The sequence below is a fragment of the Battus philenor genome, unplaced genomic scaffold, assembly GCF_028537555.1.
Source record: "Battus philenor isolate CCGP_79_NKW_IND1 unplaced genomic scaffold, ilBatPhil1.0.hap1 SCAF_26, whole genome shotgun sequence".
Lineage (NCBI taxonomy): Eukaryota > Metazoa > Arthropoda > Insecta > Lepidoptera > Papilionidae > Battus > Battus philenor.
Genome location: NW_027181689.1, coordinates 10,916,691 through 11,060,869, shown reverse-complemented (window position 1 = coordinate 11,060,869; position 144,179 = coordinate 10,916,691). Strand labels below are relative to the sequence as shown.

The following is a 144,179-nucleotide window of genomic DNA, read 5'->3' as shown; positions in this document are numbered from 1 at the left end:
GTCATCGATTTGCACTGATACAATCAATGATGATACCTGTCGCTGTGCGTGGGAGTGGGAGTCTGCGTTACTAATCGCGGAGGATATTCAGTTGTGTATGATACCTGCGGCTGTGCGTGGGCGTGGGGGTGGGGGTGTGGGTGCGGGTGCCTGTGCGCGGCAGCCAGCAGCGCTGCACGCACGCACTCGCGACGTACAGCGGGGCGCGCCGGTCCGCGCAGCCGGGGCGTCACGCGACCGACACGAGCACGCGGCGACCACGCCTCATCTCTGAACACGGACATACACAACCATTAATCCACCTGCAGCTAGAGTTCAATGCTAATTACTTTTTTAAATACCATAAGAATAGTTATATATCCATAGTGTATTTACAAAGGCACTGACAAACTGGCTGCACCAAATTTTCAACTGAAAAAAGTCTCTTATTCATTTGTAATAAACAGAAACAAATTCTTTATTAAAACTACTAAATTCAATACACATTATAAAAGTTAATTAACGGAAAAATCTTATTATTCAATAGACATTTGTTTATTGAATGAATTAAAATTGTTTATTTTTTTAAATTCCGTGTATTATTTTATAGATGGAATATTAAATAATAACATATTATTCAATAAACAAATATTTAGATGACAATAATCCTTGGCAGTGATGGCGCTTGATTGTTTTGATTTTATTTAGGCTATATCTCATAAAGTGTATATGTATAAATCTGTATCTGTGTTAAACTATATTAAAACATGTGTTGTTGTGGAGTTTCTTCCTGCTTCTTCTCCACAACTACAATACCTTGCGAAGCGGAGTCAAAAATAAAATAGACTAAAAAAATTGTCGATAAATAAGAGTTCTTTTAAAAGTTCCAATGTTAAACGAATTTTATATTTATCTTTTATCTTAAATATTCTTTGTATCATATCCTTACTTCTCGGTGCGCGTCCTGGCGTCGTTCCTGTTGCGCGAGTTCCTCCGCCGCCGCGACGACGACCACTCCTCATCTTCATCCGAACTCATCTCAAGAGACGGGTACACTACAAATATATCGATATATTTAAACTAAATTCATAATAAACCTGTTGAAATAACACTTCTGAAAGTTGACCTTAACTTTTACAAAACACGAGAATTAATAATAGGTTTAAATATATATTTATTTCAGGAAGTAAAATTAGAAAGAGAAAAGAGATCATTAGATAGAAGGAGGAAGAATAAGACAGATAGGTAGTACTCTTAAAACTATATTTCTTCTACAGCATAAATCTAATAGCCTAATAGACACAGGCTGTCCCGTATTTGGCGGGAGCGGAACACCAGTCTCGATTAGTAGAGATGAGAGAGAAGGAAAACATATCTTAGCTGTTGAGAAAAGAGTTTCACCAGAAATTTTTGGAGATACGTAAAATTGTATAACTCTGGAAGAAAGGCGAAGGAAGTGAAGAAGTATGGAAAGCATTAAAAGATATCGTGTAAGCAATTGTATAAATTATAATGCAAATAAAGACCCTGCCCACCAATATGAAAGTTTGAACGAGAATTAGAATACTGGGCAAATTGCCAAATTTAAATTTCAATCTGATAGGATTGAGGCTGTGTATATTTATATATATATATACTTTATAAGTCAAGGGAATGGCTACAAAGGCAATGCTGTTCCTAAAATTCAACAAAGACGTCATACAGGTTGTAAACAAAGCAGTTAAGGGTTGGTTAGAAATCCAATGTCAAATACCTATATATTATAACTAAAAAAAATATAAAAACTTTATAAGAATGTAATTAGATAGAATAATAGGACATATATAAACAAGACAAGAATTAAATTGTAGTATAATATAAAATTAAACAAACTTTGATATTTTGGGTGCAAAGAAGCAAGAGAGGTAATAGATAGAAGAAAACTAGTAAGCTAAAGGAATGTGAAATATTGAGAAGAAAAATAAAGAAGAAAGAAGGATATTAAAAGAATATATAAATAGAACATCACGGAGTTCACTGGAAGAAACCGTACTTACACTGAAGTAACAAGTGAGGTCTAATAAATAGTTGGTACAGATATTAAATATGTTCAAAACAAACAAACCTGATATAGCTGATATTGTTTAAAGCAGTGTGATTCCCAAAATGGTCTATATCGACCCCTAGGGGTCTATGACAACCTGCAAGGGGTCTATTTCAGCGAAAAAAAATTTGGGGGTCCATGAAATGAAAATGGGGATCCACGATAGTGGATCTCAACACATACACTGATAGTACCTATTTACTTACATCATACTATCTTATAATATCAAAACATTTACATTATTTATAAAAGTACCTATGAAGTTAAAAATTTATTATATATGTTTATAAAATTAACATGTGTTTTTAATTTAAGTTTTTAACACTAAACTTCACTACAGTTAGAAATTTACAGGAAATCAATATCAGGTAAGTAGTAGGTCTACCCAATACGGAAAAACATGGCAAGGGGTCTACGACACAAAAAAAGTTTGGGGAACTCCGAATTAAAGTAAATATCATAACATTTTAAAATCTTTTTGACGGTATACTGATGTTTCAGGTGGCATAGAATAAAGGCCAAGTGCTTTACATAAACTATTATTTGTCTGTGGTAATGAACAAAACTCACCATACTCCTCGTCCCTGTGCACCTCCTTGATTACGTCTTCCTCATCCGCGAAATCCTCGTCGGCGCTGGTCACCGACACCACGGGCTTCCGCGCCCGCTTGCTGTTGGTTGGTGTGCTACTGTAATTACAAACAAATTTAAATAACATAACATCAGTCAAACCTTTATTTTAAGTTTTAATTAGGAATTTGGTCATAAAGTACAAAAATCTGAGCATCCTGTATATGCACACGGCATGTATGGTGGTTTACGATTCGTAGTTAATAAAAAGGGCATCTCTTATCACTAAGAACCTCGATTGATTCAACAAAAACTGTATTATATATATTTTAGCAAAAGAAAGAAAGCGAAAATGAGTGACAGTGATTTATATAAAAAGGAATGTGAACTAAAGTAAGAGGAAAGTGAGGTAGAGTATAAGGAAAGTAAGCTAGAGAAAGAGGAAAGTAAGCTAGAGTATGAGGAAAGTAAGCTAGAGAAAGAAGAAAGTAAGCTAGAGTATGAGGAAAGTAACCTAGAGAAAAAGGAAAGTAAGCTAGAGAAAGAGAGAGAAACTGATTTAAGGAGAAGTGAACAATAGAACGAGAGAAATTAGGTTGCAGAGAAAGAAAGCGAAAAAGAAAGTAAACTACAGAAAGAAACAAATAGAGACAAAGCGAGTGAAATGTAAAGGAAGCGAAAGTTTACTATACTTTCGTCTGCAAATCAGCTCCAACGAGAAAGTGTACATTACGTTTTTGTGGGTGCGTGTGCATGTTTGCGTGCGTATGTGTGTGTGCATTACCTTTCATGCCTCGCGGGGGCGGGGGAGCGGCGCGGGGAGTCGGCAGCCAGCCCGAAGGTCCGCGACGGCGCCGCGTACCGCTCGCTAATGCTCAGCATACCGGCCACAGCGGCATCCTCTCTGTAAATATAAAATTATTACTCTTTATATGTCATATTTTTTATATGTATTGGAAACTTCTAGAAATTCGTTATTTTGATGAACCATATAGTAAAAATATTTTACGGAAATTCAGTGTTCTTTACTTCGAGATATAAGAAACTCTTTTTTACGTCTTGAAATTTTTCATTCTAATTTTTTTTAATATTGACAAAATGTGATAATAAAAAAATCTAATTCAAAATTGAATCTGTACTGTGATATACCAGGGTGTGGTAAAAAACCAAAATGGTAAGAGAGTAACGGAAAATGTAAAGAATTGAAGAAGAGTAATAGAGATTATGAAGAAAGACTATTGTTAAGAAAACAGAAACCGAATAAACTATTTAAAAAAAGTCAATGCCTTCAATATGGCAGAGGATACAAGAGTCCCGTAGATAAGGAGCCATTAAAAAAAAAAGAATTTAGAACAAATACAAAACTTTTGTATATGTCATTCTATTTTAGTAATTTTCAATATTTTATTATCCTTTGTAAAATTCTTACGTCCACCTATGTAACATATATATTTTAATACGAAAGGGTTAAACTCGTGTCGAGTCCACTTTCCACTGGGGGATGCGAGCCCAACGTTGGGAAAAACTGGTTTATTTGATAAAACTCACGTTTCATTGACTGGTTGCTCCTCCTCCGCCAGCACCGACGCCTGGATGAGGGATTCAATCCCGTTAGCTGGCGCCGGCCTTGTCTGTCTGTAGTTGCTTGATGTGCTGGTGTTGTTTGTTACTGTTGATAATATACAACCTATATAATACAACCTTAGACACCGTATTACCCACAATCTATATTATTTTCAATATAAGTTGTATATGGAGTTATTAAGAGTTTAAAGAATAATATAACGGGTTATTTAAGTAAATAATTAGAATCAAGTTCACCAATATATGGTACACTAAACTTCAAGTCAATGAGAGATGCAATTCATTGTATGTTGAATAAATATCTTTTGAACTTGAATTTAATATTTATATATTGTGTAACAGATGTCATTTCAGCTCATCGACGCCCATTTCAAGACAAAGGCCTCCCCGAAAGATATTCATGGGGGGATATACTATAATCACTTAACATGACAGGCGGGTTGGCGATCGCAATGTGGTATTATGGTTCGATGAGCATGGTGCTGCCCATTCTCTGGGAACTTATTTGTGAGCAGTGGCGATTATACTGCAGTGTCAGCTTACTGTGGAGCGTGAATTTAGCTTAATGGGGAGTATAAGCTAAGCTTGCTGGGGAATGTGAGCATAGCTTACTGGGGAGCGCGGAGGGCGGGGCCCTGTGCTTGGGCGGCGGCCTACGGCGGCGCGGCGCGGGCGCATCGTCGATGAACAGGTCGCCGTCCTCGTAGTCGTATGTGCTAGACACGCGCCGCCGCACCGCACGCTCCGAGCGTCGCACCGCCGGCGCCGCGCGCGCCTCCTGCTTGCTGCTCTCTGATACCTGATACATAACCACACAAAGGTTTTTATTTATTTATTATTAAGAAAACTTAATAATAATATGACATTAACCACTTAAATATGGTGCTTATCACCAGCCGAGCGTCGACTTTAGTTGTCAACCAAGAAATTTTGATCTATCTCTGTAATAACAGTTCACAAAAACATTGCATGAACGTCATGAGTCGTATCAGGTATAACGTTATATGTCAGTCTTCCATATGTGTAATTATGTAAACAAATGAAAATAAATAAATAAAAGATACGTTATATAATCTTTATATATATATATATCTTTATATATATATAATCTTTATATTTTTTATTACTATTAACACATTAAAAATATTTTAAAAATTGATGGTACACGCTATATATTGTCTTATTTTAAATATTTTTTTTCTTTTGTTGCTGAGTGTGTTTTTTTACCGTACCACACCTACGGCGGCAAAGCAGTACACTAGCACCCAACATAATAAATACAGCGAACCGGTACACAGGATGTATTTGATGTAATGTCAAAAGATAAAATTAACTATAATATAACTTGCAGTATATATAAAATAAACTAATTCTTCCCCTTCCATTGTTATATTTACGTATTTACTTTACATTATTGTGTCAGTTGTGTGATTCGCATTGTTTGCCGCATACGCATTTATCAGCGGGCTGGCGGGCGGTGCACTTTGTTGCATGACTACCACTGCATGTGCGGAAGTGGCTAAATATTGGTCCTTTTCTTACTTAGGATGGACTTCTGCATGGTAACGCCTGATTCCATTAAACAAACATATTTCTAGATCACTTGAGAATATCGTGGAATTGTCACATAATAAGCTTACATATGTTGTGGCTGCGTACTGGTGGGCGATGGCCGCGTCGTACGACGGCAGCGAGTTGTGGTGGTGGGGGTCGTGAGCGTCGTGTTCAGCTTGACCCTGATACCCTTCCACATGCTCTGACGTCGTGCTGTACGTGGCGCCCTGGATATAAATACATTTATTTCACAGTAAAGAATCATTTGTCCCTTTCACATGCCAAAAGTGTGGTTGAAAGAGCACTATATTAACTCTCTTCAGACAATTCCCACTTATGTGTTAAGATCATGGTTGCGCAGACTTATTAAGACTAAGGGCCACCCGGGCAAATCATAAACTGATGGCGGGCCGGCCGCCAGAAGTATAGGTAATTAATTTTTTTTGGTTTTATTCTGGAATAGAATTCAATATTTTTCGAATGTACGAGAGTAATATTTGTGCTGTCGGCGGGCCACCAGTATTCGACCGGCGGGCCGCGGTCTGTGCATCCACGGTTAAGATGGATGTGTTTTGGTGTAAATTAACCAGTTTTACCTGATGAACTGGTACTGTGACTGCATCATCGTACCGATGATACTCGGTCGCATAGGGCAGTTCGGCCTGGTACGCGAATTCCGGCTGGTACGAACCGGGTTTAGCACCTTCTGAATACTGGTAGTCTTGCTGAATGTCCTCCGCAGAGTACATGCCTGTAACATGTCACGTTTGTAAACAGATTATATAGACATTTTGTTTATATAATAATGGTGTAATATCAAAATAAATAAATAAATATGCTGTGATATAGGTACCAAATGTAACCATGAATATAGAGATGAGGGAAATTAGGCGTGTGAAAGATGAAAAAGGTGGAGAATGAAAAATTTTATGAAAAATATGAAGAAAGGAGGAAAAAAAAGTGAATTTTTTTTACACCCAATATGTAAGTAAAGTCTATGCTTTAGACATGACATGGGGAATATGTAAAAAATAAATAAAAATAAAATAAAAGAATGGTATAAAAAAACTTTCTCAATAGTAATTCTATCTATTCTACTGAATTTATTTGGAAGTCCTTCATTGGGAGATATACAGAGAGAAATAGTAATAGGAGATAGGTAGTACGATATGTAACATATATTCCTCTTCTTATTATCTGTGGCGATTTTATATATATAATACATACAAAGGGTCTTGTTGGAATAGAAACTGAACCCAAGATCTGGACTTAATAAACATTATATTAAAAAATGTAATTACCTGGTCCATAATTTAAATCTTGTCCCTCGATCCTGATGTTAGTCTGCAGGTTCTCATTGGTGAAGAGGATCTGCTCTTCATGGTAGTCTCCGATGTCCTTCTTCGATATGGTCCACTGCTGTATAGGCTTCAAGCTGGGCCGTTCTGATCTGATAAGATGTGACTTCAATATTGAGTGCTCAGGAAGGCTGTAAGGTGGTGGCGCTTCGTCTCTTGATGATGAGGGGGAATTGCTGAAAAGTTTCAGTGTGAATTTCTCATTGGAACATAAATTATTTATACATATTGAATATCACTGATTATTTATGACAAAGAATCTAGACCAGTGGTCACATGTGACCCACACCCCAAAGAGTGGCGGGCCCACACCCACAAAGTGGCGGGCCGACACTCCACAGGGTGGCGGCGGACCCACGCCCCACAGAGTGGCCAATTGTTAGTTAAGAGGGGCAATTCGAAAATAGAATCGACACCAGTTTAACCCTTTCGCTTTAATATATAAAACAAATTATTTTACATAAGGGATGTAAGATTTTAAGGTGAGATATGTTACAAAAAAGTTTGGGAAATACTGGTTTAGATAAGCCTGGCGAATTTATAAGTACTTAAAAGAGTATAATGGTATAATAGGTTATTTCCCCATGACGGTGAATCATGGCCCGTCATGTCTGTCTTTACTACCATTTTTCTCCAGGCTCTCTTTTTGAAGAGTTTTATGAGCCGTGCATGGTGGTGTTACAGTATCCATTGGTCTAGCGACTAGGTGACCATCTTCTATCCTTTTTGTCGTTACCGGCAACTTCAACCTTTTCCTGATTTTGACTCCTCCGTGCAAAGGAGCTGAAGTACTGAGGTATTTTTATAATAGGCCCCGTTATTATGGACCTCTCGTAGTCCCTTTCTTGTAGGACAGGGTTTGATATGCTTTAATGAACTTTTCAATTCTATTCCTTTTATTTCTGTACTCTTCTAACATTCTTCACATGATCTATCTTTCCTATTCTTTCGTTTTACAATTTTCTATCATTCTTTCTATCATACTTATTTCTGTTCATTCATCGCCTTACTTCCTTCGACTCCTAAAAGTATTATCATCATATCAGCTGATGTATGCTCATAGCAAGGCATAGGCCTCCCAGGAGGAACTTCCTTCTCAAGAAACTTCCTCCCTAAAAGGAACTTTATATCGATGGTCCACCTTATCCACCCAAATGTCATATAAATTCTTACCTCATTTTGACCTTCAAAGACTTCTTCTCTACTCTCTCCACATATCCATTCCCATCTTGATATCCTTGCTCTTCGTAGCTCTGGTATGTGTACTTCTCTGGCAGTTCCTTATTCTCAATGATATATTTGGCTTCGGGCAATCCATTGGCATACTTAACATCACTGTTCACATATCTAGTCTCTTGGAATACCACTTCTTTGTTATCTATGTAGAATTTATCAGCATACACTTTCTCCTCGGGGTATTCTCCGTTCTGAGCCATGTGCATTATCGGTTTCGGTAGGGTTAGTTTCAGTGACTTCTTCTGGGACGACGGTTGCTTCTTTGAATTTTTATTTGGTGAATGATTTTTTGGTTTGAAATCCTGCAATTGAGTATTATAAGTTAGATTTGTATTGTATATAGTTCCCATTTTGAAAGTAATATTTGAGAAATAATTAAAACTTATGACAAACAGGTGCATGGCAAATGCTATCAACCAGTATTTCAAAATGTATGGTTCATACCCCACAAGGGGGCAATTTGATTCTTTAGCCTTTTCGCTTTAATAAAAAAAATATATATGTTCCATATGAGAAAATACGAATTTCAAGGTGGAGCATGGTATAATAATATTTAAAAAACACTATTATAGACAGTTCTACCAACCTATGATATAAATTACTGTTCTCCCTAATGCTTGGTAGTTTTAAATGACAATTTCGCCTTACTTTTTTAAAATAGTATGTACTGGCCACAAACTATAATTGAGATGTAGGCAGAAGTAGGAGAAAGGAGTAAAGAGAAAAGTGTAGTTGTTGCACATAAAGAAACCATTTTAGCTGGAACCGTAGGAAGGTATATGATCGATTTTGCCGATATTGAAAATAAATCTGCAGTAATATATATAACAGAAATGGGCAAGCTCATAAGTAGGAGTAATTTTTCAAAAATAATATTTTTTCTCAAGCCGCAATTAAATATGTAACTACATCAGGTACACAAGAAGATAGTCAAAAATTACAGAAATTATATTTATTGAAAACATAATTACTACAGTAAGTGTATTGAATTTAAATAATAAACTAATTTATTTAATTTTTATGATATTTCTTAAAAATTTGGTGTACTTGGTGATGGCGGTGGTATAAAATAATTGTTGACAGTAATTATCATCTTTTCAGACGATAGTTTGTTAATACTGGCCAGTGTTTAATTTTCACGATATTTTTTCCCAAATGTAATGACAAAAATGAGAAATAAGCTAGGATATATCAAGAGCCACAATTAATTCTTCAGAGCCGCAGGTTGATCACCTCTGATATTTAAGTTTAACAATTAGTTCTTGTTTACATTTAACTCTCAAATGGATATTGTCTTCAATCGTCAATGTTTAAGTATAAAAACTGTCTGTCTTTATACACGTTTCAATAACTATAAATCTATTTTCTTTGTGTTAGCCCTTAAATAGATATCACATCGAATTGTCAGTTTTAATATCGATAAATTTAATTATCTGTATAACAGTGGCGCCGTGTCAATGCCGCTCACAGCATCAACCGCACCAATCGTTTGAACGCGGCAGAAAAAGGCTCGACCGCATTCGACGGAGCTGGCCAGCGGACCGTAAAAGGCGCGCGACCGCGGCACACAAAACAGTTGGAATATGTCTATATGCACACACCCAGTCCGCATCGCGTGTTATAAGTTTTACCTAGTTCTCGCCCATATATACAGTGCCCGGCAATAAATATCACAAATAGACCTTTGGAAAGAGACAATTGGCACTACCTATGTGAAGTTTTGTCAGTCGTGCGACAGAGATAACGCTCTACGAAGCCGAAATTAGCTGATTGTCTCTTTCTAAAGATCAATGTGTTGTTGTATAACTGTTTTTAATGGTTGATTGAGATATCGACTAAACCAATGTACTTAAAACTAAGTTAAAAATTAAACCAACATTCCTCACCTTATCCTTACTTGCGCTGATATTTCTCTTCTCCAGAGTCCTGAGCTCCTTGGAGAGTTCTCTCACAAGTTGTCCGGAGTTAAGACACTTTGGTACATTATCCCGTTTTGCCGCGTCCGTCTGTATCGATTTAAATAAAATATTATTATTTGAGTTCAGTATATCTTTATTCAAGTCATGTACACTTTTTTGAATTTTCGACCATTACATAATAAGTAATAAGTTACCACCGGCTTTGAATGTTGATTTGAGAAGAGTCAAGCAAAACTCAACAGCTGCTCCTTTATATATATAATACATATATATATATATATATATATATATATATATATATATATATATATACGTACACATGATGATTGTGATGTGATTATTTATATATAAATCACATATGTATATTAATAATTTTGTATATATATATATATAATGATGTTGACATCGATATATATATATATCGATGTCAACATCATTACCCTATACAGGTAAACCATATGATATAATTATTTGTAAATATAATTAAAACTTGACTATGATTAATTTAAATTTAATTGTTTATAAAAAATTAAGGTTTGTTGATGAACTGACCGCTTTGAGAGCATGCCACTCCTTGAGTGCAGCTGCCAGGATCCGTGCACCGCGGAGCACCAACGCCGGGGGCGCAGCGCCGGCTGGACCCGTGCTGGCACTCAGCCCCATCTCACTAGGTGTAAACTCTTCATCCTGCAAAGGAAATAAATCATAAAAGTTAATTTACAAAAAAATTGTCAAATACCCATAACATCGTTTACAGGTCATAGACGTTCACTGCAAGGTATAAGCCCCTCCAAAGATATCTAAGGGGGGATATACCATAATCGTCATGGCATGGTATTATGGTGAGCAGAGGACATGGTTCCCATCTGTTATAATCTCGTTTATGACTAGTGTTAATCCTATGTAATTTATTCACAAAGTGTGAATTATATAAGATTGTATCATCGGCAACTCTCATTCAGTATATCAATTTCAGACTAGATCCTTGATGATGACTTGTGACACCGTCACACTGGATGAATTCAACTACGAGAAGTCCCCAGCGGTTGACCAGACAGAGATGCACGTAATCACTCGCTATTCCGTGTTCAAACAAGCCAGAGCCGACTGTGATTAAGCTGGAGGTTGGGATGAAAATAAAGTCTCCTTGATGAGAGACGAGGAATATCGCCGCATTTTCTTACAAAACTGCGGAAAAATAGTAAAGGTAACTCGAAAAAACAAGACATAGAAAGTAAGGCACGGTAAGAGGATACCTAATATGGTAAATATTGTGATTAAAATTGTGATATAGTATAACAACGGGTCCATGGCGCTATCTAGTACAAGAGAATGGAACGTTCCTTCCGGAAGTGAACGAGAGTGGAACTGATCGGAAGTTCCTACTCTAGCGAAACGTTACAACCACCGTGCAGCGACGTTGAGGGGGTAGTTCGAGATTCAACGTAGCGCGGAACAGCGGCGCTTACCTTCTACCGAAATTTAATCCGCGTTAATTTGCATTGTCACTGTGATGTTTAGTTTTATTTCAAGTTAAGGCTTAACCACGCCCATAGAGATTATCCGTACAAGATGGATAAATTTGACGGTGGATCCGGAACGGATCCCAACCGCCGACATGTATTATAAAATTGAGTATCCAAAGTATCAAAAACAATGTAAAAATCTTTAAATGTATAAAAAAAAGCTACAGAATGTGCGAAAATTTAAAGAACGGAAGGAGGAAAGGAATGAAAGATATTGTAAAGGATGAGCGACGACTATGGAAATAAAAAAAATCAACGAGTGTTGAAAAAATTATATAAGAATGAGAAAAAAATCTATTTGCAAAGGCTTCCATCATTAATTTTCAATAAAATCATAGAGATTATTGAAACAGGACATAGTTCTAGCAGTGGACGTTCTGTGGCTTGAAATAAGGATGAAATTGAAAGAGCTGTAACTCACCAGTGACTCCTCATTGTGCCTCCTAAGCATGGAGAGGAAATGTGCCCCAGCGTACCAGTGCATCGCTTCAAACAGTGGATATCGTAGCATGGTGGGCGTCTCCGCGCGACCCTCGATCTCATACGATCTGGAAAAAAGTGGTGTTTCTACACGACTCTCGATTTCGTAGATCCTGGAAAAGAGTTATTAAAGGATTTATTTTTTTAGAGTCACCGATGAAAAGGAGATTAGAAGAGACAGAGTTAGATGACAGAGTAGTAGTTCATAAATTGTACAGAGATAAATTTAAATTCGCTATTGCTCATATTACATATAAATAAAACCTTTTATTAGAATAACTGATCTAAAAATATTAGCAAATGCTTACCTTTGAAAAATATTGTATAGGTAAACACATATTTACAAATGAACATGAATGAAGACAGAGATAGAAAGAGACAGAGAAGGCAGAGCACAGAATCACAACTCACTGCAACTGCATCTCCACGGCGTAAGAGTGGAGGAAGTTGCCCCCGAATACTAGAGAGTCACAAGGCGTAAGCACAGCGTGGATCCAGCCGGCTGGGATGAACAGGGTCTCGCCGGCGCAAACTTCTGCAGTGCCGTACCATTCCACCTGAAATCGGTATTTAAATTGGATTTTTCAGTTTTTCAGAGACTGGCACTATAGGACACCCACTGTAAGGCACAGACCCCCCCCCCCCTCCAAGTTGCCACAATGAGATGGCGTTGCGCTGACCGCATCCAGGGATATCACACGACCTTGACTATGTTCATCTGTTCACCTTGTGATGGGTCTATCCCCGCCGTGTGTACTGGTTCTTTATTGTCACTCTAAACACACAGCTTTTGGCACCAACGGCCCCCGGCTGCATAGTCAATTCCATATTTAATTTAACCCAAAACATTATACAGATGTTCACTCATAAACATACATGGATTCCATTCCATTCGAAACAACAAAGAAATGTTTATATGTGTATGTTGACTTCCATAATTTATACTACTGTAATTATTGTTTGCAATAAATACATTAATATTAAAGAACAGCAGTTCTATGAGAACACAGATTTGATTTTGTACCCCAGCCTTAGTAGTACATTAGTACTCACCGCATCACCAAAGAAGCGCTCATTCTGTTGATTGGCAGGAGTCCATTGCTGGTAGAGAGCCAGATTAGTGGACGTCGGTGGTATCAGGTAGAAAATCTGCAAGATTGTGTAAAAAAACATTACATTATATATTTGGAATTTTATAGGCATATTATGAACAATTTCCTGTCACAAAGAAAAACCGAGATGGGTAAAAACTGTTTAAGAACCTTTTATCTTCCACTTTGTAGTTTCTACTCATAGATGCCCTTTGCAAGTCATAGACCTTCTCCGAAGATAATTATGGGTAGATATACCAGAATCGCCACGCTTGGCAGTGGGGTTATTGATCGCAGTGTGGTAATAAAGTATGCAGAGGATACTGCTGCCCAGCCTTTGAAAACTTGTTTATAAGTGAATCTAATATAATTAATGTACAAAATGTGAATTAAATAAGATTTTATCCCTGGAATTAAAACCGTGCCTGTCGCAAGCTACCATTGGTCGGCCAGAACTATTAACTACATTTATTTAGTAACATATTACAATGTAAATTCTTCTTTTCAGCTTATGGACGTGCAAAGCATACACCTCCCCCAAAGATCATCACGATGACCAGTTCTGCGCTGCCTGCATCCAGCAACTTCCTGCAACCTTGACTATGCCTTAGTATCTACCTAGTGGGGGGGCCTACCCGTACTGGGTCTACCAGCTCGACATCAGTGGCACGAGCGATCTCTCTCGCCTCTGCTTCTTCTTTATTCAGACAAGCAATACTTCGAGCTACATAGGTGATCTCGGTTCTTCTGCGGTTCTCCTTATTTTCGATTCGATTTCGCAAGATTAATACATTTTTTCGTTAATGTGTAATTATTAATAAATGGGTCACTCCTATAATTTTTTTGAAATTATTTAGTAAAATTTACCTATACATACTAATTTTAGTTAAAATCTTTAAAATATCTTTTGCCGAACAAACTAAAGATACCTTACGTCCATGAAGCACATGATACCAGACGCTGGTGCCTCCAAAGTCTATATGGAAGTCGGTGTAGGATCCAGCGGCTGACATTAGACAATACTTCTGGACGCAGGGCTTCGGTGGCCGATCTGCAGCACCGGGCCACACGCGCTCCGCCCAATCCAGTGTCCTTGCGATGCTTGGTGGCTCCACAAGAGGTGCCATACTGAAAAAAAATTGACCAGCACACTTAAAAAATTTCACTAATTTTTTGTTTTAATGAACAAAGATTTGTACCATTTATTTTATATACAATAAACGTTACTTGGATGATTTCTCTATGGATCATCCTCCCGTGGTTGAATTTTAAGTTAATTTATAACGAAATATACTCACTTAGTTTCAGAAAACTCCAGACTCAGTACATTTAGGACCTTCTCATCTCTATGTTCTGGTGGTGTTTCAAAATAATCCACAAAATCACCTAATGGCATACGCATTGTGTTTTGTTTACGTACATCTATCACCTCCACCTGTGAAATAATATTATTATATATTTATTTATTTAAACACTAACCATTTTATGTATAAAAGCGAAGTTAATGCTGAAGGTTTTCTCTACCAGTTAACCATACTAGCGGTGCAGAGATCAATTAATAAAGGTAGATAAAACTAGTTAATATCATAAAACATGAAGAGTAAAAAAAGTTCACTTAAATTGGAAAGGAAAATACGTGAACCAAAACACCAATATGAATATACTAATGGCTACTACTTAATATAAGTAAAAGGGCATAATTATATATAAATATGCCCTTTTACTTATAGCTTATATGTGTGTCTAGTAAATTACCAAATATTTTAAATTATAAAATAGCCATAGAATGGTATATAAATACATTGAAAGAAAGCCAGGCATATTTTAATACTAAAAGTATATATATATATATATATATATATATATATATATGAGTATGTCTTACCTCCAACTGCGACCCACAAAACCTTAAAACTGATCGCACCGTGAATGTTGCAGGATTTGGAACCTTCATATCAAGACCTTCAGGTGTGTGAAAAATGACGGGACGGGTAAAACCTGAAAATTGAGATACATATCTATAATAGACAATTGGCACTTGCAACAAGAGTTGCAAAGGATGTCCACCCATGTGGTGAATGGATCCAGGTCTATTGGATATCTCATTACTAATATGACGATCATGAAGTACATTTGATTTGCTCATTATTCATTTATTATTAGGATCAATGTACCACTAACATTAGCATCTGTTTATATGTTTTACATTTACATTTATAATTTAAGAATTTTTGTTCCCAATTTTTGTTTTTTGTCTCATTGTTGTGTAGGTAAAAAAATAGGTATCTTTATCTATCTTATCAATCTAAACTATCCTATACTCAGTTTTTATGATTAAGTTTCATGCGAACACTTCCTCATCCCTACTCCAAATTACCATACTGCATATAGATGAATAATGCGATTGCATCTGATTGTGCGTGATGGACACTTTTATACAGCCTTTTGGTCATTTGGATTTATTAATATAGGTAATATTTTAAGGCCCACATTACTGGAGACCTCTTCCCTTCTATTGTATTTGGGACAGGGACTTTATTTAGCAATAATTTGTAATGTTACTATTTTATTTCCATTCTCCTCTTTCATCCCCTATTTCCAATGCTACACCTTTCATTCATCACAATTTCTTTTCCTTTGATTAACAATCCTTACACACATCCTCTCTTTCCTCACCCCATTCTTTGTTATCATTTAGTATACCATTTAAAATCATTTTTTATTATCATTTTTATCTCAATATACCTAAACTAATATTTTTTAATTGAGAGACTTGGCACCGGTTGGAGGAAGCTTCTACCCAAATAGGATTCATACCAGTAAATAAGAACATAGTTGAGTTCAAATATGTAAACTATAGCAAATTTGTTTAGTATGAAATAAAGAAGCTATATAATAACTATAATTATTATATTGGAGATATTGGTGCCACCTTTCAACCATTCTTTCAACTGCACTTCACACTCATATCTTTCTTTTGCGATATGGAACAGTGTGCATACACTACAATCTTGTCCACTGCTGGGTCATGGATGCAATACAGATAATTATTTTATCAGTAAGTCACTTTCAAAAGTTCATCAAGCTAGTTGTGCGTGCTACAGTGTAATAGCTTCTTCAAGGCATAAAATTAATTACTTTTTTTGACATTAACAATGTAAAAAAAGATTTATAAAATTATCAAGTAATTTCTATACAATAGTGACAAAAACAAAACTAAATGTTCATTAACACAAATCATTAGTAGATTATTAAAATCAAACACCTTACCATTGTCCTTGATGAACTCCTCGGTGAACTGGTGTCCCCTCATTCTTTGCAGTGCAGCTGGAGCTGGACGCAGCGGTCTCGCTGCCAGTGCTCTCACCCATGCCGGTGATCCAACTTGTGACGGCCGAGTCTCTGCACTCAACTCGTACCTGTCCGCTCTGTGATTGTTTGTTGGGATTTTCACTGAAATGCAAAATATACATTTTTTAAATGATAATACATATATCTGAAATATATCTATAAACATAAAGATATATTTTTGTTTACAATTAATTCAAACACTATTGAACTGATCTCTATGATATATCTATCCTTGTAATCATAAAAAAATATTACAAGGAGTTTTTATACTGATTATATTATATTTTATTTATTATTATTTTTACTTGTTGAGGAAACTTAATAACTAGTTAAACTATAAAGAGTGACTTGTTCAAGGGGTAATTACAAGTTTCGACCTTTAGGATTATTTATATTGTGAGGATGTACAAAAGGATCATAATCTTATGTAAAAAAGAAAGTTACTCAATAAACTTTATAGCAAATAAAGGATGTGCAAAAAAGTCTTACAGGATACATATAAACATATACTCACATAGATATAATATTTAAATAAATAAATGAAAGTTGTTATTTTAAACTATATATTCAATATTTAATACAACAAATTAATAGTTTCTTAACTAGTATTACATCAGAATTACTCGCAGAATAATTTTAGTCTTAGTTTCTTAAGAGAATTCAAGAATTTTGATTTAATAAACACCAATTCATGGTAAGGAGGCCTCCCTAACCTAGCATCACGGGTCTTTAACCTTGAACACCATACTCAACTCCTCTCTGAACAAATCTATGGTCTCAGTTCTATTGTTGTACAATAATGCAAATTTATGTCTCTTAAAACAGACAAGGTCTGTCGAACAAACAAAACTCCCTTTTTCAATAGTAATAGAGTAGTGCTTGACTCAAATGACATCAGACTGCAGTCTTCAGATTCAGGTATTGCTTGCGATTCTATTGACTATAGGCTCAATTAAGCAACTTATCACCATAATAACATCTAATAGATTCAGGCGTTACTTTGCAGAAGTCCATCCTAAATAGGAAAAGGACTAATATATAGCTATCTCCGCTATGTAGCAGTAGTTGTGCAATAAAGTGCACCCACCAGACTGCTGATAAATGCGCATGCGGAAAACAATGTTACACTGTATAACATCACTCCTGAGGATGCCCCATGGAGGGGTGAAACATGTGTTGAGTGATTTAACTGTGGTAGTTGTGTAATTCACATTGTAAGCCGCATGCACATTTAGCAGCGGGTTGGCAGGCAGTGCACTTTATTGCATGACTACTGCTACATAGTGGAAGTAACTATATATTAATCCTTTTCTTACCTTAATAACAGTTTAATTAATAACATTGTAAGTTATAATCAGATTCACTTGTTTATATTAACTTGCTTGGCTAAAACCGCACCTAATGTTTGTGACCCATCATTCTTTGGTAAAACAAACTACCTATGTAATGGCCTGTTTGCTCTTTTATCACATCTTATTGATAACAGTGATTTAGATACATTGAGTGAACATCAGGGAATGGACTTGTATAGAAGCATTAGTAATATCATTAAAATTTAAGATATTGTATGGAAATGAGTGGTCAACATTTTTTGTGATCTGGTTTATACTGGCATGCAAGAGGATTTGCAGATGCTATTGGTTTATAAGGGCAGGATGCAGTATCACCAGATTAAAAGGCTAATAAGCTCTTAGATTGATCGTGAGGAAACTTCATGGACTATCACTCATAATATCTGTGGCATGACACAAAGGGACCCATGAGGGCCTTGGGTGGGGTTATTCAACCATTTTTGAACCATGGCCCTGCTTTTGCTTTTCAAAAATTCTTGAGCACCTCTTCACTAGCCTAGAGTGAAGGTGATTTTATGTTTATACATAAAAGGTTATATATAAACCCTATTTTAAGGCAGTGAAAATAAAATATAGGGTTTTTAAAAGTTTATCTACATATGATTGAAGTAAATAATATATTCATTGCCATAATAGTGATTATTTGAATTTATGGAAATTATACAAGGGTTTTCTGCTACAAAAAATTGTTAATGTAACAGGTTGTATTTTTGTACCTGTATTTTCTGAAATATATTTACATTTGTAAATAAATCTTTAATAATATTCAAAGTTTTTTAACATATGCATATTGAGGTAGTTAAAAAATAATAATAAATATCAATGTTTTATAGTAAACAAATAAAACTAAATTAATTAAATTTAACAATCAGATGTTTTAGCCTATAAATTATTTTAGATAACATTGAATTTGAAGCTAAAAACATATCCTTGATATTGGTTATTTATAACTAGATACAACTACATAAGAATGCAGAAATACTTACACACAGAAGGTCCGTAAGTTTGGGCGCATTTTGGACAATGATACTTGTCTATATCGTCCGAATGATATATCTTTACATCCACGCAGCTAGAAGCAAATAATTACCAGTTATATACAACGCACAAAAACCTTTTTCATACCGTTGCTGTTTCCATAAATATCTGAATATTACAAAAACTAAACACTGTTTATTGTAAACTAACAGAAAGTTTATTAAACCGGATGAATAATTAATAGTAAATTAACTGAAACACAAAGGAAATTATAAATAATGCACTTGTAACGTCCATGGTGACCGCATATGTAAACAAAAAGTAAAACAATATACAACTGAGTACATTGATGAGAAATTAAAAACTTTCAAATTCGTCCACAAAGTGATAACGTAAAGTACTTTAAAGTAAATAAATAATAGTAAATTCCTTTAAAACAATTATGTGTATGATGGTGGCCGAACAGCAAATCCGTAATGTTGTGAACACATTTTTTTCACACACAAACAAGCTTTAACCCGAAACTTTATATATTTTTGGGTTTACCTGCCGTGAAACCATTCGCGACAACAATCACATTCGATCATAAACTGCCCGATATTGTACGGCTGACCACACAAACAATAGGTTTCCTTCGATGACGCCATTTTAATGGCGAATAAACTATATGTGTTTCTTTCTCCACGTCGCTTTGGGGTGGCCATACATAAAAAAATAGTAAATTATTTATTGACCAAAAACAAGAATTTGATACAAATATTACGTTGTCTAAATAAACAAAATTTTCAAATTACACTTTGTTCGCATTTTATAAGCAGTGTTCTGTTTAACAATTTAAACTTTATAATAAATGTAACGCCTAGTTAAATATTACAATAAAATTATCATTTTGCCAGTATTGCTAATTACTTAGAAAACTTTCCTTTTTACTATTCCCTGGACATAATTAATATTATAAATTGGACCATTTACACTAGTTGTTAGTGATATCCACGTATGCATGCGTTTAAACTTTAGTAAAAAATGTGGCTAGTACTATTTTATAACCCTAAGAGAAAAACTGTTTTATTAAAAATTTAAACTAATAATATAAGAAATATTCATTTCCTTAGACATTAATATTTAACGTAAATTACATAATAAATTTATGAAACAAACATTCGTTATTTTCTAATACATTGTTTTAAATTTTCACTTTTTTTTCTTTAAATACATTTGTTACTACCTACATTTCATCTATCTTTTTTACTTGCTCACATTAGTGTGGTTTGAAGAGCGCTGTTTTGACTCTGTCCAACGAACACAATATTTGTGTAATAGTAGGTAATACACATCATGTAAATAAACACGATTTACAAATTTTGATAATTTTACGTTTAAATGTATTGAAACGCCTGATAAAATATAATATTATTTTTTCTATTACCTAAGATTGCCAAAAAAATGCAAAAAGGTGAAGTATGTTTGTTTTTTACATGTTTTTTTTTAATTAAAATTTTATTTAAAAGTAGTATTAAAATTACAACGAAAATACAATTACACGAAACTATTAAATTAAAATCGTTTTTTGTAATTCCACTGCTTTTCTTGTCTGTCTCTGTGGGCTGGCAACCAAGCCCATCTTCTAAGTCTTATTTTAAAATGTTTTCCCATTATACATTATCTATTTGCCAGGTGAAAGTCAGCATAATACTAACGACTGGCATATTTATCTCCTAAATATTCTTTATATTATTATATAATATATCTTAACACAAGCTGAGTTTTTTCGCGGTTAAACTGGAAGTTGAATCCCTGGAGATTTATTATAGAAAAACGTTCTTGTCCCAAAAGGGATGAATCAACTTTATGTTGACGAAAACTTTTTTACTTCTAGTTTTAAATGAATGACAGTTTTTTTTTTAATTTAGCTATTTAAATAAATAAAATTGAAGTGTCTGTTAGTTATTAGAATATATATACGGTATATATATCAAAATTGTATCTTTTTTAATTTTTGTGTCTTTTCTGGCGATATCTCTGTAATGGCGGGACCAATTTTGACGGAACTTATACCAGTAAGCTCATGTAATAAGTAGTAACTTAGGTTACTTTTATTTAAGAAATATCTTGAAAAGAAAAAACTAAAAAAAAATTGCTTAAATTTTACGCGGGCGAAGTCTCTTTCTCTGAGATAGTATATTATTTATTTTAAGTATATATATATTGTATTTAATATTTATTATAAGCATATATATTATATACGTATGTATGAATGTTTAAGTATGTTTATGTTCATTTGCTCGTGAATATGTATTTTTTTACACGTAAACTACCCTTTATTAGTACTTTTACCTTTTCTATACTATGGTTGTCTGTAAGAGATTGCCTTGTGTGATAAGACCGCCCATTGTACTTTTCTGTATATTATTGTAAAACTTTTTAAATGTCTTAACGTGTACAATAAAGAATATTAAATAAATAAAGATATTGCAACTCCCGAACACTGAAGAGAGCATAGCATTTTCATCATCCATTCTGCACGAACAGTCCGTGACACTTAAAGTGAACAGATATTTGTTGTAAAGACCATGACTATATAAGACTCCTGCCAGAAAATTAGGAGATCCGCAAAAGAACCAAAGATCACCGATGTAGCTTTAAGAATTGCTCATTTGAAATAGCAGTGGGCGGGGCATATTGATCGTCTATAGTGGCAGCTCTTTACTAGGTTGGCCGATGACATAGTTAAGATACCGCGTCTACTAGTTCTTAGTCAGCACTCGAAAACGTTTTGATCCCAACTTGTACAGGTTGCACGATCGACGTCAATTATTCAAACTTTAAAATCGAATATATAAAATTCTCGTGTCACGGTGTGCGTGATTGAACTCCTCCGAAACGGCTTGAAGAATTTTCGTGAATCTTAGCGCGCATATCGGCCAGGGTGGAGAATCGGACATCTATTTTTCATCCCCCTAAATGTTAAAGGTGGTCCACCCCTAAATTTTTTTTGGATGTCTTCCAACGATCTTTACAAGATCATCTATCCACTTTCTGAGAGGACGTCTTAAAGGAACGTCGTCGTATCATCCCATAGACGCTCTCTGCAAAGCACAGGTCTTCCTCAAAGATATTATTGGGGGGGTATACCATAATCGACAAACTTGGGAGACGGATTGGTGATCACAGTGTGTAATCCAATATATAAAATTTCCATGTCACAATGTTAGTTACCGTACTCCTCCGAAACGGCTTGACCAATTTTCACAAAATTTTATATGCGTATTCAGTAGGTCTGAGAATCGGATAGTATCTATTTTCCATACCCCTAAGTGATAAGGGTTGTTCACTCTTAAATTTTTTGTTTTATTTTTATACCAAAATTTTTGTTTTTATTTTTTTATGACACAGCATACAAAAATACATACAACCCTAAATTTTCACCCCTCTACGATCAACCCTTACTTTTTGTTTGTTAATTAAAAACAAATTTTTTTTGCAAAACAACACTTGCGGGATCAGCTAGTTTATTTATAATATACCACGTAATATGAATCAATAGTTAATTGAAATATAAATGCACAAACCACAGATATACTTCCTTATTAGTTGTTTTTATGTTGAAAGGATTCGAACACAAATTATTTTCGACTAAAAATTTTAACAACAATAGCGCGTGCCACGTGTTTTTGTTGCAATCTTGTCAGTGGACAGACACAATTAAATTTTATTCAGAAACACGATTGTAAAAACGTAATTGTGTCACGCGCGAGTGTAATATTTGAACACGGGTTCCGTACGTTTATCCGAATATTTTTCAGATGTATTAAGGGTATACTATGTATTGTTGGTTCAGATCATAGAATTTTATTAATGGGTCATTTATTTTAATGTTGAAATAATATAATGTTTTAGAAGTTCTATAATTATATAATCTACTATAGACTAACACAAAATTACTTTACTAATGGAAGAAATAATCTATACAAATAAATAAAATTGGAGTGTCTGTTTGATATTAAAATAACCGATTTTTCAAAAACAAGATTATATATACGGTATATATATATATTTCATTGATTTATTTTTATACCGAAAAATGATAGGCTAATATTATCTTAAAGACAAGTCTATGTAAATAATATTTAATACGTAGTTATTTAAAATTTTGAAAAACCGTTTTTTTATCATTACTTTATTTGTTATCTCTGAAAGCACATATTTTTGGATATATGATATAAATTGATAGCAATTGCAGCACATATAGCTAACCCTTTCGTATATATATTTTATATGACAATAGAAAAATTTAAGAGAAAAATTACATTTTTAGCAGTATAGTGTTAAACATGATATTACGTAATAATATATAGCCAGGCATTTATTTGTATGTTATAAACATAATAATATCTAATCTTTTAATGTCGTCATTGTAAAAAGGTTATATATAAATGAATGTCGACATGAGACCCTAAATTTTTCGCGGCGTTATTAAGCCGTGTCTTTTGATTGATAAAGAATCAAAATGGCGCCCATAACTTCCTGGTAAATGTTTGTATTTTTTTTGTTTGTTGCTAAATACTGCAATTATTGTGTTTAAAATCTATAATCATAAATTTTTTATTCGAATATGTAAATGTTTATTAATAACACAAATTAATTTTCGACAATTTATATGTATAATTTTAAAAGTATAAATAGTAAAGGATCAGATCGAATAAAAAATGAAGATATCCGTAGAGGTGACCAATGTAATCCGAAAAATTAGCCGTCTGAAGTGGTAATGCTCCTGTCCTGTTCTCTTCACTGTTCGCTCAAGCGAAAGATTGTTGAGGCCAAAAGATTCTCGTGAGGACATGGTAAAACTATGACATGGTCAAGGTTACTTGAAATCCCTGGATTCGGACACAGCAAGACTGGTCACCGTGCGATCTGTAATAGGAAACCTATAGCTTGTAGTGTGCGTCATCAGATGACATGAACGAAGGACAAAGGTTACCGGGTCATAGAGCCACTCTAAAAAAAAAAAGTATAATTTTATTTTAAAAATGGATTCAACCTTTGTACTAGTTTTACTTTTATAAATTTTATGAATACTTTGAGAAAAAAATTAATAGCATAATTAATTTTATTTCTTTTTTTATAAGATGTCCTTATTTTATTTCGCAAACAATTTAATTATGTTGTTATAATCTGTATAAATAAATAAAATTGGAGTGTCTGTTTGTAATGTTAAAATAAACGCTTTTTACTACATGCATATGTTTATATATATATAAAAATTATATTTTTTTAATTATTGTCTGTCTGTTTGTTCTGTCTAATATCTGAAATGATTCGACCGATTTTTACAGGACTTATAAATGCAGGTAGCTGAAATAATAAGGGACAGCTTAGCTTATTTTTATTTTAGAAAAAAATCTTGTAATATAATAATATAATGAGACAAAAATCAGTGCAAGCCACGCAAAGTCGGCGGGGGACAGCTAGCAATAAATAATAACACTTTGTTTTGTAAGGCTTGCAACAATTGTTCAAGGTTACTAACTAATGGACAATGTATAATAAAATGCACACCTGTTAAGTTAAACATTTGGTTATATGCTCTGAATTTTTAAAGTTTTTGTTCGTAAAGGGAAATAAAAAAAATCGATTTATTGTCGATCGTCGATTGGTCGATGTCATACTGACTTCTGATTATTCAGCAAACTCAAAAGGTCAATGCTGTGACTACGTGTTGACACGATTGAGGAGATAAAAACGGAATCGAAGAAGTTTTTGAAGGCTGTACCGGAAAAACATTGTTCCGACTGTTTGGAAGACTGCTAAAATCGTAGGCAAGATTGCATTTTACAGGACGATGATAGCTTTGAAGTGAACGAAATTGATTTAGAATAATAAAAGAAGAATTTAAATTTTATGCAACGTAGACTAAATTATCATATATATGTCTACTTTGCATTACAAGTGTTAAATAAGCTATTCCATAATTGTAGCATTTGAATGCTTAATTAGATAAAAATCACTTAAATAAAAAAAAACACAGCACTAAGTGATGTTGTGGGAATCAGGCTGATTCAAACTTGACCTAGAATTATGTCGCTTATTAAGTACAATAGGTTGTAAACACAAATGACCAGATGATTTATTTGCTAACTTGGTCTGTTATTCCTTTAGTAGTGTTTTTATATTTTTAAGTTCTGTCGCGAACCACTTATTTTGTCAACGTGGTATTTAGTCATGTTTAGCGCGCCGGCGACGCCGGGGTTGGCTCTCATGAAATGCATCTTCACTGGAGCCGTTTCGTTCTTTCATCATTTATTCCTATATCCCCAAGATGGGGCAGAGGGCGTCCACAGTACGTCCTGAACGCTTTTTAGACACACGCACATGCACACGCACACGCACACACCCACAAACACACAAATATATATTGATGTACGAACCGGTTTCGTTTCTGAAGAAACCAGTTGGTTACCTAATGAGATTCTGGTTTACACCCTGTATCCTCTACAAGAGACTTGTATTCCAGAAGTTGGAACGTAACCATGCTTATATTTAAGAAATAAAGAGCATTGGTATAACATTGTTGTCTGTGCATTAATTTTATAGAAATAAATGCAGGCAAATACAATAAAGTCAATTGTTTAAATTATTCACTATTTCTCCGCGTTACTTTACCATATATGTCACATAAAAATGCATATCACTTTTGTATTGATTAAAGTATTTTAATAATAATAGAGTTATGTCGAATTTGCATTTGTAATATGGTAGCATTGATGATGAAATTTAATACCAACTTGGCTGTCGCGGTGTGTACGGCAAGATGCCGGTCTCGCGCCGGCGCGAGATACCCACCGACTAACTTTTGGGAGCCAGTACAGTGATGAACCTTCAGGTGAACCAATTTATAGTGTGATTAAGCATGCATGTTTATCAGTGGTAGTCCAACAGTAAAGGCCTGAGATTCCTTATTGCTTGCCGCATGCGCATGTGCGGAAGTGGCTAATATTGGTCCTTTTCTTACACAGGATGGACTTCCGCAAGGTAACGCCTGATTCCATTAAACAACTTTAACTAATTTTTTATATCTACATCAACAGACAAGAGTGTAATTTTCCTTCAAATTCCAATGCAGTTAGTCTACGATTCTGTTTTCATCTCAGGTTAATATGGCTGCATTTAAAAAATTTCTAATATTAAACGGAACGTACAGTACCCGACGATAGATATTGCACATCGACTTTTGGAAAGAGACAATCGGCTAATTTCGGCTTCGTAGAGCACTATCTCTGTCCCGCACTACCTATGAGACGTTTTGTCAGTCGTATTTCGTGCGACAGAGATAACGCTCTACGAAATCGAAATTAGTCGACTGTCTCTTTCCAAAGGTCGATGTGGAATATTTATCGGGTACTATATGGCATTCATGTTTAAAATGCAGATGCAGGTTATAGTGTACATATAACCTTATCCTAAACCTTAAATATAATGACTTAAGAGTCGTTATTGCATGGCAATGAATGACCATAGGTAGCAAATCATAACAGTTATGTCATGTCCAAGCGTTGTGCAAAAAAATGCCGCGCGAAGTCCATTACGCAATATGCTACGTGATGGGCTGATAATTCAACCATTGCATGTGTAAGTCTAGTGTTGGATGTTAACAATCCTTTTATTATCGATATCTAATATATAAAATTCTTGTGTCACAGTGTGCGTGATTGAACTCCTCTGAAACGGCTTGACAGATTTTCGTGAATCTTAGCGCGCATATCGGCCAGGGTGGAGAATCGGACAACATCTATTTTTCATCGCTCTATATCAGTGATTCCCAAAGTGGTCTATATCGACCCCTAGAGGTCTATGACAATCTGCAAGGGGTCTCCGTCAGCGAAAAAAATTTTGGGGTCCATGAAATGAAAATGGGGGTTTCCGATAGTGGATCTCAACACATACACTGATAGTACCTATTTACTTACGTCATACTATCTTATAATATCAAAACATTTACATTACATTACATTATTATATATGTTTATAAAATTGTGTAAGTTGTAGGATGTTGGTATTCGCTTCGTGGTCGCAATTCATTTTGAACATATACTAAACTTCACTACAGTTAGAAATTTACAGGAAATCAATATCAGGTAAGTAGTGGGTCTACCCAATAGGGAAAACATGGCAAGAAGTCTACGACACAAAAAAGTTTGGGGAACTCTGCTCTAAATGTTAGGGGCGGGTCACCCCTAAATTTTTTTTTTATTTCTTAGGCAAAATTTTTTATTTTTATTTTTTTATGATACAAAAATACATACAACCCTAAATTTTCACCCCTCTACGATCAACCCTTATTTTTATTTGTTCATGGCAAAACGACGCTTGCGGGATCAGCTAGTATTTTGATAAAATTTTAATCGAAAATTAAATATAATAAATAAGGAATTTTTTCACAGAGTCTACAGTCTTATATATAAATTAAACTTTGTGTATTAATTATATATGATAAAAACTGTTCATGATATTTAATGGAATCAGGCGTTACCCTGCGGAAGTCCATCCTAAGTAAGAAAAGGGCCAATATTTAGCCACTTCCAACTCTTTGTTTGGCACTAATCGGTGTAACATAACTCCTGAAGATGCCCCGTGAAGAGGTGAAACACGTGTTGTGTGATTTGATGGTAGCAGTTGTGTAGTTCGCATTGTTTGCCGCATACGCATTTATCAGCGGGCTGGCGGGCGGTGCACTTTGTTGCACGACTACCATTGCATGTGCGGAAGTGGCTAAATATTGGTCTTTTTCTGACTGTTCATGAGTTTGGAGGATGGGCAGCAGCATCCTCAATCTTTCTTCAAAGTGTGTCTTTGAGAAGATATCTATGAGGAAGACATAGGACATAATCCTATAGGTTATTTATGAGGGAGTCTTATGACCAGCAGTGGGTATCCTGTACCTAAAATTATGATGATGAATTCTCCTCGGATCTCCTTGATTTCGACAGTGGGAATATAGCTGTTTCTTTCCATCGTGTTTCTTTCATCGCAAAACCAAACTATGATCTTCAACACGCTTGCCAAGATCATTATATTAGAGGAACCGGAAAGTAATGTCGCTATCTTAAGTTAAATTCACACGACTACATTTCTAACAAGTGTTTATTTATAATCAAATATATTCACTTTAGTTATCAACAACCTTTCGCCATCCAGTATACAAAATCAATGCCGGAGCGGTAACAAATCAATCGGCTTTTCTGTAAATTATGTCAAAGTAAACGACGTTACTTTCCGGTTTCCCTATTACTATTTCCGCCCCATAGGTATATGTAGTGTTAGTAAAATTCCGCAAAACAATATTGGACTACCATATTAAAGGTGTAAATTGACAGAAAAAGTTTGTTATTCAACAAACAAATATTTAAATGACAAGAGCCCTTGGCAGTGATGTCGCCTGATTATTTTGATTTCATATAGGCTATATCTGATAAAGTGTATATGTATGAATCCGTGTTAAACTTTATTAATAGATGTGTTGTTGTGGAGTTTCTTACTGCTTCTTCTTCACATCTATAACACCTTGCAAAGCAGAGTAGAGTCAAAAATAAAATTAATTAAAAATACTTATTTAAATAATAAGTTGACGATCTTAAAGGGTCTATTAAAAGTACTAATGTTGAATAAATTAATTTTATCTTTATCATTAGGTAAACGAAATTTGTTTTTATTTACGCCAGAGTTGGTGGAAATATTTTTGTGCGTATATTTTGAATATCGTATACATTGTTATATAAGTGTTATTAAGGCTGTATGAACAAACGACATTTTCAATAGGAAGTCGCTGGATACAGGCAGCGAATGACCAGTCAATGTGACTATCTACGAAGAGGCCTATGCCTTGCATTGGACGTTGAAAGGCTGACACAGTGATGGTGATAATGATGACATTAGCAACAATCACATGAGTATACTGATCAATATTTCACATAAACTATAATTAACAAAAACAACAGCAGTCACTATTTATACTTTTCACTTATTAAACGTTAACACAATTAATAACTATTTTCACTTAAATAACGGATGGTCATTGTTGCTTATTTTCATTTACAGATTCGGAGGATTTAACGAAACATATCGTTTAACCTAAATCTCATTGTTGTTTGTAAAACTCGAGAAATCCATCAGGATCCCCGATAAGAGACATTCGATCAAAAATTATAGCGCTAACAATTGAGAAATTATAGCCTTAACACATGAGAAATTATAGCGTTAAAAATTGAGAAATTCTGGCGCTAACGATTGAAAAAATTATAGCGTATATGTTAACAATTGAGAAATTATAGCGTTAAAAATTGAGAAATTCTTGCGTTAACGATTGAAAAATTATAGCGTTAAGAAACTGTCTCGAGGTATTGTCTTCCGATAACTTAGTCTCTAATCTAAGAAAGAGACCTGCTATCAAGTTAAGGTAACAAATGTTCATAGGTCTAAAAAAGTCGTTAGTCTTCAAAACCAACAGCCATGCGCCACGTCAAAGTCTAAAAAATTAAAAACAAAGCAAAAGCTTATAGTTTAAAATTAAATTATCATTTGTGTTTCGTTTTATTTTCGGACTGTAAAGTCGACATATACATATACATATACATATACGAATATAATATTTGAGAGAAAAAAATCGATGAGACGTTCCAAAAATATAATCTTGAAAGGATATACTGATGTGTATTTAATTCGGAATTCGCGATACTAGTTTACTTAAACTTAGAACATGTCCTAATCAAGTTGAATCATCATTATCATTATTTCTGATAAATACAACAAAGTGCACCGCCTGCCAGCCCGCTGATAAATGCGAAAACAGAAAACACTCTGTGTTTGACACTAATCGGTGTAATATAACTTCTGAAGATGACCCGTGGAGAGGTGTGAAACGTGTTGAGTGATTTCACGGTGGCAGTTGTGTGGTTCGTATTGTTTGCCGCATACGCATTTGTCAGCGGGCTAGCGGGCGGTGCACTTTGTTGCATGACTACTACTGCATGTGTGGAAGTGGCTAAATATTGGTCCTTTTCTTACTTAGGATGGACTTCCGCAAGGTAACGCCTGATTCTATTAAATATTGTACATCAATGTCCGTCAATGTGTTTGACGATACGTGGTCTCTAATACAGAACCTCAAGGCTCCAGCGGCTACCAGTTTTACGTGAGGCGTGCCAACTGCCTATTCAACTTGCCAATCAGCAGGGTTATGGGCTTTACTTTCATTCATCTATGCATCTTCTCATTCCTTATTCGACCTAATTACTAATACGGATTGATTTCAAAAATACCATTTAGAAACTGCCCGCATATAGCGTTTTCCGATAAACTTTACAATTTAGTCTTGTCTCGTTAGTCCTCCTTGTTGATCTTCGGTTTCTACTCCAGACTCTTAAGGCACCAGGAGCCACTTGTTTTGCTGCCCAGGGCCTGCCTAGTATAACTTCAACTTTCGTCCGTGTACGGATTTCCTCATATCCAATGGATTCAGGCGTTATTTTGCGGAAGTCCAATCTCCACCTACCATTCATCCATCACCACGCGGAATTCTACCCACCACCGATTAGTGCGGGTACAGAGTCAGACTCTGTGTTTGGCACTAATCGGTGTAACATAACTCCTGAAGATGCCCCGTGGAGGGGTGAAACACGTGTTGAGTGATTTGACGGTGGTAGTTGTCTTTCGCATTGTTTGCCGCATGCGCATTTATCAGCGGGCTGGCGGACGGTGCACTTTATTGCACGACTACTACTGCATTGGCGAAAGTAGCTATATATTGGTCCTTTTCTTACTATGGATTTCATCATACCTCAAGACCAACTAAGCAACTTTGAGCTTTAGAACCAAAAGTAAGAGACCATGCTTTAATTTTCGTCGTTGTTTCAGCCTACGCCCATTGCAAGACATATGCCTCCCACAAAGATATCTATGGTGGGATATACCATAATCGCCACGCTTGGCAGGCGATTTGCGATTGATCGCAGTGTGGTATTATGGTACGCAGAGAAAGCTGCTGTCCATCCTCTGGAAACTTATTTGTGGGTAGTGACAATTTTAAATAATTAATGAAGTGTGAATTATATATGATTGTATCCCGTAACCAAAGATTGTAAATCTCCGTTCTCTGGACTACCATTGCTAATTTTTCATTTTTTTAAATTGCAGCTTAATTATTAACAGTCGCAGCCATGAAGATCACGATCGACGTTTAAATTTAAAGTTCGAATAACATATTTATTTACAAATTAATTTCCGTTATCATGTTTTACAATAATTGCAAACACTCTATGATATCAAAAATAGCTAAATCAACTGATACATCGTTCGGATTGTTTGATTTATACAAAAACTTGTAACGATGTTATTAAACTCGATGTTGATTTGATAAAAGATCTATTTTTATATAAATCTAGTCTAGCTATAAATTCTGTTACTAGCTGTTTACATGAATTAAAAAAAATATATAAATTTCGAACATTAGCTTATACGTTAAATAAATACATTTAAAAAACTTTTAAGTTAAACGGTTTTTTGATACCCATATTTTGGTGGTTGAAAAATATGTACCTAGTCCGCCATATTGGAACGGCGTCCATCTTGAATTTTAAATTTTGACATAATCATCGTGTTTTACTAGTGTAGCCCTTTCATTTGATACCCATATTGAGGGGGTTAAAGAAAAATATGTAATCCGCCATTTTGTATCGGCGGCCATCTTAGATTTATATTGTTATTGATTTTATTATATTGTATAGTCATCTTAATTAAATGTGTGTACTAAATTTCAGATCAATCTGACAACGGGAAGGTGCTTAAATTTCAATTTCTAATTTCGACCCAAATAAATTCCGTACGGGTCGAACTAAATAAAACCGTTTAAAATAGACTTCTTTCCCGCCATTATTGTATGTTTTTTTTGTTTAGAAATTATTTGTTTTGAAAATGGAGTGCGGCACTAAAGAGAATAGGATTGCAGTAATTGCCCTGTACAAAATAGGTAAGGAACTAACATTTTAGATAACCTAACTTTTTTTACTCCAGCAAAATGTTCCAGACTTAATAAAGACTGATTAGCCTTTGGTTACTCCGGACTTAAATCCTTTGGACTATAAATTGTGGTACGTGCTAGAGGACATGGACCCAAATATTGAGTCGCTCAATAAACCTTTGGAGGCAGCAGTGACCAAGTTTCCAATGGAAACCGTTCGTAAATCCATCCACGAATGGTTCGACCTTTAAATGCGTGCGTTAAAACTAAGGGTGGACACTTTGAATAACTAGTTTAGTACGTTAACATAGTTTATATATCATACCATACATAGTACCTATTTACTTATATCATACTATCTTATAATATCAAAACATTTACATTATTTATAAAAGTACCTATGAAGTAAAAAAATTATTGCTTATGTTATTTTATTTATAGTTCATTTTATGTTTATTTAATGTTACGTATATTTTACATAACGGATACAAAATTTTATTTTAAGTACTTTTAATTTAAATTCAATTAATAAATGTATAAATTAACATGTGTTTTTACTTCTTAACACTAAACTTCACTACAGTTAGAAATTTACAGGAAATTAATATCAGGTAAGTAGGGGGTCTACCCAACATGGAAAAACATGGCAAGGGGTCTACGACACAAAAAGTTTGGGGAACTCTGCTCTACATAATCACATGTAAAACTTTAAAATATTTTTTTTAAGTAATTATCGGATATTTTCTTAGTAACAGAACTTACGGCTAAACTAGGGGTTTATAGTGATAACATTTTAGAGGGAGACATTTGAACTATTTAGGGACTAATTATAATTTTAATTTCTAATATGCAGAACCTTCGGCGTTGTTATAAAAATGTATTCTTTTGTCATTCGCAACAGTTCCAAGTTTCATATGGAGACAGCGAACAATATAAGACGGGCGTAGTTATGTGTTTACTTCTGAAATAGGTCAGAGGCTTTATTTTAAAACACAGAATCCTTAACAATGGGAATGGACTTAAATAATTATCTATACACACAGACATGACACGGTTTTTTTTAAGACATTTCGTACAATGCTAGAATTGTAGTTTATGTTATGTGAAATATATATATGTCCGAGTTCTTCGCAAATAAGGAGGGGGGCTTCTACGAGGGAGGTATTATGAAGTTGCCGTCTAGATGGAAACAGATTATCGAACAAAACGGCGCATATTTGAACTAAATCCGATCACTGTAACACTTTTTATAAAGCATTGAATATAGAGCAAAAAAGCGGAAGGGAGATATTTGACAACCTGTTATATTTGTACATAAAACAAATGCCACATGTCACACAGTTTTTTTTTATGGCCCCCGCTATTGGAGGCCTCTCGTACCCCTAATTTGTTGGGATCAGGGTCTTTGTTTATAAATAAGTTCTTCAAATATTTATCTTTATTCTTCACTCACTTTCATTCTTCTCAATTACTTTTATTTATACCTTTTTTCCTTCACAATATCTTTAATTTTGTTCTTTCATTCCTTCGTACTTTCATCGCCTTCCTTCCATCATCTTATTACTCTTAGGTGGCTAGGTACATTTTTTTAATTCTTTATTTCATTACTTATCCTATTTTTTTTATATCACAGTTTTCTTATTTTTGGGTTTGACTTCTTTAATACAATACTACTTTGTTCTTATTCTATTTTTAGTTTATTTTTCCTATTAATAATTGACTAGTTATTTGTGCAGTTTATTTTGTACCTACTTATCTATACTGTTTTATTTCTTTTGACAGTATCACTTACCACTCTGCGAGCAAATATGTCACACAGTTATTGTAGTAATGACTTCTATGTTTTATTCTTCTTCTATAGGGTGGGCCATAAATTTTTGCACTTTTGAAAAATGTGTAGAAATAAAAGTACAAATGCTATTTTGTTTAAGATTTATTTACCGTAATTATCATTAATTTAAAATTTATTTTTTAAAAATGACATCGTCGAGATGTGCTCCGTCTCTCCGTTGGCACTCCTGTAATCGACTACGTAAACTTTGGAAAACTCGTTGACACATGCTGTTGCCCATTTTTTGGCCCACCCTATATTTTATCTATAAATTAAAAGAAGAAGTTAGAGCAAGGGGTAGCCTAGTGACAAGCCTAGTGACTAGTGTAAGAAGACTGAGACGGATAAAACCTTATGTAGTTTACACTTTGTGTTATAATTATATAGATTATTATATATATTTTTATTATAGAGGATTGCCAATGCTTACAGATAAGATTCCAAGAGATGGACAGCAGCGCTCTCTGCGTATCATAATACAGGTTATATCCCATTATATATTTCTTTGTGAGACGACTAGGCGTTTCAGTGAAATATCTACAGGGTGATTGATTACAAGTGTAAAAAGCTTGGTACACCCGTAATGATAATGTATTAAGAAAAAGGGTTTAAATATTTCAGATTTATTGTTCACTAGCTGACCCCGCAAACGTTACTTTGCAAAAAAAATAAAGTTTTTAATTAACAAATAAAAAGTAACCGTTGATGGTAGAGGGGTGAAAATTTAGGGTTGTATGTATTTTTGTATGCTGTATCATGAAAAAATAAAAACAAAAATTTTTGTATAAAAAATAAAATTAAAAATTTAGGGGGGGACCACCCTTATCACTTAGGGGTATGGAAAATAGATAGTAGCCGATTCTCAGACAGTAAAATTCTTGTCAAGCCGTTTCGGAGGAGTACGGTAACTAACATTGTGACATGGAAATTTTATATATTAGATTACACACTGTGATCACCAATCCGTCTCCCAAGTGTTGATTATGGTATATCCCCCCAATAAATATCTTTGAGGAAGACCTGTGCTTTGCAGAGAGCGTCTATGGGACGATACGACGACGATCTTTTAAGACGTCCCTTCATCAAGTGGATAGATGATCTTGTTGAATCTTTATGATGAAGAAGCCTATATCTAGCAGTGAGTTTGTCTTATAGTTGAAATTATGATGATTTCTCCCCACTTTTCCCAGGTTCGGACAGTGGGAGTCTAGTTGTTTCTGCCCACTATCTTCACGGTGTCAATCCTACATCACATCTCTGGCTTTCCTCATGGTCTTTCCTCATTCCATGGTCTCTATTCCAGCAGGTGTTTTGACTAGAAAACTTTTTTTTTCCATAATTAGAAACTTTGCGCTTTTGACTGTTCAAGCGTTGCAAATTTATATTATATATTTTATTTTAACAGCTCTTACATACGTAACGTGTTTATATATATATATATATATATATATATATATATATATATATATATATATATATATATATATATATATATATATATATATATACAGAAAGACTAGACTTTCTACTGGCAATATTTACTGCCAGTAGAAAGTCTGTCTGTGTATGCAATATATTGGCTTGTTAGAAATAGAACCTTCGAAAAACACACATGTGCTCAAATTTCACCTAGCTCCAAGCGTACAGGCACTGATAAAATTAATTACAATGTCACTATTAAAATTGATTATTCTGTTTGTTTTGATGATAATATTAATGTATTATGTTACGAATACGTTAAGTGCAGGATTGTATCTTCGTTGACCAACCGTTATATATATGTGTGTGAGCGCGTGTGCGAGTGTGCGTGTGTGTGTGTGTGTGTGCGTGTGTGTTGTTGGCTTGCCCCAAATATATGGTGGTATATTCACTTCCACGATAGTGGTATAGTGGTACGTGGGAACCTTGCATGAAAGCATAGACATTTTTAGATATATCGCAGTGTAAATTATATATGATTGTATCCCGGGAATTGAATCCGTGACCTACGATCGCAAGTCTCAGTCCTCTACCGCTGTGCCAACACTGCTCTGAATTTATTATATTAGGATAAAAAAAATAATTCAAAATAATATATTAAAACATTGTTAGATCATTTGTTTACGTGATTTACGTAATGTTGTAATGAATATTTTTTATTCTAAAGTTTTTTAGTCCAATGACTTCTCTTCCAGGTGTACGCTAGTTACAGAAGTCAGGATCCTGCACATCCTAGACATCTAAATTTTATTTTTTTAAAAATTACAGCAATAAAGCGGGCCACGAGAAGAGAGAGGGGGACAGGTAGTATAAGTGTGGGCGTGGTGCGTGCATATGTAAGTTTGTGTGACATAAGAGGCATGATGTAGTTTACTAGAAGTGGAAGGCTCTTGCGTTTGTTCAATCCATAAAGCCTTCGATTAAGCAATTTAAGAGCTCGGTGGTTGCCACGGTAAAAAACTGCGATCCAAGTCTTCCGAAAAAAAAAAATAATTAAATAAAACCTTCTTAGAGCTCTACATTTTTCAAATTGAAGAGTTTGTAAATGCAACTGTAAAATAAAATAATAAATATGCATTGGAATTTTTGAACTGTTATAGATGGACTGTTTTATTCAATATAGCGAAAAATAAAAATTTTTGCAATGTCAAACAAAGACGATATTTTGTATTGTATTTCATTAAAAAAAAAATGTGTACGTAACACGACACTAGTGCCGCTGAGATTTCGCAACCGCCTCAGACGCATCGACTGCCGTCAGTCCATTCGCCATCGACGGTGAAATCGACCGTCCGTCACTTTCCCCTCACTAAATCGCGTTTTAAAAAAATATCCGAATCTTAGCACAGATAAAATAACTTCCGCGTTCCCGCGTATTTTGTGAAGTTTATTAAAAATGTAAATTTTGTTTTAATTAACACATTGTTGTTATGACATTATTGGTGAGTTTTATTTATTATAATTTTATATTATTGAATAATATTTACATTGTTTGAAATAAAAAAATATGTTTTTTTAATTTTTGTTTATCGTTTGACTTAATTTTAAGTTATCTAATTTTATTATAAAAAAATTTGTCGAGTTAAATTATCAATTTTATTAAATTTATACCTATCCCCTAAATTAAACAGTAGATACGTTCCTGAGTAAAACGTGTAAATCGAAAATTAAAAATTTTCAAGTCAAAACCGTGTAAATCGAAAAACTTGCAGAAAATGCATGATGTAAAAAAATAACTTTTTTGGAAAACCGTGTAAAAGCGAAAACGTGTAAAACGAGTACCGTGTAAATCGGGGGATAGGTGTATTATTAAATTATTTAAAATTACTTAAATATTTAATTAGTAATTAAAAAAAAAAACAAATATTGTTGTGTAACATTAAAACATGTTTTTTTTAAATAATATTGAATGGTACAGATAAAACATTAAATTTGATAAGACAATTGTCACTCAAAATTCTTCGATCTTAATTAAAATATTGAAACGATCTTGTAAGTAATTGTTCTTTCAAAACATCGTATTATTAAAAATATTCTCCAAGGCTTTCAATAGGCCTTTGTCCACGCATTCACGTTTATCTATCGGAATATAGCCGTAAACCGTATATTTACGTCAGTGTTTTTGATATGGAAATTTTTCCCGCTAAAATGTCACAGAATTTATTTTAAAATAAGAAATATTCTATATTTTATTAAATGAAAATCGAAATAAGCTGAGACGAAAGAGTGACCTGGGAATCGATCTGTGATCGACTGTTCCTTCTTCTTTTTTAGTATGTGTACATCAATAAAATTAAAACAGCACCAAACAATGATTTGCCGTGTATGCATGTATTATAGAAAGATATTTGGCTGTCAGATTACATATATATATATACAATTTGGGTATTCGTTTCAACCCATAGACGCACATTGCTAGGCCTCTCCCAAAGACATGGGAGATATACCATGAATACCATGATCGATAGGAAGGTGGGTTGATGGTCGCAGTGTGGTATTATGGTACACAGAGGAAGTTGCTGCTCATCCTCTGGAAACTTGTGAGCAGTGGCAATCCTATATAATTAATGAACAAAGTGTGAATTATATAAGGTGGTATTTCGGGAATTGAACCCGCTCGCCTACCATTTCTTTAGAGAGCACAGCAAACAGATTTTTTTAGGACATTTTGACAACAGACAATACGAATACTATTTTCGTCAAATCTTTTTTTGGTTAGGTTAGGTTCGTCGTTGTCGACGACATTGCCTAATAAAGCCCTAAGATCGGCCTTGCGTCCTTCATCGGCTGATATGAATATTATGATTAAATATTGATATCACTAGTTGCATAAATTTTGTCCAAATACGACTTAGGTCTTGTGTCTGTAGTCCGTTGGCATAATGTCAAGATACCTATACAAGGAAAAAATAACTCAAAACACAGATTAAAAAAAAACAGATCTAAAAAGTTCCATTATTATTTATAATTAGAATATACAAAAGCAATCTTGGTTAGAATGCATCTGCCGTATGTATTATGAAGGTATGCAAGTGCCTGTGAATTTGTGAAATTGTTGTGGTGTTTGGTGGGTTTATTAACCCAATCTTTCCAAATTCTCGAAATACTCGAAAAGTATAGTATTAAGAATGTTAATAAAATAAAAAGTATAAATAAATAAAAACGTATAATTTAAAATAAGCGCAAAACGTATAAGAAAGTAAAAAGACATAAATAAATTAGTACAGAAAATGTAATTCCTCTAAATTTTAGTTAGAGAAGGTGACGAAATAGGGGTGAGGTATGAACGGAGAAAAAGCAAGAGTAATTGACATTAAAATGGATGTAAATAATAGAATTATGTGAAGAAATTATTATTGTTAAAATATCCCTGTGTACCCAAGAAAGGGGAAGTAGGAAAGGCACTTAAAACGGAAGCCATATATAAGAATATTGAAAACATTCATAATGATTTCAGTCGCAGGATGTCCACACCTGAACAAAGATATCCCAATAGATTTTTATTAGTACCGTTTGGAAGCGGCTTACATTCAGCGTCTTCTGATTACCTTAACAAGGTTTGTTCACCTTGTGGGCAGACGACTCGTACTGCGCCCACCGGACCGTGGTCACCACCCCATATCTTAAAGACAATTGGCATCTGATCTGTTTGTCATAGTCTGTCCGCTGCTACTTGAACATTCAAATCCGTTAGGCTACATGAAAGATTAGCTTAATTTAAAGAACTCTGACTCATTCCTCAATTCTAGTACAATAAAATATATTAATTCTACCATATTTGAGCAATTTAACAAATATTTGGTTAAAGTTTTTTGGCGCGTATTTTGCGCGACGCCATCTTTGTTTTTGTTTACGCGATGTTATTATCTGTGGCAACTGTTGCGTATAATGTGACGTTTAGTTGTATTTAATCTATTTCATATATATATTTTCTGTAGCTTTACATATATTGTAGCTTATATTAAAAAATATATATGCTATATTATTGTCATGTTTGAAAAAAATTTATATCTATAGTTTTAACGAGATACATATGCTTTATTTATATTACTATCAAATTAGAATAATGTATAACACATGTACATCACAAGAAGATAACCAGAAAATTCTAATTTGATAGAAACTGGAATCATATAAAGTCAATTTTTTATCTGACTTACTCCAGTGTCCAAATGGCATATGTAGATACCGCGGGCGATCTGTAGGAGGATCAGGATCCTCCCTTAGGTTGCCGAGTTGTCCACGCTGCCGTACCAAGCCGCATACACATCAACTACACTAAACACCTCCACACGGGTACAGCTGTTATCTACGTGTAAACGTCTAGCAGCCAGTAACTTTTATTTTTGTTAGGTTCAGGAAACGGAAGCGTACCCGTTTCCTGAACTTACTGTCGATGAATCTGTAAAAGCCGCCGTGGTAACAGCATCAACTTTAACTGAAACAATAGTAAACATTAAACATAGCGGTACCACATGAAAATGTCATTAGATTTTTTGAAATGTTACAGCTAAAACTAAACACTTCTAGATACATATATATACATATACAGAAATTTTTCATATGTACTGACTCATCATGAAATCTCTATAACTTAGAAATTTAGAGAATTAAAACTTGGTAAAGTTATTTATTTCGATAAATTAAATTCCGCTAAGATGGGAATTTATGGAATTATACCCGCAAGGGGACGTTTATTTAATTTACAAAACATGCGGTGGAAAGATAGTCATATATATATATATATATATATATATATATATATATATATATATATATATATACGCGTAAATGTATATATATATGTACTTGTATATGTCCTCTCCCGAAACAAAGTAACTGGCATTACTCGTTATCGGGTATTTAAATATTTGCAATCTACGAATTCCAATACACCTTGTCAAATTTTTTCTTAATTTTCTTCTTATAAATGGCGGAGATTAGCAAAAAAATTTTTTCTCTTCTCTGAATTAACTATATAAAGTATATACGAAAATAAAAAGATAATACAATATTGATAATAACTTTATTTCTATTCGGCATGCCATATATAGATACAACTGTTCTTGTAAATATTTTCATTGCTTCATATTGACAAAATTTTTGAGATAAAACCAATAAATATTGGTTTTATCTCAAGTTTGTCGTCTCTCTTGACAAGTTTAGTTTTGGAACTTTTTACTTTTTTATATATACTCTGTTACAGAGTATATTTAACTCTGTATCGTCATTGTTTCTTCACGAAACTTTAAAAGTGACTCTACAGTGAACACTGTCACTCTATTGCGATTCAGAACACATTTTAAATTCCCTTCATTTCCTAGTGTTGCGTAACACAATGCAAGCGACGGCACGCGTCTCTCTCGTGTGAAATAAATTTCTGTATATACTACGGAACACCTTATTATCTATATCCACCACCGGTACATATTTTTACTGTGATAATGTAATATTGTTCTCATTTAATCGTATATGTACATATATTAATTAATAAATGAAACTCAGTTTCTCTTGATCTTACAATATTACTTGAAAATTACTATCGATTTCATTCGTCTTTTTTATAAGTGTTGTTAAAACTTTTATTATATATTACATATTTCGCGCTGTGACAGTTTACACGCCTGATATATGTGTACATATATACATATAGATGCATATATTAGTTAATATACGAAGTGATCACTCTAAAATACACCAAATAATTGCCCCATCTGTTTTCTCCCATCTGACAACAAGATGCACGGATACATGAGAACCGTACATGTTTAAAATACCTTACAACTGCACTAAGCGTTTTGCTTAAACATTTATAGTTTTTTTTATAGAAAGAAATATCTATAGAAAGAAATAAAACGTAAATATTGCAAATAAATAGATAATGAAGACAAAACAAGAGCAAAATAATATACAGTACTGTGATATAAAATAATTATAGAATTTAAGTAATAAAAATGTGATATAAAATAACAATGTAATTTTAAAAATGTAAAAAGAAAAGAGGAATGAATGAAAGGTGATACAGAGCAAAAGGGAAAGACAGCAGAATTGTGGCATGAAATAATAGACCGAAAGACAATGTGAAGTATTAAAGAAGAGAAAGTAAATAATAAAAAATTATGTGAATAATTAAATTTGCCCGTTAAGTCCCTGTCCCACAAAAGATAGGGGGTACGAGAGGCCCCCGATAGCGGGGGCCATAAAAAAAATTATTTATAGTACGAAAAGCCAAGAAGCGGAACAACCTAACGGCGTCATTGTTTCCAATTATAACTTAGCTAGTCTTTAAGAAAAGAGTGAATAGGTTTCTTATAGGCAAGCCTATAGAACTCGTCATCGTTTAACATCAGGTAAGACATAAGTCAAATGTTTCGCCTGTAAAGGACAAAAAAATTAACATAAATTTTAATTCTCCTTTTTTCAACTGGAATACGACAAGGTGATAAGTTCCGTTAGCGTATAATATGTCGGGACAGCTAGTGGATTAATAAAGTTATGAGAAAATCGCATATAATTATTAATATAAACGTATAAACATATAAGTATCCGGCCATTGTGAATGCGGGAGAGATGTCTGAAACAGAACTGTATGATGTATTGTTAAATGATTGTCAAATAAACACGAAGAGTTGTAAGAAAAAATAATTTATTACATCTCACGTATATACAGATATCAAAAATAAAGGTACTTACGAAAATTAATCTGAAATAAAATATATATCTCTTTGACTACATGACAATGATACACTGACTACCTGTGGTTTTTAAAACGTTTGCAACATTTATTTCATGAATGTTAAATCATGAAATAAATGTTAGTCAAGAGTTCTTTCTAGCTTACAAAGTTCCAAGGCTCTCTAAAAAACTTAAGTCCCTTAAGTCTATTTACTCCATGAAGTGTCCACCGAAGCGACCTAAGAGGCCAGCGGCCTCCCAATTCAGTGCTGTATGTAGCGGCTTCAGTCGAGGCTTCCTAGAAATCCATCGAGCTTTGCCACCTTAAAAGAGGTGTTACCGCTCTGCTCGCACTCGTGGAACTGCAAATGTCATTTAGACACCAGAGCAGGTCAGCGACAATAAAACCTTAGTCTCCAACTATTAAGGCTCCATAGTTTATAATAATAATAAAAAACTAAGAATTTTAAATCAGAAGTGTTAAAATACAGATAAACAAATTAAAAATTGTAAAAAAGCAATTCAAAAGAAAATAGTGGAGGAAAAGAGAGGATATATGAATGGTAATGGAACGAAAAGGAGTAAAAGATCATGTGACGTGGAACGATTCAGAGATATTGGAAGAAGGAAGAATGAAAGAAAGGAAATAATATGAGAAAGTGAATAAATTATTTCAAAAATTGTCCCTTCCGTACCCAGGACAGAGGAACATACGAGAGACGCCTCAATAACGGGGGCCAATAACACGGTCCCTGCTAAACTGATTTTGGCGCATCTTCATGCCATGCTAAGCCAGGCCGGATCGACCTGGTAGAGGAAACTTCACTATTGCGAAACAGGCAGTTATGACCTGATGCCGTTTTCCTAATAAAAATTAAATAAAATCATGAATAATAATGTCATTTTGGTGTTGTCTTTATTCCATAGTCATAAAGTTTATATATACAACTATCTCTTATAACTCAACAACAACAGAAGCTATAGCTTCCGCACTGAGCGAGAGGTGACAAACGAGGCCAAAAAGACCTGGTTTTGCAGCAATTGTTTTTAAAAAAAGGTTCAATAGTTATAATTATAGAAAGTTAAAGAAATCGTCTAAAAAGAAATTTGCTATAAATGCGTGAAAATATCTTATACACGCGATATTTTTAGAAACTCTTCACTTTGGATGTGTTAATTAAATTTAATAGAAATATCACCTGCTCCGAAAAACTTCGTATCGTCATAAGTTATTGACTAGTCAAAATATAGACACGTATATCAGAGTGATCACTTTATTTATGTGACAACTAACTTGCCACCTTCCGCTTTGGATGTCTCGCATTGGTTGTGTGCCATTATATTCACGACTGCCCGTGATCTTGACTATGTCAGGACATAGGACATAGGTCTACCTAGTGGGGGTCTCCCACGCCATGTCTACCGACTCCTGGTCACCCCAACAGCCATCAGATTCACGAGCGATGTTCCCCGTTCACTGCCATTTCAGACGAGCAATTCTTTAAGCTATGTCGTTGATCTTGGTTCGTATATGGATCTACGTATTTCTGATCTCACAGCTGTCATTATATTATGATATAATTAGAATTTTTCTAAAAATAATTAGTCTTAGTTATTTAATGGATTCAGGCGTTATTTTGCGGAAGTCAATCCTAAGTAAGAAAGGACTAATATTTAGCCACTTTCGCACATACATGCTTTGTGTTTGACACTAATCGGCTTAACATAACTCCTGAAGATGCCCCGTGGAGGTGTGAAACAGATGTCGTGTGATTTGACGGTGGCAGTTGTGTAATTCGCATTGTTTGCCGCATGCGCATTTATCAGCGGACGGTGCACTTTGTTGCACGACTACGACTGCATGTGCGGAAGTGGCTATATATTGGTACTTTTCTTACTTAGTGTTAATTACTCCTTATTCCATCACCTACCTGTCAGTATAAGTCACGTCATAATTAATCTAGATATTTCATTGATTAGCCCTAACGAACCAAAAGATAGGCGGACAAAAATTCAAAAAAATTATATTATTTCGATATATAAACGTATATATATTCATATGCATGTATTAAAGAGCAGTTATTTTAAAATTACAAACATACACACCAATTTTATTTATTTGTATAGATTACGAAAATTGTAATAAAGAATATATGCTTGCTTGTTTGGTTTCGGTTGCTGTCAGATGCTGTTAGCCTGGGGGCTTTTACAGCTTTATATGTACTGAGTTCAGAAAGCGGAAGGGTTCTTGAACTTAAAAATAAAACAGAAGACTCGTTCCAGTTGTACGATGACGTTCGCACGTAGTAAACCGCTCTACCCGAGTAGAGCTGTGTAGTGTTGATATGTATGCGGCTTGGGACGACAGCGTGGACCACAGGCGAGCCTAGGATGGATCCGGATCCAACCTTAGCCCACGCTGTTCGCCGTTTGGAAGAGACCAGCCAAACTCTATGAACGAGTGTTGTGGTAAGAAGTATTTTGTTATATTGTGAACGACGCGATGTGCTGTACGGAATGTCGCAGATGAAGTGGTTGCAGCAGGTGGCAATATACATCTAAATTTCGTCTCCAAAAAATTAACAAATACTTCATGGTTCTATATGTATGCTTGTATAATAAAGTTCCACAAAGTATTCTAGACTTTTCTATACTATTAAATAAATCACATATAGCATTAAAAACTTATTAATAGACACGTCTGGAAGTTGGTTTGTTGATTCATTTACATGATTGATATTATAATGTACGCATGTTAAAATAACCGACAATTCAAAAGTGCATGTAAATGCCTACACGAATATTTCGATATTAATTATAAATTTCGCATAAAAACATTTTTGTTTTTTTAACTAGAATATAAAAAAACAGTTGAGTGGGTCAAGCTATTATGAAATTTTACGCTTAGTAACAAATCTGTTGATACATTTTTGTTTATATAAATGATATTACATAATAAGAAAGTCGGCAATGCAATCAACATTTTTATATATAAAAATAAATGTTTGTCTGTATGTCCTTTATAAAATCGTAAACTGTGCATTTGATCATATGATAATCTTAAGCAAATTTGTTATGCTTGAGCACGCAAAGGTTTCTAAGTTAGTATGATTAATTTTCGACAGATGGCGCTACTGTCATTATAATAAATTTAAAATAATGCCGCGACAGTCAATGCTGCAATGTGAATTGAAATGAAAACAGTGTTTAATGTCTTTAAGGCTATAGATAGTTTTGTATAAATTTTAGTTTACTTTGACTAATCATCCAAATGATTATTTTTACTATTTAATCATCATCATTCTAGCCATAGGACATCCACTGCTGGAGAGACAACATTATGTTATTGGAAATATTCTCAAAGACTTTCAAAAGGCCTTTGTCCACGCATTCATGTTTATCTATCGCAATAAGGCAGTAAACCGTATATTTTTTTCAGTGTCTTTGATACGAAAAGTTTTCCTAGAATTAAATTTATAGTAAGAAAGAAGCCGAGACGAAAGAGTGATCGGGAACTGATCTGTTGACTGACTTATATACAGGGAACGGCAAGTGATATCGCTTTCTTAAGTTAAATTCACACGACAAAATTTTTAACAAGTTTTTATTTCTAATCAACTATATATTCACCTTCGTTATCAACAACCTTTTGCTATCTAGTATATATACAAAATCAATGCCGGAGCAGTAAAAATCAATCGATTTTTCTGTAAAAAATGTCGACAGAAACGACATTACTTTCCGATCGACATAATATATGTATTTATATATACACATGTTCAAAAGTACAGAAGCACATCTGTTATTGGACAAAACGAAACAAAACCTGGTATAGGCGGTAAAAAATTGTAATGAATGTTATCTTTGCAGCTTTTTACTATTGTTTACATATTAACAAAGAGATCGTCGAATCTCATTAAACATGTTTTACCAAATTTCTTAGATTTTGACGAAACAGTTGTTTTATGACTTACGACTGCGGTTGGTCACACTGAGTATTGGCACACGCAAGATGACATTAACATTATCTGTATCCGGAAATTATTGACTACAGATTTTCCCGCATTTTTTCTTCTGAAAATGAGAAAACAAAACAAATTTGCATGCCAAATCACACTTGAACAGCGAAGTGCTATTTGTATGACACTTCTTCTTCTTCTTCTTCCTTCCCTTTTCCCTTTATTTGGGGTCGGGTCTCCTTATCAATTTGCGCCAGGCCACTCTATCCTGGGTTGTCTCTGCATCAGGTTGAAGGGTTTCCAGTTCCTTTCCGATATTAGACCACCACGTAGCTTTTGGACGCCCTCTCCCTCTTGGGAATTCTGGGAGGCTTAAGACAGTTTTTACCACGTGGTCATCTGGTTTTCGTTGAATGTGGCCATACCATCGTAATCTTTTTTCCTGTAATTTGCTATTTGTATGCTTCGAGAGGAAGAAAACATTGAACGTCAAATTGCAGCAAGGCTTAGAATTTCTTGCAAAGGTGTTCGTTACACTCTTGAAAGAAAACAAGGAACGGGGACAAGCTTAGACAGACAAAGGACGGGTAGACCTAAGACCACAAGTATTCAAGAGTTATTCTCTTCTTCATCAGAGTTCTGACTAAACGGAATGAACGTTCAACAGCACCAAAGATTACTGCAACAGTAAATAGCGCGGGAGAAACGCACAGCTCAGTAACAACAGTTAAATAATGACTTATTGCTATGAGTCTACAATACAGCCTGAAGAGATTTTTCCAATTTATGCTGACAATTCAGACTACTTTAGCATTATTAAACGATTCCTAATGGTGATGAATTTCACAAACACCTATAAAACAGAGTGATTTATTCTCAAGCTGTTTTATCAGGCAATTCCTCAATACCATCTCAGATAATTACAAGGACATTCGGCGCACGCGCCGGAAATGTTTCCGAGAAGGTGGACAAGTGCGTGGAGAAATTATATTCGACTGGGTTCAATGAACTTTGACCGCGTTTTTTTATGGTACCCCGTGGTTTTATTACTTGATTTAACTTAAACAGTTAAAACTTTAAAAGTGTGATTGTAAACTACATTGCTGTCAAATAATACATAAAGAAAGCGTTTTTTAAATTCAAATTCGATAAACTTTATACTGTCAGAAGTTACTGGCATGTTGTATTATATTAGACAAAATAAATTAATGTAACATTTATTAAAACAATCACGTTATACAGGTGATTATAAATAGGTGTAAAATCTTTAAAACTTAGCTCATAAATGAACTATACATTTACCCATATACAGCTTCTAAAACTAGCACCAATTATCCTATATACATGTTTATATTGTAATGTACGGATTAACATAAAAATAAAATTTTCAACAATTTCATTTATTTATTACATTAGACGTAGATGTAACTGATGCTAGGTTAAGATAGAATTTTTTTCATATCGAATTATAGAGAAAATAAGATCTTAATAGTAGAGAACTTAGTTAACAATAAGAAAAGTCAGATCTTTCTAGACTTATGTATAGTCATAAGAATATTCCATATTTTTTTATTATAAATTCTGACGAACCGGTGATCCAGTTAAAGGCAGTTTTCTGGCTAACGACAGGGCGGTATAAATTCCAGAAATATCGATCCCACAATTATTAAAACATTAAATGTATAAATAAGTTTATCATTTCGGAACACGTTTTTTTACACTACTACACTAATCGGTGTAACATAACTCCTGAAGATGCCCCGTGGAGAGGTGAAACAAGTGTTGAGTGATTTGACAGTGGCGGTTGTGTGATTCGCATTGTTTGCTGCATACGCATTTATCAGCGGGCTGGCGGGCGGTGCACTTTGTTGCACGACTACCACTGCATGTGCGGAAGTGGCTAAATGTTGGTTCTTTTCTTACTTAGGATGGACTTCCGCAAGGTAACGCTTGATTCCATTACACGTTTTTTTTATATTTGACTTCGATTGACCAGTATTATTCCTTTATGGACCCTATTTTCTGAAAATAGCACGATAACAGTTTTTAATCAAGTTAAAATAAGCGTTTCAAGATGGACAAAACCTTCAGTGTTGGAAAAATTAAATAAGACCAATCTTATATCTCAAGTTAAAGATCTCAGATGTGTTATAAGATTATAAACGATGAAACCATTTGTAAACAATGCATTGGGTTGAACAGTTTGCAATACGTATCGTCACGCGAGGAATAATTGTGCAACGGTATAGGAGTAGTACTTCGTGACTCCGGGTTCGATTCTCGGCATAGTCTTATACAATTCACACTTTATGCGTTAATTATATATTGCCACGGCTTACAAAGAAGTTTCTAGATCTTGCGTCTTCTGCATACTATGATACCACATTGTGATTACCAATTCGCTTGTTGAACGTGGCTATGTTGGTATATATAAGAATTTCACATTTTTTATTTATCATTGTGTGATTGGAACCTGCGTAGATTAGTTGGAGAATGAGCTTGATGAACTTTCCATGGAGAGTCAACTGAAGGAATCTAACAGCTTGGCAGCCTCCTGATCCAAAGCTTCTTAGGAAGCTATCGAGTTTTGCTTTAAGTGTTGCCAGACTAAACGCCTTCAGCTCCCTGTCCCACACACAATATATGCGAATTCCATTTGGGAACCAGAGCAAGTTAAAAAAAAATGCTGTTACATGGCATCTCAATTTGAATTTAGTATCTAAAAAATTGGACTTTTCTGTTATTTTCCTTGCAGTGGATGAGAATGTTCTCTATTCCGTATATAAATGTTCTTATTACCGAATTAATATTTAGGAAGTTATTCATATATATATATATATATATATATATATATATATATATATATATATATTTCCGTTTCTCTTCATTTATTAATAAGTATTATTGATAAATTGGAAGACATTTTCACGTGATACCGCAATGTATAATGTTTACTATTGTTTCGGTTGAATTTGACGCTGTCAGCCAGAAGGCTTTTACAGATTTATCGACACTAAGTAAAGAAAACAGAAGATTTAATGGATTCAGGCGTCACATTGCGGAAGTCCATCCTAAATAAGAAAGGACCAATATTTAGCCACTTCCGCACACGCAGTGGTAGTCGTGCAACAAAGTGCACCGCCCGCCAGCCCGCTGATAAATGCGTATGCGGGAAACAATGCGAATTACACAACTGCCACCGTTAAACCACTCAACACGTGTTTCACCCCTCCACGAGGCATCTTCAGGAGTTATGTCTCCAAGTACTCTGTTCTCTTTCTCACTTAGGATGGACTACCGCAATGTAACGACTGATTCTATTACATTATAGAAGAAACTTTCTGTTAATCTGATATGTTAATAGTAGAAGCGGTGTCTTTAGTATTCCTATACCTTCCAGTGGGTGTCCATCGACTGAATAGGAGAAGCGGTAACTCAATATGGCAAGCAGCAAACGTAAAAGTTGAGTGCGGTTGCACTTCGAGTGATGGTAGAAGGTGGAAGGAAATCCATCACAGGTAACACATTAGTCGATGAACATCTCAAGGCCATGCAAAAAACGTTTCATATAACGTCACTAATAAAGACAGCTTGGTTTAGAAATGAATTTAAAATGATTGTAAGATCCTAGCGCATAAGACGTGAGAATTTAAAATACTAATTGCAATCAATTAGATATAATTAAGACGTCTCCTGGCCTCCGCTTGCACCGTTCATTTGCATGGAACACGAATACATTCTCATCTGTTGAGAAATAACTGAGTTTTTATAAAGCTCTTGCTATACCGCCAAGACCAAATAAAATTAAAACCTAGTTTAATAAATGAATCAAGAAATACGGTTATAAAGATTTTATAAATAAAAATTATTCGTGAAACGGCTCAACCAATTCGGCTTTAACATTTTCTCACTGTTTATAATGCTGGATTTCCAATAGGACCTGTATCTTTGACATTAACATTGTCAATCCATATTGTAGACACCATACGCTGGCTTCGTTTGTGGTTTATTGTCTTCAATCCAAAAACTTAAAGATCCAACCGCCATCTGTTATGCTTGCCCTGTTCCATTTCAATTTGTCAATCTGTTAATATATCTCGTTTGATTTCGTACACAGAAACATATCCCGATTCATACGTATTTGTATATATGTTTAATATATGTATATATTATATACTGTAATTTATGCTTTTGTTTATTCAAATAAAAAATATCTTTGTTGAAGTAGGCATTTACAAGGGCATTGGAATTGTTGATTATTATATTTTTACATTATATACAGTAAGCTACCAAAGGCTATGAACGCTCTTCTATTTAGATGAGTCGGAGAAACTCAATAGTTGCACTTTTAAATGAAATTTAACAAATTTTTATGTGTACATTATAATATCAATCATGTAAATGAGTCAACAAACACAGTACCGCACATTACGATCAACTAAAAACTCTTGAATGCTATAAGATTTATTTAAATATATTTAATCTTTTAATTTTAGATTTAAAACCAAGAAACGGAAAGTGTGTAATGACACCTTCGTTATTAACTACCTTTTGCCATCTAGTATACAAAATCAATTGATTTTTCTGTAAAATATGTCGACAGAAACGACATTACTTTCCGGTCCGCCACATTTTCACAGATTCATACTTTGTGTATTAATTATATAGGATTGACACTATTCACAGATTCATACTTTGTGTATTAATTATATAGGATTGACACTATTCACAGATTCATACTTTGTGTATTAATTATATAGGATTGACACTATTCACAGATTCATACTTTGTGTATTAATTATATAGGATTGACACTATTCACAGATTCATACTTTGTGTATTAATTATATAGGATTGACACTATTCACAGATTCATACTTTGTGTATTAATTATATAGGATTGACACTATTCACAAACAAGTTTAGGATAGGCAGCAGCGTCTTCTGCGTTCTATAATACTACAATGCGATCGCCAACCCACTTGCCAAGCTTGGCGATTATGGTGTATCCCCCATAGATATATTTGGCGGAGGCCTATGCAAGTGGACGTGTACGGCCTGAAACGACATATCGTTTGTCTTGGAGGAATTTTGTAAATTGATTTTATATTTTATAATTCCGAGGCAATACCCAGAGGCACCCGTGCTATGGTTCAGTCATATTTATTTAAACTATTGTAAATTATATTACTTCTTACTCTACTCACGTTTATTATAAAAAATTGTAATATTGTTTATTATACCTGGCATACATATGTAAGTAGTATAAAATTTAAATTTTTATATTACTCGCAGCTAATTATTTAAGTTTTTTTTTTAAATTATCTTAATGATATCATATAGAGTTGTAACTGTCGGAATGTAAACCATAATTCAAGGATTGTATCCTCTCTTGCTCGGTTTCAAATAAATTTTTTTTTATCCTTTATAGGCGAAGCATTTGACTTCTGTCTCACCTGATGTTAAGTGATGACGAGGTCTAAGTTGGTTGGAAGAAACCAATTCACTTTTGTCTTAAAGACTCCTAAGTTATTGTCTGGAAACAATGACGCCGGTAAGTTGTTTCACTTGGCTGTTCGCTCTATAAAAGTATTAGTAAAACGCTTAGTGCAGTTGTAAGATATTTCAAACGTGTACGCATGTCGTGTATCCGTGCATCTTCTTGTCAGATGGGAGAAAACAGATGGGGCAATTATTTGGTGTATTTTAGAGTGATCACTTCGTTTATTGACTAATATATGCATATATATATATATATAACAAAAATACATATTGTATATATGTATAAAAATATGCGGCGTGTAAACTGTCACAACGCGAAATATGTAATCAAAGTTTTAACGACACTTATAAAAAAGACGAATGAAATCGATAAGTAATATTGAGAGACCAAGTGAAACTGAGTTTCATTTATTAATAAATATATGCACATATACGATTAAATGAGAACAATATTACATTTTTCACAGCAGAAATATGTACCGGTGGAGGATATAGAAAAAAAGGTGTTCCGTAGTACATACAGAAATTTATTTCACACGAAAGAGATGCGTACTTTTATAGTGAAAGTATTAGTAAAACGCTTAGTGTGGGTGGAATGAATTTCAACCGTGTACAGATGTGAATCCGATCGTCTTGTTGTTCTATGGAAGAAGGTAGATGGAGGAATTATTGGGTGTAATTCTGAAGGATATTCTCCAAAGCAGACTGTAGAATACTGATAAACTGGCAACTTTTCGTCCATGATTCAAGTTCTGAAGGTTATCGCTCATCAAAGCATCCTTACCAATGAAACTCTTGGATCCTCTCTATATGGAGTACAAAGCTTCGAGCTGGTGCTTCAGCGATCCGTCCCACAAATGGCTACAGTAGCCCATGACTGGACTTGTGCGACATACAGCCAAGAGCTGTTCTGGTGTAAAATACAGCCGAACTTTCCCCAGACTACCCAGCTTCCTAAATGTATATCTTGGTATACATATGTATATGAATATGTGGTGGAGTTTAATAAATTAGGGAGGCAATGTTAGAGACAACACCTAGCGAGCTGGAGCACAAAAATTAAAACGCTTTTATGAAAGATATACACAATTTATTTTAAAAGTCATCCGCCAACAACTTCAGATACGCCAACGCCGTAATAAATTATTTGTCATGCGAATAAAATAATTTTTACATAAAACTTTCACCACTTATTTGTAAATATTAAACGTTGATTCAAAATTGATATAAAATAATCTTTAATTCCATATTCCATCACAGCACTAAAGATTTAATACAAATTCACAAACAACAACACATATGTCAGTTGACGCCGTTCGCCATTATTATATTTCATAATATTTACAAATCATACGCCTCCTTACATTTTGCGCATGCGTAGACCGATGGATTGACAGATAAGCGAAAGCATTTTGACAACCGTGATTATTTCGCTACAGATACATCCACTCAAGTTCTTTGAATATATCACCCATAAGTGTTAATGAATAGGAGGATTTATATATTTAAAGGTTCTCCAGCAGAATAGGTGACGTGATCGTGTTATAAAATCGTTTAACACGTTGAGTAACGCAGTTTTATAGTAACTTCCCCGTCAGGCCGTGTGCGCAATACTGCCAAATCAGTAAAACTATAATAGAGATAAATACATTTAAAAAAACTTTTAAGTTAAACGGTTTTTTGATACCCATATTGTGGTGGTTGTGAAAAAATATGTACCTAGTCCGCCATATTGGAACGGCGTCCATCTTGAATTTTAAATTTTGACATAATCATCGTGTTTTACTAGTGTAGCCCTTTCATTTGATACCCATATTGAGTTGGTTAAGGAAAAATATGTAATCCGCCATTTTGTATCGGCGGCCATCTTACATTTATAATGTTATTGATTTTATTATATTGTATTGTCATCTAAATTAAATGTGTGTACCAAATTTCAGATCAATCTGACAACGGGAAGGTGCTTAAATTTCAATTTCTAATTTTGACCCAAATAAACAAATTCTGTACAGGTCGAACTAAATAAAACTGTTTAAAAAGGCTGCTGTGGACTTATCTGGTCAGATGAATGGTTACAATAGTCCACTAAAAATACCTCTGAAGTAGTATAGAAAACTAGCTATTGAGCTTTTACTAAATACTAGTCCTAAACAGTTTTATTTTATTCAAGAATATAATTACGAAGAGAATTAGCATTACAGAAATCCGGAAGATATTGATGAATTACTTAACAAATTGCTAGGAATCCGATGTTCCATGTAGCAACATTGCAACTAGTGAAAAACAACACAATCTACAGACAAAACCTTGCCGAGTTTCAGCAGTGCGAAAATATTGCAAATCGTGCCAGAAAAATAGCACGAAATTTGACAAAACAGGTTATAACATTTTGTGACACTTGCAAGGGATAACCATTTTTATGTTCACCTTGTTTTAATAAAATCTATTAAAGATTTTTTTTAAAATGTTCAATTTTTACTTTTACTATCATATTTAACACTGTCAGTCATCGGTGACTGACACGACCTAAACGGAAAGTTCGGTGCCAGTCACCGATGACTGACGTGGCACTCAACGTGTTAAGTATGACAAAAGCACAAATTTGATTTTAAATAGTCGAAATTGAATCCGCATCTGGTCATTCATCTCGCAACTAAATTAATGTAACGTTAAATTAGTTCAAAGCAGAATTTGCTAAGTAATTGTTGTAACTTAGATGAGTTAATTACTTTATTGATGGCTTAACTATCGGGTATTCCCGAGTTTCGAGAATGTTCCCCGATTTTCTATATCTAATTACCGTCTTTGAGGATAAACCTAATATCTAGACATGCTTTATGGACCAAAAAAATATTTATTTAGTGGATATTTATCTAAAATTGAAGCTTAGAGGCTTCTCATTGCGCTCAGAACTGAGAAGAGCTCCCAACAAACTCAATCCGGTTTTAATGTGTAATGATTTTTACAAATGTTCTGAATATATATCAAACTGACCTATCTTTAAAAAACTAACTTTACAACGCTAATCATGAATAAAGAAATAAAGGCTTAAAATGAGAACAAAAAGTAACATGTGAATAAAATAGAAAAATTGGGTCAAAACTGTGATCAAGCAAACTGTGGTCTAGGAACGAAGATGAAGGAAGAAAGCTGATACACAGGAGATGATTTAAATGTGATGAAAGATAGAGATCGTAGAAGACAGAAAAAGATGTAATAAAAGAGGTTGTGAGGTATAAAAGGAAAAGTAAAATAAAAGAAAAAATGAAACAAATACTTTACCTGTATTGTAACGCCCCTGCTCCTTCCCCTGGTTTAGGGGAACGATGAGATCCCATAAAGAAGGGATGTAATAAATCCTAAAAACGCAATGAGAATTGTAAAAAAATATATACAATGAAAACAAATGATTAATAATGCCGAAATGTATTTTTTTAGTTGCCGCCATTTTATGAAAATAAATGTCAAAGTTTATAAAAGAGTTCTATTTTCGAATTTGATTTTTTTTTATTGTTACTTTTAAACTTGCCAGGTTAAAAATCTTTCAGTGTCACAAATATTTCTTAGCGTGAGCTTAATATTAAAATAAAAGTGTTTTTATTTTTTATAACATAAAACGAAATTGTTCTTTATTAACGTTCGAAAATTAAAAAAGAATGTAACGAATGCTGTTAAAATGATTATTGCGTGTTCGATAGGAACGATCTAACAATTAATAAAATGTACTTAAAGTCTAAATGCAGGCAACCAGGAAGAAAATGTAGATAATTGTGTTAAGATTCATTTCCCATAATATTTGAAACTTACGTGTAATAATGCGATCGAATGATTAGTTGGACTGATTTCCTAGTACAGTCGAATTTGGTGGCTGCGCGTTCGGCCATTTTGTGTTGAAGGTCAGCCACGAGTTAAAACTGTGCTGTGTGGACGCTTCTTGTCTAGTTTGTGTACAACGGTCGCTGGCAGGCCGACGAGGAATGGGAAAACTGTGTTGTATGTAAACAAAAAGTTTCGAGTGTGATTTAATAGTGCATTTTGTTTAGGTAATTATTTTTTTGGTAATTAATAAATTAAATTATTTTTTAAATTCAAAATCAAAATATTCATTACTGCTATTACAAGCTTTCGATTCGTCAATCAACTAAAAATGTCGGCACTGTTCTCCCTACAGGAAGCTTCCACCAGCTCGGAAGGCAGTTCTGCTGAGAGCCGGGGAGAAACTCAACAGTTGCTCTTTACAAAGTTTTATAGATACGCGACAATAATTAGCTTCCCTAGTGAGCATGAACAACACTTAATTTCACACATTAACATCAGTATAATATTTTTGTATCTAATAATATATTGTTTTTAAATCTCAGAAGTTGCATAGCTGGAATTGATTGTTGAATTTTATTGTACATACGTGTACCTTGCTTCATGAATGATTTAATTAATTTTTGAACACGAAAATTAGGAGTACAAAGATTATTTTTATTTATTGTATTAACAACGTGTTTTTTTTAATAGTTTTGGACCTTTTTGCGGACAAACAAAACATTATTGTAGATATTTTGTGAAGCAACCATAAGAATACCGCCTTTATTAAAAATTAATTTTTACTATACTACCAAGACATTTATTGGTATATTTTTCTGATATCTTGTAAATTTTTTAAATATAAAAGAAAGCTGGTTTAAAAAACTCTAGTTTAAAATTAAGTGATTTTAAATAAATCCCCTTTGAAACTCCCTTGATGGTGGAATTTTAAACAAGTTGTTTTTAGCTGAACTTTACTTAAAAAAAGCAATATCTCTACATAAATTACTAGTCTCTAAGCCTTACAGTATAAGAACTATCGTGATGAATCAGTACATAGAATGAAATGTCATATCGTTTACAGCTTCATTGGAACATAGTTCACGGAACAGAAGTGTACGTGAAGTATTCGAAATTTAAACTAGATAGTCGTAGATAGTATTCCAATTTGCACAATTCGGCATAGGTGGAAATGTCATATCGTTTACATGTTCATTGGAACATAGTTCACGGAACAGAAGGGTACGTGATGTATTCGAAATTTAAAGTAGATAGTCGTAGATAGTATTCCAATTTGCACAATTCGACTAGAATTTATGTGTAGTGTTATGCATGTGAGTGTGTGGCTTTGGACTGCTGCGAGAATCTATTTTGGATCACCCTCGTTATTCGCAAAGGCGGAGGCGGGCGGCCGCCTTTACTCATCAGCTTTGCATTTTATGTGTTTGAAGATACGCTGCTAGTCGATCTAGACTTTGTGCAGGTTCATCGAAATTGAGTCTGTCGTAACAAGAGGTCCACTAAAGATCGTCCACTAAATCGTCCACTAGATCGTCCACTAGATCGTCCACTAGATCGTCCACTAGATCGTCCACAAGAAGGTCCACTAAAAATTTACGCTGGGTGATCGTACCCCAGTTACAACAAAGACGCTCACAAGTAGGGACTATACTCTATAGGTGTAAAGTGTAAGTTTTTTTTTTATTGACCCCCGCTATTGGGAGCCTCTCTTACCCCTATTTGTGATGGGACAGGGACTTTATTAGCATTTAATTTTTTCACATTATCTTTTATTTTCTCTCTCTTCTTTCATTCTTCACATTCTCTTTCGGTCCGTTTTCTATCTTTCATGCTACATTTCTACTTTCTTACCCTTTTGCTTTGTTCGTCTATCATTCTCCCCTTTTTCTTTTTACATTTTTCGATTTGTATTTTTATTTTACATTGTTACTTATTCTATAATTATTTTCTATCACAGTACAGTGTAAGTTGAACGAAGCGAGAACTACTCGGTGATCGGGAGTGACTCGGGTCGCTCTAGACCGCCCTCGCTTGAACGCGGGTTAGGCGGGCGCGGCTGCCCTGTCATCTGTATGAGAGTAATGACTGTTCTGTTTATCGTAACCAACAGGATTCGTTGTAAGGCGCATGTCCTGACATCGAGTCTGGCTTTGTTGCATCGGAAGTTTATGTGCGATGTGAAAACCCTTGAAGAGTAGTTATATATGTAGTGGAAACGGCGCTTGCAGTGTTAAAGCTGTCTGCAAAATGTGATGATTGTAGGAACTTTTAGATGGTATCAGAGAGGACATCTTTAGGACGCCTCTTGAGGGTCTTGAAGGAGGTCCAGGGGGTACATTTAGACCCTACGACCTTTTAAATACTGTACATGATTATGCATATATGATACGATATAATATGTTAAAAAAAATATTGCGTAAGAAAAGGAACAACATTTAGCCACTTCCGCACATGCAGTGGTAGTCGTGCAATAAAGTGCACCGCCGCGTATGCGGCAAACAATGCGAATCACACAACCGCCACCGCCAAACCACTCAACACGTGTTTCACCCCTCCACGGGTTTGTCAGCGGGCTGGAGGGCGGATATTGGTCCTTTTCTTACTTAGGATGGACTTCCGCAAGGTAACGCCTGATTCCATTAAATAAAAAAATATTGCGTCATACAAAAAAGAATACTAAGAATCGAAATTCAAATTTTAATTTATTTTAGTTGAAATCATTATTCAATATATACATAAATATTGTTTGAATAACTCCGAAGGTATTTATAATTACTGTTAATGTTTGCATAAGTACGGTATTCTTTAGTCGGCTGTGCACACAAAACGGGTCTGGACAGCGAAATTTCTTCTCTATTCACATTTGGCAATACCATGTTTGTTTTGAGTTGTTCGCCATTATTCGCGTATCTGTTGACTTTTGGTCTGTCTTGTGTGTGGCGTAGTTGGATAAAATATTTTTAATAAAGGTATTTTTTTTTCTTTTAAACTATATATTGTACACCTATCCCCCGTTTTCGCTTTTACACGGTTTTCCAAATAAGTTTTTTTTGTTTTAATAGTTGATTTTATTACCATCTCTCGTAATGTAAATATTACTGCTTCAAACATCGAATCGGCACAAATAACTTCGATTAATGAAAGTGAATTCGAACCTTCGAATCCGAAAAAAAGAATGAGAGTAATTTCTGACAGTGATAAAGGACAAAACACCTATGGTTTTATTTTTTGTTCCTATATTTAATGTATTATAATTAAATTAAAAAAAAAACAGTTTTTCCGTAATATATTAAATATTTTAACTTGTCAATGCATTTTATTTTTATTTCTGTGTACACTTAAAAATATTGAAAAAAATCACAACTGTTAAATAGCAAAATTACGCATTTTCTGTAAGTTTTTCGTTTTACACGGTTTTGACTTGAAATTTTTTAATTTTCGATTTACACGTTTTTCTCAGGAACGTATCTACCGTGTAAATCGGGGGATGGGTGTACTATATTGTGGAATATAATAATTATTAGATTCACAAAAAGGTACTTACAATTCAAAAATACGTAAATAATTTCAATAAAAATATACGTTTTTTTTCGGATGTCTCCCAATTCCCCTGATTCGTGCAGGATTAGCAAGATATACATTTGTCTTCTTTCTTCCCTTACAGTGTCTTTCATGCTTCTTTCTCTCTCTCTCTGAGTCAACAAAACAAATTTCCACACATTTCGATCAACCAAAAACTCTCTAATGCTATAATATGTTGTTATTAATGACATACTTTTAATTTTAGATATAAAACTAAAACAGGAGGTCTAAGATATCTTGTGGAACTTTATTATATATGTGTACACTCAGACCCGTGATGAATTTGCAAAATTTTTGAGGACGTAATTTAGGCGTTACGAAGTTTTTTTTGTACTTCATGTTTCTCACTATTCTTTATATAAGTTTTTAAATTATGGAAAATAAATAGTATGTCATTAAAAAGGCGAGGTAAAGCCTCATTATAAACAGACGTAGTGGTCACGCTTGATTGCTTTCTGATGTATCACTGGTCACAATAATTTTTAGGGTCTGTACTTTTTAGGGTCTGTACTTTTTTGGGTCTGTACTTTTTCGGGTCTGTACTTTTTAGGGTCTATACTTTTAGTGTCCATATTTTTTAGGATTTATATTTTTTAGGGTCTATACTTTTTAGGGTCTGTACTCTTTAGGGTCTATACTTTTAGCGTCCTTATTTTTTAGGATTTATACTTTTTAGGGTCTATACTTTTAGCGTCCTTATTTTTTAGGATTTATATTTTTTAGGGTTTATACTTTTTAGGGTCTATACTTTTTAGGGTCTGTACTTTTTAGGGTCTATACTTTTAGCGTCCTTATTTTTTAGGATTTATACTTTTTAGGGTCTATACTTTTAGGGTCCTTATTTTTTAGGATTTATACTTTTTAGGGTCTATATTTTTTAAGGTCTATACTTTTTAAGGTTAGGGTTTATAAGGGTTGTGTAAATTGTAAATACTCTTTGTACATATGTGGTATGTGATTGATCGGGAAGGTAATCACTTTTACCCCCTTATCGCGGATATTTAATCCAAGGAAAATCAGATATATGCTCGTGCAGTATCTCATCACCGCCTGTTATTGACGTCTATTGGTGACTCCAACGTGAATTAAAATTTGTTGGCAAGAAAGATGATCGCGAAAAGTGATCAGAAGGTGTATTCACATACGTACGGAATATTTACAATTTACACAACACATCACTGATGGCGTTCGAATTCAAATCGGCGTTCGAAATTTGAAATCAAATACGCGAGAATGATTTGACATAAAAGAATTGCGATCGTACTGGCCAGCAATACGAAGCGCAAACGCTAGATCCTGTATTACTATGGATTTTGAAATAAGAACTGATAGTTATGATTGACATTTAAATATATTTTATCATGGTCTACCTTCAAACAATGTAAATAGTATAAAACCTCTTTTCACAGCTGAGCACTACATGAAGGGCAGATGAAATGAAACCGTTTATAAAGCAGGTATTTATATATTTTATGTAATTTTTTTCTGTGAATTACATTGGACTTTGTTATTGTGGATTTGACGGCATCACTCTGCAAATCACAGATGACAATGATACAAAAGAAATATTTTTTAACCATACGGGTGTAAGCAGACAGCTTGTTTTTTAGGAAGTACCTTTACGTATTTTTCTGGACTCGGTTAAAATGAGGGACTCTTATGTGCAATTATCACTGTAATAAAATACATTCCAAGATACTGTCTCCTGATGTAGAATTTTATAAAGCAAAACGAAATATTTGAATGTAAAATCTAATATATAAAATTCTCATGTCACGGTGTTCGAACTTGAACTCCTCCGAAACGGCTTGACCGATTTTTACCAAATTTTACATGCGTATTCAGTATGTCTGAGAATCGGCTACTATCTATTTTCCATACCCCTAAGTGATAAGGGTGGTCCATCCCTAAATTTAATTTTTAATTTTTTAGACAATTTTTTTGGTTTTTATTTAAAAACTTTAATTTTTTTTTTGCAAAACAACGTTTGCGGGATCAGCTAGCATTTTAATAAATAAAAGTGAATGAATATAAATTAAAAAATGTAAAAGTGGTACTTAGTGAGGAAGATGACGTAAGTGACAAAAATAAAGTATGGAAAGGAATAGTAGATAACGTAAAAGATAAAAGACGAGGATGAAAATAAAAAAAACACAGTAAAAAAAATTTAGAACATATTGTCCCAGCGTACCTGGGGACCAGGAGAATATACGAAAGGTCCCTCATAACGGGGTCCATAAAAAAGATACTATCTCCACTGACTGTCCCGTATCTTCTTCTCAGCCAACAGACGTCTACTGCAAGGAATAGACTTCCACCAAAATCGCTTCCATGTTCTTGCGCTTCCGGCATCCGGCGACTTCCTGCAACCTTAAGTATGTCGTTGGTCTACCAAGTTGGGGTCTAATCACGCTGCGTTTACCGTTTCGTGGTCGCCCCTCGAAAGCCTTTTGATATACAAGGTATACCTATCTGGAGGAATAAAAGCTGACTGTTAAACAAAGATGAGGGAGAAGGTCACCAACGGCAGTATAGCATCCCTCATGGGAGATGATAGGAATCGGCACATTATTCTCCGATTTCGCAAAAGATTAGTGGAAGATGTAACAAAACGGACCAAAACAGAGATTTTATAAAAAATTATACAGGCGAATACAGTATATAATTTAATGGAATCGGGCGTTACTTTGCGGAAGTCCATCCTAAGTAAGAAAAGGACCAATATTTAGCCACTTCCGCACATGCAGTGGCAGTCGTGCAACAAAGTGCACCGCCCGCCAGCCCGCTGATAAATGCGTATGCCACATATACCATTGCATGTGCGGAAGTGGCTAAATATTGGTCCTTTTCTTAACCGTATATTAGTTTGTTAATAAAGTTTTTATACTAAGAAAAATTTAATAAATTAAATTATAAAAAACTAAAAGTCGATGATGTGAATGTAAAATATAAAATTGGGGAGAATAAGACGAATGTTGAAATTTGATGCAGAAATGCAATGTGAAAATATGCCGCAAGATGAAAGATAACGTGAAGAAAGAAAGTGGAGAAAATATAAAGAAATTGTGGAGGATAAGAGACAGATTATATTAATGAATATTAATTTAAAAAAAAATATATTATATAAAGTAAAAAGTAGATAAGTGCCTCTCCAAAAAATGAGGTGGGAGGACCAAAAGTCCCCGAAAAGAAGGGGCAATCTAATAGAGAGTTTTACTGAATTGTCATTTAATGGATTTAAAAAGTTTAATAGACAAAAACCAGTAAAATAAGTAGTAACGACAACGTTGGAATAAATTACTCTACAACTGTATTAAACATATTTTTCAATATAAAAAAAATCACGTACTTTACATACAATACATTTAATACAAACAATTCAACTATTTAACGTAATAGATTTTCTGTAGTTAAGTCCAAAATCAAACATATCTGTAATTAAATGCAACTCTTTCCAGGCATTCGTGGTGTCCGGCGCGGCTCTGAACATCGTTGGCCATGGATGCGCCCACGGCTTCCCAGCGGTACTCTTCGCCCAGCTCAAAAGTGACGGTGGGCCAGTAACCTTGACTGATCATGACACTTCCTGGATAGGTAAGGAATATGCTGTCTATGAACAGAGTGTACAGACGAGAGAAAATCAGAATTTTATGTCCAGCTGTGGACGTCTTATAACAAACATGATGCTAATGATATAGCAGTTGTCATAATTTTATTATAGCCAATCGGTTAAGCCAATTTCAACTCTATCGCTCATTCTTGAAACAAACAGTAAATACCAAGGTTTTCTTTCGAACGTCTCTTGCTCCTATTCATGGCGCCTCCACCTGAACCCTATAAGAACTTGGCGATATCCTAATTAAAAAGAATAAGTTTAAAATATATGTTTATATGTTGCTAGCTTAATATATTGCGTAAGTCGCAATTCCTTGATATATGGACAAAGGCTTTGACTGTTTTTACAAAAGGCGTCAACAGTGACGATTGGCTTTTGGAATATAGATGGTAGTGAAATTGTGGTGATGAAAGATTAGATGAGCATGCACAGGATAAAGTAAAATATAAAAAAATATATTAGCGCTAACTATATATATAAATGAAAGACGGTTTGATTTTATCGATCAAAAAGACAATGTCGATTACAGTTTAAGTCCTCTTACCAAGAGAACTCTTTTGTCTGCGATGAAAAGAATAAAAAAGATTTAACGATCTAACGACTTTTATGCCTACCTGTGTTGTAATTGTTTTCATACATAAATCATTTTCTTCGTAGGTACCGTGGAAACAAATTATCTGGTGATTTATATTAATAAACTAAAATTAAAAACTGCATTTTGGTTTACAGTGTAAAAAAACAATTCAAAATTTGCTAAGCATGTATCTTGGTTTTCAGCATCCGTGGTTGGCGTGATGGGCATCGTTGGCAACTTTATATCACCAATTCTAATGACGAGGTTCGGACGCCAGAAGGCGCATCTCATCAGCACAATCCCAGCGCTCCTCGGCTGGATCGTATTCGTCATCGGGAACACAGTGCCCGCTTTCCTCCTCGCCAGACTTCTACACGGCCTCGCTCTTGGCTTAAGAACACCTTTGGCTGCGATATTAGTTGCTGAATACACCGAACCGAAATATCGAGGAGCATTCCTTGGAACGTTTGCTATATCATTAGGTTTAGGAATTTTACTATCCCACGTTTGGGGCGCTCATTTGACATGGAAAATGACAGCGGTAGTTTGTTCAATGTTTCCTTTGATAGCGATGGCAATTATCAGTCTTTCACCGGAGTCACCAAGCTGGTTGGTATCTAAAAACAAATTTGACAAAGCTAGAAAAGCTTTCAGATGGGTCCGAGGAGATAGCGAAGAAGATACCGAGGAGTTAGAGGCAATGATTAAAGCTCAAGAAAGAATCATGATTACTGATCATAATACTGTAAAAATAGTCAAGAAGTTCAAATGGAGAGGCGCCTTGAGGCATTTGTTCGATACGTTGAAGGGAGTAATGAAAATATTTAAGAAAAAGGAGTTTTACAAACCGTCTATCATAGCTATAAGTATGTTGATTGTTTTTGAGTTCGGAGGAGCTCACATGGTGCCAGCTTATGGCAATTTAATCCTACAAGCGGTTTTAGATAAAAAGGATCCAAAGGAAGTCACGTGGCAATTCACTGTGATAGATTTGCTAAGGACGATATGTGCTTTACTAGCTATTTTCTTATTGAAATACTTCAAGAGAAGGACAATTCTTTTCACTAGCGGTTTCATGACTGTATTATCTTTGACAGCTGTATCAGTTTTTGTATATCTAAGAAAGGCTGGTATGTTCCCAGACGGTTGGATATTGGAGATAGTTCCAATGTCATTGATGATAATGTACACTTTGTCATTCTGTTTGGGTTTAGTTCCTTTGAATTGGGTGATATGTGGGGAAGTGTTTCCATTGGCGTACAGAAGTTTGGGATCGACTTTATCTACTTCGTTTCTAACGCCATCTTTCGTCGTGTCTATGAAGACTGCGCCACATTTATACTCCGCTATTGGTGTTGAGGGTGCATTCTTAGTATATTCTACGGCTTTGACAGTTTGTTTATTAATAATGTATGCCTTATTACCTGAAACAAAAGACAGGACATTGCAGGATATCGAAGAAAGTTTCAAAGGTAGAAGGAGAGGTGATGTAGAAACACAAGCGAATCTTATAGATAAACGAAAACGTTCAGAGAAATGAGATGTTTCTATTACTATTATTAACTAAGCGCATATTGTAGAATTTAATATGACCAGTGATTGGAGGTTGATGAAGTAATATATAAGAAATGGTTAAACATAAATGATGTACATGGACATGCCTTCGGAATTTTTGAATTTGAAAAAAGAATTCTGGAAACTCACGTTTAAAGTTTACAGAGTTCTTTTTTTGTTTATACAAGATGATTATAACAGATTCAAAGAGATGAATATATAACTTTCCTGTCAATTAATATATTGTACATCCTATATAAATATTAATACTTTGATCTGATAACGTAATGATGATGTAGGTAGATCATTTTCGAAATTAGAATTACCACAGATTAAAATTAATAATTGTTTATTATCTGTCTTTTCAGACTTAAAGTGTCCGAATTTATAGGCCATTTGATGCAATTCTATATAAAAAATTAATTAATGTAACATTTTTCGTACTGATCATTTTATACAGAGTGATTGTAAATAGGTGTAAAATCTTTAAAGCGCTTTGCTGACAAATGAGCTATACATTTAAAATTTTTGCACCCATAACTAATCAACCTGTATATCAGTTGACTTAGGACATGGGTATGAAGATATATATTGCTTTCATATTTAATGGAATCAGGCGTTACCTCGCGGAAGTCCATCCTAAGTAAGAAAAGGACCAATATTTAGCCACTTCCGCACATGCAGTGGTAGTCGTGCAATAATATACAACATAATAATATACAATATAACATAACACAGAGTGTGACTCTGTGTTTGGCACTAATCGGTGTAACATAACTCCTGAAGATGCCCCGTGGAGGAGTGAAACACGTGTTGAGTGGTTTGGCGGTGGCGGTTGTGTGATTCGCATTGTTTGCCGCATACGCATTTATCAGCGGGCTGGCGGGCGGTGCATTTTATTGCACGACTACCACTGCATGTGCGGAAGTGGCTAAAAATTGGTCCTTTTCTTACATATATTGCTTATAAGAACAAAATAATAAATATTTTAATTAGCACGTTTTGTGTTATTTTAGAGTCAAAAATACATTCATATGGTACGTAACTAAATGGGGCATGTCAATGTTATGAGTCAACAGTGTATTAGTATTTAAAATAGCTGCACCTATTGAGATCACTTGTGACTAGATGTACAAAGAAATAAAGTAATCGTTAAGAGATTTGTGATTTTTTTTATTATAAGAATTGTTTTATTTAACCACTCCCATTCTCCCCAGTTTTATTTACATTAATTAATATTGCTAGAACACATTTTATTATATGGACTTCAATTCACTACCCGTTGCCAGTGTCAAACTTAACAAACTTCCGTCCGCTGGCGTGAATTCACGCCCCAGTGACATGCCATTGATTTTTGACTCTTTTTTAAATACGATAGTATAGAATTTATTTCTTACTGGAATACGATAATGAGTACTTATTATTATAGTAAAAATCTTCTAGAATTTACTTTGATTAGTACTTCATTTTTTATCTGTAATTTTTTATAAGTTATGAAAATAAGTTTCCGATGTCAAGTACCGCATGCGCAATGACGTAATAGTTTAAGACTCTGTGTTTGGCACTAATCGGTGTAACATAACTCCTGAAGATGCCCCGTAGAGGGGTGAAATACGTGTTGAGTGAATAACGGTGACAGTTGTGTAATTCGCATTGTTTGCCGCATACGCATTTATCATCGGGCTGGCGGGCGGTGCGTTTTGTTGCACGACTACCACTGCACGTGCGAAAGTGGCTAAATATTGGTCTTTTTCTTATTTAAGATGGACTTCCGCAAGGTGACGCATGATTCCATTAAATAAAAAAAGTAGTTTTTTTTTGTTTGGGGACCTCTCCTTCCACCGCTATTTGTTTGGGAATATGGATTTTATTTTTCTTTTAATAATTTTTTCACATTTTATTTTTTATTACCACACTCTTCTTCCAGACGTAATGATTGCGTACATTAGGCGATAGTCCTTTTTTGGAAGAGGAACATGAATGTGTGTATAGTAATGTGTGTTTGTATGTACATACTCTTCTTCTTGAAGTGCCTCTCCAACTAGTGGAGGTTGACTATCAGCTTCCTGCTCTCTTCCTTATTTTTGGTTCTGCGTAATAGCTCAGCAGCGCTGGCGATTCCGGTCCACTCTCTGATGTTACGAAGCCACGACTTCTTTCTCCTACCAACCTTCCTTTTACCAGCGACCTTTCCCATCATGATAAGTTGAAGGAGATTGTATCGTTGGTGTCGAAGAACGTGTCCCAAGTAAGCGATTTTCCTTCGTTTTACTGTGAGCATTAGTGCGCATGTACATATACACTAAACTGCCATTTCATACATGTCTCTCATCTCCATCCAAATTTTGTCGAAAGAGATCGCCTCTAGCGGTAAAACCGCGTCTATATTTATAAAACTGTATACAAAGCAATCAGTGAAAATTACGACTTAAAACCACAGGAACATCTACCTCATTTAACTACATGTCTTTTCAGTTTCGAAACCTTGATTCAGTTTAATGAGTGTTTCGTTCAGAAATTATCTAGTTCGCTTGAAGAGGTTGGCTGCTTCTATATAACCTTATTCAAACTTAAACTGCAATTATGTGAATGTGCCTTCGCGACCTGATGAGCTATTCATTCGGAAGTTCTTTATTTGAATAGAAAATATCTCTATTCAGCTCTAGAAGAATAGTAGACTCGTTATACTAAATTTCTCATTTATAAGAAATATACAGAATGATTGGTATTAAGTGTAATAGATATAAACACGTGATTAGATAATTTTCTTTACTCGAATATCAATAGTTTCAGAAACAATACATAACGTAATAATAGTATAACAAGAAAAAAAAAATTCAAAATTAGAATTATCGCGTAATAATTTTTTTTACTGCAGACTTTGTACGGACAGAAACTATTGGCCAATCGTATTGCAATAAAAAAATTTTTTTTTTATTTTTACTCATTCAGGAAACTTAAAAACTAGTTACAATTTAACAAGCGACTTTCAGGTTTCTGCCTTAAGCATTATTATATATATTGTGAGAACGTGCAAAAGGATCATAATCCTACATAGACAAAAGTTACTCAATAAACTCATGCACATACAGGATGTGCAACAAAGTCTTACAAGATACATAGAAACATATACTCACATACACATGCATGTATACACATATGCATGTGTATATAAGTATGTGCAATACACATGCATACAATGTACAATGTATTGTAACATATTTCAGACTAATTATTTCAAAGTAAAAGATCTAAGAATTTATACTCAAAAAAATGACATACATTAATTACTATAACACATGTAACCAAACATCCTGTATACTCTCTAGATCAGATCTACGAAATGTTAAATAGTTTGATGATAATTGTAGTTTCCTTGTGGACATTCTTCGTATGTATAAAATCGATTCACTTTGCCGGAATAGTTTAAAAAAATAGTATTTATGATGAAAGCTCTAAGAAGTTTTCCGTCAACAGACTTACAACAAGAATAGAAGTGAAAGATAGATGGAGTGAAAGAAGGGAAAAAGAAGGGAAAGAGTGTGGTAATAAAAAATGTGAAAAAAATAATAAAAGAAAGGTAAAATCCCGTTTCCCACACAAAAAAACAAGGGTATTATGCGACTTCACTGATGGTTTGGTGAGGTGTTATTTATGGAATGATCATATCGATCCGTATGTATCAAGATACCATTCTTGACAAGGTAGCTCCTTTACCACACCAAGATCAATATTCAAGAATGGTCATTTCAGCAACACTAGGCGCAGTGTCATAAAACTCAATCTACATAATCTTCGTGGTACATCCCCGACTACATCAGAGCTGAAGATTGTCATCAAGTCCAGATCTTAATCTACTGGATTATGACATATGGTCAGTTTTAGAGAATAAGGCTCTTGATAATTTAAAGCCCCTGAAACAATCCATAAGATCAGCAGTGAAATTTTTTTCCAAATACTGTGCGTGCTGCCTCGAGCCGCTTAAAGGACTATACTGCAGCTTTGTATATTTTTAATGATTTAAAAATGTGTTTCTTACCAGCGGCGGATCTAGCTCGTGCAGCGCCCGTGTGCAATGAAACCCTGGCGCCACATAGACCTGACTCCCCTACCCCCGCGGCTATAACTATTAACTTTGCCGTCGTAACAAGAAAGTTTTTTCATATTGCAACAAGCTATTTTATAATGTAAAAGTAATGAGGAACGAATGAAAGGCGATACAGAGCGAAAGGGAAAGACAGTGGATTTGTGGAAAGAAAGAAATGAACGAAAGATAATATGCAGTATGAAAGAAGAGAAAGAAAATAAAAAAAATGTATGTGAAAAAATTAAAAAAAAATTAAATAAAAAGTCCCTGTCCCACACCAGATAGGTGAGGGGGTACGAGAGGCTCCCAATAGCGGGGGCATAAAAAAAGCTATTTTATAAGTAGATATAGCTTACAGCATAGTATTATTTACGGCCTTTCTTCTTATGACGGCGGAATAACACTCATTGTTTTTATGCCTGTAGCACAACTCTGTTGCGAAACTTAGCGGCGAACCGCGATAGTTCATGTTTCGTCTTGTGTTTTAAGTTATAACAGCGAAATAGAAAAGAAAAAGTCGCCGTGGCGTCCCTAAGATGGCGGCGTCCGTGTGCATTGCACACTCTGCACTATAGGTTCAGCCGCCCCTATTCTATTGTCTCGTGTGAAGTTTGTGCTGTTAGCCTTGCGGCTTTTACAGCTTCATCGGAAACGAGTTCACGGAACGGAGGGGTCCGTGAACTATATAAAATTTACAAGATTCGAGTTTCCTCCCGTATCAGTACTCGGCGGGGAGACGAGGAAGTCACAAAGGTAGTGGCCGCGAGATAGTAGCAGCTGGGCTCACCCAGCCAGGCCTCGAGGACACAAACCCAGCGCGACCCAGTTGGCAGAACTCGCGGCTAGCGTGCATATCTGGTCAGTTTTGCTGAAGTGTACTGAGTGAGGAATTAAGTGTGGCGTGGACCATTCGTCAATCTAAGGAAGGATACTGATCATACCTCGGATCGCCCACGCTGTTCGCGGCGGCGGCGTCGGAAGGCTGACGCCGTTTAAATAACGGACGGTGAGAAGTGTGGTGGGTGATCTTTGTGCATCGCACGCGTGTTTTCGTGCGGTGAGTGTGTTGTGCAGTGGAGTGGTTGTTGTAGAAGCCGTCCCTGTATCTTACAATATATATTGCAAGGCAATGTACTTTATATATACATAACCTGTACTAGTAAGTAAATTTTATTCGTAAAAAACACGCCAAGTTATCTTGTCTCAAAGACATCTTCGACGTGCTTAAGTAACATCGGCTGTCGACCTCGGACGACATATGAGAATTTGACAAAACAGATGATTGCTTTGTGTCGTTCTTTTTTAAATTTTGGAATCTTCTAGAAGCATTCCACGGACTTTACTAAATTATATCTTATCTATATATCAATTGTAATATTGAGCTGTGGTAGCGCAGCAGTAAAGGATTGAGGTCTAAAACACTATATATAATTCACACTTCGTGTATTAATTATATATGATTTCCAATGCTTACAAAGAAGTTTCCAGAATATGGGAACTAGCGTCCTCTGTGTATTGCGCTAGTAATAAAAATCAAACAAATGATCTTAAGTCTTAAAAACTTGAGTATATTTACAAAATTATTGCAATTAAAATATACAAAATGTATTTTCTATAGCCTGTGGAATAGGTTTATCTATGTCCAACAATGGTCGTGCTAGAACTGAAATAGAAAGAAGGAAAAGAGGCTTTATTGTTAGCTTACATTTATTACTGTTAAAGTAAAAGCATAATTATATAATTATTATCATAAGAAAGTAAAAGTACAAACAATAAGGGGGAACCCTTACTTAGTTACATACTACAACACAGCCTTACTACTTACTTACTTACCGTACTATAGCGCTGATTATTGAAAAATAAGAGATCCAATTGTTTGATTATTTATTTATTTATTTATCCGTTGCCTATCGCAGTTTCAATTAATGGCATATAAGAATAATAAGAAATATTTTAAAAGATTACGAAAAACAAATACAGATAAAAATATACAAATTCCGCTACTCTGTGGTAAGTTCAGGCTAAAAATATAAATACTGTAGTTTAGTTCCAGACGGAACATATCATCGAGTGGCGGCATATTTAAAAGATCATCAGAATGCAGTGGTCCCGTGTTTAGGGATCACCTAGGAATTCGTTATAGTACATATACTATATGTGAGATGATCCAGTCTTTATGCAAGTTTGATATAAAAATATGTATTTCCAATATTTCAAATTGAAAGCAACTTACATTCAGCGTCTTCCGACGACCATAATTAAGTCGTGTGTTCATCTAATTTGGTCTCTTTACTCCTTCAAGTAAAACAATCGTTTTAACACGTTCACTGCGGCTTGAGGTCGATTCAGCCTCATGGTAAACTTTGCACTGGTGTGGCGCGTAAAACTCGTGTTTTCTCTCTAGTGCGGCAGCTGTTTACACTCAACCGTATGAGGTATGATAAAGACAAATATAGCTGTCTTTATGTCTGCGAAGCATTGACTCAATATTGTAAAAAATATTGATGAACATGAGACAGAAAAGGCCTCAACCGCACTACTAGGAAGTTCAGCTTGAGGCTGATTCGACCTCAGCCGCACCAGCTGAAAGTTCTTCAAAATTGGGCCCGCAGTGAACGTGTTAATAAGTCAGCGGCTGTTACAGGAATATAAATAAAAATGGCGTACGCTTTAGGTTATTAGCGAGTGAAGTTAGGTCAAAATGTAACCAGGGACGACTCACATCGGCATTGCAGAACCACTAGAACTTTGTAGCTTATGCCGCAAAGCTCTCTCCACAAGGTGCTTAACTCGAGAGGCCATTGATTAACGTGATACGATGCGGTACTTTCAGCTCTTTGCCTAGCGTGATACCCGCAAGCGGCTAGGTTGCAAAGACTGGCCGAAATCAAACATCTTCAAAAAAAAATTAAAAATAATATTTTTTAATCTATATTGTGTACGTCAGGTAAGAAATAGATTGATCTACTAATTAAAAAAGTCGACGTGTACATACAAATATGTATATATATAATTATATGAATATAATTTTTTGACAAAATCTTTTGTTTTTTATGATACAGCATACAAAAATACATACAACCCTAAATTTTCACCCCTCTACGATCAACCCTTATTTTTTATTTGTAAATAAACATTATTTTTTTTTGCAAAACAACGTTTGCGGGATCAGCTGGAATAAATATATATATATATATATATATATATATATATATATATTATTCTGTATTCCACAGATATTAGAAGATAATTTAAGAATCTGTGCCCTTGATTTTACAATTACGTTAAATATTTCCGAATTTTTTTTTGTTCACATCTCTGAATGTTACAGTGTTTACAAAGAGTCTTAAACTATTTTATAACTGAAATAATAAACTATTTAAAAGTAAATTGAAGTAAGCTAATTATATCTCTTTTCATAAATTATTGGTGTCTGTTTGTTTTTAACAACGACCTAACAATGTCTAGTTTTTAAAATTACGTTTCGTGCAACCACTTCCTCATCCATACTCCATATTGCCATCCTCAGGTTGTGCGCCAGTATCTCATGCTGTGGTTGACATATTCGCCACATCGATGAAAAATCCTGCGACGTTGACATTGAGTCGAAACCCAGGTATACCTCCAAGGAAACTTCACAGTGTGGTAGTGGGTCAACTTCCTACTCGTCTTATAGATAAACCAGAATGGTTGGAAATAATCTATAAATAAAAAGAGTAATAATGACCCTTATAGCCTTTATGTTCTAAATCCTTTGTTTTTGAATGCGCAAAATGGTTTTATGTACTATATATATTGACCTAGATAAAAATAGATTGCCTATAATTTTCGTAGAAATCAATTAGAGTTCTGAAATTAATCGTAAAATTTATTAATTATGAAAACGTGTCGAATTAATGTAAATAATATTGTTCATTTCGTTAAAAAATACGAACATATCACGCATGCGTCAGACGCAGAGATAATTTTTTTTTTCAGTCAGCCATCATTGTTTCCCGCGCTTTCGTCGGCAGCTGTCAAAAAGCGCGCGCACAGCCGCCGCCATTACGTGTAAACTTTTCGCGGTCATTTTTTTTTTCAAAAATATCATTTAATTTACTTTTTTTAAATAAAATATGTGAATAAAATTAATTAAATATTTAATTTTAACTAATATTGTATTTATGATGAATTAGTATGTTGAAATTATAGAAATAGTTAAAATGTTTTAAAAGTTATCGAAAAATTAGGGGAGATATTATTCAACATGAACGGGGAAAAGTTTCTTTGGTTTACCACAGTTCTCCTGCGTCTTATGCTTGTCGCAACTGACTTATGTTATACCCAGTAAGTATTAACAAAATATTTATGTCGATATTTACAACAATTCTCTACTTATTAGATTTTATTCTTCATTAGTTATAATAATTTTCAAAAATAGAAAGCTAATAGTCCAAACTGATAAAGCTATGTGACTTCCAAAAGTGTCCTAATCTCATATGTATTGACAAAATAAATTGTGTAAGAAAATATATATAAAAAAAAATTGATTACTTCAATGAGCATCTTGGCATTAAATTTATTAATTTCATTACATTATTATCCGTAAATGGTCATTAAAAGTGACCATTTGTCTACGACGAAGAAAGTCAGAAGAACACAAATTCCATAGAAACCAAAATTTCAGCAAAGGTTCTAAACTAGCCCTGATTTGAAAGGCCAACTAAAAACTCACACGGGTTTTTCTGTGGTCACATTTATGTTATATTTAATACTGGAACAGTGTTTCCTTACCAATATTTAGGATCATTAAATCCTTCACACTTTTATATAAATAATACAAGAATAGTGTTTGCTTACCAATATTTAGGATCATTAAATCCTTCACACTTTTATATAAATCATTAAATTTTTTTTAATTGACTTTCTTAAATTTATTACAAAATTACACGAAAGAGTAATACGGAATTATATAAAGCCTAGAGAAAGGTATAGCAAGCAATATTTCAAATGGTAACCTTATATACTTTTAGACGAACTATGGCATATCTTAGAGATTTTTCACTGAAAAACCGATAAGTACTTTTAGTGACATCTCCTGGGTCACCGGGTCTTACACCCCATGGTCTTTTGTTGAGGGAATATCTGAAGGGTAAAGTCTACTAAACGAACCCATTGACATGAGTGACACGAAATACTGAAGCCAGATTTCAATAGTGTGCCCGGCGTGATGATCAGCATTTAAACAACACAGTTTTAAAAAAATTAAATCCGCATAATTTTACTCTTTTATTTTTACTACAGTAAATGTTTAACACTGAAAATATTCATTTTAAAATATAAATTCTGCTACCGGACTGCCTAAACATTGCTGACTTTACCTATATTTATTGTTAATTTTTTGAACTAATTAATTGTCAACAGATTGTCATTATTATTTCACAAAGTTTCTATTGCAAAAATTCCTTTTTAATTTGTAATAAAAGAAATTAGATTTTTTTATAAAATTCCGCAAAACATTATTGGAACATCATTAACAAATTCTAAACGCATATTAAAAATAAAATGACAAAAAGCGCTTATTATTCGATAAATTAATATTTAAGTGATAAGAATCTTTGACAGTGATGTCGCTTGATTATTTTGACATCATTTAGGCTATTTCTAAAGTGTATATGTATAAATCTGTGTTGTTAAACTTTATTAAAAGATGTATTGTTGTGCAGTTTCTTCCTGCTTCTTCTCCACAACTATAACAACTTACGAAGCAGAGTAGAGTCAAAAATAAAACAGTTGACGACCAATAAGAGTTCCGTTCTAATAATGAATAAACGTATTTTATCATATCTTATCTGTATCGAATGTATACCATGATAAATGTATACCACTATGGTAATATATTCTTTAACAAATTTTCTCGAAAAGTGATGTGTAAATAAATATATAGTCTACATATAGATTAGCGAGGTTTACCAAAATACATTGTATTATTAACCGCTAGGTGTAATAGATCAATTCTTATTTGACAAAAAAAATAAAATTACAAATATTTTCGAATCACATTCTAACGCCAATATAAACTAAAATGGTGATACAAAAACTGCAAATTAATGTTTTATACCAGGGATGTAATCATAAAATAGACGAAGCATGACAATTATGCTTGTAGCATAAACGTTTGTGATACTGGCCAGTTTTAAAAAAAATTGACAAGAATCCTGCTTCATAGAAATAACAAAGAAAAAAAACAAATAATCACATTCATTTATTTACTTTATTTATTTACTTTATAGGAGATAGACAGTAACAAAAGGCAGTAAGAGTGTACAAACTTAGAAGCTTAGAAATATAAAATTAGTTACAGTTGTTACCTTATAACTATTTCACTGAGAACACATAATGATTTATAGTCAAACAATGAAAAAACAAATAAAATTAAAAACATTATTAGACAGGGATCAAAGACTACGGTTTATACATCAAAATTATGTTTGTTTATATATTTATATTATGGTTTAAATTGCCTTGTATGTACTCAGTATTTTGGAACGAAATTGTTTTTTAAAAGATACGAGAGAGCACGAGAATATATCAATATCACTAACATATGAATTGCGGAGGTCACACATTCTGTATAAGGGTGCACGTTTACCGATATTTGTCCTAGCCGTTGATAAAAAATTCGTGATTATATCCAATAGAACAGGGGTAAGCAACACGTGGCTCGCCATACATTTTTAAAATTTAATTTAATTTCTCGACTTTCTGTCATCAATATATTGTTATATAACTAATTATAAAAGAATAGTGGTACATGCAAAACAATTGATTAATAATAATAAATTGTTTCGGATTTTTACGTAAAATAAACGATTTTTGATCCGCACAACCTGAATCATCGCAAAAAAAATTCTTAAGAAGGGTACAAAGTGCATCGTCCTGTATATATCAGGATGATCAGGGATCGTTGCGCATTTAAAGCGAAGGTTCGAGATGTCACTTGACGAGTTGACGGAATCATCACGATAGCCAGATTTTATTATTTATTTTACTATTTAGCAATACGTTACTACATTTTTTCAAAACTTTACTGACTCTGTGTTTGGCACTAATCGGTGTAACATAACTCCTGAAGATACCCCGTGGAGGGGTGAAACACGTGTTGAGTGATTTAACGGTGGTAGTTGTGTAATTCGCTTTGTTTGCCGCATACGCATTTATCAGCGGCCTGGCGGGCGGTGCACTTTGTTGCACGACTACCACTGCATGTGCGGAAGTGGCTAAATATTGGTCTTTTTCTTACTTAGGATGGACTTCAAGGTAACGCCTGATTCCATTAAATATTTAGAACTTTATTCTTTATACTTTTTACCTATGCTTAAATTAAGTACATATTGTTTTATTTTATTTTCCTGACTTTTGCAAATCTTACATGCAAGTTCCAAAACTGTAGCAACTCTTCAGGAGTTGGATCACATAACTGCAGACTACTCTTTTAGAGCTGCAGCAGCTAGTGTTACAATGGAATGAACTCTATTATATAGTGTGTCTCCCATCGGGTGCTGCAGTTTCGATCAACGGCTTCGTCTTATTTATGGATACCGCTGCCATACTTTAGGATTCTTCTGGAGAAGAATAACCCCTTATCCTGTTGAAGGTTAGACGTTAGTGGAAGTCCATCGACTGTTTACAAAAAGTTCATTCTCCCTTCGTTATGTTTTCTACTTTGTAATGATATATATACATGAATAATATAATATATATGTATTTTTAAAAGATACAGTTTCGTGTCATCCTAAATATGAATTGATTCAGAGAGGAGTCAATAGCCTCCCTGATATGCGACAAAAAAACCAAAGAACAGTTCCTCAAACTTTGTAAAAAAAAAGAAATGCAATAGAGAAAAAGAAAGACTAAAAATTTGTAAACAAATAAGACTGATAAAGATAAAATAAAAGCAAAATATATTAATGTGATATAGAATAATAATAGAATATGAGTAAAAACTGTGATTTAGAATATAAGAAAATCTAAAAGTAATGAGGAACGAATGAAAGACAATACAGAGCGAAAGAGAAAGATAGTGTAATTGTGGAAAGAAAGAAATGAATGAAAGATAATATGAAAATGAAATGAATGTAAACAAAAATTACCTGTCCCACACCAGATAGGGGGTACGAGGGGCTAAAAAAAAATATGAATTGATACAGGTATATCTATATATGTTAGTTATATATCGCTAAACAAATGAAATATCCTATTGCAGTGATGTTATAAAAATTAAATTCACGTTACCAACGCCTCCATCCACGGTGTCACAGCAAAATAATTTCTATGGAGGCATTGTCGCCTGGAGACAATTGTTGGACTATAAAAATAGATTAAGATTATATTTAAAACTATTAAAAATATTGATGTAAGTTTAAAAGTTGTGGTAACTCAAAGTTAGATGATTAAGACTTGGGATCCTTGATCGCGGGTTCGATTCATGGAATACAATCATATATAATTCACACTTTGTGCATTAATAGAGTGAAAAAGCACCAACATTTTTCAGCGCTTGTTCTTTATTTTAAAATTTTATTAACGCTTTCGTTACCAGCGCTGGATTTAGCCGGTATTTATTGGACGCTCCGTGAGTACCAGCGCCGGATTAAGATTTATCACAGTCAAATAAATTACTAAGAATTATCCTATCTTCTATTTTTAATTAATATACCAGTATAATCTTTAAATATGTAACACACATGAGAAAATTCGAACATCAGCTTACCGCCATGCAATAACTCGGTTCAATAGCGTCACTTAAACGGACTGCGGTAAGAAAAAGGTTAATAATCGCTCTTGAAAGTCCAGTGAGGTTACTCTTTTTTGTAATGAAAGCCTTTGATTTTCACGTAAACTGCTTACAAACATTTCAATATTTAATGGAATCAGGCGTTATTTTGCGGAAGTCCATCCTAAGTAAGAAAAGGACCAATATTTAGCCACTTCCGCACATGCAGTGGTAGTCGTGCAACAAAGTGCACCGCCCGCCAGCACGCTGATAAATGCGCATGCGGAAAACAATGCGAATTACACAACTACCACCGTTAATTCATTCAACACGTGTTTCACCCCTCCACGGGGCATCCTCAGGAGCCATGTTACACCGATTAGTGCCAAACACAGAGTCTCAGAGTCAGAGTGGACTCTGAGACTCTGACATCTGCATGTGCGGAAGTGGCTAAATATTGGTTCTTTTCTTACTGAACATTTCAATGTCTTTGAAAGTCCGAGAAGTGGTACGTGTGGTGTTCATAGCTGAAGGAGTTGCGTGGTATCTCTGCATCCAGGAACGAAACAAATTTACACTCGATTCATCACTAATCCCTTGAAAGCAGTGGTGTGAACAAAATTGTCAACGTGCCGAAAGGATCCTTGATACTTGATGACGAAAGCGCGACGCTCACTCGACCAGCGTAGCCTATGATCCTGTGGTGGACCAGACTGTGGCGCACCTGATCACCAGCTGTCCCACATATGGCGAGCTATGTGTTGAATGCTAGTTTCAATTGCAGAAGAGAATAGAAGAGAGCATCGGCAACTCTTTAATGGAACAAGATGAAAGCCGCCAAAATATTCTCTAATATTCTTAAATATTGCAAAAAGGTGATAAGCAGAGTAATAAAAGACAACATATCACAACAAGAATGTTTTCATTTTATTTAATATTCTTTATTGTATACGCTAGGATACATTTAAATAGTTTAATAATAAATAACAAAAAAAGTACAAAGGGCGGTCTTATCACACTAGGTAATCTTATACAGACAACCATAGTATGGAAACAATAGAAGTATAAGTAATGGGTAGTTAACGTGTACAAAACATACATATATTCTTATAATAAAAAAGGTGTAATTCATATCATAAATATAGTACAATAATAAATAAAAACATCAAGCGGATTTGGATCGCACTTGCTTCAGAAAGAATAAAGAAATGAATTAACAGATAAATATAGTAAATAGTTCTTAACCATTTTCTTAAAAATATGTAGTGAGTTACCACGTCTTATATTCAGCGGTAAATCATTTAAATATTAATTAAAACATTATCATTTAATAAATTATAATAATAAATCAATGTTAAAAATATACAAATAAACAAAATAATAAAATAAAAATTGTAATAAAGTATGAATGGTACAGGAATGAAAACGAATGATCGGTTATATGAGAGAGAAAAAGAGAAACAAGTAAGAGAAATTGAAAAGAACGAAAAAGAGAAAAAATTAAATTAGAAAGCGAAAAAATTATTTGAAAAATTGTCCTTGCGTACCCAAGACACGGGAATGTACGGAAGGTCATCAATAACCGGGGTCAAATAAAAAAAATAATATTAATTACTTTATGAATTATTCGTATTTAAAAAAACTGCCACTAGGCACCCGTTGTATTACATTAAAAGTATTATACAAACATCTTTAAATTATAAATCTGTTCATTATCGTAGGCTTGAATCTTTGGAAATTAGAATGTATTTTTTTTATTTTATAATCGCCAAGGACATGGAATAACAATATCGCTTCTAAACTTTTGTATTTATCAATTATTATTGGACAGTATTGTTAATGTTTTCTATAATACACTAAAGATAATTGTCATGTGTGGTTTATTGCTCAGAAGTCGCTGACAGCAATGACAGATGTCAAAAACTACTAATCTGTCAAAATATATATATTTTTTTTTTTAATTCTTATCTGTATCGCTATGGTGTTTTGCTTACAATGTGTTTTTTCGTGTACACTGAACGCAGACAGTTGGCAGAAGGATTGGCACTATTTGATACTGATCTTTCTTCTCCCAGCCTTGAGGTTTAAGACAATGTCCTGGGTCAACTCATAAAAATATTCTGCGATAGATTTGTTCTTGAGGAGGTCCGGTAAGCTGAACTTCCTCCGTTCAACTTACTGGACAAGTTATTGAGACAACTTATCAAGGTTTTTACAAAAAGTACATAAAGGTTACAGTTTACGAGTATTGAATACAGTAAGTTGTTTATTTTATTTAATTCTTTACACTAGATCTAGACACACGAGAAGAAAATAATTAATATAAGAACAAATAGGACTCTAATTCAAGTCTTCATGATATTAATACCACACGTGTATAAATATCAAAATAATTTTGTCAATGTAAGAATTTCGTAAAAGCTTTCCGTATCGAAAAGTGGTTTACTCAAAACAAGTTTACTTTCACTAAGAATAGAGTAAATTATTCTATTTAAGTCAACTTCTGTTTAGATAATTTTATATTAATTTATTAAAATAGTTATTTTACATTTATTTCCAGCGTTGACCCGTTTTAATAAATCCTCTGTTGACATTTTAAATTTATAATAGCACAAAGCGTTTAGTTTGAATTTTATTGCTCGATTAAAAATTGCAGGCGCTAGCGACCTCGATTCGCGACTTATACGCGGGAATTAAAAGTGCCGATTAAAACGCGATCTGCGTGAGTTGAAAAATTCAGAGCGGTACGTTTTATAACACGGATAGTAACAAAAAGACTTCACTGTCTGTCTTTTCATATACATACGTTAGCTTACAGATTTTTTAAATGTCTAATGCAGAGTTCCCCAAACTGTTTTGTGTCGTAGACCCCTTGCCATGTTTTTCCGTGTTGGGCGACCCCCTACTTACCTGATATTGATGTCCTGTAAATTTCTAACTGTAGTGAAGTTTAGTGTTAAAAACTTAAAGTAAAAACACATTTAGGTTTTTACAAGTTCAAAATGTATTGCGACCACAAAGCGAATACTAACATCCTACAACTTACACAATTTTATAAACATATATAATATTTTTTTTACTTCATAGGTACTTTTATAAATAATGTAAATGTTTTAATATTATAAGATACTATGATGTAAGTAAATAGGTACTATCAGTGTATGTATCGAGATCCACTATCGTGGACCCCCATTTTTATTTCATGGACCCCCAAATTTTTTTTCGCTGACATAGACCCCTTGCAGGTTGTCATAGACCCCTAGGGGTCGATATAGACCACTTTGGGAATCACTGGTCTAATGGGATACCGGGTATATATAGTTCTATATTCTAAAAGAAATGAAAGAACTGTTGTTTTAAGTAAACCGCGTGTATGTTCCATATGGAACGCCATTACGTAATACTATTACCTGTTAAAGTTACATGGCTATTTACACACCTGCTGGAATAATATCACGGAATGTTCCCACCTCAGCCGTTGTTCAAAGCTCGTCAATATTATATGTCACAGCTGCCTGAATGGCATGCAACTTTTAAATAATTATTTCGAATCCTTCTTTTTATTTCTTAACTCCTCTTTCAGTCTTAAGATCACTCATTCGTTCTAGCATACTTCACATGATCGTACACACGCATCTAGTTTTAGTTTCCTGTTTTTCATTACTTTTCATCCTTCACCTCCCTTCTCAAATGCCTCAGGTATTGGGTTTCTTATCTTTTTTATCACATTTTATTTAGTGTTTAAAATATTTTTACTAATTAAATTTGTAGATATCACACTTGGTATCACATTTAATTTTATTTATTCTAATCTTTTGTTTACAATTTTACCATTTTTCTATTTATTCATTATTTACAGTTTTCTCCCTTTTTTTGCAAATTGTCTAAATGACATTTGAGGATTTGAAATGACAAGGCGCAGAGGGAGCCTATATAAGACCTCTTGGACCATCTGCTCTGGCCGCTCCATACTACAATTTCACCAGATTGAGAGATAGCTAATATCGATAGCTTAAGTAGACACTATAGGAATGGATTTAATTCCACATAGCGGAGAGAGAACAACTATTATTTATTTTCTATTGATTATTTTTTGTGGCAGGTTAGTTCGGGTAAAATTTATAACTACGATCTGTTTTCAGAATAAATTAACTGTTTTATATTTTAAAATTAGAATTTTTATATCCTTTTCTATTATCCTTGACTTCAGGGTTTTTAAACCTTTTTAATATTGACCACGGGAGCTCCTTTCGTACACTTTAACGAACCATCTGTCTAGGAGAATTAAAGATATTTATGAAATTAATAATTTATATATTTTTCTTTCAATTTAAATCGATTATTTTGACTGAGTTAAGAATCAGAAAATAAGACAACTATAGACAAAAGTAACCGATTGGTATCTTGAAGTCACAGTGGGCAGACTACATTACCGTTTATAAAATTCAAAACGCATTTTAAAAATACATTACTGTAAAAAGTTTTTATTCCATAAACGAATATTTAAATGACAAGAATTCTCTGCAGTGATGTCGCTTGATTATTTTGATTTCATTTAGGTTATATCTGATAGGTGTATATGTATAAATCTGCGTTTAGATGTGATGTGTACTTTCTTTCTGCTTCTCTACAACTAATAATACCTTGTAAATAAAAGTAGAGTCAAAAATAAAATGGATTAAAAAGTGAATAAAAAGTTAAAGGTCAATAAGGGCTGTGTTAAAGTTCCAATTTTGAATGAACCACCACGTGCGGACCCGCAAGAAAGATTAAAAATAAAGTATTGTAGCTGCAGTGGACAATAATACGATATGTTCTTATGTGAAAATTACACACCCATATAGTGTCGTAAAAATCATGCAGTAATTTAACAAAAAGATATTTAAATATATGACTAAAAAATTACAATTTTGGTGTGTTTATTTGAATATGTGATTATAAAGTTTGAAAATTAATTGTACAGTGAAAATGATCCCAAAATCCGTCTGAATTTGTTTTGTGAGTTTGGGCTTTTCGTATTTTTAAATTGAAGAATACCAATATAAGATAGCTCTATCTGTTTTTAGTTTTATAGTGATTTATAAGTGTTCATAATAAGTGATCTAATAAATACATTTAAAAAACTTTTAAGTTAAACGGTTTTTTGATACCCATATTGTGGTAGTTGTGGAAAAATATGTACCTAGGCTGCCATATTGGAACGGCGTCCGTCTTGAATTTTAAATTTTGACATAATCATCGTTTTTACTAGTGTAGCCCTTTCATTTGATACCCATATTGAGGGGGTTAAGGAAAAATATGTAATCCGCCATTTTGTATCGGCGGCCATCTTAGATTTATAATGTTATTGATTGACAACGGGAAGGTGCTTAAATTTCAATTTCTAATATTGACCCAAATAAATAAATAAATTCCGTACGGGTCGAACTAAATAAAACCGTTTAAAAATAACAAGTGTATGACAAACCCGTAATAACTGATTTTTTTTTGACAATAACTTTTTTTTTATTTCTCTCGTAACATAAAAAAAGTTAGAGATATTTTTAAATTTCGAACACAGAAGACGTTATTTATTCCAATGTTTGATTATATTGGAGGGAGCACATTACACATTTTCCGTTTCGTATCTTGAATGGAACGCTTGTTCGATATCTTTATTATCTGAAATATTAAAATGCCTTTCGCAAGATAGATTTTAATGAAGCCGCATCTCCCACAGAAATAATCATCAACTGACATTAATTAAAAGAAATATTCTCGACAATTTTAAAAACTGTGTTCGTTGCAAATTAAAATATTTACGCTCTATTTGTACCGCGAAAATAATTCGGTTCATTCGATGTGGGAGGGAATATATATATAAAATATATAAATCTCTGCATTACATACTCGATGATCGTTGTGCGAACTTCAAGTTACTCACTAGAGTAACTTGAAATTACTCTAGTGAGTAACTTATAGTTATTACTAAATCAGAGTACATGAAGAGTATAGATATGATATGGATATAAATAGATAATGAAGACAAAATAAGAGCAAAATAATATACAGTACTGTCATATAAAATAATTATATAATTTAAGTAATAAAAATGTGATATAAAATAACAATGTAATTATGAAAATGTAAAAAGAAAAGAGGAATGAATGAAAGGTGATACAGAGCAAAAGGGAAAGACAGCAGAATTGTGGCATGAAAGAACAGACCGAAAGACAATGTGAAGTATGAAAGAAGAGAAAGTAAATAATAAAAAATTATGTGAATAATTAAATTTGCCCGTAAAGTCCCTGTCCCACAAAAGATAGAGGGTACGAGAGGCCCCTAATAGCGGGGACCATAAAAATCAAAAAAATCAAAGATATGATATGGAACAACGCCTATGTAGTTGTGGGATTCTTCCTAGGGCTGGTATGTCTTGAGTTAGTAACACGAAGTCCTAAATAGAAGTGTGTTTATTTATTCAAGCTTCGCCCGTATTTATATCGACATAATTAATAATTTTATTTCTATAAAATTCCCCTTTTCGATGAGCCGCTTACGTTGACCTAATTTTTCTGCCATAATACCAATGTTAATAAAGAATTATATTTATGTGGAATTCCCCTCTTCGATGCGCCACTGACGATGATGTAATCTTGCTGCCATAATACCAATGTTAAAGAATTACATTTCTGTGGAATTCCCCTTTTTTATGCGTTAACAATTACGTACTGTGTTCCGACATTGTCAATAGATTGAAGATAATAAACGTGTTTAAGTTAGACAGCGAAATATTGGTCTCTTGGATTGATTGGATTTTATTATAGTTAATTCCTGAAAAATCTGTCGATATATCTATCGATATATCAATAAGAAACCCTGTTATATAAAAATATAATAAATATATATAGGGTGGGCCAAAAATTTTTGCAAATAGCAACACGACACACAAACAATAGTTGATTACAGGAGTGCCAACGGCGAGACGGAGCACATCTCGGTAAATAAATCATAAACAAAATAGCATTTGTACTTTTATTTCTACACATGTTTCAAAAGTGCAAAAATTTATGTCCCTCCCTATAGAATGATTGTAGATGGCTGTAAAGAATAGAATATGTAGAATATGTCAGTTTCTAATTATCTATAAAGTGATCATTCTGAAATAAGTTACATTATATTTCTTTCAGCAGATGGAAGCCCTCTGAAAAGTATAGCCTTCAGCGATTTCCCGTGAACTTAACTATATCGTCAGTCCACCTGTGGGCCATCCCAAGCCGTGTCTACCGGCTGGTGGTCACCACTTGTGATGCACGAGCAATGTCCCCCATTTCAGACGAGCAAATTTCAAGCTACGTCGGTGCTCTTGGTTCTTGTAGGGCTCTTTCGGAATGCCATATAATGTCGTAAAAAGCCGAAATCGAATTACTACATAACTAATTATTGTTTTCTAAGTAAGAAAAAGACCAATATTTAGCCACTTCCGCACATGCAGTGGTAGTCGTGCAGGTTGAGGATGACCCGTGGAGGGTGAAACACGTGTTGAGTAATTTGGCGATGGCGGTTGTGTGATTCGCATCGTTTGCCGCATACGCATTTATCAGCGGACTGGCGGGCGGTGCTCTTTTTTGCACGACTACCACTGCATGTGCGGATGTGGCTAAATATTGGTCCTTTTCTTACTTAGAAAACAATAATTTCGAAAGCTTTTTCTTAGTACATTATCATTACTTTGCGTGTTATTTCTGAAATTATTAATAGGATAGGATGTACTACACATTAATTTACAGCGAATGTACAATACATTCAAGCCTTTAAGGCTTTTACACCTATAACTCACCGAGTACATTCTAAAATGGTATAAAATTATGTGTATTTTTTTATTTAATTTAGAAAATAAAATGGCCGTCGGAGTAATGTTACAGTTAAAATTACTTGGAATCTACACAAAAAAAAATCCTTCAGAACAACGGTTCACATTAAACCTATATTTAGATAATTCAATAATGAATAATGGTTGATATAGTTAAAATTGATAATAAATACAGTGAAAATTAAAAATTTTAACATTGAGACAAAATAGGTAAATATTTATATAAACAAAGTGGCGACAAGTCATGACGCGTAGTATACTCGTGATTTTTTTACGAGGACGAAATAGAAGTGAGGAAATCCGTAGAAGAGTGGAAGTAGCCGTCATTGGTCAACGTTGACAAGTTGAGGTTTTTATAACAGCTCCTCTTATTTGGGGCCCCTCATACATTCTCCTTAGGTGCGCAGAGATAATTTATCAAACAATTTATTCACTTTCTAATTCCATTACTTAGCTCTTCTTTCGTTCTCCTCAATTTCTCTCATTTCCTCTTTTTTCCTTGTATCATCTTAAATTCCTTTACATACCATTACTATCAGGAATAATTTTTCAAACAATTTATTCATTTTCTAATTTTATTTCCTTGCTCTTCTTTCGTTCTTTTTAATTTCTCTCGCTTGTTCCTCTTTTATCCTCCACATGATCTTTAACTCCTTTTCAATCCTTTACCGTTGATACGTCGCCTCTTTTCTTTTACTATTTTCGCCTGGAATGCTTTTTTTACTATCTTATTTATCTATATTTTTTAACATTTCTACTTTAGACGAATTGAAGTAGCAGTGGACAAGCTACATAGTAAACAGAATAGATGACTGTTGAGGCCACCTAAGTTTGGGATTTCTGCCCACAAGGTGGACAGACCTACTTGTTATGCTCGTTAGAAGACGCTGAGTATAGACCACTTTGTATAGGATCTATTGTAAATATATGCAGGCCTATATTCAGCAATGGCGTATATTGGATTTTAAAATAAAGTTCTTTTAACTTTATAAAATTGTCGTGATAAAAAATTGATAAATTTACCCCACAGGGCAACTCTGCTGACGTTTCAAGACCTCCTACCAGAGGACCCTAAACTCTACGACAAGATGCGTCCTCCGAAAAAGAACGATCAACCCACCATTGTCAATTTCCACGTGACCGTCATGGGACTGGATTCAATCGACGAGAACTCCATGGTAAGCAGAACTTGACTTAATTATGCTCCTTATTAACAGTATAGTACACGTGGTTGTTTAAGGGGTGTGATGTTTGTCTTCCATCGCACCTGATGGAAAGTGTAGATGAAGACGAAGGTGGTACACGCCCATCCGAAAGAAACCTGTTCACTCTACTCTTAAAAGCTCCAGAGTTCAACTCATCAGGAAAAATACACCCAGGCAGCACGTTCCAAATCTTGGCGACTCTCACCAAACACGAGCTATTAAATTAGTTCTATTTTTAGGTATATCAACAACTCTCTGACCTATTCCTAATTTGTTGATTATACTGCCCCTAAAGTTGACAATCGTTAGGTTATGCTAATGGATACAGTACGCCTGAAGCCAGAAATCTATTTATGGTAGGCCTTACTTCCACCATCTCTGACAGCACTATCTGAGGACTTCTAGCAGGTGATGAAGTTGCAAGGATCACTCACTATCTGTACATCACAAAGAACGTATTACCGATTCGACCCTCGCTTGGGACGCCAGGAAAGCTGGCTCTTATTACTTGGATATGGTATCAGAGCAGTTGTCACACCTAGCATATACCTCTCCGGTCAGCCAGAAAGCTACCGCCAGCGGTCGCTTGTCGCAATATAACCCCATATTTGCGACAAATCCCCTTTTTTTTGGTTTCGAGGTGGGGAGGATCTTCCGGACGTTCAAGATGCCCCGCCTCTGGGGAGAGGACAGGAGTATGTGGGATTCCTATCCACTAAAACTCCCCCCGGTGATCACCCTCTGCGCTATACGGGGGACCGCGGTATCTCCCGGTCAGGGATCGCCACGCGGTCTTCCCTCGCGCCGTGCTATTTTTTCGATAGCCCGTCCCGGGGTATGCGTGTATACGCTACCCCCGAAACCCTCGTGGTGCTATCACGATGATTCGAGACCACGTCGAACCATCGTCCGCCTCAGAGTCGCCGAAGCTAGTGGGAGTGTAGGGCCCCTACCCTAAACTCCCGCGACTCCGAAGGTCCCGTTTATGGTAGGGGAGCACCATTCACCGGAGGGCCGTCGCGAGGCGCGTCCCTGCGCTGACGGCGTCGTCTCCGAGCGGGATCTGTCCTCTGCCGATGCGACGAATCCCTTATCACAACCAAACCAGTCAAAATTGTCTATCGTTAGGAATCAACCACATAGGCAAAACGAATCCAACACTAAATACCAGTTTAAAATACCGATGTGGGTGTCACTGTTGAGATAGAGGCCTTGTATCTGGCTGCACTTGATTACCAGTCCTTTGGCCAGTATACCGCTAACATAGCCTTAACTTTAACTTAATCATAGCATCGTTTGTGTTTATTGTTAAAACGTGTATGTATAAAGTCTAGCCGTAACTTCTGTTACAAAGAAAATATCCGATAATGTACAAAAACAATTTTATTTTAAAGTTTTATATGTGATTATGTGGAGTGAAAAAGATATGTTAACGTAATAAACTAGTTATTTAAATTGTCCACCCTTAGCTAAGGATTTTCTGCTTCATTTTGGGATTTCGACGAATTCTGGTCTTGACTGTATTAACAGCATGGTTTGCTTAAATAGACCGCGGTCAGCCGGATTTCTCATTGTCATCACAGACATTGTTTCAGTGTACCCTTGGATGGTACGATACACAAACATTCGGCTAATCCCTAGCTTTTTATTGTATCAAAAATGTCGGCTGGCACCTTACCTATTTCTTACAGTGCAATTACTGCAATCTTATTCTCTTTAGTGCTGCATTACATTTTCAAAATAAATAATTTATAAACACACAATATACAATAATAGCGAGAAAGAAGTCTATTCTTTTATTGTAGAAGTTAATGTTCGAAATTCAAATTAACATTTTTTTAAATGTATGTAACTAGCCAGTAACAGAATTTATGACTAGACTAGGTAGTTTTGTATTCGCTAAAACCCAACGTGTGAGCTTAGAGAATTAAAATATTTTTGCGCGTTCGAAATTCGAACGTCGATTTGAAACATGCATCTACCTGCAATATAGTCACCGCTATTGTGTTTGGATCGAAATTGTAAATACAAGATTGTAAATAGACTTTGTATATATATAATGTATAGCATATCGATCACACCTGGTTTTTATTTTTGTCTCCGTAGTATGTATATATGTATATATATATGTGTGTAGTATGTATGTATGCATATTTATATATCTTAATACTATGGTTGTATGTAAAAGATTGCGTCGTGTTATATGACCGCCAATTGTACTATTTTGTTATTTATTATGAAACCATTTAAATGTATCCTAATGTCTACAATAAAGAATATTAAAAATGTATCGGAGAGAAACATGACAATAATAATATTGTGTTAAAATTATTAGTTATACAAATAGTAACTGCTTTACCATGGTAGGGGAGAAATAAAGATACCCAAAAAACGGAGGTATAAAAAAACCGACCAAGACGAAGTTCATCACTCACGGATGACCCTAAGTTGGAATGCTATACACGTGGATGATCACACAAGTAGATCACCTCACGGGTGGCCCTTTCGCCAAGATTCTTCACGAAACGTCCGCTTGCGAATACAGCAGCGACCATCTGTCAAAAAAAATAATGGCGGCCATCTTGAATTCGAATCAAAAGCACATGTGATTTTGTATCTAAAATAGATCTTATATATAAGAAAAACGTTTGATTTTCTATCATATGAAAGTTAAAGTAGCAAAATTTATGCTATAAAAATTACATCATTTTAGCCATATGATGTCCACTGTTGAACATAATTCTCCAAAAAACAGTTCAAAACAGCTTGCATAAAGCGTCTTCAGAAAACTTTAACAATGTCATTAGTTCACATTGTGGTTAAAAATGTAACCAAAATTAATTACAATAATTTATTAAGTGACTTTGTAAAGGTCAAATTTAATAATAAATTTTTAAACTTTTTAACAATTAACGTCTTAAGTGTACTTAATTTTTAAGAAAATAAAAATACAGTTGTGTAAATAATTGTATAATTAAATGTAAATCTATAATTGGACGTTATATATACATGACGAGGTGGCCGAGTGGTTAAGGCGTTGGACTGCTAATCCAATGTGCTCTGCACGCGTGGGTTCGAATCCCATCCTCGTCGAATGTTTTTTAAACTTTCTTCAAAATTATTTAATTATAAATATGCACTTCGAAAAAATGTAGATAAATTTTAATTAAAAATTTATAAAAATAGAAATTAATTTTAATCAAATTCATAATATTTAATGATAAGTATAATTATTTTTAGATTTACGGGATTTCCCAAACGTTTTTTTTTATAATCTATTGGACGAAGAACAAACTTGTTAGTCATCATAAAACGTACAGGCCGCTTTCAATTGGATCTATGGAATCCTTTTTAAAATATATAGAAGGCCTATGTCCAGCAGTGGGAGTGGGAGTCCTTTGACTGAAGTGATATAAAATAACGAAGGCAACCCTTTTATAATAAAAAACAATACGCTTTTCTTATATATAGTCATATCTAGGATTTTAAAATACAAAATCATGTAAAAGATAGTTACTTATGTGCTTATGATTTAAATACAAGATGGCTGCCGTATGTCAATAATTAAGTTTTTTTGTGACGTATGTGACTATATTTTATAGACATTCACAGATTCCGCTTGTTTGTCTAGCGGTAAAGAACCGAGACTTGAGATCATATATCGCGGGTTCGATTCCGGGAAAACAATCTTATGTAATCAACAATTTTTGCATTAGTTATATAGGATTGTCACTGCTCACAAGTTTCCAGAGGATAGATAGCAGCGTCATCTGTGTTTCATAATGCCAGACTGCGATCACCAACCCGTCTCCCAAGCGTGGGGTATATGGTATATACTCCATACCTTTGAAAAAGGCCTATTGTTTGCAGTTGAAATCTTTAAAATGATAATTTATGTATTGTGTATGTATCTTATAATTAATTATTTAATACATTTAAATGCGGATTTATTAGCGAGCGGAGGGGAGGATCGCCTCCCGAGCACGTGAAAGGTAAATGTGAAAGCGAAGAGTGGTCAAAGAAGCTGTATTCACATATGTACAGAGTATTTATAATATACACGACATAATGCAACGGCAGCGAACACATCACTGATGGCGTTCGAATTCAAATCGGCGTTCGAATTTCGAACGCGCAAAAATGATTTGACAAAAAAATATTGTGATCATACTGGCCAGAAATACGAATCGCAAATGCTACAGATTATAAAATAATTTTACACATATAAACAATTTTTAATTTTTTTACTTTTTTCATATCAGTCGTCATTCTTTTATTATTTCAAATCTTTTAGCATACATCCAATGGTTGTCTATATGAAGTCGATCGGAATATAATAAATTACTTGCCGTTGAATATACTGTATTATTACTAGTTATGTTAGTAATAAATATTAAATTAATTTCTTTTAGTTATTTATTATTTTAATATCCAATTTTAATTATTTATACTGATTCTTGTAGCATGTAAAATAAGTTGGAAACGCATCCTGATTTGAAAAAAAGCCTACAATGTGTAACTCTATATTTGTTTCAGACATACGCCGCGGATATTTTCTTCGCTCAAACCTGGAAAGATTTCAGGCTGCGATTACCTGAAAACATGACTTCTGAATACAGGTTTTATTTACAACATTTTAAACATTCTTTAATACACTAACAGAGTGGTTGAATTCAATCTATTTGATTAGTACATGGCACGCACACTAATTTAAATAAATCAATAATTTATTTGTGCGTAACAAATTACGAAACACGAACTGACATCCCATTTGTTACACTCTTATCGTTTATCACGCCTCTAATTATTGTTACAAAAAAGTAACATCCCAAACATATATATGTATCCATAGAGCCTTAAAATAAACCTTTTGGCTGGTAAATGTATAAATCATTTATCAGCCAAAAACTGTAAAATCTTTTCACCTATATCCAATCATCTTATGTAAAGTAATCACTCTGAAATATGTCACATTAATTTATTTTATTCTATTTCAATGCGAGAAACCAATAACTTCTGACAGTATAAAGTGATTTCTCTACGGAATAGAAAGTGAACAATAAATAAAATGTAATATTTGAACAAGTTATGAACACACTTTTGCAAACAAATCCTAAAATCTGATTCATAGCAATTATTTAAATATATTTCTCCTAAACTGTTACACTTATAAACAATCATCCTGTATAAAAGATTTTTATCTAATGCATGTTACGAAAAGACTTCTAGATCTTGACTGGCTGAAGCATATGTGGCGGCCGGACTCCTTCTTCAAGAACGCGAAATCTGTCACCTTCCAAACGATGACAATACCCAACCACTACGTGTGGCTGTACAAGGATAAGACCATCCTGTATATGGTGAAACTGACCCTCAAGCTGTCTTGCGCCATGAACTTTCTCATCTATCCTCACGACACCCAGGAGTGTAAGCTGCAGATGGAGAGCTGTGAGTACCTTTGTTCTGTTCTTTTTTTAGTACACCTATCCCCCGATTTACACAGTAGATACGTTCCTGAGAAAAACGTGTAAACCGAAAATTAAAAATTTTCAAGCCAAAACCGTGTAAATCGAAAAACTTGCAGAAAATGCATAATTTTGCTATTTAACAATTGTGATTTTTTTTCAATATTGTTAGGTGTACACAGAAATAAAAATAAAATGCATTGACAAGTTAAAATATTTAATATATTACGGAAACACTATTTTTTTATTTATAATAATATAAATTATGCACTCGTAATTTATGAATATGGAAAATCAAATCTTTCTGTAACTGAAACTTTCCCTCAAATACAATTTTCCGTAAATAAAACTTTAATTTTATGCGAAGAAATACATACACAGTGTGCGTGTGCAGCAAGTCAGCACATAAGCTCGGGATTCCCCGTGAAATGTGTACACAGCACACGTGTTCAATCACAGTAGCATTTAGTAGAGTGCGATAAAAACTAAAAAAAAACTTTTTTGGAAAACCGTGTAAAAGCGAAAACGTGTAAAACAAGTACCGTGTAAATCAGGGGATAGGTGTACTTCGAATTGTTGATAAATTACTATTTATAAAATATTTTGATTTGATTTTGAATAGCACTTTTTTCACCTTAACGTGGACATACAACCTTGTTAAGATCGTTGAAAGACACTGTATGGAGCAAGCTTCCAAACGGTAATTTTAGGATAATCTACAGGGAGACCTATGTCCAGCTGTGGGCATGCTATGGCTTATATGACGACGATAACTACTTATCTTCTGCAGAATCAAGATCCCCTCCCTCTGGAAAGAATTATGAGAGGTTCTTACTTAGAACCTCCTTGGTAGTATATCCCCAAAATATACATAGGGCACGAAGAAAAGAATTGTACAAAGTTTCACAATGTAAACATATTTTTCAGACACTGTCGTGTCTCATATACTATAGAAGTATGGTCTACGGCAGAAAAATGTGACGTAGTGGTATTTCGACTGTCTCTACTAAAACATTTAAAAAATATATAAATATAATATTGTGAACTAAATCGTGATACCAAAAGAATGCGTGTGCATAAAATAAAAGAGTATAGAAGATGATGTAAAGAATGAAAGAAGATGTAGTAAAAGGACTTGTAAATGAAGAAAAGAACGCTAATAATTTTGCTGAAAAACTATTTTAAAAAAGTCTTTGTCGTAGATTTAAGATAGGAGAACGAGAGGCCCCCAAAGGAGTGGAATTGGATATTAAAAAAGATATACCGTTGCGCCCTCAATATTGTTCGTGGTCAAGTCAATACATCGTCAAATTTTGATACGGTGAAGCTAATGCGAGATTAGGCGTTACCTCGTAAGGCATCCTAAAGACGTCCTTACAGATCCTATTGCAGGGTTCCCACATTCAACTCACCACACTCACTACACTGCAAGCGATAACTCACCAACTACAGCAACCACTCCACTGGCGACCGCTCAACGCACGAAAAAACGCGTGCGATGCCCAAAAACCATTCACCACACTTCCAACCGTCCGTTATGTAAACGGCGTCGGCCTCCCACGCCGCCACTGCAAACAGCGTGGGCGATCCGAGGTAGGATCAGTATCCTTCCTTAGATTGCCGAGTGGTCCACGCTGCACTCCACACTAAACTCCTCATTCAGTAAGTAAGAAAAGGACCAATATTTAGCCACTTCCGCACATGCAGTGGTAGTCGTGCAACAAAGTGCACCGCCCGCCAGCCCGCTGATAAATGCGTATGCGGCAAACAATGCGAATCACAACTACAATCGTTAAATTACTCAACACGTGTTTCACCCCTCCACAGGGCATCTTCAGGAGTTATGTTACACCGATTAGTGCCAAACACAGAGTCATACTTTGTTGCACGACTACCACTGCATGTGCGGAAGTGGCTAAATATTAGTACTTTTCTTACTTAGGATGGACTTCCGTAAAATAACGACTAATTCAATTAAATATCCTCATTCAGAACACTATCAGTAACACTGACTAGACAGAGATACTTACTTAGGTGCGCTAGCCGCAAGTTCTGCCGGTCGTCTGGGTCGCGCTGGGTTTGTGTCCTCGAAGGCTGGCTGGGTGAGCCCCGCTGCTACTATCTCGCGGCCACTACCTTTGTGACTTCCTCGTCTCCCCGCCGAGTACTGATACGCGTTCGGAAACTCGAATCCTGTAAATTTTATATAGTTCACGGACCCCTCCGTTCCCAGAACTCGTTTCCGATGAAGCTGTAAAAGCCGCAAGGCTAACAGGAAAAACTTCACATGAGACAATAGACAATAGCGAGATTAGAGCTACTACTGTGATTCTTGAAGACCTCTTTTCTTATTAGGGATCAATATTATCTACTCATGCGATGCTTTATTTATTTATTTATTCATGATAAATATTACTACGTATCTAATATATAAAATTCTCGTGTCACGGTGTTCGAACTTGAACTCCTCCGAAACGGCTTGACCGATTTTTACTAAATTTTACATGCGTATTCAGTATGTCTGAGAATCGGCTACTATCTATTTTCCATACCCCTAAGTGATAAGGGTGGTCCACTCCTAAATTTTATTTTTAATTTTTTATACAATTTTTATCGTTTTTATTTTATTATGATACAGCATATAAAAATACATACTAACCTAAATTTTCACCCCTCTACGATCAACCATTATCTTACATTTGTTAATTAAAAACTTTATTTTTTTTTTTGCGAAACAACGTTTGCGGGATCAGCTAGTATATATATAAATATGTCATAATTTGACATAGTGTAATGTTGTCGATTTCAATCTTAAAATCCGAAAGGGCGACACGCGATACAACACTTCTGGGCACTCATGAATCTCGTTATATATTCAGAACGGTCAAGTACCGTTTGAGTGCTAGCTGAAGAGTGTGACAACGTCGCTCCTTCTAGCAGGATGGTTATATGGAGTAGGGATGAGGTGATCGCACGAAACGTAATCTTAAAATCAGGACATTGTTGTAGCGTTGTTAAAATAGATTGAGATATGTACTTTTTTACTTAACCCTTAAATGCATAATGATGTAAAACTACAAAATACTACTTAAACGTAAAACGAGTACTACACTTAAAAGTAAATGCACAGTGTTGTACATCTACAATCTAAGGTTTTTAAAAAAATAAGTATAATAAATATTATATATATATTTTTTCTATTTTTCCCTGCATTTTAGTGTACTTATCTGCAAGGTAAATATATATATTTTTATTAATTTATACATATAAGCCATGCATTTAAGGGTTAAACAATGTAACATGCAAAACGTGAGGGACGTTAATGTGAAAATAAAGACAAGGACTCTAAGTATGAACATAGATACTAAAAAAACGCGTGATGACCATCGATGATCTCAATAAACCTTCCCTTAATTATCTAATGGATTCAGGCGTTACTTTGCGGAAGTCCATCCTAAGTAAGAAAAGGACTAATGAATAGCTACTTCCGCTATGTAGCAGTAGTCGTGCAATAAAGTGCACCGTCCGCCAGCCCGCTTATAAATGCGCGTGCGGCAAACAATTCGAAACACAACTACCACCGTTAATTCACTCAACACTTTTCACCCCTCCACGGGGCATCCTCGGGAGTTATGTTACACCGATTAGTGCCAAACACCGAGTGAAATTTGGCACACAATTTGAAATTTGAAAGACTTCTGCTACATAGCGGAAGTAGCTATATATTAGTCCTTTTCTTGCTTAGGATGGACTTCCGCAAAGTAACGCCTGAATCTATTAGGTAAAGCATAAGCCTTGTAGTAGGCGTCCATCGACTTTTTTGTTATTAACGTACTATTGGAAACATAATGGCTAAAGTTAAATACATTATAAAAACATTTAACACGTACATTTCGTTACGAGATCTAAAAGACCCCACGACTTTTGTTTGATACGACGTAAAAAATCCAAATAGCACTGCGAATGTGTTAAAACACAAGCTGTTAATAAGAGGTAACCAAATGACACTGACAATCCACCAAGGCACGTCAATACAACTTTCTGTTGACTCTATTACACTACACTCCTTTATTGAAAAGCAAGCAAATGCCTTTAAAGGATTTACTTTTACAATAAGCTATCTTAAAATGATCTTCAATCTAATATATAAAATTCTCGTGCCACGGTGTGCGTGATTGAACTCCTCCGAAACGGCTTGACCGATTTTCGTGAATCTTAGCGCGCATATCGGCCAGGGTGGAGAATCGGACAACATCTATTTGTCATTCCCTAAATGTTAAGTGTGGTCAACCCTTAAATTTTTTTAGACGTAATTTTTGGTTTTTATTTTTTTATAATACAGCATACAAAAGTACATACAACCCTAAAATTTCACCCCTCTACGATCAACCCTTATTTTTTTTGTTAATTAAAAACTTTAATATTTTTGCAAAACGTTTGCAGGATAAGCTAGTTTATCATATAGTAAATTTAAAATATCTCCTTAAAAACGTTAAGTATAAATTCTTAGTTGAGATTAAAAAGCTTTTTATTTCACAATACATCTTTGTATTGTTGTCAACTTTGTATTGTTTCTATTCGTGAAAGCTTTCAACTGGCCTTCTCATATTTGTCGCATTATAACTACTGCATGCTGGCAGCGCTAATCGCGGAATTTTTGAAGTAAGACTTGCTCCTTTGCTGATATGATATTATGGCTACTTTTTAATCTAGTCGTAATTTTTCTAAAAAAAATATTTATTTGTGGCGTTCATTAGAACGCATCCAAATTTATTATCTATGAACGCATCTGTTTTCGCATGCCCCTTCTTACGCTCGGTACATCTCGCTCTCTCTCTCTGACTCGCAGCGCTACCGAGCGGACGTCTCGCTTCAACCGCTGTTCAGCAAAGGAAATATTTGTAACACAGATTGAGATTTATTGTTCTGTGATATTATAAGTTTAACTATCTGGCAAGTGTTTTTCTTTACATTGAATTATCTATTACGAGACGAGGGGCCTGTACTCATGTCACCTCATATTAATACAGCGTGGGAATGTATTGCTTTCTTAAACTACAGTTTTTTTTAATGATAAAAAACATTCTGTTAGATTTTGTTGGTTATTTTTTTTAAATCTGGCAACTTTAACCATCGTAGCTTTGTGTTGAATTGAACGCATAACAGCTCAGTCGACTGATCCTCGTGGGGCATAAAGATCTCAGCACTTCAACAACAAAAGAAAAATATATATTGCAGCTCTAAATGTTCTCATATTTAAAAATCACGAGTAACATGGAGCAGAGTGACCGGAGATAAAGTAGGATGGAGATGGAATAGCCCTTTGCCAACTGGTAAATGGACTTACAAAAAATTATAAAACAACTTATATATATGGAAAATATTTGAATTTAGTTAAGATATATATGTATGTATTAAACAGATATTATTGTACTGTATAGGTCTAAATAAAAGGCTTTATTATATATATGCCAGCTCAATTTGATTACATTTTCTATCAAATTGGACATAACTCTTCACTTAAATGATCACTGCAAATAAAGTGGTTATAATTAGTTTAAAAAAACTGTTCTACGATCTAGATCAGAGTTCCCCAAACTTTTTTGTGTCGTAGACCCCTTGCCATGTTTTTCCGTGTTGGGTAGACACCCTACTTACCTGATATTGATTTCCTGTAAATTTCTAACTGTAGTGAAGTTTAGTGTTAAAAACTTAAAGTAAAAACACATGTTAATTTATAAATTTATCAATTGAATTTAAATTAAAACTACTCAAAATAAAATTTTGTATCTGTTATGTAAAATATACGTAACATTAAATAAACATAAAATAAACTATAAATATAATAACATAAGCAATAAGTCAATATTTTTAGTGAGAAGGATGTACCTTATGCTTTTAGCAACATTTGGCGTCAATTTTGTAAGGGTAAATCTTAAATCTCCTCGACTAATTATGTCCAGTCTGTTTCTTGTTTTCGTTAGGAGATTGGTAACAGCGCTGAACTCCCTTTCTTCTTTTTGTATAAATAATGTAAATGTTTTGATATTATAAGATAGTATGATGTAAGTAAATAGGTACTATCAGTGTATGTGTTGAGATCCACTATCGTGGACCCCCATTTTCATTTCATGATCCCACAAATTATTTTTCGTTGACGTAGACCCTAAGAGTCAATATAGACCACTGCGGAAATCACTGATCTAGATGAAGGAAGAAAGACGATGTAGAATTAAAATTAAAAAACTCGATTTACCCAAATATGTGACCTCTGCCCCACACAAGGCTGGGGTAACCAGAGGTCCCAAAAACGGAAGTCATTATAAAAAAAATGAAGTAGATAAAGGTAGATCAAGTCTGTTTCCTTTCAAACGGATATTATAGGTGTAAAAGATTTGAAGGCGTGAATGTATAGTACCTGTAAATTAATACACGGTACACATTATCTAAAAATAAATGGTTATATGTAAAAATAGAACCAAGATTAGTGCCAAACACAGAGTCCTAGCACTAATCGGTATAACATAACTCCTGAAGATACCCCGTGGAGGTTTGAAATACGTGTTGAGTAATTTGGCGATGGCGGTTGTGTGTTTCGCATTGTTTGCCGCATACGCATTTATCAGCGGGCGGTGCACTTTGTTGCACGACTACCACTGCATGTGCGGAAGTGGTTAAATATTGGTCCTTTTCTTACTTAAGATGGACTTCCGCAAGGTAACGCCTGATTCCATTAAAATGGTTATATATATAATAAATAATATAATGATAATATATAAATTAAGGAATTGCTACATATATAAATTAATTATTGTTTATAGTCTGTCCGTGCAGACTTTGTACTGAATAGAGTTACAAGCTTGTCGTATTCAAATAGATAAAATAAATTAATGTAACATATTTCAGAGTCGTAGAGTTGATGTCGATGGATGTATATCTCTATATGTATCTGCTGTTAATGAATATATAGTACATCCTATCCAAAAACCAATGATTTCAGGAATGTTAAATAATGTAATAACAATATTGTAAGAAGCATTTTCAAAATTAGAATTACATATATATTTAAATGCGTGCACGGGTACTGCAAGCAATACTTGCACCGTTTTAAAATAATCGACAACGTTACTTGCCCATGTGACGGCTGCATACTACAGACTTTTCACCACTTACTCAGACACTGCTCCCGATTCGAATCCAAATGACGTAACCACGTGACCTTATGTGAAAAACTTAATATCCCTCCGTTCTTACCGGACCTACTCATGAAAAAATCTACGGCAGAGTCTTTTGATGAGTTGCCCCGGAACATTGTTCTGAACCTCAAGGCATTTAACGGTCTGTAGCGCTTGGGCAGCGACTTGAAATAAAATAATATACCAACTAATGTATAATTGAGTAAAACTTCCAAATTTTATTGTTTATATGTATACATTTTAGTTGTATTTACACATAAGAACAATTGTAAATAATGAAAAATCGCTTTCGTATCTCGCAGTTGGGAGAAGAAAGATCCGTATCAAATAGCGGCAACCCTCTCCCAACTGTCTGCGCTTAGTAAAAGCAAAAATATTGTAAAAAAAACACTGGCGATACAATTTAGAATTAAAAAAAATTTATATTAAATATAGCTTTATATCTGTCCACGCAGACAATATATTATCAAAAGATACTGGCCAGTCGCATTCGAATTAAAAAAATGAAGATGTTACAGAGTGAATATATTATATCTATAACAAATCACCCCGTGTAAAACATTTGTAAATATCTATTACACAAAAGTCGAGGTAAATATTCCGTTTCAGCCATGACATGAGAAAACCTGGGGACATCTGACTTAGAGCCACTAGGCCCGGAGGTATATCTCGTCATAACCAACTTTCTTATTAGCTGATTAATTATGGAAAGAATATTAATACATTATTTAATGACCTGATGCGGGCAAGATACGTGGCTTCTTCCACTTGACCTGGATTAAAACCGATCGTCCAATGTCAATGGGAAACGAAAGGTGGGAGCATCTGTATAAATTAAAATCCCATTTGGTTTTTTATATGACCTCTCAGGTTTTATAAGCTGTCTAATACGGAATGAAAATTTTAATTTAAAATCTATGACTTGTTAAAAAAATGTGAATAAAATTCATTTATTTAACATAGGTAATTATAATAGAACTCTTATTGACCTGATCATACTATGTTACAAGACTGCTAGAAAAATCTAGATCACGAATGTTATGTTATGTTTTTTTTTAATTCTTTGACATTCCTATATTAAACGGTTTTATTTAGTTCGACCCGTACGGAATTTATTTGTTTGGGTCAAAATTAGAAATTGAAATTTAAGCACCTTGTCAGATTGATCTGAAATTTGGTACACACGTTTAATTTAGATGACAATACAATATAATAAAATCAATAACATTATAAATCTAAGATGGCCGCCGATACAAAATGGCGGATTACATATTTTTCCTTAAACCCCTCAATATGGGTATCAAATAAAAGGGCTACACTAGTAAAACACGATGGTTATGTCAAAATTTAAAATTAAAGATGGACGCCGTTCCAATATGCCGGACTAGGTACATATTTTTCCACAACCACCAAAATATGGGCATCAAAAAACCGTTTAACTTAAAAGTTTTTTAAATGTATTTATAATGGTGTAAGAATGTGATTCGAAATTTAAATATTAGTAATTTTATTTTATTTTTGGGACACACAAGGACTTATATCCCCATCTAGCGGTTAATAATGTAATATATCTTGGTAAACCTCGCTAATATATGTGTAGACTATATATTCATTTACACATCACTCTTTGAGAAAAAATTGTTAAAGAAAATATTACCATGGTATATATTCGATACAGATAAGATATGATAAAATACGTACATTCAACATAAAAACATTTGACAGAACTTGATTGTCAACTTGTTTTCTATTTATTTTTTAAAAATATTTATTTTTGACTCTACATCTCAGGGTGTTATAGTTGTGAAGAAGAAACATGAAGAAACTCCACAACAACACATAAAGTTTAACACAGATTTATACGTATATACTTTATTAGATATAGCCTAAATAAAATCAAAATAATCAGGCGACATCACTGCCAAAGATTCTTGTCATTTAAACATCTATTTACTGAATAATAAGCTTTTTCCGTTAATTTACTTTTAAAAAGCGTTTAGAATTTTATTAATAATAGTTCAATAAAGTTTTACGACAATGAAAAAATCTGATTCATTTTATTACAAATGAATAAGAGACTTTTTGCAGTCGAAACTTTGGTACAGACAGTTTTTCAAGATCAATAAAGGTAACCTTTCTATATTAAGTTTCACTATTCAATAGTTAAATAAATAGTAAATAATAACAGACAAGTTTACGAAGGATGGGCAGCACGTCCTCTGCGTACCATAATACCAATTTGTGGTATCTCCTGATCACATACCATTTTTTGGTACAGAGACTTTGATTTCAATAACCTTTCGCCTTTTGTTTTATTTATTTTTATTCTTCCTTCCTTTACGTATTCTTACAATCTTATTACTTTTATTAACATACCTTCAATTCTTTGTCACATTTCTTACAATATTACATTTTGTATTAATTTTATTTTATTTCCTTCTTAACGTTTTCTTATATAATTCTCATTTGATTTATCTTTAAAAGTATTTATTTATATTTCTAATTATTTATTATGTCTTTTTTATGTATCACACTTATTTTTCTCAGATGTTAATTTTTATTTATTTTTATGATCTCCTTTGTTATAATTTATACATTTCTGCGTCCCCCATAAGGGTGCTAATTCTGCCGCTATTTATTTTGACCCCTAATTCTATTTCCAGATCAGTTCTAATAACGTAAAACACGGGACATCCATACATACCCTTGGGATAGTCCTATGTCCTACAGTGGGCATCTGTGGGCTAAAAAGTCAACAGAGACGAATCAGCAATCTTACAATTTAATAAGTTTTTGCCCATTGAGCAATTCTTATTACAAAATTACATAAAATTGCGATTAACACCAATTATACCCGACAGATATATTTAAAATATTTATTAGTTACATTATATTTCAGTTTATCAGTTTGTATATCCGTTACTTTTTTGCATATTTAAATTTGTGTTGTAAAATATATGTTTATGTAAGTAAATGATAAATGAAAATTATAGTTATATGTTCATATTTTTATTGATTTATTTATTACTTATTTTAATCGTTAAACTTTTTTTTATTATTTCTAATTTGTATCGCTAGTGTTTTTTTTACAATATTTATTTTCGCTTAAACTAAACGCAGACAGTTGGGAGAGGGTTGCCGCTATTTGATACGGATCTTTCTTCTCTCAAATGCGAGGCACGACAGCGTTTTATAATTTTTTACAATTTTTCTTACACCAATTGTTAAAATATTTTCACTATATTACGACCGTAGTGTTTAGTTATGGCCACATTCAACGAAAACCAGTTGACCACGTGGTAAAAACTGCCTTAAGCCTCCCAGAAATCCCAAGAGGGAGAGGGCGTCCAAAAGCTACATGGTGGTCTAATATCAGAAAGGAACTGGAAACCCTTCAACTTGATGCAGGGACAACCCAGGATAGAGTGGCCTGGCGCAAATTGGTAAGGAGACCCGACCCCAAATAAAGGGAAAAGGGAGGGAAGAAGAAGAAGAAGACGACCGTAGTGTTTAGTAATAATAAACATATTACTATACTTCAGTAATACGAGCCGTGGTAGCGTAGCAGTAGAGTAGTTTGACTTGCGACCGTAGGTCCGGGTTCTTTTCCCGTTATATAATGTTAAATAAATGAACCGTTGTGTGTTAATTACGATTGCCATTGCTCAACAAGTTAGCAAAGAATGGTCCCGGCGTGGCAGTCGGAGGGGCGGATCCTGGCAGACGAGATCGGACAGGACCTTTCCTTGCCAGCAGTCGAGTCGGCGATGCTGAGCGTGTCATCGGCGTGAAGGGCCGTGGCCTCTTTCTGTAAGACCGTCATGGTCCAGAAGGAGGCGGCCGAACGGGATCGGCAGAGGACAGATCCCGCTAGGAGACGACACCGTCAGCGCAGGGACGCGCCTCACGAAGGCCCTCCGGTGAATGGTGCTCCCATAAACGGGGCCTTCGGAGTCGCGGGAGTTTAGGTGGGGGCCCTAAACTCCCACTAGCTTCGGCAACTCTGAGGCGGACGATGGTTCGACGTGGTCTCGAACCATCGTGATAGCACCACGAGGGTTTCGGGGGTAGCGTATACACGCATACCCCGGGACGGGCTATCGAAAAATAGCACGGCGCGAGGGAAGACCGCGTGGCGATCCCTGACCGGGAGATACTGCGGTCCCCCGTATAGCGCAGAGGACGACCACCGGGGTGGGGGTTTAGTGTGTAGGAATCCCACATACCCCTGTCCTCCCCCCAGAGGCAGGGCATCTTGAACACCGGAAGATTTCCCCCACAGAAAAAAAAGGATGGGCAGCAGCGTTGTCTGCGTACCATAATACCACATTGCAACCAAGCGTAGCGATTATGGTATATATATCCCACAAAAATATCTTTGTGAAGTCCCATGCCTGCTGTGGGCGTTTATGGGCAGAAACGACGACCAACGACGGAACTAATTGTATTCACGCGTGGCCATAGCACTGCCTTTTTTACTCCCACGCTACCTTTTCGAAGCACTTTCAACGTACACGTGGATGAAAAGTTATATATCATCCTTCTGTCTGTTGTGGTCAAAGTAGTTTTGTAATTCAGAGTGTATATATATTCTTCTCCACCTAAATATTGCCAGGCTGTACTATTGTGTCTTTATATAACTTATCAAATTTTACATAAAATGTCGGCTCTTTTGATATATTACATAATAAAATAATATATCTTTAGAATATTGTTCGATAAATATGCGATTTGAATTTTATAAATGGTAATCCAGAAATGTTTTATGGTATTATATTACATTGAATTGAATTAAAGATATTTAATAGTTGAAAATTTGGTACAGTCAGTTTTATACGGTACCTTGGTACTATGGACGTCCTCTATTATTTTTAATTTATTATAATTATTGTTAATTAACAAAATACTGTAAAGTCACTGTAAGAATATTGACCTATTTAAATGAATTTCTCAAAGAGATTCGCGGACATAGGCCTTATGTAAGGGAGTACAAATTTCATTTTAGTTTATATCGAATTAGAATGTTCTGGAATTATTCTTCACGTACACGTGTAATAATTAGAAATAATTGTTTGTGTGTAGAAATATGAATAAATAAATAGAGGTGTAGAGTTATTTATGAAGAATAATCTCTGCGCCAACAAACATGCGAAAGCCAATACGTAGGTACAGTCGGCGTTACAGAAAATTGACGTCGGAGAGCGATTGAAAGTGGGGCGAGCGCTCTCGAGTGTACTCGGGGGGCCCTCAGCGCCCCTCAGCGCCCCTCGGGCCCCCTGAAGTCAGCACGATTTTATCGTTGATCACAAGGGCTTACGATCGATGTCTTAACGCAAATGTAAGCATGGATCCATAAATAGGTGGCGGCCACTCCGAGTTTTATTTCGGATAATACTCTCTGAGGTTAGCCCCGAGAGGGCCGCCCCTCTTTGGACGTTACGAGCACTTGTTTGGGCTCTTATGATTTTCGTAAAGTATTTTTGGATCGAGATTTGTTTACGTTGAGAAGGTAATTAGAATATAGATTTTTTTTTTTCTTGTAACTCACCCGAAGATGTTCCTTATTATTTATCAAAGAAACTTCGTGCCAGATATTTTTAGACATATATGGTCTTTCATACAGCTGTTATGACGATAAGTTAAGAAAATTAAGCACATACTTTATTTAATTAATACCTTCGTTTTCCTACTTAACCCCTGCAATTACTTGACTGACATCATGAAAGAAATCTTTGGTCATAAGTAATCTTTTATCACTTTCTCCTTCTTACAAATCTGACTCCGTTTATTCTTCTTTTCTTTCCAAAGCGTTCTGATTAAGAATAAACTTTATATCGGAACTGGAGTCATCAAACCGGTAAATGTTCAAAAAGAATGTTCGAGACCTATTCGCGGAAGAATCGTTATAACTCTCTCATATATATAAGAAAAACATAATCACAGTGGACAACCACGAAGAAAGTACTTATTGAGATCGTGGAACTGTTAGTCCGGTAACTAAAAACAAAAATAAAATACCATAATCGAATATACAATTGTGATAATTCTTTGAAAAGAATTAAAGAACTTTGTAAATTGAAATAAGAGGAAAGATAGATCTTAAGAGGAGTGACAGAAGAGCATAAAAATAAAAAAGGATATTAAAAAAATATTAAAATGGGAATAAAAACCTTTGGTTTCTTTTTCGTTTATCAGGGAGGCTATGGTTTCCTCCCTAATTTTTACGCCAGACTGGCACTCGAAGTCGAGCCGGAGTCCCCCGAATGCGGGACACTGGGCCACAAGGTGGATCACGGTGTGGTCCACGCCCGGTTCACAGAAGCACGAGGAGTCATCCTTGAGCTTGAACCTGTGGAGGTACTCAGAGAACCCCCCGTGCCCCGTGAAGAGCTGGGCCGTACATACAACATTACATTACACACCTCTACACGGGTACAGCTGTTATCTACGTGTAAACGTCATCGTGCGAGTGTTCAGTATAATTTATTTTTGGTAAATTCACGGAACTTTCCGTTACGTGAAATCAGTACTGATGAAGCTATGCGTGTATGGTTCACTTTACCCCATCATGATGGGTTGAGACCACAGCGATCTTTCGTCCGCCTCAGAGTCGCTGAAGCTAGTGGGAGTTTAGGACACCCACCCTAAATACTCACGACTCCGAAGGTTCCGTTTATGGTAAGAGAACTCCATTCTTCCGGAGGGCCGTCGTGAGGCGCGTTCTGCGCTGATGGCGTCGTTCCCGAGCGGGATCTGTCTTCTGCCGATGTCACTACTATTTAAACACTGTGTTTGGCACTAATAGGTGTAACATAACTCCTGAAGATGCCCCGTGGAGGGGTGAAACACGTGTTGAGTAATTTGGTGGTGGCGGTTATGTGATTCGCATTGTTTGCCGCATACGCATTTATCAGAGGGCTGGCGGGCGGTGCATTTCATTGCACGACTACCACTGCATGTGCGGAAGTGGCTAAATAGTGGTCCTTTTCTTACTGATGTCACTAATGTTTCAGGATCCCAAACAACACGTGACGTCACGATCTCGTTTACGACATAGCCGCCGTTTAAATGTAAAACCATTAATCTAATAATAATATATAATATATAAGATATATCATATATACTCGAATATTATAATTAAAAGCATTTGATTATTAAAATAATTTTTTGATTGCGATGCCATGAAATCATGTCAATTAGTTGCTTTTTTTTAAACATAAATATTAAATTTAAAAAGCTCTCGAGGTGTTAAAAGTCGCGCGGAAAACCTCCAATTAGAGCGCACTCGGCGCCGCTTTGAAAATTCTTACGGAGCTTTGAACTTTTTATATCCGTGTAATCAGGTGCCGGGGGGTAGGTGAGCTATGGATCCTCAGAAGAGGCGGGCTTCGGTTTAAAAACTTTCATTATTTGCCTGAGGTACCATCAAACAAAATCAAAGAGCAATGGAGGCCTAATGACAAAGGTCGTGACTTCCATCTTTTCTGGCTTGTGAATTACATGACGTCATTGTTTACAAATGGTAAAGAAAAACAAAGTTGGTTAACTGGTGCATTCTATTTTCATTGTTTAGTACTTTATTTAATTTTTAATATGCCAAGATAAAAAAAAATAATTAAAAAAAATAAGGTAATCAAAATAATTAAATACAAAATGATTGGTCAAGCGTGTGCATGTTAAAAGAAAAATCAAAACGTAAATTGATTGTGTTAAAAAAATATAAATTCTTTATTTACTCTTTCAAATAAATATTATTCCCTTTCAAAATAATCCCTGTACGATAAAACTTACTTTTGATTACTACTTTTTAATAACGGTTTTTACATTGCTATAATCAGACGGAATAGTCTTTTTCCTGTGCAGCCTTCAAAATCTTCAATTTGGTTTTTATCTCCATAACCATATCAAAAAGGCGACCTAACATTGGGCTTTTCAATTTGCTGAATAGCTAGAAGTCGCACGAATCCAAATCAGAAAAATACGGTGGTTGCGAAAAAATACGAATAGAGTTTTTAAAGCCATTTTCCAAAAATTTGGACGCGTTTGACAAAATTAAACCTTTTAAATTAACACGGCAAATTTTATAGACACCCCTACCAATATAGAACAGAAAATTATCAGGAATTTTTAATGACAATTTCACATTAATTTTAGATCACAGTACTATATCGCCTAACCCGTGCCTGTATGACCTTGTAAATTCCAATGCCTTTAAATCTTGATGATTCTAGTGTGCATATCACAATAAATAGAAACAAGACAGAACTCCAGATCCGAAGGGTCTTTAAGACCCAGGAAATAAATAAAACTGTGATAAAAATCATACATAATAGCAATACAGGCAAAACATGGAAGTTTAAAGAAAAGTTTTAAACTCATATTGTAGAACTATAAATAAATTTATTTACATATATTCAACATAAAAATGACTTACTATAATCTGTTATATGTTATGTAAAATTGATCAGGGAATGTAGATGAGAGAAGAAAGGTATGTATGGAAGAAGATAGAACATGTGAAGAACTAAAAGAAGGTATAAAAGATATTGTGAAGGAAAGGTAAAAGTAATGTAAATAAATAACCTAAAAAACTTATTTACAAGAAATGAAAAGAAAGAAGAGAGGTCTCCAAAAACGCGGACCTTTAGAATGAAACCTGATTCTAGTTTCTATCAATGGAAAATAAAATAAATAAATCGGTTCTTCTGGCATTATTCTATTATCGTACTCTTAGAAAAAATCAAGTCATTTAAAGTTCGATAAATTTGGTTAAGCGTAAAAATTGTATTCTTTCCAGTATCCCATACGACGGACGACCTGATCTTCCAGTGGGATCCGGACGTGCCCCTGGTGGTGGACGAGAACATAGAGCTGCCACAGCTGGAGCTGGTGCAGAACAGAACTGCTGACTGCACGCAAGTGTATTCAACAGGTAAGCAGATATGATCACGGTATCTCATAAACTTATATTACATTTCGTCTTCCTTAATTTTATATTTCTTATAATTTTTTACTAAAAAAAGATCGCAACTTCCTTACGTGAGCGTTTATTGTTAACTATGTTCGCTTTTTTTGCGAAGTACACTTACATATATCATATTTCTGTATTATCACCTTTTAGTTACAGATTTATTTACCTTCTTTTATCCGAGTTTTAAGTTTTATTTCTTTTTATTGCTGTTCTTATCATCTTTCAGCAATATTCCAGAAAGGTGTAGCGACTTCACTCCTGGCTCATTAAGGAAAGTGGCACCAATGTGCCCTTGCCTCCGCGAAAAATCAGGGCGATCCGTGGTAGGATCAGTATCCTACCTTAGATTGGCTCTCTTTGCTTTCCAAAGTCGTACCGAACCGAGTCCACTGGCCGCTCTGTTCTGTAAACTCGGTTCCGATGAAGATATATCCGCGATCTCTACTCCTTAAGGTCCTAGTGGCCATCTGTTCTGCGCTACTCATTGCCACTTCGATTTTAGGTAGAATCAGTATCCTACCTTAGATTGCCAAGTAGCTCTCGTTGCTCTCCAAAGTCGTACTGAACTGAATTCACAGACCGCTCCGTTCCGTGACCTCGGTTTCGATGAAGCTATAAAAGCCTCCAGGGCAGCTTTAATTTCATCTGAGATAATTAGATTGAAGAGGCGACAAGGTTGTCTGCCAGTCTTAAAGGTGGTGTTACGCTGTGCTTACCGTTCCGCGATCTCCACTCCTTAAGGTCCGAGTGGCCATCTGTTCTGCGTTACTCATTGCCACTTCGATTTTAGGTAGGATCAGTATCCTACCTTAGATTGGCTCTCTTTGCTTTCCACAGCCGTACTGAAACGAGTCCAAGGACTGCTCTGTTCCGTGAACTCAGTTCCGATGAAGCTATAAAAGCCTCCAGGGCAGCTTTAATTTCATCTGAGACAATTGACTGAAGAGGCGACAAGATTATCTGGCAACTTTAAAGATGGTTTTACGCTATGCTTACCGGTGTGCAATCTCCACTCCTTGAGGTCCAAGTGGCCATCTGTTCTGCGCTACCCATTGCCACTTCGATTTTAGGTAGAATCAGTATCCTACCTTAGATTGCCAAGTGGCTCTCGTTGCATCCAAAGCCGTACCGAATCGAGTCCACAGACCGCTTTTTTCCGTGAACTCAGGTTCAAAGAAGCTATGAAATCCCCCAGGGCTAATAGCTTAAACTTCATCGGGTAATAGATTGACGAGGCAACAAGGTTGTCTATCGACCTTATCGATAAGGTCCTAGTGGCTAGCTGTACTGCGCTACCCATTGCCTCTTCGTATTTTCAATCCGAAGAGCTACGTTGATTACTTTTGTTGGTCTACGCCTCATTCCTAATTCGATTTCGTAGAGAAATCCTGAGCTTCGCTTTCTTGTGTCATAGACCAACTTTAACCTTGCCAACATCTTTCAGCCGTAAATCATCACTGTCACCTCCTATTGCTTGTAGACTTTCGTCTATGTGAAGCGAGGAATATTGGAGATGATGTTCTGGATTCAAGTTTATATATATATGTATATATATAATATTTTTCGAGAGATAAAAATAGCTTTGAAAGAAAAGGACCAATATTTAGCCAGTTCCGCACATGCAGTGGTAGTCGTACAACAAAGTACACCGCCCGCCAGCCCGCTGATAAATGCGTATGCGGCAAACAATGCGAATTACACAACTGCCGCCGTTAATTCACTCAACACGTGTTTCACCCCTCCACGGGGCATCTTCAGGAGTTATGTTACATCGATTAGTACCAAACACAGAGTTGACTCTGTGTTTGGCAAAAATAGCTTTATTATATAGGATCATTACAATCATATATATAATCATAAGCTTAAAATTAAGATTACTTTTGTCCTCAACACGACACTTACTAGTAGGTACTAACAAAAAACTCATTATTAAATGATATTTTTTAACAGTGTATTGTTGTTTTTGACGATTGTATTACAAAAAAAAATTAATATTCGGGTCATTGCGTACAAAACATTATCTAAAGACAAATGCGAATAATTTTAAACAACAATTAGATATTTATCGAGTGCTAGTTTTTAATTAGTAATGATAACGTAATTAAATGATATCATGTTAATTACTTTATCGGGTAATCCCTTAGTGAATTTAGCACAATGTGTCCTAGAATCGAATGGATAGGTATCGCTTATGCTGAGAGTGAACGCGGAAAATTTTATGCTCGCCTAGATAAAGAGATAATAAAAAATAAGCTGCTTACAACGATTTTTCTACAATCTACAATATATGAGACAGGACTGTATTAACTGTATACTCTTATTTGAGACTCTCTAACGTAAATTGGCTTGGCATCGACTTCGAGTGCCGGTCTGGCGTTAAAATCAGGAAGGAGTCAATAGTCTCCCTGATAAGCGGAAAAGACCAAAAAAGACTTACTCGCATATTGCAAAAAAATCATTATAAAAGTAATAGACAAAAATAAAAGTTAAGGAAAATTTAGAAATGTAAATAGATAATAAGAAATAAATGTGATAAAATGTAATATACAAAAAGTGATACAAAATGTGATAATAATGTAAACAAATAGAAATAAAAATAAAATGTAATGTGTAACGAGGGAGGAATGAAAGGTCACAGAGCGAAAGGGAATGAAAGGAGAAATATGTAAGAAATCTGAACGAAACAACTTAAAAAGTATACATGAAGGGAAAGAAAATAAAATAATATGTGAAAAACTAAATAAATTATAGCAAAAGTCCCTGTCCCACACCAGATAGGTTTACGAGAGGCCACTAATAGCGGGGGCCATATATATAAAAAAAAACGTAAATTGGCTTTAAAAAGTACACCTATCAGGGAATTTACAAGGTAGATACGTTCCTGAGAAAAACGTGTAAATCGAAAATTAAAAATTTTCAAGTCAAAACCGTGTAAATCGAAAAGCTTGCAGAAAATGCATAATTTTGCTATTTAACAGTTGTGATTTTTGTTTCAATATTTTTTAGGTGTACACAGAAATAAAAATAAAATGCATTGACAAGTTAAAATATTTAATATATGACGGAAGCACCGTTTTTTAAATTAATTACAATATACATTAAACATAAGAACAAAAAATAAAAGCAAAGGTGTTTTATTATCCTTTATCACTGTCAGAAATTACTCTAATTCTTTTTTTCGGAATCGAAGGTTCGAATTCACTTTCATCACTCGAAGTTATTTGTGCCGATTCGATGTTTGAAGCAGAAATATTTACATTATGAGAGATGGTAATAAAATCGGTTATTAACAATTGCTTCGAATTTTTTGTAAGATCTTTGTAAACTTCTTCATAATGAGCCAAGTCAGCACATAAGCTAGGGATTCCCCGTGAAATGTGTACACAGCACACGTGTTCAATCATAGTAACATTTAGTAGAGTGCGATAAAAACCAAAAAAAAACTTATTTCTAAAAACCGTGTAAAAGCGAAAAGGTGTATAATAATTGTTAACGATATATTGCAAAAAGAAATTATTACAATCACACAAATCTAGTGTCTTTATTTACAACCCTTTTTTAATCCCGTGTAATACCCTCATGGAATATACCTCCATTGGCAACGAAAAGGTTACACCGGACTCCAGCTAAAACCCCATGGTATTCGATGCCTTTTATTAAAACTACGGAAATGCCTTCGAATTTACTCTAGTTTAGGTTTAAGATAGAACTGCAGTCACCCACCTCTTGTTATACACTCGAATTTAGATCGCGCGCCAATGCAAAGTCATGACATATGTGTGATCACCCCAAATCCGTCTCCAAAGCCATGTTATTGGGGTTAAAGTAGGGCGCGGTACAACCTCTTTTGACGTCCAGGTCTCCGGCCGGATGAGGAGCTCTGATACTCTTTCTCTCTCTCTGTCCTCAGTCTCCTTCTGCTACATTACTTTTTGGCATGAGCTTATATCTGCTTCAAATTTAAATACGAATCCCGATTTGAACTCGGACGCCATCAGTGATGTGGCTGGCGTTGCATTAATGACAAAAGGTCTACCTGTTTACCAAGGCTTCATAAGTTTAGTTACTGTTTTGTAGTCAACTGAGTACGGTATTATAATATAAGCCTGAATCATAAATTTCCAATAGAACTAGTCCCTCCATCTCTCTTGTCATCGTCTCCTCACTTCTTTAGCAAGGTTGTCGGTCAATCTTATAGATGGATGACTTTCGCTGTGCTTAGTGGTACGAGATCTTCACTTCAGAATTTAGAGGCTACAATACAATCCCTTGTAATATAATCAAGAAATTATGGAAAAAAATTGCGGGATGTGATCAAATATCCTCAAATATCGTACTTATATAAAAAGAGAGAGAGAGAGAGAGATGTTGTGAGAATAGAAGTATACTAAGAACGAGTTTTATGGAATTTCAATTGGCAAGGGATATAAAGTGGGGGTTTTTTATAATATATATAAATATATATATGTATATATATATATATATATATATATATAATCGGCAAAGGATATATATATATATATATATATATCCTTTGCCGATTGAATTTCCATAAAAATCGTTCTTAGTGTACCTCTTTTCTCTATAAAATAGGAAATGCTAAATGTACGCCGGGAAGTGGCCAGTCTTATACATCTATAAGGTAAGGCCATGTCCAGCACTGGACTAACACCTGCCCTCTAATTATCTCTTCGTCACCTTGGGTTGACTGGTAGAGAACGCGTTAAGGTATTGAAATTAAATAAATTAATAAATTTTATTATTATATATAGTTTTCTAGTTGTTCGTAAACGTATATTTATATATAAATATATATATATATATATATATATATATATATATATATATATATATATATATATATGTATATATATATATGTATATAAATATATATATAAGATAACAATACTTAAGAATTAATAATAAAAACAAAAGAGACACTCAATCTCCGCTAAAACATCAAAACTTTAGCCATTTTTAAAAACAATCTTTATTATATTTAAAGACAAAGCATCATTTAAACAATATATTGCTTTATACTTCGACATACGATATACAATTTTTAACAAACGAAAGCCTTGAATATCTTTTGACTCTAACATAAAAGATATAGAGAATAAAAGATATCGTAGATGATTATCGAAAAAATGCATTATTTAAAATTCTTTAAAGATATTTTGATAAAGAAACATTGCGGGGACTTTTATTTGTTAAACTTTATTTATAAAACAATAACATATCATTAAATAGAGTGGCAAAAAGCAATCTTACCCAGTATTTTTGAACTATATGCGATTGAAATCTCAAGTTCAAATTCGTGTGATACTATATAAAAAACATTTGAAACATTTACGCAAAACTATAAGCATTGTTGAGTCAGGGTAATGGGTTCAACTTTGTCATACATAACGAAAGCTTTGCTCCCAGAACGAAATCAAATACACAGTCAATATAAGAGTTGATGAGATATAGATATATAAGCTATAAAGAAGTGAACGTGTTGCTCTCTTTCAGTAGAGCAGCAAGGCATAGAGCTTCCTCAAAGATCGCCACGAACCACGATTTCTTGCGCTGCTCTGGATGGCATATACATTCGATCGCTGTACGCTGTTAGCTTTTCTGACTTCTATAGTTTCTTCATCAGATACAACTCCTGACGTATTGTATTACATAATTTATATCTATTCAGTAGAGGAAGTGTGAACAATTTCTGAAAAGACAGCCCTGAATCGATATCAAAGTTAGGAGAATATCGGTTTAACACGTTCACTGCCGGCCCAATTTTGAAGAACTTTCAGCTGGTGCGGCTGAGGTCGAATCAGCCTCAAGCTGAACTTCCTAGTAGTGCGGTTGAGGCCTTTTCTGCCCCATGTTTCGGTTGAATGTAAACAGCCGCCGCACTAGAGAGAAAACACGAGTTTTACGCGCCGCACCAGTGCAAAGTCTACCATAAGGCTGAATCGGCCTCAAGCCGCAGTGAACGTGTTAAATCGCCTTTGAGTATGGGAATATGTTGAGCATGAGGCAATGCGGTGTGTTTTAAAATAGATAAGCTTGTCTAATGAGACGTGGTCGATATTAAAGTAAGAAAAACTACCGTAAACCTCTTACATAGGTAGCAATAATCGAAGGCTGCTCTGGTAGGTTGTTTAGGATATGACGAAAGCGACTAAGTAAGAAAAGGACCAATATTTAGTCACTTCCGCACATGCAGTGGTAGTCGTGCAACAAAGTGCACCGCCCGCCAGCCCGCTGATAAATGCGTATGCGGCAAACAATGCGAATCACACAACTACCACCGTTAAATCTCTCAACACGTGTTTCACCCCTCCACGGGGCATCTTCAGGAGTTATGTTACACCGATTAGTGCCAAACACAGAGAGCTGTGTTTAAAAAACCTTTTAACAGCCTCTGTTATTTGTTTTGTTATAAAGTCTTTATTAGCGGCATGTTTAAGTTTTAATGTACGTTCAGTGTAGAATAAAAATAATATTTTTAATATTCATGCATTAATAAAAAATTCGTTTAATAACATATTAGTGGGACCAGAAAGTAATGTCGCTTTACTTACAACATTTTTAGTGACTTTATATTTCTAATCAACAATATATTCACCTTCGTTATCAACAACCTTTTGCCGTCTAGTATACAAAATCAATACCTGAGCGGTAAAAATCAATCAGTTTATCTATATATGTCGACAGAACCGACATTATTTTCCAGTCCCTATATATGTTCTCATTTACTGCGATATTTTAAAATTTTGTAACATATATTTCGGTGTTGATATGAGAGAAATGTCGTTAGCAAAATATTTTAGATAAATAATATATACAAGACCGTATATATCTACCATACTCGCGTAAACTATGGGGGCATACCCATATAGATCTTTTTATCCCAGAACATTCATAGATTTCCATCACCTTATTATGAATAAGTATATTTAAGTATTTAATATTAATAATAGCATTATTTATATTATAATATACTAATATATATCTAGATTGAAAGGAAGTCTAGATTATTTTATGTTACTAAACGCAGTTGATCTGACGTAATGATCCCCGAAGTGTTGAAGTACACGTGTGATGTTCAAACTGAGAAGTTATATATATAATTAAAAAATAGATGTTTTTCGGAGGTTGGGGTCCATCCCGGATCCACCGTCATATTTATCCATCTTGTATGGGTAATCTCCCTGGGCGTGGTTAAGCCTTAACTTGAAATAAAACTTTAGATATCGCACTGACAATGCAAATTAACGCGGATTAAATTTCGGTAGAAGGTAAGCGATCCGCTATCACCGAGCGTCCCGCGCGATCTTGAATCTCGAACTACCCCCTCAACGTTGCTGCACAGTGGTTGTAACGTTTCGCTAGAGTAGGAACTTCCGGTCAGTTTCACTCTCGTCCACTTCCGGAAGGAACTTTCCATTCTCTTATACTAGATGGCGCCACCGACGCGCCGTAATATTTATTTTAAAAAAATAATAACCTAGATCAGTGATTACCAAAGTGGTCTATACTGACAACCTGCAAGGGGTCTACGTCAGCGAAAAAAAATTTGGGGGTCTATGAAATGAAAAATGGACCCCCAGTCCACGATAGTGGATTTCAACACATACACTGATAGTACCTATTTACTTACATCATACTATCTTATAATATCAAAATATTTACATTATTTATAAAACTACAGACAACACATTATTTATAAAACATTTACAAAAGTAGTTACAAAATTGACGCAAAAATGTTGATAATTTATTATTAAACCTACAGGTTCATCCTTCTCACTAAAAATATGGCTTATGTTATTTTATTTATAGTTTATTTTATGTTTATCTAATGTTACGTATATTTTACATAACAGATACAACATTTTATTTTGCGTAGTTTTAATTTAAATTCAATTAAGTAATATATAAATTAACATGTGTCTTTACTTTAAGTTTTTAACACTAAACTTCACTACAGTTAGAAATTTACAGGAAATCAATATCAGGTAAGTAGGGGGTCTACCCAACACGGAAAACATGGCGAGGGGTCTACGACACAAAAAAGTTTGGGGAACTATGACCTAGATATATAACATCATATCAATAATAAACATCAAAACGTCTGAACAGAAAATGAGGGTATCACGTTGTTGTCAGTTAAAAACCTTTAAGCCGGATCGTGCAGATTAAGTTAATAAACGGATAAGCTCAGTGTTTGACTTTGGACGGTGCAAATGAGAATTAATGATGGCAACACCGTTAATTAGGTCTTACTCGTAAACCGCACCGTAAACTGGCAACAATGGTTAATTATTAACTGTTTTGATAACCTAATTAGAATCATTATCATATCTGTGAAATTAATCATACTTACGTGATCATATGGTCAGCTTTTGCTATACCGTACGTCCAATTTATAAATCTATTGTTTTATAAAGAACATAATGATAATGTTATTTAATAGCGTTTTTAAAATTCTAATTACTATATATTAAATTTTATTATTGTTTACTATCATCTGTCCGTAGTTTGATATTGATAGAGGTAGTAAGCCTATCTCTTTGTAGAGTTTTATTATGTACAGGATGATCGGAAATGATAGTCTTATTGAAAAAGTAAAGAAATAAAAAAGTATGTAAATTTCCTGTCCCCAAATCGAATAGGAGAGTACAAGAGGACTCCAATAACGGGGGCAATTACAAAAAAAAGAGATAATACAACAAAAATAAGAGAATTAAAGTGAAATTATATCAATAATTTAATAACTTATGAATTTATTGATGATGATGATGAGATCCTCGCCTCGAGCCTTTCGTTTAAGGTAGCTCCGATCCCCAGCAAATTACAGGAAAATAGATTGCGATGGTAAGGCCACATTCAACGAAAACCAGATGACCACGTGGTAAAAACTGCCTTAAGCCTCTCAGAATTCCCAAGAGGGAGAGAGCGTCCAAAAGCTACGCGGTGGTCTAATATCTGAAAGGAACTGGAAACACTTCAACTTGATGCAGAGACAACCCAGGATAGAGTGGCCTGGCGCAAATTTATAAGGAGACTCGACCCCAAATAAAGGGAAAAGGAAAGGAAAAATAAGAAGAGAGAGATGATGAGATTCTCGCAATAGTCGTCCTCTAAGAAGTCTAAGATTCCTCGGTTCCTTCACTAAACCTTTTTATTATTCCTACAGTCCACTGTGCTAGAAATCCCGTTCCAGAATCTTCTTTATTCACACTTCGCCTTTTGTAGTTTGTCTAACATAAAATTTTTGATATTTCCAGGTAACTTCACGTGTCTGGAGGTGATCTTCAAGCTGAAGCGTCGTCTAGGCTACCACCTGTTCAACACCTACATACCCACTTGCCTCATCGTTATTATGTCTGTGAGTGGTAACCAATTTCACTGCGCCGGAATAAATATAAGTGTGTATTGTTTGAAGATTTGTTTGCATGTTTTGCTGTCAACTCTGAAGGCTTTTACAGTTTCTTATGAACTGAGTTCATGTAACCGAAGAGTCTGAAGATGCACAGTTGTAAGTGTGGCAGCGAGGATCACACGGCAATCTGAGATAACATACGGATTCTATCTCGGAAAGCAAATCAGTACTATATAGTAGTCTTATAGGAACTGCTGTACCACGTGAAATATAAGAGAAAAGAGCATTTTTATTGTCAAAACTAAATGCCCAAGGATCATGTGATATAAGTTTACAAAAACATAGTATAAAAGCTAAAAATATATTTATAAAAAAAGGATGATCAAAAAAAAAAACTTTTATTATAATACAAGTTAAATAATTAGTATTTTTTATTGTCATTATAATTTTAGATGTTTAAACGTTTTTTAAATGTAAATGTTTTCTGCTATTATGGCTACGCATCAGATGGATACGGAATCAGACAACAGTGTAAGCCAGGTCATATAATATATATATATATATATATATATACATAAATGTATGTATTTGTATGTATGTAATCCCTGAACTGCCCTGTCCTTCACGTCTCTCATCTCCATCCTAAGGTTGTCTGGTAGATCGCCTCGAGCGATAAGACCGCCTCTTGTACCTCTACATGAACTGTTTCTTTTTTCATATAATAAATAAAATAAAATATGTATTAGGAGAATTAATTACAAAGATTACTTTTCTAAATTTAAAACGAAATAATCACGATCTGCTTATCTTATCTAACATTATCTAGGCATTTCATTGTTTACACAGCATTATAGTTTTTGTTGGGACAGGAAGGTTCTCCAGCTGCGACTACCAGCCGGTAGACGCGGCATGAGTAGACTCCTCAGGTAGACCGACTTCAATGCAGCCAAGAGCGGTCATTGTGACGATCTTCATGTGAAGACTATGCCTTACAATGGATAATATGTTGATGATAATAGTTTTTGTTATTCAAATGCCTATTGTTATATTTCCTGATATGATCTATAGATAGTAGATAGTACATTCTAGTGAAAGTTAAAATGCTTTTGCAGTGGGTGTCGTTCTGGATCAAGCCGGACGCGGCGCCGGCGCGCGTTACTTTAGGCGTGACGTCATTGCTGACTCTCTCCACCCAGCACGCCAAGTCGCAAGCGCAACTCCCACCGGTCTCCTACCTGAAGGCCGTGGACGCGTTCATGTCTGTCTGCACCGTGTGAGTCTCACTCTCCTCTCCCTCTCAACTCTGTTTTAACACCGAATAGACAGAGACGGTTGACGCGGCGTCATTTACTTTTATTACTAATCATAGTAATATATTTGTTGCCACCTGGTAGCAGAATGTCCCGCATTTGGAGGGCTCCAATATGAGACCGAATGCCGGCTAGGCAAAAAGATAGAGAAGGCAACACTTGCCTCCGTTATAATGGAAAAGGATGAAAGAGAGTGCGTTCTCAAATTCTTTAGGAAAGTTGCACAATACGCAATAGACAGGAACAAAACATAGGTGGATAAAACATTGTAAAATTATTAAAATAGGTTATAAAATAAATCCGTGATAAAATTGATATACACGAGAAAATAATTAAAACTGTGATACTGTAATAGAAATAGATAACTGAAGTGTTTGAGGATGTACGAAAGGAATGGAATGATTGAGAAATGAAGAGGGAATTGTAGAATGATAGGAGGAAAAAGAAGATATTGTGTAATATGGAAGACGAGAACGAAAATAAAAAATCTAGTGAAAAAAAAATTATTAAGAAATACAAAACCCTGTTCCCAATTAAATAGGGGGTGGAAGGAGAGGTCCCCAATAGCGGGGCCACAAAAAAAATTGTTTAATCTGTGACCCAGCGGTGGAATAGATCGTGGTGCATGCAATTACTTTCTATCCCCTACAAGAAGAGCTTAGAGTGACTTGCTAAGTAGAAATGGGTAGGAGCAGTGCTTGCGGCAACATCGCTTTCCTTTTTAAAGGGGAGGACACAGCGATACACTTTCTTGCGGTCGCAGAGTGATGGGTGACGTAATTAGGCAAAACAAAACCGTGTAACGGCAAGTGTGGCGAGGGATGGAAGGCGATGCGTGAATGTAATGTGAATGAATGCTGTATGATGAATGTATGCTGAATGATAGAAAATATGAAGAATGTAAGAGAGATGATAGTAGAAGAGTATATATCGCTGTCCCGATAACAAGATGGGGAAAGAATATTTTTTATTAATAATATATTACTTTTATAAAATTTATATATGATAGATGTTGCGTTTGAGATACACGGCTGAGCCAAATGTTATTTAAATTTTTTACAAACAGACGCTTTGGAAAATGCTCTAAACCAGCGCTCCTCAACCTTTTCCCATCTGCAGCACATTAAAATATTTTCTTGGATTTCGCAACACACCGAAAGCAAAATTCTAGAGACGAGTGAACGTGACGCTCCATTGTGTTTTAAACACAAAATATGTTTAATATATAATTGTAAAATTTCAATTTATTTACAATTGGCACACTTGTATTTGACTGTTCTAAACAGTTCTACTAACCTAGAAAAAAAAATTCTTCCATCGTTTAGAGCAGAGTTCCCCAAACTTTTTTGTGTCGTAGACCCCTTGCCATGTTTTTCCGTATTGGGTAGACCCCCTACTTACCTGATATTGATTTCCTGTAAATTTCTAACTGTAGTGAAGTTTAGTGTTAAAAACTTAAAGTAAAACCTTATTAATTTATACATTTATTAATTGAATTTAAATTAAAACTACTCAAAATAAAATTTTATATCTGTTATGTAAAATATACGTAACTTTAAATAAACATAAAATAAATTGTAAATAAAATAACATAAGCTATAAATTTTTTACTTCATATGTACTTTTATAAATAATGTTAATGTTTTGATATTATAAGAAAGTATGATGTAAGTAAATAGGTACTATCAGTGTATGTGTTGAGATCCACTATCGTGGAACCCCATTTTCATTTCATGGACCCCCAATTTTTTTTCGCTGACGCTTTCCTTGCAGGTTGTCATAGACTCCTAGGGGTCGATATAGACCACTTTGGGAATCACTGGTTTGTCTTCAAGACGAGATTGAATGGGTTTCTAAGCAAACTTGAGATCAGGCGAAACAAAGTTCAAATGCTTTTCCTATAAACAATAAAAGAAACTTATGTTATTTGCTTCAATTGTAGGTTCGTGTTCATGGCGCTTATGGAGTATTGCCTCGTGAACATAATACTGGACGACGGCGGCAGAAAACCAAAGGTATTTTAATGACTTTTGACATATATATGACAATTCCGTCTTATTCTTTTATTACAGTATATGTACATATATAGTGATCTGGGCGATGTGAACGCGACTTGCATTGAATTCAATTTAAAACAAATTATTCGTATATATGTAGTACCTATCCCACGTATATATATATATATATATATATATATACACATAAGTGTTCTTGTTTGAATGTATGTACACCCTAAACTGCCTCTCCTTCATGTCTCTCATCTTCATCCAAAAGTTTGTCTGGTAGAGATCGCCTCGAGCGATAAGACATCCTCTTTTACATTTATATTAACTGTTTCTTTTTTTTTTGTTATTATGTACGGTGTACATTTAAGTGTAAATAAAATATACAATAGGATAATCAATTAAATTACAAGTAGTACATATGAATTATTTTTTTGTTTTCCTCTGTTTATTGTCTATGGTATACAAAAAAGTGTTAATAAAATAAACGATAATGAATAATATAATATTTTCACTTATTATTAACTTGCGGAATACAAATTAATATTTTTAACATCGTTAACAATTAAAAAAAACTATAGATTATATATTTAATATTAATAAAACGATATGTTTTTTTAATAGACTGTGTTCTTATCAAGTGAATAAAGAATTAAAACTAATTCCGGTGGTAACTTCAGGAACCAGCTGAAGCGGCAAAGGCAAGGCTGCGCGCGCTGAGCATCGACCGCTTCTCCCGCGTCTTCTTCCCCCTTCTGTTCTCCGTTCTCAACGCCACCTACTGGATCCAGTTCGCGCAGTACATCTGACTGCCCAACATCTACTCTTACTTCTTTATCAACTCTAACTCCATTGCTCTGAAGTCTTTGAAAAAGTCACTCGTTATTCATATTGTTTTCATATCGGCCTACTGTCGAATATAACTCTTATCGGTTGTCATTAAAGTAACCGCATGGATTTAAAAACGCTTGTCAGATTTTACTAGAATAGACCTTAAAATATATCCAAAGATATGTTAAATAACTATATATATATACATAACATATACATAATATATGTAACATTTTTGGTCACTAAACTATTATTAACTTCTATTGTAATTTAGTTCTAATATACGTTTACAGGAATTTGTTGAAGCAATAATTTTTTAATTCGTTGTTTTTATGAATAATCACTTTTATCTTATACCATTATTTATCATTTATACTGTTTGTTTTCATTTTTATTTATTCCATTTTTTCTATAACCTTTTATCACAACCTCAGACATTACATCTTAGGTCTATTTTATTGTTCACTATATATTTCACGTTATACATGATTATATAAATCACAATTTTAAACAAAGTTCTGTTATTTGTATTTTTTGTTAAATTTATTGTTTTATTTCTTATTTTATTTAATGGAATCAGGCGTTACCTTGCGGAAGTTCACCTAAGTAAGAAAAGGACCAATATTTAGCCACTTCCGCACATGCAGTGGTAGTCGTGCAACAAAGTGCACCGCCCGCCAGCCCGCTGACAAATGCGCATGCGGCAAACAATGCGAATTACACAACCACCACCGCCAAATTACTCAACACGTGTTTCACCCCTCCACGGGGCATCTTTAGGAGTTATGTTACACCAATTAGTGCCAAACACAGAGTCTGACTCGGTGTTTGGCACTGGTCGGTCTAACATGTGCGGAAGTGGCTAAATATTGGTCCTTTTCTTACTCATTTCTTATTTTGATAATTTACTCGTACACATTTTTGTATTGCACTGTTTAACTTGTCATTTGTTCCTATTTATTTCTGTTTTGGCTACTGTTCCGCAGAAATTGAGGAAGGTTTCTCTGTGGTGTTCGTTAGAGTCTAAATGCATTAGTACAAGACGTAAACAATTTATTATTAAAACATCCATACATGGTTGAAATCATTTCAACCCACACTAAGCCTTTTGATACTACCTTTATAATGCAAACAGGCAAGGTATGTAACAACCTACAGGTGTCATTTCCAGCTGACTATAACTTAGGAATGTTCAAGTTAAAACTTAACTTGAACAAAACGTTGATAAAAATCATTCTCTATACTGCTTATAGTATCTTTTTTTGTTTGCTTAACATATTATATATCATATTAATTATTCAAATTGTTAAAATTTATAAACATTCCGAGCTTGTATGAAAAATATTATCAATGATATATCACAAAGTTTAACCACAGATCTACTAGAGTATGCGTTTAAATAAACTTCATAATTGAAATATATAAATAATAAATATTGTTAATTATTAATTTTAATAAAGTTTAATGCACAGAAATCTCCATTTAATGGATTTAATTAAGAAGATACCTATGATAGAATAAAGTTTACGTGAAAATATTCAATTCGTTGTCCTCTTGTATTCCTCTAGTAGCGCAACGGGGTCCGAATCATTACAGCTCCGTGTATTTCCGAAATTGCTAGATGTCACAAGTTTTGTTATTCTGAATGGAAAATATATTATTATTTAGTGTGTTTATCATAGTTATCGGAAAAGGTAAAGCTAAAGGAAAAGATAAAGTTCATGAAAGATGTAAAAGATATACAGGTGATTGGTTAAATGCATAATAGCTTCATAGAGAGATATTTAATTTTGTATATAGTGATCACTCTGATTTTTTTAAACGGTTTTATTTAGTTCGACCCGTACGGAATTTATTTATTTGGGTCAAAATTAGAAATTGAAATTTAAGCACCTTCCCGTTGTCAGATTGATCTGAACTTTGGTACACACATTTAATTTAGATGACAATACAATATAATAAAACCAATAACATTATAAATCTAAGATGGCCGCCGATACAAAATGGCGGATAACGTATTTTTCCTTAACCCCTTCAATATGGGTATCAAATGAAAGGGTTACACTAGTAAAACACGATGATTATGTCAAAATTTAAAATTCAAGATGGACATGTACATATTTTTCTACAGCCACCACAATATGGGTATCAAAAAACCGTTTAACTTAAAAGTTTTTTAAATGTTATTTTTGTTTTAATAACTTCTGGCAGTACAAAGTCCGCAATAAAAAAAATTACTATACTTTCGTTCGAATTTTAAAAACGCGGTAACAAATATAATCATTACATTATTTATAATTTCCGAAACCATTGATTTTTGGACACGTTAAACTATATATTAGTTGACAGAAATTGAACTATATATTTATCCCTTTAATGCTTTTATATTCATAACCAATCATACTATATATAGTCTTTTAATTCAGTAATTTTAAAAAAAGAATTCAATAAAAACAAAATAGTCCGCCAAAATCTGTTGAAATGTTATAATCGCCTTATTTTATGTCTAAAATAAAAGTAGATTCCATGATATGACTTCACAGTAATACAGCTATACCTACTCCGATGACAGAATATAAAAGTATATTTATGCCGATACGTACAAATTGTTTTATGATTAAGAGAATATAAAGATTTGTTTTGAGATTGTGTTTTATTTTCTTGTCCACTGGTGGACATAGGCTCCCACAGATTTGCAATAAAATCGGTAGTGAACTGCAACGAACGCCTTTTTTTACTGCTGCGGGGGCAACGAAAGGGTTATAACGGACTCCTATCGGCTAAACCCCACGATCTTGAACGCCTTTTGTTGAAACTACGGGAACGCTTTCACATACTACCAAAGTTTCAACGGCGGTGGCCCAGTGCCTCAACTCCTTACTTGCGGCAGATCATCCTGACTCCGTCGCCAAGGCCATGGTAAGGCGGTTGGAGAAAAGCGCGATATAACACCCTCTGACGTCCAGGTCGCCGACGGCGGATGGAGAGCTCAGATGTTCTTTCTCTCTCTCTATCTGCAGCCTCCTTCTGCGACATAACTTTTAATGTAATACCAGCGCTCCATGACGGCCCGTTCTGTACCATCACCTTAACAAAACCTGGTAACAAGAGGACATTCCCCTCAGTGTCGGTGAGTTCTCGGCGCAGTTCATCCCAAGCTGTATACTCCTCAAGCGTGTGCTGATCTGTATCCTCTTCGCTACCAAAATAGTGGCATATCGTTGACAGTTCCGTGCTTATGCGACACAGGTACTTGCCAAAGCATCCATATCCTGAAAGCATCTGCATCATCTGCAAGGTTAGAGTGCCGTACCGCCTGTTCGTCTAGTCCTCCAGGACCGGAGGAATAGCCTCAACTGTGACTGTGCTGATTCCTGCTCTTGGGCTGCTCAATCGTTCCTTCCACCATCTTAGCAGCAACTGTCGAAGAGACAGTTGAGTGAACGACGTCTGCGGTTCCAATTCCCCCGGCGAGGTTTGACCGCAAGCCCGCATCTCCAAGCGCCTCTGATATATCCAGGCCTGACTTCAAGGTCCCATGGTGGAGATACCGCCAATCCACATGCTGTTTCATAAGAGATGGTGCGGTTGCTCCTTATGACATCAATAGCCATCGCCATTTGAGCGAATCTGAGAAGGACGACAGTAGAGAAGGGAGAGACGAATAAGAGTAGGAGCTCCATATAGAGCCCTTGACCGCACCACTCCTAGACACAGGCGGCGACAACTTGGTTCTGATTTCCCAAGATTAGGCATTAGTCGCTCAAAAGCTATTCCCATAAGCCGGGGAGCTTGACATGTAAAATGCTCGCGGGAATTCCAGCCGCCTAACCTTTTTTTTTTGTTTTCGTGGGGGGGGGGAAATCTTCCGGACGTTGAAGATGCCCCGCCTCTGGGGGGAGGACAGGGGAATGCAGGATTCCTACCCACTAAACCCCCCCACCCGATAATCACCCTCTGCGCTATACGGGGGACCGCGTTATCTCCCGGTCAAGGATCGCCACGCGGCCTTCCCTCGCGCCATGCTATTTTCGATAGTCCGTCCCGCGGTATGCGTGTATACGCTACCCCGGAAACCCTCGTGGTGCTATCAAGATGGTTCGAGACCACGTCGAACCATCGTCCGCCACAGAGTCGCCGAAGCTAGTGGGAGTATAGGACCCTCACCCTAAACTCCCGCTACTCCGAAGGCCCCGTTTATGGTAGATGAGCACCATTCACCGGAGGGCCGTCGCGATATCGGGACCGACGCGAGACAGATGCCCGCCGATACGGGCGGCAAGTTTCCTTTCGAATAGCTTGCCGCACTCGTCCAGCAGGCATATGGGACGGTACGCAGAGGGAGATTCTGCCTTCTTTCCTCAAGAGGACCAATCGTGTCTCCTCCCGAGGCGTCGGAAACGTTGCTCGGTGGAGACAGCACCAGCCGCCTTACCTAACCTAACTAAGAGCATCGTGGGAAGACTTACCCTAGGCTTGCGTGTCTGTGGTCTTCATTCATTCCGGTCTGGACCACGTGTAAGTTCAGATTAGGTAGTCTAATATCACGTAAACAAATAGTTAAGTTTAAACTCTATCGAAATAACTGTATTATCGTGCGGTCAACAAGGTTGGGTTTAATGCGTTACTAATCGCAGTTAAGTGTCTCAAGTGCGACAATCAAGATAAGATAAAACAGGTGTTAACATATGGTAATATATTTTATTTTACGGCTATGTACTTTATGTTTTATCTCATATTTAGACTCCATAAAATACCCTTTCGTTTGACAACTGTGTAAGGTTTCACAATACACCAGGGGCGGTTTACTTTACAAGTTCAAGCTCAAGGAGGACCCCTCGTGCTACTGTGAACCGGGCGTGGGCCAGACCGTGGCCCACCTTGTGGCCTACTGTCCCGCACATGCAGGGATGCGCAGTGCCCTGGAAACGTCGACTAAACTGAAAGTAGATATGGAAAGCATCGCCTTAATGATGAGCGACGACAACCTTCGCCCATCATTCCTATCGTTTGCTCTCAGGGTGGTAAGTAATTCTATTAAAAGGAACAAAACCAAAAAGAAAAACTGGAAGAAAAAATTAAATAAATGCACATGTAAACGAACTTATCAAATAATAATAGAATATAAGAAAAGTCAATGTATTAAAAAGTTCAAATCCAAACAAATCTTTGATATCAAAAAATAAAGATAAAGATTGGAAAATTAAAACCTAGTCACCTAAGAGTAAAAAGATGAGGAAAGGAAGGCGATGAAACCAAGAAGGAATGAAGGAACAAAAATTGCAAGATATTGTGAAGGATAAAAGGAAAGAATAAAAGAAATTGAGAAGTAAAGTGAGTGTCGAATAAAGATAAAACTGAAAAAATTACGTGTAAATAAAGTCCCTGTCCCAAACTAGATAGGGGGTACGAGAGGCTCCCAATAGCGGGGGCCATAAAAAAAATCACACTGGCGCCGCTGTGAAACGCGAGCGCCCTATGAGCGGCTTCTTTTCGAACATTTTGTTTCAACTCGAAATAAACCTTATTTCACGTATACACTATAGCTCAGGGCTTCTTAAACTATGGGTCGCGACCCCAAATGAGGTCGCGTAGCAAAATTCTGGGGTCGAGAGATTTTAATGTCAAATGTTTATATATACCATTTTATAACATCACTAGAGTTGGTGGAATACAGTGGACATTCAGCGTCTAGACACGCGCATTTGTTGAAGGTTTTAAACTAATATAAATACAATTTTATAATTTTTTGTGCAATTTTTAATTTTAGAATTTTGTTTGTTTCAAAACTAATTCTTCAACTATATATTTTCATATGTATATATATATATATATATATTGTTACCTAATAATTAAATCATGGGAAAATATATTTTTTTTATATATTTGTATGGGGTCGTCAAGAAACTAGCAATCATAAATGGGGTCGTGAATGACAAAAGTTTAAGAAGCCCTGCTATAGCTGATTTGCAAAATAAACAATCTAATATAAACTATTTAATAATTTTTGTTTTACATACTTTATGTATTTGTATAAACGAGATCTATTCGTTGGGCAGTAGATGTAAAATATAAACAATCGCTTTATAACGCCGACATCGCCGCTTCTCGATGGTGCCATATTTGACTCATCGGCTCGGTGTATATAATAAATGTGCCTAATATACATTTTAATACAATCAAGTTGTTTGTATATCTTAAAAAAATCTTGTAACTAATTAATATTATTTTAAATTGGATTTATATTGTGCATAAATTCAATTTTCATCAACTAATGTAATACGGAAATATCGGTATTTTTACATAAATACCGGTTTTGAATACCGGACAAAAATCGTACGATACCAAAAAACCTGCAAGTAAAAAAAGTACATATTGAATTCTATGTCACATTTAAGAGGTTCGTATGGCATTATATAATTAAAGAAGCAATAAATATAATTTAATTAAAAGTATTTATGAAATAATAATAATAACTTGCGGTACTATATACCGGTTTTCAATACCGGACAAAAATCGTCCGGAATTCCGGTATTCGGGATCCCGGAATCCCACTATCGTAAGCCCTAGAGCTGCTCCTGCAATACACCCCCGTATTGCATTTTCTCTGAATAAGTGGGTGCTGTTAGCCCTAAGGCTTTTACAGCTTCATCGGTACTGAGTTCACGAAGCGGAAGGTCCGACACACCCCCGTGACAAGAGAGGAAATCTAATATATAAAATTCTCGTGTCACAATGTTCGAACTTGAACTCCTCCGAAACGGCTTGACCAATTTTTACCAAATTTTACATGCGTATTCAGTATATCTGAGAATCGGCTACTATCTATTTTCCATACCCCTAAGTGATAAGGGTGGTCCACCCCTAAATTTTATTTTTAATTTTTTGGACAATTTTTTTGGTTTTTATTTTATTATGATACAACATACAAAAATACATACAAACCTAAATTTTCACCCCTCTACGATCAACCCTTATATTACATTTTGTTAATTAAAAACTTTAATTTTTTTTGCAAAACAACGTTTGCGGGATCAGCTAGTATATATATATATATATATATTGTCAAATGTAGCTAGAACTCTTTCTAAATCTCTCTTCTCTTTATCAACTGTTAAAACAAATATCGGTAAACGTGCACCCTTATATAGTATGTGTGACCTCCACAATTCATATATTAATGATATTGATATATTCTCGTGCTCTCTTGTATATTTTAAAAGACAATTTCATTCGAAATTATTGAATATTCACAATACAATTTAAATCTCATTGGAATGTAAATGCTTGATGTGACTCGTAATTATTACTGTCTGATATGCAGAATGCGCTGGATTATTGATCCCTGTTTGGCAATGTTTTTGTTTTGTTTTATTTTTGTTTGAATTTGATTCATTAAATGTTCTCAGTGAGATAGTTTTAAGGTAACAATTGTAACTAATTTTATATTTCTAAGTTTGTAATTTCTAACTGCCTTTTGTTACTGTTTATCCCCAATAAAGTAAAATAAAATAAATGGAGTGTTAAGACTAGTTGCAAAATGCTTTTGTTTTCAGGCAACCATTATATTAGTGTTGCCCAAAGTATGGCCCACGTCCAATAGTGAGACAACTTAATTAAGGGGAGCAATTCCAAAGAGAACTCGACACGGGTATTAAACTTTCACTTTTATATAAAAATACTAGCTGATCCCGCAAACGTTGTTTGGCAAAAAAAAATTGATATTTTAATTTACAAATAAAAAATAAGGGTTGATCGTAGAGGGGTGAAAATTTTTGGTTGTATATATTCTTGTATGCTGTATCATAAAAAAATAAAAACAAAAAATTTCGTTAAAAAAAATAAAAAAAAATTTTAAGTGTGAACAACCTTTATCACTTAGAAAAGGTATAGAAAATAGATAGTAGCTGGTTCTCAGATCTACTGAATACGCATATTAAATTTGGTAAAAATCAGACAAGCCGCTTCAGAGGAGTTCAAGTTCGAACACCGTGACACGAGAATTTTATATATTAGATGTATTTATGTATACTTTTTTTCACGCTATAGATAATAACTCAAAAAAAGAAAAAAAATCGTTTAGACATAAAAGAGGTGGTCTTATACCTCAAGTCAATCTCTACCAAACTTTGGATGGAGATGAGAGACATGAAGGAGAAGGCAGTTCAATGTGTACAAAAAAACTCGTATAAAATGAAATTATTGTCTTAATTTTTGTGGGTTACTAGAGCTTAACAATTAACTGTTATAGTTACTGTTGGCAAGCGTGTGGACTGTATAAACGGATTAAATAAATACTAATGATGCTGGTAGCTTAATTATAATTTTAAAAAACTACATTACAGTAAAAGAATATGTAACAATAGACAGAACAAACGAATCTGACAAAAACTACATTAAGACAAAAACTGTCAAATATAAAAAGTATAAAAACAAATATAAAGAGGTTTTAAGTGACAAAAAACAATTACTGTAATATGTATATCTTTAAAAGTAAACGCAAAAAAAATATATCAAGATTTACGTAATTTTTTTCCGCTTATCACTCCGCTGGTCTATATAATGGCGAAACTTACATGATTATGTTATTTCGTATAAAAACAATATTCAAATTGATTTTTCCGATAGTATACACAAAAAGCGTTCGAATTTGAATCGATTTACAATTACTGTGTTTTGGAATCGATATCTCGTCAAGTTCATGGAGGAAGGTGAAGGCCAAGGTTGCAGTTTCTTTATGAAATCTGTTCGTAGATTTAAATGCAAGACATGGAAAGGAATTGTTTATTTATGCAAGCGTATAATAAAAAAATATATTGAATAAACCAAGTCGAATTTTGTGACAGTGACAGTGACAGTTCTTTTGGCGGGAATTGGTTATTGTACTCATTCAAGATGGAGAATGCAAAATGTTGTTACAATTTAAAAAAAAACGTTTCTTAACATTATATAATACTATATGATTTTGAAACGAAAGTTTTCAATTGACATATTTTAAATATTGCAATATTTATTTATCTTTTAATTTTGAAATATGTTCCTAGTTTAATTTTTTGCAAATTCTATATATTGTACGACTGTAAAAGTCTTTAATTCATTTGTTGTTATGCCATAAACGTTAAAATATGAGACGTACATTAATCGTGTGATGGTAATGCTACAGATATTTTTTTTTAATTAAAAATGACTCTATTTCAATGAAACCTTCTATTAGTTCACTATTGGACACGGATATGGAAGGCCTACGTCCAACAGTGGAACTATACGATGATAATGACGTTAATCATTATAAAAATTATAATATATATAAATTTTATAAACAAACCTCCTTAGTTTTAAAAAGTGACAGAAAAAAAATTCCACGTGTAAGAGATAGATAATAAATAATTAGCATTAGTTAACATTACTTGTGACGTCTGTTATAAAACACACATTTAGCTAAATGTAAAAACATATATATATATGTTCACAAAAAAAAACTGCACAGTCATGACAAATTGTTGTTTAATGGTGTCTTTAATAGTTTTATTCAATAACGTACTTATGAGGTAATGAGGTACCTCGGTCTTGTTATATGACAAGACCGAGGTACCTCATTACACAGCCATAGTCTAAAAGGTTGACATTATAACCTTTTTGATAAATTTAAATAGAACATAGTATAACACTTGAAAATATCGAGGTAAAATATGGAAATATATATATACCTATATTAACAATTATTATGTAAGCATCGTTTTCTACATATTTGATGAAATTTTAGTTTTAAATCTTATAACTAAAATTTTAGCAGGACTTTTTTTAACTATATATCATACAGCAAAGATTGAAATAGCATTTAACAGTGCATATATGTATATGTATATGTATATATATATATGTATAATATATTTAATATATATATATATATATATTTAATATATAAAACTGTAAAAAAAGATTCTATAACAGCCAAAAGAGTTTTATATAATCATATATATTTTGTATATATATGGAACTGTCAAACAAACAATAATGGCGACGGTCAACATAAGCATTTATTTTATTGTTAGCAGCGTTACAATTTTCTCACTCCATATTTCTCGTGACATTACATTGACGTAACGCTTAGACGTCAAAAAGACAAAAGTGACAAATAAAGTGCGTTTATAAAGTTATATGTAAATATGAACTTAAAAAATATTTTATCTTTAATTCACATTTATATATTTATCATTACTGGCACAAAGTATACGTATATACAGCAAAATTCCACAAATAATTTCAAATCTGCAATGAAAGAAATATTAAAAAAAATATACTATTCTCTCCAAGAATACTATACTGGTGTTAATGCGTGAAATTAAATGTTTTGGATGCTCACTCAGGTAGCTAATTATTGTCACACACTCTTTATAAAACTATATTTGTAAAGAGCAACTGTTGAGTTTCTCGCCAGCTCCCAGCAGAACTGCCCTCCGAGCCGGTATAGGCTCCCTGTAGGGACATCAATGCCGACATTTTATGTCGGTTGACGATTCTAAAGTGCCTATTCAAATAAAGAATATTTTAAATTTGATATAAATTATAATAAAACTTCATAATAAATTCCTTTCCTAAGACCAGGGGGCAAAGTCAAGTTGAAGGATGGTATTATACAGGAGCTCAATCTATTTCTAGTCACTATGAATGACTGAAAATGGATAATTCATTCATTTCAGCCGTGGGAAGTCCACAGCTGGAAGTAGGCTTTACTCATAAACTTCGAATTGAATTCGCGGAACTGAAGGCTACGCTGCGGTTAGGCTGAAGTTACTTAGTTTTAAATCTAAAATTAAAAGTAAATTATTAAATAAACCGTATTATAGCATTAAGGAGGTTTTTAGTTGATCAAAATATGTGGAAATGTGTTTGTTGATTCATTTACATGATTGATATTATAATGTATATATGAAAAATTGTTAGATTTCATTTAAAAAGAGCAACTGTTGAGTTTCTGGCGGGCTCGTCTCAACAAATCAGCACTCCGTGACATTAGCTTGCTATTTATAATGTTAAAATAATCGACGATTAAAAAATGCGTGTTAGTGGATACTTAAATAAAGATATTTTGAATTTGAATTCAGCGAACTTATCAACATTTACTAGATCGTTACTCCAGCTGCAGCTTGACGAATGAACGTACCGGCCTGTATACGTGTGAGTTTGTGATTTGGGATGACAGCGAGTACAACAAAGCGATCGAAGCTGGTATCCGGATCCTATCTTCGACCGCTCTCGGAGTACGATGTCGTAGATTTGGGCAGCTGTCCCCGGAAACGAAGGTTTATAAGAAGTGTTGTGTCTCCTGCTCTTGAAATGTCCTGAGTGACTGCAAGGATTGTGGTTGGGTGCTTGGTTTGTTGAAACTCTGAGGTGGAGTCGCTGAGGACATCTATTGAATGCCTCTTACCGTTTTTGTAAAAGGTGCGGGGGGAATAGCGAGATGGTCTTTCTTTCTACTTAATCTGTTCAAAATTATAAACGAATCAATGAATAACTCGATTTTTAAATCATAAACAAGATGGCGCTGAAGTCGATCAAAATTGTCACAATTTTTTTTTTATCTGTATTCTATCAAACGTCACATAAACAAGCATATTAAATGCTTAAACATTTATCGGATATTTTTTGTAAATAAAGTAAAGTAAAGTGACCTTGATATACGTTTGATCATCGCGGTGAAACCAATTTATTCTCCGTTCACTTATTTTAATTCGATGTTGTAAAAAAGATGCCTATATTTGAACATAGCAATTACTCTGAAAGAGTTAGATTACGAAAAAACAAATATTGCATATTTTTTTGTGAAATAATTTACAACAAAATAACGTTAAAATTGTGATATATTTTTTAAACTTAGTATTATATTATTATAAAGTAAATATTAATAATATGACAAAGCCTTCAAGTTTTAGAAAAGCGAATGTCCTTGTAAGAGCCGTTTGAAGATTTTGGACACAAGCCGCTTTCAACCAATCCTATTGAAATCTACAGATAAGTCCTAGGTCCAGCTGTGAACGTCCTGAGGCTGAATTATTGATGTTAATACAGAAATAAAATAAAAAAAATTAAAAAATGTTTTTATTATTTACAGGGTGGTGTTTGTGCCGTTAGCATCTAGGTAACATTAAAAAAAAAGTTCCAGCCAGTGGTCGCCCTACGTAACGTAAGAACAACTTTACCGATTTCATTCATATTTCATTTATTCATTGCACATAAACTTATTTTTTTAATAATATCAATTCGAACTGCTTTGACAGTTCGCTGTGACCCGGGTTTGACAGTTCGTTTTGAACGCATAAATGATACAGATAAATAAATACATACCATAAAATAGCAGAGTAATTATTGTCAATTAATTTTTAGTTTTTTAAAGTCTAGAAGTTTTAACTAAAGATGTTTTTCTCTTTGTTCTCTATGCACGTAAAGAAACATTTACACATAGTGACCTCAATGTGACACTGAAAACACGAGGACGGACAAAACTAATTTCTGTCACATTATCCTTTGTCGTTCTTAGAACAGATAATTAAAATAAAAACAATAATTTCCACTGTTCACATAGAAAAGATGATACATTTTCGAATTTAGAATTTTTGTAAAACAAAATGATAGCCAGCGGTAGCATTCACCATAATGTCAATGACCTTCTTGTCTCATTACGTCCAAATGTAAAAAACATCCTTTTTGCTTTGCTTTATAAATATTAACGATGCATATTACCGCGTAATTTCTCTTTAAAATTTAAAAAAGGAACATTTCAAATCGATCACAAAATGTGTGCGTGAAGAGAATAAAGAACAAATAACAAATGCAATATTTTACACATGAATCATATCTTTTCGAGGGTAAAAACTGAGATAAATTTTAATTATAAATTTTATTTGTAAACTTTACATAAATTAGACATTTAGGTTCAAATTTGAAATGCGTTATTTATCACAGACTCAATCTTGAATGAAAACAGTAACCAATTCCCGCCAAAAGAACTGTCACTTTGCGTCATAAAACTCGTCTCGATTTAGGAAATCTGTTTTTTTTATTATACTCTTGAATAAATAAACAATTCATTTCCATGTGTTACGTTTAAATCTACGAACGGTTTTAATAAAGTAACAGATATTGTAACCTTGGCCTTCACCTTCCTCCTTGAACTTGACAAGAAACTGTCTTGAATCCAAAACGAAGCAATAGCATATCGATTTAAATATGGATGATTGTTTTTTACGTACAATTGAAAATATTATATTATATATTTATATATACGAAATAATTTATAAATAATGTATGTTAAGGTAATTAAGACAGGATTACAATAAACATAGACAAATTTATAGTGAAATGACGAGTAAAAGAACCGTGAAAATTATGATACTCAATTATATTTCATTCCGTTTAACAATACGCGTGCAAATGTAAAGATAATGAGTCTACACACAAATCCCAGTAACAATGGATTGAATATCTTTTGTTTTTACACACTGAAACAACCACACAGCGGATTAGTAATGGAAAGCGACAACAGAACGGACATTATCGTATGGATTCTTATGCACGATGTTAATTATTAATCTACATTAACACGATTAACGCATCGCATAAACGTCTTACAAACAAATTCGTATAAGGAAATAATCATATCAATGATAAAGTGTAAGTTAAACGTTGTTATTTATAATTAAACATCGATAATAAATATCGAGCAGGCCTCGCGACGAATCAAAATATAAATAAATCTAACGCGGAACGGAACGTAATATATCAGAATTAAGAATTATTTATTCAGTCGCGTTACGAGAGTGACGACCAAGGAACATTGTACTAGGCTAGTACGATGACGTACAACTGGCCATTCGCGGTAGTTGAAGACCTCGATTGCCATTTATCTATTAAATCAGGGTGAAATAATGATACGGGATAATAAAGATATATTGATAAGAAAAAAAGTTCTGTGCTATTAAATATTAGTCAAAGTTAATACGTTCTTTCAGCCGCACTTATATAAATGAAAGGTATAATTGATCATCAGGAAATTAAAAAGAAATTTAAAAATGTGTACACATGTTTACTTTTACATACGTTACACTAGTAACAATGTATCTAATAAGGTTATATTTCCAAAGAGACATCAATTAAAATAATTTAACAAATATGTCTGTTATTAATATTGACAAATATTTTTTTAATCAAACTCAAAAATTCGTTTTTATCTGATTTACACAGTTTCTTGAGTTCTAAATTAAACAATAAAGTTTTCTATGATTATTTCCATGTTGAGACAATTTTTCTTATTAAAACGTAATTTTATAAACATCTTGATTTTGATTTTTTTAATTTCAGTTAATTTAGAGTTGTAATTAACTGCTTGTAAATTTTTGTATTCGCGTTATAGGTATGGGTGTTATTTTTCCTTGTAAACGATGAAACAAAAACGGTTGTGTTTTTCCTCTATACATGTAGATAGAGATTTTGTACCAATATAAACGCATCTTTACCTCGTTATCACTAAACAATTGAGATAAGTTGTTCATTTTTTTTATTAACTATACGGTGAATTCAGTATAGTTCATGGTCAGTTCTGTCAGTTCAGTATGAACTTTGAATGCGAAACGAACTGTCACTGTCGCGACAAGCGGCAAGTGTCAGCGGCAGTCGGTCAGTGGACAGCGATTTATTTGAACGTGTGTTGCGCTTCCTGTCGGCTGGCAATTTGCATGAAATCGCTTTTATTCAATTATACGTTATCTCGTTACACACCGGACTGAATGGGGGGCTGGCTTTGCGAACACACGTCGTGAACGTACGCCAGTTATTTAATTAGTAAAAACTAAACGTGTACGATTTCTCCGCGTTGTTTTGAGTTAAATATTGTTTGTTTTTCTGTGTTAAATAGTGCAAAAAGTATCCAAGATGAAGGAACAGCAAAACAAAGAGGAGACTTCGGACGATGAATCGGGATTGGGATACCAGAATACGTTGGTAAGTGTCTCGTATAACTGTACTTTCTATTTTCTAGAATATTGCAAAACCTAACGCCGCGTACTCCAGTCTTTCCTGCTTTTGTAAGCCTTATTTTATAATTACAATTCAACGAATCTGTTTTAGATTTATGCTATGAATATACGTGCTATGTTTGAGAAAAATTCATGAAAGTTAAGATGCGAGTTTATTGTCTTATCGGATTCTTATCATGTTTCGGTTCAATTTTACGTATTAAGAAGCGTAGTTTATTTATACGTAATTATGTACGGTTTGTAACAATAAATACCATACTGATAAAATAATATTATTATGTGTTAAATAGTTATGTTTCATCAACAGCAAAACAACTAAAACTAATTAATATTTTGGTTATTTTACACCAAGATAACACCTAATTACATATTCTGCCTTAATGTTAAACTACAAATATATGATATAAACTCAAATAAATAACCAATGACCTTCAAAATCCCTTGTATATTAATGATTAATATCATAGTTTTGTGTTTTAACTGTACTGTTTACCAATAGAATTAGATATAAACAATTTACTTATTAATATTTTATGTTTCTCTTCAAACTGCTAGATTAAATAATGAAATGAGAACATAACATAAGAAACCTTTTTTAATTTTTCTCCTCTAAATTAACAAAAAAAAATTAACATGCTGTCAGTATTGTAAATATGCATAACATAGATATATATTTTTTTAAATATTAGAAGTGCTAAATTGCATATTATTGTAAAAAAAAAAATAGTATTTAATAATGATAAAAATTAAAATGTATTTATGTAACATATGTGAGTTTTATCTTATAATTCTTATATTATAACTTGACTAAAGGAGAGATTTTATTTTTAATTGATTGACTTCCTGTGACATCAGAGGTTTAAAAAATGTAAAAGAAAAAACAATTTATTTTAACAATTGAATTTTTTATCTTTGGAATTTATAATTTTTGTTTCATTAGTATAGTAGTAATATAAAATATATTTATCTCTAACATTTCTGTGTTCCTTTATCACCATAATAGAGTTGTGGTGTTAATATATTTCACTTTTGACATATTAAATTGTATTTAAATATGAAGCAATACATTTTTAATATCTTAGATAGATATTGTTTTAAAGTTATCATTGGTTGTTAAAAGAATCTGTAATTTTAAAAGTTTTATTTATAAGTCTGTATTTGGGAAATGTATAAGTTATCTTAACTTAAATCACATAAGCCTACAAAATATAAAACTTACTATTGTTTATGTGTACTCCCTTAGGTTTATTTAATTCATGTTTTTAACTATTATTAATGATTTCATAGAATTTAGTACACCTTAGAAATAAAGTGTTTGCTGCCAGGCTTCTTCAATGTTTATTAAATATATTATAATAATAATAATAAAACATGTATGTATATTTCTGTTTAGTTTATTTCGCCTATTCTTTTCTTAGACTTTTCTTCATATCAAGATGAATTTGAATTTAACTTTCAAGTAACTTGTCAATAAGTTTTATACATATATTTTAACATATCTTTTACATTCATGTATTGAATGATTTTAATATTTACTTAAATATTAATAAATATGGATTATGATGCAAATCTTGTGTACAAAGGGTGATGAATTATAGGTGTAAACATTTTAAAATGGGGATTGTATATATAGCATATTTGTGAACAGAAAGTTTTAAGGCTTTTATGCTTATTTCCAGTCATCCTATATAAAGTGATCACTCTGAAATGTGACAGGCCAATAATTTCTGGCAGTATAAAGCCTGCAGGTACAGATAATGAACAATTATTAATTTTAATATGTAACAATTAGAGTTTTTAAAATTGACAGCAAATGAATTGTTATTAAAGATTTTATTGAAAGAATTTTAGATTTGTATTTAAATTTACTTATTTAGAGAGTAGCATATATGCTTGATAATTTAAAGGCATAAGGACTTGTGCAGTTGTCTAAATTAAATATTTTATTTGTCTATCATTAGTTTGATGACATTTGGTTTAAGGCTTGCTTTCAAAGACGGAGCCGAAGATAACAGTAAGGTCATGTCACAATCATTGATGACTCAATGAAACAAACTGAAAACATGCTATATTTATACCAATGACTTTGCGGAATTTCATCTTTCAATTATACTAATTGTCTTGTATTGGTCCAGCCTGGCTTCCCTTTTGCGTATCAAATAATTTAGAGTAATCTTCAGCAAAGGGAACTTGATATTTTTAGTCATGTTTGAATGAGTCAAAGAACATTTGTTTAATGTGTTTTATATATCTTGTGGTTTCTATTGTTGAGTTACCAGTCTTCATTGACAGAGATAATTTTCTTTTTTTCTTTTGGCCCCGTTTTTGAGACCTCTCGTACCTCCTATCATATTGAGAACAGGGTCTTTTTATTTTAAATAAATTATTCAGTCTGTTTTTATCACTCTCTTCTTTCATTTGTCACAATTTTTACGCTTCTTCCGTTCTCTTACCATTTATTTACATTCAATTTACACCTTGCCTCTCTTCCTTTACCACATCCATTTTGGTATATCACAGTAGTTTCAATTTTGATTTTTCAATTTTCAAATTTTGATTGGATATATATATACACAATCTATATTCTAATTAACAATTTGTTATCAAATCTTTATTATTGCCCGACCTACCTTGCATTCTTACTTATCACCTTTTAATTTTTTTTAATATGTAATAATGATCTAGCAGTAATGGTGATTAAGGGCACTGATCGAAGGTTCTATGTAAGCTTTGAAGGACTTTTGAATATTTATAATCATATCCTTCATGTTTTGAGGTCAAAGAATTACCAATTTATTTTAATTTATTAAAAGATATTAAAGTATGTCTCAATTGCAAAATAAAACTTATAATTATAACTTGAAACATTAGATTTTGCCAACCTCAACAAATCCAGTCATTACACAAGCTTATATAACAGAATAATAACATTCAATTCTAATAACCATTTCTAGGTCACATTAAAACAATGGCATCTTTATAATATATATTTCATATATCATTCATGCTGTATTAAATAATTTTTATCTGTGTACAAGATGTGCTATGCTATAAATTAAAAAATATATTATGCGCAAATTATTTAATAATATTTATAAACATTGCAATCTAAAATATCATATTGCTAATTATGTTTTAGAATATATAATAAATCATAACAGTGTCTGATAACTAGGATATGAGGATAATTTGTTATTTAAATTAGCAGTATGCTATGTTAATTGCTAATAGCATAGGATGGATCCATCTGACTGTTGAATTACATAGCATGCTATTACAGCTAATAGCTTATTTCTATAGCATCCTGTCAGTATAGCTTTTTGATGTGTTATAACGCATGGCTTCACTTTTTTGACTCACCTCGAAATAGAATATCAGCACGCTTATATATTTTTTTCTGAAACTTTTTATTTAAAGTAGTTGGTAACACCATAACCATAGAAAATATACTGTTTAATTTTTTTTGTAAATGATGAAATATGGTGAGGCCTTTATTTATCACACCATGCAACTTATGGGGATATAAAGAAAAAGGCGTTTTTTAATTATTAACGTTTTATTATGAAAATCATAATTTTAATATTATGTGTTATATTAACCTTCTAATTCAAGTTGAGCAAAGATAGCTTGAATTTTGAAGATTTTTTACAATTTTGAATTAAATAATATTTATGTGCGACATACATACATACATTTTTATTTTCAAAATTATGTGCATCAAAGGTTTAATTACATGTTGTTTAAGTTAGCAGCGTGGTTTGCTGTTTCGGTATCTTTATGACTCCAGGATAAATTTTTTTAACTGTCGAGAGATATTGGCGTCCAATTAAAGTGTGTTTAAAAAAGGTAGTCAACTCCTGAGGCATTTGAACGGTAGGATGGGTAATATGGAAAAATAAAAGACAATCTGTTCTCGTGTGAGTTTTATCAATGGCGCCTTTCCAAGACTAGAATGTGCAAAGTACGTGAAAAAATATTTTAATTTTCTAGTAACACTTTTTTAAAATGGCTTTATAATGTAAAAGTTATTCCGTTATTTTATTTTTAATTATATATAACATTTAATTGTAGTATGCTCACATAAATGTAGGTCTTTTATTTTAAAGAATTGTAACAACTTTTAACTAATTAATTTCCTATTTAGAGATTTAACCCTTAATAGCCTGATTTACGAAAGTGATTTTTTTTTAATATTACTGTGTTTGCTTGAGGGTCTAGATGAAGGGAAAAATAGATTTTTTTTTAATTTCGTTGGAGAGAATATTATACAACAGTAAAATACGTACAGCCTATAAAAAAACTAATAGTAATATGAACATTCGGTTTAAAAGATTGGTATTAAAATTGATTGAAACTCTAGGCTATTAAGGGTTAATTTGAATTAATTTTGTTTAAATTAATTTAACTATATCTACGAACGAAGACTTGTACACATATTTAACGTCCTGTCGCTTCTGCGATCGAAGCGATAGTGACGGCATGTGTCATGTGAAGGTGTCGGAATAAATTTCACAGAACGCTTTCTTGTAACATTCTAGAAAATTTAGGTGCTTGTATATATATGTATAGTAGTAGAGTTATCGATTATTGACAAATAATTATAACAATAAATAAATAGACGTTAAATTTGTACAAATATCTTCGTGTTTATTTGAAGCCGATATAAAATGGCCACGACGTGCTGGTAGAAGCGGTGTGAGGAAGGTGATACATCCCCCAATAGGTGGATCTAAACCCTAGGACCAAAAAACTGTAAATCAATAACGTGATAAATAATATGTGATACTTTTGGAATGGAGTAGAAGGATGAAACGCGATGGTTGAATGACAATAATGCTTTTGAAGTGAAAAATTTTATGTTGGATGAAAAAAAAACATGAAAGAAAAGATATATGTTAATAAAAAATATATATCAGGTACTTTTCTAATCCCACACCAAATAAGGGAAGCTAAAAAAACTAGGTGGATAAATGATATAATCAAGGTCAAGTCTACGTTCAGGGTAAAACCGGTCATCGTGCAAGTACATTAAGTAGTGCCTCTAGTCGAGGCTTCCCAGAGAGCCTTCGAGCTATACTACCTTAAAAAGCTATTGGCTAAGCATTCTGAACGCCCTGCCACTTCGAACCTACGAAATCTGAAAATGTCACTATGACCTCTCGTTAAACTTTTGTATTAGGTGTACAGGCATTTTTTCCTTTTATTTTTATTTCCAAACTATCTTTCGTCATATCTTTCATTCTTTCCTGTAATTTCCTTTTACAGTCTTTTTCTTTCGTTATTTTTCTTTTCTTTTATCCGTTATAAAATCTTCTACTCGTTTGGAATTCTTTTGATTCTTTCATCCATAGGTTTTAATAAAAAAGATACTTTTTCATTCAACATTTTTTCTAAAATTAAAAGTATAAATATTGGTATATGTCGCTTATATTGCAATAAAAAAGTAAAGCGTTGCTTCTGAAAAAAAATTAATACGTACTTAGGTTACATTGGCATAGTCTATATTTTATTTATACAAAATTTTACAATACATTTTATACCTTTTCTTGCAAATGCCACTTGGCCAGCAGTGAAAACCAGGTTAATGGCAGGTCTTCGTTACGATTTTATGAAGGAAGCTTATCCTTTGCAGTGGTTTTGCTGAAATGGTGATGATATATTGCTATTTTAAGTGTCAAATATTTTTACTTGTAATATATAGGTTTATTATTGTTATATCTATAAACACAGTAAGGCTTATTGCAGATCAATTCGCAAACTAAGCCAGAGATAACATGTATTTCTTAGACCTCTCATTGAAGAATAAACTAGTTTTTTTTTAGGCCTCCGCTATTGGAACCTCTCTTTCCACCCCTATTTTGTTGGGAACAGGTTTTTTTATTTCTTAACAAATTTTTCGTCTTCTATAGTTCACAATATCTTTTTTACTTTCTCCTATAATTCTATAATTCGATCTTCCTTTCTCAATCATTCCATTCCTTTCATACTTTCTCAAAAACTTCAGTTGTATATTCTATTGCAGTATCACAGCTTTATTAGGTTTATTTATTTAGAGTAAACTAGTTGGAAGATGGTTTAAACATCCGACGTCATGTCAGTGAAAAACTGAACAACACGAGGATCATCAGATGGTGATAGGCAGTTCTGATTAAGGCTCCGTAGGAGTGTCTGTTCACCGGAGTTCTAGTTTAAACTTACATTCCAAAATCAGCTCATATATATAGTATTTAATATAGTTTTTAATGAGAAGTCTAGAACATCCGACCTATTGACATAGATAAGAATATGTAATTAGTTTATTTAAAAATAAATAACTGCGATCGAAGCGAGGAATAATAAATATTGCAACGTAATATATTTCACAATCGCAACGGAATTGCATAATGAATTGTCAACTTCGTTTGCAGTAATATATAAGTGAAAATATTTTCTTTCGTATATAATAACGAATATATTAAAATGCATCAGGCTTTTAACATTTAGTACTGAGTTATGTCTAAAATATCATATATTGTTACTCTAATACAATTTTATATATTATTAAAATAGATTAACATTTTAAAAGGCCGTTGTGTTGTAGGCCGCCCGTACGCAATTATATTGTTGGAACATTGACTACATATTCGGGTAATTTTTTCATTTATTTCTTTATTTACAGTCTTCCTCTTACTTACTTTACTTCTCTTTCGTTATTTTTCTTTTCTTTTATGCGTTACAGTCTTACTTGTTTGGAATTCTTTTGATTTTTTCATCTATAGCTTTCTATAAAAAACATACTTTTTTCGTTTAAATTTTTTCTAAAATTAAAATAACCTAAGTTAGCCATTATTACATCAGTTACTTGTATAAGTAGCCAGTATAAGTCCCGTCAAAATAGACCCAGCTATTTCAGAGATTAGTCGGAACAAACAGACAGACTAGAATAAATAAATGTAATATTGGTAAATGTATATATAGCGTATATATTCATGTGCGTATATTATAATATAACAGACTATAATTTTATTTCTATATATATATATATATATATATATATATATATATATATATATATATATATATATATATATATATATATATATATATATGTATATACAAATAAATAAAATTAAAATATAACAGTAAAGCGTTGCTTTTGAAATAAAATTAGTACGTACTTAGGTTACATTGGCATATTTTATTTATGCAAAATTATACAATAATCTCACATGAAAACAAAGAAACGACATTTAAGGTATATTGCAAAGTTCCATTTTATTATTTTATAGTTTTATAACTCTCTAAGAGGAAAAATTTATGATAAATCAATACAATGACACAGTCAGTCCTGTCCAAAACCACAGTAAATAAATGTTCTTTATTTATATGTATATATTCATATTTACAAATGTACCTACTCGCAGCTCGGAGAAAAAAGATCCGTATCAATT

The 144,179-nt window shown here is 34.1% G+C and overlaps 4 protein-coding genes and 1 non-coding gene across 8 annotated transcripts in view; 3 read left to right on the top strand and 2 right to left on the bottom strand.

The window, feature by feature from the left end:
• Positions 1–19,744, bottom strand: part of LOC137925223 (lysine-specific demethylase phf2-like) — a 22,304-nt gene extending 2,560 nt beyond the window's left edge. For 2 of the 4 annotated variants that reach the window (XM_068768633.1, XM_068768635.1), the window contains exons 1-21: positions 19,608–19,744; positions 19,070–19,155; positions 16,651–16,833; positions 15,266–15,378; positions 14,679–14,815; positions 14,310–14,508; positions 13,343–13,438; positions 12,701–12,846; positions 12,231–12,357; positions 10,836–10,970; positions 10,251–10,370; positions 8,302–8,666; positions 7,072–7,304; positions 6,367–6,521; positions 5,857–5,997; positions 4,829–5,015; positions 4,181–4,301; positions 3,417–3,536; positions 2,633–2,751; positions 929–1,034; positions 105–270 (exon numbers count right to left, since the gene is read on the bottom strand). In XM_068768633.1, coding sequence (XP_068624734.1) covers positions 105–270; positions 929–1,034; positions 2,633–2,751; positions 3,417–3,536; positions 4,181–4,301; positions 4,829–5,015; positions 5,857–5,997; positions 6,367–6,521; positions 7,072–7,304; positions 8,302–8,666; positions 10,251–10,370; positions 10,836–10,970; positions 12,231–12,357; positions 12,701–12,846; positions 13,343–13,438; positions 14,310–14,508; positions 14,679–14,815; positions 15,266–15,378; positions 16,651–16,833; positions 19,070–19,155; positions 19,608–19,708 — 3,156 coding nt within the window. In that variant the 5' untranslated portion in view covers positions 19,709–19,744. Of the gene's footprint in view, positions 1–104; positions 271–928; positions 1,035–2,632; positions 2,752–3,416; positions 3,537–4,180; positions 4,302–4,828; positions 5,016–5,856; positions 5,998–6,366; positions 6,522–7,071; positions 7,305–8,301; positions 8,667–10,250; positions 10,371–10,835; positions 10,971–12,230; positions 12,403–12,700; positions 12,847–13,342; positions 13,439–14,309; positions 14,509–14,678; positions 14,816–15,265; positions 15,379–16,650; positions 16,834–19,069; positions 19,156–19,607 lie in introns of all 4 variants that reach the window. The other 2 variants (XM_068768631.1, XM_068768632.1) reach the window with 1 other exon arrangement.
• A 40,588-nt stretch (positions 19,745–60,332) lies between these two features.
• Positions 60,333–64,720, top strand: LOC137925220 (facilitated trehalose transporter Tret1-like). The gene is made up of 3 exons (XM_068768628.1): positions 60,333–60,377; positions 62,379–62,514; positions 63,314–64,720. Exons 1-3 carry the CDS (start codon positions 60,357–60,359, stop codon positions 64,648–64,650), a joined length of 1,494 nt encoding a protein of 497 aa, XP_068624729.1. The 5' UTR covers positions 60,333–60,356; the 3' UTR covers positions 64,651–64,720.
• An 8,277-nt stretch (positions 64,721–72,997) lies between these two features.
• On the top strand, positions 72,998–121,692 carry LOC137925222 (glycine receptor subunit alpha-3-like). The gene is made up of 9 exons (XM_068768630.1): positions 72,998–73,077; positions 86,389–86,536; positions 91,100–91,182; positions 91,785–92,011; positions 108,022–108,156; positions 117,476–117,576; positions 118,683–118,843; positions 120,823–120,895; positions 121,564–121,692. The coding sequence occupies exons 1-9, from the start codon at positions 72,998–73,000 to the stop codon at positions 121,690–121,692; spliced, it is 1,137 nt and encodes a 378-aa protein (XP_068624731.1).
• On the top strand, positions 89,575–89,656 carry TRNAS-GCU (transfer RNA serine (anticodon GCU)). Its single transcript has one exon. It is a non-coding gene; the product is annotated as a tRNA-Ser (tRNA).
• A 2,899-nt stretch (positions 121,693–124,591) lies between the features above and the next one.
• LOC137925143 (uncharacterized) lies at positions 124,592–125,002 on the bottom strand. Its single transcript, XM_068768526.1, has one exon. The coding sequence runs from the start codon at positions 125,000–125,002 to the stop codon at positions 124,592–124,594; it is 411 nt and encodes a 136-aa protein (XP_068624627.1).
• Positions 125,003–144,179: the final 19,177 nt, after the last annotated feature.

Excerpts from the sequence above, each read along its gene's own strand:
- LOC137925222 (XM_068768630.1), top strand. The coding sequence starts at position 72,998 with ATGAACGGGGAAAAGTTTCTTTGGTTTACCACAGTTCTCCTGCGTCTT. Across the intron at positions 73,078-86,388 it reads ACTGACTTATGTTATACCCA|GGCAACTCTGCTGACGTTTC; the intron begins GTAAGTATTAAC and ends TTTACCCCACAG. Across the intron at positions 92,012-108,021 it reads TAAGCTGCAGATGGAGAGCT|TATCCCATACGACGGACGAC; the intron begins GTGAGTACCTTT and ends TATTCTTTCCAG.
- LOC137925220 (XM_068768628.1), top strand. The coding sequence starts at position 60,357 with ATGAAACCGTTTATAAAGCAG. Across the intron at positions 60,378-62,378 it reads TGAAACCGTTTATAAAGCAG|GCATTCGTGGTGTCCGGCGC; the intron begins GTATTTATATAT and ends AACTCTTTCCAG. Across the intron at positions 62,515-63,313 it reads TCATGACACTTCCTGGATAG|CATCCGTGGTTGGCGTGATG; the intron begins GTAAGGAATATG and ends CTTGGTTTTCAG.
- LOC137925143 (XM_068768526.1), bottom strand. The coding sequence starts at position 125,002 with ATGCAGATGCTTTCAGGATATGGATGCTTTGGCAAGTACCTGTGTCGC.